We start from the raw sequence: 105514 nt of genomic DNA on the forward strand, positions 1-105514 counted from the left end.
CAGCGGAGTGGAGGCTCAATATGAACATAATTACATTTATGACAGAAAGTCGCCACATCTCATCAGTCAGCGGAGGAGAGGGAGGCTGGGTTGATCCGTTTTGTTTCCCGTCCAGAGAGTGGAGTGGGGATATCACTTCATCCACTTCTAGCATATTAGCCTACCACTAATTGAATTAATTGGAAAAGGCTTAAACCACACCACGGGTCTCTCCACATCACCCACTCACAGGCTCATCTGTAATCACATCCTTCACATATTTGAAGATTATCATTAAATGTTTTTGTCCTCATCATTTTTGTTTTACTTCAGCATTTTTTTGTATTTATCTTATTACATATGCGTTTGAGGAAATTAACCCAGATATTACTAATATTTATCCTACATATATACATATATGTATACATATATACATAGTGATGTAGCCTTTAATTATTCCCTTTGTGGAAAATAGAACACTTGCTTTGTGATCAGGATGATTAATAACAGCTGATTGATGCCCTGTTTGTGATTAATATCAATACTTTACTAAATCCCACACCCTTCTGGCTCAGTCTGTGACAACATCCGACGTCTTGATTCCTGATTCTCGTCCTAATCCATTATGTACGCTGTATGATGTGGGCGGTGTTATGCTGGTACCATTACACTCAATGTAAACAAGTAGAAATAGAACAGCGTGTGGGAAATGGCACTGAGCATATGTACCTTTTGAGAGACTGGAGGTTTGTTTACCAAGCTGTGCTTACCCTTAAGGTGAGTTTGAACTTAGGAACATTAAACTTGTTCACCAAGACAGTTTTATTAGATGCCAAATCAAGAAGAGGCTTTGGTGAGAGTGAGTTTCAGTGAAGCCTCGGAGTGAAAGCCGATACACTGTCACTACACGAGACACAACATCAAGTTACTGTAACTGTAATCAGTCATCAGACAGACTAGAAGTGTGTGTGTGTGTGTGTGTGTGTGTGTGTGTGAGAGAGAGAGAAATACAAAATCTTGACTATAAATAAAGAAAAATTTAATCATCACTGAAGGAAGCAAAATATGGTCATATTAAATTAGAAAGTCACCTTGGGAAGACATTGTGGAAAATATGTTGTCATTTAATTAGCTACTTAAAAGAAGCATGTTATTTTAAGCCTTTAGCTTAAACAAGAGTCTACAGCCATGCTAGCAGCTCTACTAGGCTGCGCTTTGAGCTACATGCTAACATACTCAGTGAAAATGCCGACATGCTGATGTTAAGCAATGTTTAGATCTTGAAGACCATTATTCTGTTTACTTTTTGTAATGTTCATTGGGATATCATAACTTTCACATAGTAAATGAATATTTCATTCATCAAAGTGTGTTATTAACCCTAACCCTAACCCTGAGTGTACTTCTGCAGAAACATTTTGTCGTTATTGAAGTAAACAGGAAGGAGCACAGCGTGGACAACAGAACGTCGCATCAGAAAATGTTCTGCCTACAAATTGTTCAATTTGTGATTTTTCCACTCAAAACATTACCCATGAGCCTCCAAAATCTTGTTGTGCTGTGCTCGCCAAGAAGCAACAACAAAAACAAACAACATATTTTATCTGTCTCCTTCCAGGTTATGTTTTTCAACAAGGGACAGAGTGATAAAAGCTTCAGCGCATAAACAAGCAATATTTGAATGCTGCATATTTAGTTCAAGCACAAAAGGACACAGTTTAACAGATGAATCATTTGCCTCTGTGCTGTTTGATTACATGCGGCTGGTTTAGCCAGGCTCCTCTAACCCACACGGTGTCATAGAAAATTGGGTCAATTTAGAAGTAATTGCCAAAATATGCTCGTGTGGGTTTTTGTATTGGAATGATCGAACAGGGTGGAATGTGTTCAGGTCAGTGTGGTGTGTAATGTGCCTCCCAAGGTACAGTGTGTCCTGTCCACCTAGCTGAGAGTTGCAAGTGGTGTGTGTGTGTGTGTGTGTGTGTGTGTTGATGATCTGAGAGCAGAGACCAGCTCGCTGTGCTGCAGCCTGTTGCTAGGTTTCCCTGCGCTCCACCTGGCAGAAGATAAACTGAGCAGATGCTTTTGTCTCAGGAAGCTGTCCAATTAGTCAGTGACTGTATCGGGTACACATATAAACATGACGAAACACGTTCTGTTTTTAAATAAAAGAATGGAACACTTTAACTTCTAACTTCTAATACATCTTTATGATTTACCTTCTCTATCTCTATCAATTAAGAGTGTGCGTTGGTTCTGTTTATGTTTAATAGCGTTGTGTTTGCGTGTTTTCAGATTTCATTGTATATATAAGTGTTTCCGTCTGTCTCATGCCTTTACTGTTTAATGTGGACTAATGTGGACTCGTGTGTCTCAGAGTATGTGGACAAATAACAGAAGTGTTGTAGAAAATTAAATCAATACATCACAACACCACCAGACCATCAGATCAACAGTTCTATCTCCATTACAAGCTCAAGAAAAGAGCTAGTGCGTCGACCTTGAGTTGGAATTATTCTGTCAAACTACTATTTTGAAGGTCAAGAATCAGCAGAAGTGATGTACAAAATCAAACAAAAACATAGACTGTGTACAAGAGCCAATAAAGGTGTAGAAGATGTGACGCAACAGTAATTTTAGTTGTTTTAATGCTTTCTTTCTTGTGAGTTGCAACGTCTTCTCTGGTTGGGTTTGGTTGTTGTGTGCCGAAGGAGAATGGAAACAGTGAATCATAGACATCAAACTTTATCAGCTGTAGAAGGAAATAGAGTCGCCGTAGAGCTTTGCCGACAATAAATTAAGTTTCATTTAGTTCCCATGATGGGGACAGGTGAATGGTTGATAGGGATTGTTGGATGCTAAATGCATCTGCAGAAAAACAAACAAGCTTCCGGCTTCACGCTGTGATCTGGATACGACCACTTAGTGAACCGCAGTCATAGTCAGAAAATCAGTTTGAAAATCTGTCATAGTCAGGGCTCAGTATGCAAACCTAACCTCTATTTCCATTTTGGAGATGACTCTGATATAATCACAGATATACAGTACAACAAGTGGAGCATATGCATCCTCCTACATACATCTGTTGTCACTTGCATAACATGATTTTTATGAAGTTACAGTTTTGTATGTAAGACTTTAATTGGAATCTTTCTGTATATTTTACATTTTGCACATTTGCATCTTTTATTAAGCCTTTTTTGTTGTTTTTTTCAATAATCAGAAGACCAAAAAACTTCAATTCAACAAAAAAACTTCTCAAACACTTGTCTTTGAGTCTGACTGAAAGTAAACACAGGAAGTAGTCGCTTCAAACTGTGTAGCATCGTGGATCCACGCCAGTTTGTTTACATTTAGCTTTTGTGAATGCTACAGAAACCCGGTCTTCTAGAAATCACATGTATATAGTTTTCAGTCCACGTTATTTGTATTTATTCTTATTCTTGTACCACACAGAAGTCAGTCTGTTACTGCTGAAGATCTGAGGACCTCCACTACCTTCCAACATGGCTGCCAGTGCATCACACCTCCTCAAAGAGCAACGAGTCAACGTCGAGCCAAGGTCATTACCACTTTGCAGCTCATTTGTGGTCCCATCTCTGTCAGCCTCTTCGTGTTGCCGTGGCTTCTGTCCACATCTGAGTGCAACATTTCAACCGGCTCTCTGCAGGCCAGCCGCAACTTTATTGTTAGCCTCCTGACAATAAGGGGATAATTATGGGATGTCAGGAGGTTCTCCCTGGCTGATGGACAAAGCTATTTGTAGTGTGTTCCTTTCATCCAATGTACAACTTGCACTTAAGAGGCAGAAGGAACGGCATCCATGTGACATGCCGGGCTAAATGACTCTTCAGCAGCCTAGGAATAGGAAGGCAGAGCTCAATGCCTGCAGTCAGTGGAGACGGTTGCTAGTGTCTTGTCACAGTATGTAAATCAGTTGTCAGATGAGATTAGTAATGTAAATCCCACTCGCTCTTTGTGTAACTCCATATAAACAACATGTAATGCACGCTGGGTGAATGCTTAATGTGCAAAGAGAGAAATCAGTCAGTTGTTGAATTTGGTGAGTTTGAAGAATGATAACGGTCGCTCAGGATGAGCTTCCTTGCAGTTGGGTGAGAAAAGTGAGCGGTGATGATGCTTTGAAGTGCCATGATGAATACCACTTGCATACATTAAGCCATGGATTTGAACCTGTCACTGAGGGGGGGACTCAGGACCCCCAGGGACCCTGCCACCTGAGCTCTCATCTCATTAACTATCACCCTGTCAGGTGCGTTACATAAGAAATAAAGCAATAACAAAGGAATGTGATCTCTCAGCCCTCATCAGCAGGCAGCTGGATGATGAAATAAAATCATCCCAACGTCTCTTCCCTCAACTCTCGGGCTAATGAAGGGATCGCTCATCCTTTCAGAATTGATCTCGGCAAACACTGCGGGCTCGACAAAGAGAGTTTGAATCTGTCACTTCAGCTGCTCTTTACCTTCTGCATGGTCACTTAACAATTCTGATTCTCTTCAGACTGAAAGAAGCTCTTTTGGCTGGAGACTCTGAGCCGTCAGCATTAGCTTAACTTAATAAAAAGACTAGAAACAGGGGCAAGCAGCTAGCTTGGCTCTGTGCAAAGGTAAGAATATCCACCTACCAGCATCTCTCAAGCTACACTAATTAACACATTATGTCCTGTTTGTTTAATTCGTACAAATTTGCGGTTTTACGGAGGCTTATTTGCTGGACTATTTCCTGGCCCGGCACAATGACCTCCTCAAGTCTTATCATCACCATAAACTTTCTGATCAACCAGTGGAGACTCCAGGAAGTCACTGCACCTTTACACAGAGCCACGCTAGCTGTTTCCCCCTGTTTCCAGTCTTTGTGCTAAGCTAAGCTAACTGGCTGCTGGTACTAGCTTCATATTTATCACACAGACATGTGAGTGGTATCGATTTTTTCATCTAACTCGGCGTGAAATCATATATTGTATTTTCGAAAACTGTTCTTTTAACATCGTCATTGTGAGCATGTGCACCATTGTGCCTACGTAGAGCCTCACAGCCACGTCCTTTAGTCATGTTTGTTCATTTCTGCTGCACCAGCATTAATACAAGTTTTTAAGCTGCTTGCAACAAGGTATGACATGGAAAATTGTTGTTTCTTTTCCATTTTCCTCCCGGGAGAAGGAACCGCTTCTGCAGTAGAAATAAGGCGAAGTTAGGCGTCACATAAAAGGAGAGAGAGAGAGAGAGCTGCAGCAGTAGCCGGCAACAAAGAGGAATAACAGGCAATTATCAAAAGGATAGAATTTGGATTTACAGTATGTGTCCTCGTGCGTCCTTTTCAGGCTCGAGCGTCCATTGAGCTTTTGTAGCTATTAGACTTTCTACTCCTGCTGACAATAACAGCACAGCGAAGGGTCACACACAGATTGGCCCCAGCTGTCCACCACAAACCTCAGCTTGGTGTGCTCTGGATATTGTGCATTTGCCTGTGGAGTTGACATTTATACAACAATATGTTGGGGCAAAACTTATGATTGTTTTCGGGACTTTGATTGCCTATTGATCGCTGTTTTTCCACAGCGCGTGCACTGAAAGTAGTGGCACATCTACAGCATAAAGAGCCCACTGTGAGATCTACATGGTGTGAAGGAGCTTTTAGGACTGGTACGTGATTCACATATGAATTATGCTTTCTATTTGTACTGGTGGATATTTCTGTAACCGGAGTGCTTCCACCTCCATTAATGTGCACTTGACCTCAGCCCGGAGCCTCACGCTCCTGCTTCAACCAGAACAACTTGACATCCATTCAGCCATGTTGGTTTTGAGCCGCTTCTGGCTCCCTCACCACACTAATAAATAAAACATTTATACAGGGTAGTATAGGTACTTCCAAACAACAAGAGTTGCCATGGCCACTAAAATCACCACGCTGATGATCACACCATGATAGGATGCTTTGGGACATTGTCTCCGGAGAATGTGCCAGATAGGCAAAACACTTCACAAAGAAAGAAGTCGTAAAGAAAAGTATTAATTGCTTTTGCTGCTATGATTGCTATATGATGAGGTCCACAGGGGCGCTTTCCCCTCAGACCGAGGCTCAGAGGAATAATCTTATGAGGATCATTTGTGAGACCAGTTAGCATATATGCCCCCAGACATACTGACACAGATGTCTTCACAGAGGCACCGAGGCTGCTGTTAGAGGAGAATACGCTGTGTGTCTGTGCGAACCTCCAAATGTGGTGATTTTGATTTTGAAGTGTTCCTTTTTGGGTTGAAACATTTCTCCTACTTTGTTTTATTAGCTCATGAAAAGCTGACGTTTTTGAATATCTGATTTTCACAAGGAATATCATATGTAATATTTTTGAATGTACTCAGGTCTCCCTTCGCCTGTAATAAGACTTAACTGATTCACTTCATTATTTAGTCTGACGTCGTGTTCATGTTGGTCTATTTCTGTTTTGGAAGATGTCTTATTTTGTTTTGTTTTGCTCTAATCGTTCATTAGCAAGTAGCTCATTTGTTTAGCTTGATATATATTTGTTCCGTTGTTGTACGTTTGTGTCTTCATCATCCTGTAAATGAAGCTGTGTTATTGAAGTATATTAAGAGCTACTGAGAACTGAGTCAAATTCCTATTCCTTCCTCAACATACTTCATTCTGATTTTAATGAAGTTTCCTTCCAGCTGGAGTCATTTTCTGTCAACACAGAAGACTATATAACATAACATATGTTTGCCGTTTTAGGAGTTATTCTTTCTGTAAGTTAATGTTTAACAACCTGTACAGCTGCATCAATCTCATTGTTTTCGTGGATTTGTTTTTTGTCGCCATTATTATCACTTTTGCGCAGGAAGGCGACGATCCCATTCCTGATCCCGCCTGCAAAGCTCTGATAGGCTCGGTTGTTTTTCCAACAACCAATGAGCACAACAACTGAAAAGAAATTGGAGATGCGGTCAGCCATTCAAGAATTCTAGTGGATCTTATTTGGACGACGTACAAAACTTCTGGAAACAACAAAAGATATCTCCTTAATATATTTCTTAGTGTGCTGAATCTCACATACAGCCACATGGGATATTTACTCCCTTTGAGGTCTACAAAATATGGAAAATATGGATACTTCATTTGTAGTGATGCACCGATGCGATAGAGGTACCGGGACTGAAACTGACCCTATAGAGTGGATTGAGTACCAGCCAGCTGCAAACATTAAATACTTCTTTTATGTCAATGTCACTATACAATTCCACTATAACTAAGTCACAGCAGACCGCCGACTCAATTTCTAGAGTCACATTACCTTACATAACAATGATGCCAATGAGCTCCACACAGTACAGATTTCTAATCTGGGAAGAAGATGCTGTGAATTCAGATGTATTTTTCAAGCCTCAAGGTGATCTGGAAACACATCATTTAAAATAAAAAAACCCCCACCTGACTAATCCTCCTACCTTACATCCACACACGGTGATGATTTTCATTATGAATATGATCTTCAGCTATAGAAGTGATACTTCTATAGCTGACAGTCCTTTTTGTTCAGCCTCTAACAGTGTGCACCATATTGATCTTCAAATGCAACCAAGGAACTAATATATGAAAGAGAATTACGTCTCAAAATGTGTGTGGGATGTCAGACATCATACTGAAGTCTACGCTTAAAAAGATGTCTCTGAATCTTACTGCACCGAAGGCTGATATACCATTATCTTTCTATTCCTCCGTGGGTCAGGTTAAGCTTACATTGTCATTAAATCAAACACCATCATGCACTGTGTCTGTGTTTGTCCTTCAGCTGTTCTGCTCCAGGGACAGCCTGTTACACTTGCTGTATTATGAGACAAAGTCAAGGCTTACTGTATTCCTGCTGTATTCAGAATGCCTCTGACTCCACCTGCTGGTTGAACTGTCCGTGTTATCACCACACATCAACCTCTTGAGTGTTGGAGAGCAGAGAAAATATTTATCAGGAGACTTACAGTGCATATCCTTTTCTCAATATAGCAGGTGATTATGCTGAAATGGACTGAAAATGACTGTGACCTTTCTTGCTGAGCACGGGGCTTTTAATTTGCAATCTGTGTAATGTGATTTGCTCCCACGCACAAAGCTCACCTAACTCTTGTGTGAACTTCCCTCATTTATTGCACCACTTAGGTTCTTTTCTTGCTCTAAATACTGCATTGATACTACAATAAATGTACTCATCATATGTAGTTTGCACAGTCTTATGCAGTCCAACATGTATATACTGTCCTGTATTCAGTGTATTTACTGTATGTTATATACTGTCCTGTTTGTCTATGTTGCATCGAGGGCGTAAGATTAAGCTTTACTGACCCCCAGGAGAGACATGAGGTGTTACAGCAGCACAAGAAACAGACTAGATGAAGATACAAACAGGACAAAACAAAGCAAGGAAAATCAAAAATGAGGAGATGTCACATTTCTTTGTTTATATGGATGAAGTGACAATGTATCTCAGTGTGAGTTTGAACTTTTGTCTGTCATGTGATGTCTAAAATATGTTAAATTGTCTAATTCTTAAAGTAAATTAGTTTTTTCCCCTCTTTGTTTTATTTACCAGTGGTGGAATAAGTATTCAGATCCTTTACTCAAGTGAAAGTAGCAACACAACGGCGTAAAAGTTGCTGATGCAGTGGCGTGTTTCGTGGGCAGCATTTTAATGTTGCAGCTGGGTGAGGTGGAGCTGAACTGTTTTATATACTGCTGGATAAATTACCAGTAATCTACAAAAATGCATTATTTATTATTATATAAAATAAACTGATATGTTTTGGATGAAGTAATCTGAAACTGCAAAGAAGCTAGTGACTGAAACAGTGAAATAAATGTAGTGAAGTAAAAAGTGCAATATTTTCTATTGAAAAGAAGTGTAGTGAAAGTATAAAATGGTGTAAAATAGAAATACTTATGTGTGGTACAGGTACTTCAAAGTACAGTACTTGAGTAAATGAACTTTACTTTCCACCAATGATTGATCTCATGTTATGAGGTAAGACAGTTCATATAGGTATTTAATTCCCCTCTTCAGCAGTAAATTAAAAAAGTGCTAACTGTCTCTAATTGTGATTGTAGGTTATTATAAGGTAAAAGCCATTCTCACCTATTCAACAATAGAACTTAAATCAAACCTTTAAATACAATTTAAGAGATGTGAAGAAAAGAAGCAGAGAAGCACCTGAATGGAAAATGAAAAGCTTTGAGACAAGTGAGATGTGGCTGCTGCTCACTTGACATGTCGTCCTCGAGTCCTTTGTTTCTGTGATTTCCACCTAATTTCTGTCAGCCACTTTAATCACAACACGTGCTCTGAAGTATTTTTACTACTGCCATCACATATTTATCAGACGGTGTCAGATTAACTTGAAAAACTGCAACAAAAAGGCTGTTTGTTGCTATAAAGCTGATGTCAGGCTTTACAGGTAAGATTGACGAACGTGGAGGTGTTGCCTTCAGGGTCTCCTCGTAATTTTCACATTTTCTGAATTAACGGCCATTCACATGTTATCTCTTTGAGTCTGACATAATATTGTTGTCATGTTTTTCAATACTTTTTGAAGAAGCAGAAGAAGGAAGAGGAGTTAAAGGGCACTCTGGTACATGAGACCTCGGTTTTACTTTTTTGGTCTCATGCTTTCTGACTATGACGTTAAAGACAATTTCTGTAAAGTTAAAACTCCCACTTTTCCAGTAATTTGGGATTTTTCCTTTCTTGGGGATGGTTAACGTTTTCTAAACAGTTCCAAATAAGTATAAATAAAGATAAATAAAACAATATTTACGCGTGTGTATCCTACATTTGACAATTAGCTTTTCAATAAACGATAAAGTTTTGTGTTTAACGCATGCGCAGTGTAAAGCCAGTGGAATAACAAATACAGTTTCTGGTATGGACTTTCAAAATAATAATCCCAAACTCTTAAACCACATTTCATTCAATAAACAAGATAGAAGAAAAGTAAAAGAAGTAAAAAGAAACCAAGCCAATGTTTTACAAGGATTCATTTGGATGTTTAAATGTCTTTTTACAATTTTTTAGCTTTTCCTTCCTCTTTCGCTTCACTTATAAAACAAAAATGTTTTTTAACCACACTGACTGTGTGGTTAAACAAGGTATTTTGGTTACCATTACACGTCTGTTTTAGAAGACGTTACAGAGCAACAGCAGTAAAACTGAAGTTAAGTCCACATAAACAAGATATATCAGAGGGTAAAGAGATAATGGAGAGTCCAGATCTGTCTTTATCCATGCCATGCACACAATGAGGCTACAAATTAAAAATATTCAGTATTTCTCGAGAAAAAAAGCAAAAACGTGAGGAAAATCAGGAAAAAACAGAAGTGGTCAGGATTATGTTTTCTTGTCTTCCTTAATTCTTCTTGTGACCCCTCAGATTTGTCTTGGGACCTGTTGGGCAGCGGTGGAAGAAGTATTCAGATCCTTTTCTCCAGTAAAAGTACCAATACCACACTGAAAATACCCCACAAGTAAAAATACTTAAAAAGACAAGTAAAATACCTGCATTCAAAACCTTACTTAAGAAAAAGTATTATCAGCAAAATGTACTTAAAGCATCAAAAGTAAAAATACTCAGAAAAAAAGATCCCTGTCAGTGTTTTACTATTATGTTGTTTTTGGATTAATATATAAGAAAAGTAACTAGTAACTAAAGCTGTCAGACAATTGTAGTGGAGTAAAAAAAAACGGTAATACTCAAGTATTATACATTTGGAACCACTACCAATACATGACAGATTTAACACTTTTATTTTGAAGGCGTCACTTCCGGAGCCTTCCTCGCCGTCCGTTGAGATTGACGCCGCTGAAGTGTCTCTTTAGCTGGGATGAAAACTTCAGTTCTCAGTGAAATTCAATGGGAAGTTGAACGCCAACCATGGAGCTCCAGTGAAAAGCGCCGAAAGTGTTTGGAGTAAAGTTACCGGAGACTGCAGGATCCCTTCTTCTACTTTTCTTGGTCGAAAACTGTAAGTTTACCGAAGTTTAAATGACTTTTCGAAACAGAGTTAGTTTTTAACGGTTTGTTTATGGAGGCTTCGTTGGACTGCTAGCTTAATTGTGTTAAAAGTCAGGCATTTCTTTCTGTTATAATCCTTTTAATTGGACGTAACGTAGCTAAATACAAAGTGTTTGTGTTAGCTAACGTACTAACAAGAGTTTAGCTACTTTTCCCTTGTTCGTAATATTATCTAATATTTACAACATTTGTGGTGATTTAAAAACGAGGTTAAAGTGTATTTATTGTGTTTCATGGTTTAATTTTATGAAGGTTATTATTTTCTTTTCTTTTGTTGGTATCAGAAGAAATTCCCATAGCTGTTATCTTTGGGACTTGCAGCGTTGTTATGATGTTTAATTATAATTGTATCGTTTAGTTTATGGCAGAATCACTATACTACTCAACTAAAGCCAACAGCTGCATCTCTAGTGCTTTCATATGAACAAAAAAAACCACATTTAAAACTTAAATTAATATCCTATATCATCCATAGAGAAGAACAAAGAAAACAATTGTCAGAGAAAGTAACATTTCCTCAGATTTGGTACTTTTCAGGGCATTGTAGTTGCTTTTAAGTTGAATCGTGCTAGCTTTGCATGTGAAAACGTTTCTTTAATTTAACCAGAGCTAATTTATGCATCACATGTCCATTAATGTACAAGCCAAATCATGAATCACTGCGGTGAACCTCCAGTCAGACTCAGTTTGGCCAGCAGTTTAAAGCTGCTTCTGGTCCAGTGTCAGCTTCTTTGACTATCAGTCTCAGACTTCTGCAGCCTTTGTTTGGGTAAACCTCTGTAGTATACAGAGGTTCAGGAAAAACCTCTCTTCAGAGGGGCTGCATGACCTGCTGGCAGCCCTCCACTCTGCATACATCTAATGATGACTTGGCCTCCAGGCAGAAGACTGAAAGCATAACAAAGGATTTTATTTCCTTCTCCGACGATAACCATATTTGTATCCCGCCACACTCTCATGGCTAACGGGTGGCTGCCCAGAAACCCCATGCTGGTGCACACTTGCTTGCACAGCCACATCTGATGTTGCAGAGGGAGAACTAGCATAATAAAACACATTTTCACATTGTTCAGGGATTGTTTAAGACACAAATAAATACATCTAATCTCCTGGCACTGGCAACAGGCACTTGTTTGTTGCTCAGTTAGGTAGAGAGGAGACAAAGTCCATTATTTGCACTAGTTTGTACTAGCTACTACTAGCAGTGAACTTGGCCTGCAGTAAGATCAACATGGCACAGACCCCAAAGTTTTCTAGTTTTTACATTTTTATTTTTCTTGAAGCCACGTGTCAAGAGGATCGACTGGGGGGGGGGGGGCATTTCCATGTCAGCCACCTTTTATTCTTGACATTTGCATTCCTTGCATTCTTGGTACAGCACTCTTGTGGTGGTGCATTTTGAAAGAAGGGAGGTGTCGCTTTTAAGTCACATGATATATTGGGATGTTTACATGCTTCTGAAATTAAATTAAAATCCTGACTTAATCTGAAACATTTGTCTCGCAGGAATATAATTAAATTTTATGGATGAGCTGTACAAGTGGCGTTTTAGGATTTCAGCTTTTAATTTTGTTAGCAGGAAACGGCAATTTCTGACGAAGAGGAAGACATTTCTCCAGAATGTGCCAGGAAATGCTTCCTGACAGGACTGAGTGAAGGTCTTCCTGAGGCTGGGGATGCCTCTGTTTTAAGCCTTTTTATGGTTTCATTTATTGTGGGCACTATTGCAGAACACTATTTGCAGTTTTTTACTTTTCTTCTGAGTCAAAGCTTACAGCAGCAACTGTGAACCTATGCCCTAAATAAGACTTCATACTTAGAGAGGGCTGCTGCTTCTGTGCTAAGACTTCGATAACAAAAGCAATGAAAGGCAGTTTTTCTTGGCTTGCCGTGAGGTCTTACTCAGTTCCTCCTGCCCCCTTTCCACAATCCTCTTTCTGACTGTGATGTAGTTGGGGCCACATGGAAAAAGTGCAATAACTTGGGATCAGTGTTCAGCGGTGCTATCATGTGAGTCTCTGAAAGACAAAGAGTTGTTTTGTGCAGTGCTTCAACGTTGCCACGGCTTCTGCAGTGAGAAATAAAGTTTAAAGTCTGTGCTGGCGTTTCTGTCAAACAGTCTGACCTCAACTAAAAGTCACCTGACCTCCTCTCAGTGGGGAAGTGTAAACGAAGGCAGGGTGTTTGACTGGTGGTTGAGATGAACGTTTTATATACAAAACAATTCAGCGAAAAAATGATTTCCTATCAACCCTAATTGAGATGCAGTACTGTCTGCAAATACTGTAATTAATGCTTTGCTACAGCTCATATTACTGGTACCACTACTACTATGCTGACTCCTACAACTACTTTTGCTAATACCACTGATAGTTAAGTTAATTAAGGTTTATTTATTTAGAAATTATTGTTGAAATCAAGATATCTCTTACAAGAAAGACCGTAGTGTATGAGGATATGAGGTACTTATGGTGCTATCCTCTGTCATTGTTATTGGCTGTAAATTCAACGAAGGACAGTCGATATCTTGACAACTTGGACAGCAAAGCTTTCTAAATTAAAGTGAAGTGGCTTCTGGATGCTGTCCTATATCTCTTGATAATAAGTTTGATAGTTGTCTTGAGTAAAGAATTTAAGCAAATGCCACTGGAGATCAGTGGTTTAAGAGTAGTGGCAGCAACACAAGCACACAGTATACATACACAGCCATTTTACTTTCCACCATAACCGAATTATGTATTTTGCATCGTATCTCCTGAACCAAACAGTGGAAAGCAAATTATTAAAACTTGTTTTGATTGATTTTGACTTTTATTTTTTTATCCAACAAGCAACAATATTGTCCACCATACAATGACCATGACTCTTGACTGCTGCTACTACTTGTGTTACACCTAATGCTGCTTCTATTACTACTCTGAACCAGTCCAATTCTGAAATGCACATCTGTACCACAGCTGGACGTAGGCTATTGGAACATGAGGGTTTGAGGCACCAGCAGAGGCGTGTGTTTGTGTATTTGTGTGTGTGTGTGTGTGTGTGTGTTAGAGCCTGACCACTCAGCATAGGGTCAAGTAATCCCAGCCTATTTTCTTTTCAGATGCATTATCCCTCCCCCTCCATATCTCTTTCTCCCCATCTGGTTGATGTTAAAGCCACTTTACTGCCTCAGGAACCAGATTTGTCTTTCTATAAAATAGACTTGGAAATATTACTTCTGTCGGATGCATTTAGGTACATGGCATTGATTTCTTTTTTTAACAAGTTTGTGTGAATGTTTGTGTTCTTAATGTGGTTTTATACTGTATGCAAGCCTCAAATAAAGTGCATTCAGAGCATGCAATGATTTTATCATTTTGGACAAAGAAGTTAATTTGAAGAAGCTGTCACAAGTCCTTTATTCATGTCTTTGTAATGTGAACATTTTCAACTTGGCACACAGTAAGCTAGGGTTGGCTAATGAGAAGTTATATTGTTCTGACAGAAATGAATGGGCAAGCCGTTTTCAGAATATAAAGTCTGTTCATCCATCATGTTTCCCAAAAGCATATTTCTGTTAGAGGTAAAAGAGTGAAATGTACAACCCCTGTATAGTATCAGTTGAAGGATAATTGCAGTGTTATTCTGTTTCACTTAGTTTCAACAAATCTCACCAAAAAAAACAAACAAAACATACAATATGTTAATCCATCTCTCTGCACTTTCTGGTTCTACCTTGTTGGTTGGCCCAAGCCCATTCATTCCTACTGAATATGTAAATCTTTTGAGATGGGTTACAAATATATGGTTTCATTTTTAAGAAAAGTAATTCTCTAAAACAGCTGACTACTGTATCTGTTAGCAAACGTAACTCACACAGGAGTAAATAGTGCATTTATTGGGGACTATCTGTGGTGGATTAATGCACATTTAGTGTGAGTAATAACATATGTTTTTAATAGTTTTTGGACAGCAATGGGGCACAGAGGAATAAGACATATCAGGGTTTGGATACACAGATAATACTTGTTAATCAGTTTTGGTCTTTTCAGGATTTGAATTGACAAACAGACTCATGTCTTAGTTTTTGACTGAATAAAGTCCTCAGGGTTTTATCTGAGGGGTGGAGGGGTTGAGGCCACAGAGGTCGGCGGGGATGTCAGTACCAGGCATTAGTGTTTGGTTGTGGGGAGAACTAACCTGCTCAGGAATGTGTGCAATGCTCACTCCTACACTGCGTGGCGTCATCAATCATCATTACAGGCACTTTTTCACGTAGCTGGAGAGGTGGACCCTCGTGGGCTTTCCTCTTGAGGTTTTGGTCGGAAACCTCTTCATGGATGACCTGCTCATCACTGATGCAAAAAGAGGTGGAAAATGTCTCAGTCTGGCACTTTAAAGGGGTGGTGGGGGGGGGTCTGGTTTTCTGAGACAGACTGGTATACATGGCTAGCTTCAATCCCATTTTCTGCCACATGACCAGCACAAGAGCATATGGAACTCCTGGTGTGATTCTGTCTCAGACATAAATGATGAGACCGATAACGTGTGTTGTTTTCCACTGAATGGGATTTCTCAGGAAACTCATAATAACAGATTTGATGTGGCCTTCATCACAAGACCGCAGGGAAAGGAGATCAGCCTCAATTATGGTGACACACTGCGATTTGTTGTATCCTAAAATGTTTTCATTCTGCTTTTTACCCCCGTGGTTGCATCATGACCAGATGACAGTACAACTAGAGCATAAGGCAACACACACCAGTGTTTCTCTCTTCATGCCATTTGTTGTTTTCTGCTTTCACATGGAGAGTGAAAATATTTGGATTCTCAACAAAAAAAACATCTCTTTTTGGAAAACGGAACAAGCTTTAAATTTATCCCACGTGGTGAAACAAGCAGCTGACCAAATACAGCGTCCACCCTGGTGAGAGTGAGTGATTATTTTCCATCAAACTGTGGAAATACCTGCGGAGGAAAAAGTATTTGTAGTAAAATGTGTATCTGTGGCACTCCTCCATCCTGAATATCCCGTGGGAAGTGTTAAATTTAATTGGAAAGCAGGTTGTTTTGTTTTGAAATCGGAGTTATTTTCTGGTATTTTTCTGACCAGAAGTCCTGTTTTGTTGTTGTTCATAGTCGAATAATATGGAGTGCTGCAAATACACAGCAGTGTAGTGTAGTTGATGTTTTGGAAGAAACTTGCTCCCCTTCCTGTGGAGGGTGTTGTTGAAATTAGGCATCGAAGCACTTAAGGCCCCTTGTGTAAGCAGCAGCCCCCAGCTCATATTGAGTCTATTGGTTTAATTAGGCTCTTATTGCCCATGTTTTACCCTGCTGGGTGTGACACTGTGACCCCAGAGAGGGAGGAAATGAAGTAAACCCTGCAGCCCCCCCCCCCCCCACAATGGGAACAAGTAGAGCCTCTGTTTTTATGTTGTTAGTTCTGCTCTCTCCACATACTGTATACTATCTCAACCCCTTTTAAATCAGATTTAGTTTGAAGTGATAAGTGGTCAATACAAGTAACGGAGAGACATGTGACAAGTGTTTGAATTCTAGCGGTCATGGGGATACTGTCCAACTTTGTTATGGAAGTTTGAGATGCCAAGCATGCCAGTGCTACGAGGCCTGAGACCCCTGGGAGAATAGTGCCATTATTCCAGATAGGAGCCTGCCCATGAGCACCCGTGACCGCCGGAAATAAGGCCTTCTGGGTAATAAGTCCTGGAGATCTTTGTTTTTTGTCTTTCAGGCAGCTAGTTTTTTTTTGTGGCACAGACTGCAGGGTTAATTTAATGCAGCAGTCATTTGAAAAGGATGAATGAGAGCTTGTGCCATAACAGGATTAGTGATAACACAGTTATCAAATGTAAAAACATGCAAGCAGGCTTTTTAGTTTGAAACTGATCTGAGCAATACACATAATAGGGATTAAGGCTACAACTAACGATTATGTTGATTATTGATTAATCTGCTGATTGTTTTCTTGAAGAATCCGTTAATTATCTAGTCTATAAAATGTCAGAAAATGTCTTGTTTTGTCCGACCAACAGAATCCAGAAAACCCAAGAATATTCAGTTTACTGTCACATAAGACAAGAAAAGAAGGGAATCTTCACAACTGAGAATCTGGAAGTGGGGATTAAATTGATTGATTGATAATCAAAATAGTTAAAAAATAAAATTCTGATTAATTTTCTGTGTACACAAAACATTCTCTAATAGGGATTCTGATCTGTTAGCTTTTCACTGCGGGCATATAAGTCTTGATGATAATTAGAGCTGAAATGATTAGTCAATAGACAGAGATTTAATCTGCAACAATTCTGATAATCGTTGTTTGTAAAATTGCTCAAACGTTTCTGTTTCCACCTTCTAATTTATTTAATATTTGCTTCCATAAACACACATTTAAGGTTTGTTTACGATTTGGGAAAAATACAGAAAAAAACCCTGCAGCTGCAGACACAGCTGCCTACATTTCTCATGTTGCTGGTTACTGTAAACTTTGGGGAACCCCCCGTCAGTAGGGTGGTTGAATTTAAAGCAGACTGTTATTCTTTAATGGCTTAGCTTTGGCAGAGTCCTTCATGGATCCTTCATCTCTTCTCTCTCTTGTTTCTTTGTCTTAACTCTTCTTTTCTCTTCCAGAGTCATTGAGTCGAAGATGATGTCTGACGCCAGCGAGATGTTGGCAGCAGCCTTGGAGCAAATGGATGGCATCATAGCAGGTAACCACATTGTACACTCGGACTTTAAGACCTGGCTATAGCTCTTTTTTTAAGTGGGCATGGCATACCATGGGGTCTAGCCACATCTGGAAACCATTGAATAGCGAGCTGGGAATACTACGTCCAGTGGACGGTAACACAATGTGCCCTTCTTCTTCCACTTCACCAGCAGTTTAATTTAATCCTCCTGAATATATATAAACATTTGGAATAATGCTGAAGTTGTGCTGCTGGATCACTGGCCCTTTCTCCTTCCACTGCATTCCTCCACCATGAGAAATGAAAGCAACTTTCCATTGTCCCCGCAGTGACGGAAACTAATGGTTATTCAAGCTCTGTGAGTTTGGAATACAAACTTCTGCTTGGGAACTTTTGGCCACATTCTGGGTACTTGTGCCGCTGCAGATGAGCACAGCAGTCCCTACTTTTCCGCTGATGTGTGTAATTATAGCGCTGACCTTTCCAATGGGAGCGAGGCGGCTGATCACATGACAACCCCACCAGTCCCCCCTGTTTCCGCAGAAACCACAGCCGTCATCAAGCCCCACTCCCTCGCTACTGTGGGGAAGCCATGATTGTTTGGATATTTATTCATTTAGCTCCCTCTTTGTTACCGTTGGACATCTTCATTATGGCTGACATTTAAGACAGATGACAGATGGTGTGGAGTCGGCTGGAACATCGAGGGAACGTCGTGCACTCGAGTTCAGTCAACACGCTGCTGCATTTGCTTCCAAGATAAATCAGAAAATCTGTTTTCCACAGATACAGGAGGAGATTTAATTTTGATTATTTGCTTATACTGTGTCACATGATGCTTCGATAGAAGCCCTATAAACATTTGCTCGCCCAGTATGTTTGCATGAGTGTGTGTTTGTGTTTATGCATGGGTGGAGAGAATAAGTACCTAAAATATAGTTATTATGCTGAAATGTTAGCTTGAGTAGGAGTGTTCAAAGTTGTCCTCAGTGCAAAACTCACTTAAAAAACTGAATGTTCTCAGAGGAAGTGATGTCTGATACAAAGGCATTTTCTAATTAAAATACTTTATTAAATGAAGTAAGTAAACAGCAGTAATTATCAAACTCTTTTCAGTTATTTATGCCTTTTTAATGAAGAGAACATCAGTAGGTGGAGAGAGGCGGGATAACATGTAAAAAGTTTCCCCTGCCAGACGTTGCTGTTATGTATTAGACCACTGGCCAACCATGATGCAAAGTAATGGACGGAGAAAACGTAATCACAAGTACACGAATTAATTACTGTAAGGAATGCAGTATGCTCTCAACTTAACTGTTTTCTGACACTATGAACAATCACCAATGAATTACACTGATTCAGGGCTTGTCTACATTCATCTTTGTCTAACTATGGGAGAGGAAATCAGGCACCCTCTTTCCCAGCGTTTGAGGTTTATAAAACAAAACCATGAGTACGCATGGCTTTGTAGATGCATATGAGAAGAATGCATATGAATTTCTTTGTACGAACAGTTGTAGTCATGTTTAATGTCATCGCACCAGATGAATACGTTTGGTAGCATGTGATGACAGACACAATTTTACAGCTTTGAGTAGTCATGCTGCTCCCACCACACCCACAGATCAGCACCAAATGTGGCTTTGGCTGTAAATCCTTCCTTTTTTTTGTCAAAGTCTGCCATTTTGAGAGTCTGTGAGAATCCAACAAATTAGATTTTTGTTTTGAACAGCCCGCCAGCCCAATGAGCTGATTTGTGAACGCTTCCTCTCTATCTCTCCAGGCTCCAAGGCCATGGACTACTCCAACGGGCTGTTTGACTGCCAGTCACCCACTTCACCTTTCTTGGGTGGCCTTCGGGTGCTGCACCTGCTGGAGGACCTGCGGGGAGCGCTGGAGCTCATGGACAACGAGGAGAGGGACAACCTGCGATGTCAGATCCCTGATTCCACTGCAGAGGGGCTGGCAGAGTGGCTGCAGGGACGACTGGTAAAAGTGCTATTTCCATTACACCTTCCATGTGTGGTCCTTGTTGTATGTCTTTGAAACAAAAGATATTTGTGTATATTTTTGAAAGTTTTATGTGTTTTCATCTGTAAGTGGAAGTGTAAAACGTGTCGGCCAGAAAATCAGACTCCTCTTCGACGTTAATTTTTACTTCTTGTTTCTTGAGGTGTTGTAACTTTTGATTGGAGTATTTCTCTCTGCGACCGTTTACACTCATTTCAAGTGTCTTGTGTCCGCAAGAAATCCAGATGATATTTAATACACGGTTACACTTGACTTTTAAAATAACTGGAGTCGCTTTAATGAGACAGAGTTATCGGATTTGAATCCATCTCGAATGCTTCTTGGATATATTTGCATTTCTTATTTTGATATTTTCTGGCGGCCTGATCCTCCCAAGACACATGAAGTCTAAATGAGGTCTCTGATTCTTCTCGTCACTGAGCAGAGAGAAAATGTCATCATGACTCTTGTGGACAAAGTTTATTTTTGTGCAGGCGTGTCATTTTTTTTGTTGTAGCTCATGTCTGTGTATGATGATACCAGTTTTAAGACTGGTATGAGTCACCCTCTGATCTGCTCTGCATCTCTTGATCGTGCTGCTTTGCCTATATCGTGACTCTGTTTATTGTAAAAGCGCTGTTATGACGTGCTTCATGAATGATGGAGTTTCTATAGGAGTCCTGCTGCAAATAGTTTCCATCTTCCAAACTCACGTTGACTCAGGCCCAGCCTCTTGTTTTTCTTCCCTCACTGGCTCGTCTCTCCATGTGTGATATTTGAGAGAAGAGTTTGCTTTTGATTCAATTTTCAAATCACTTGCATATGAGAACACTATTGACCCTCACGTGTTTCTCTGAAAACTCTGGCATATCTGCTCTTTTCTTCAAGGGAAAACCATGCGAGTTCATCGTCAGGGAGGTTATATGGTTATACACTTAAGTGGTATGCACACATTAGAAAATCTATGTGGCTCAAGGCTGGTGTGTATTTTTATTTGGACTCAGCCAGACCCGTATTTCAACATGACAGCTAAAGGCCTTCCCCCTTTTTTTTTTTTCATAAGCTCTCATCTCGAAAGAAATAAACTCTATTCAACACAAATCAACACGTATTGTTTCTCCTTGCAGACTAACGGCCACAGCTCAGAAGCAGTCTACCAAGAACGTCTGTCACGACTGGAGAGTGACAAAGAGTGTCTTATTCTTCAGGTTTGTGAGCAAAACTGTTCATTGTAGCCACAAAACAAAGGAACAATTGCTCTTGAATAGGCAATTACGAAGTATTGTTCGCGGCTGCTCTCAAGTAATTACCTCCTCAAAGAGGCCGCGTTCTCAGTCCCAGTTTGTTGGTTTGTATGTTTGTCAGCAGAATATCTATATCTATATATATCTATATCTATATATATATATCTTGGTATAGCTATAACCCTTTTCTACAAGTGGTTCTAAAATGTTTCTACAAATTACTTTTGAACACATTGTGCAAATGCAACCAAATTTAGATGATGTGTACATATCTATTCCAAGTGACTCTGCAAAATATGATGATATTTTCTACCTAGAGATGGTACTACTGCAATTTAATGAAATTAAAGGCTTGTATTTTTCTGTATGTCTATGTGATGTCAAGTCCTATGAAAAAAACCCGAAACCATCAATTTGGCGGTCAGCCTCCTCAGCAGCGTCCCTGCCCTGTCTGTGGCACTCAGCCCCACGGCCATTCGTCTCAAAACAGTTTCTATCATCAAAATACAATATTTTAGACGATAACATGGCCTTAAAGGGCTTGCAGTAGGTTCTCTCTGAGTGTGTTCTAGTTCATAAATTGTTATTTAATACTAATATCTCACCATTGTCCAGGTAAGTGTTCTGACTGACCAGGTGGAGGTGCAAGGTGAAAAGATACGGGACCTAGACAACTGCCTGGAGCATCATCGGGAGAAACTAAATGCTACTGAGGAGCTGCTGCAACAGGTAGCCAGCTCATTTCAAAAACTGTGATCCTCTCCCCTTAATATTTTAGTGCAGCTTTACCAAAGTGTGCGTCTTGCTGCGCAGGAGCTGTTGAACCGGACGGCATTGGAGACCCAGAAGCTGGAGCTGATGACCGAGGTGTCCAGTCTGAAGCTGAAGCTGACGGCTGTGGAGAGAGATCACAGGGACAATGAGGTACACCTCCGATTAGTTCTCAGTTGCACCTGCACTTTGTTTTATGTGAATCCTGGCAGCCACACTGTCATTGTTTTAAAGTCACAAAGGTCTGTCTCACTCGGCTGGAGGACTCGGAGGTTTGTCATGTGGTGCAGGGTGAACTTCTTTAGGGGTTACAAAAGAGGCTTAAACACCCCTTGTGCTCCTGCAGCTGTTTCCTGCCAGAACCCCCACCCACACACACCCACACCACTGTGAGAGTTATAGTTTCCATACACTCTGGCCATTAGCTGGGACTTATACTGGGAGAATATTATGTGGTGTTTCCAGACAGTAAAAGCCTGAAGGGTTGAATTGAATTGAATGAAATTGCATGTATTTAACCTTTTATCCATTTAGCCTCCATTAAGCTTTAATGCTGACGTACTCCGATTTGTTTAACCTTTAGCTTCTGATTGATGCATTTTGTTACACACACACCGCCAGAATCTGCAACTAACTCTTTCCAGTGAAAACAGTTGGTCTGTTTAGGATAAACATTCATAAATCTGTTAAGAAATCTTGCATAATGATCAAGTTCACACTTTGTTATTAAAAGTATTCCAGGTGTTATCTTAAAATCGATGGTTTCAGTGCAAACAGGAACTGCTGGTAGCTAATCCAGCATGACATGGTCAGATGTAGCCCACAATTTAGGTGTTCTTACTCAGCCCACACATACTAATTTGCTGCTAATTTTGATTGTATACTGTGTTACCACTAGAAAAGTAACAGAAGCCTGATTATTTGAGTGTGTTGTTGATGGACACTCTTCTCCCACAATGCAATGCACAAATTAAATTGAGGCTCTGCTCACAGCAGCAACACTTTTAAATAAATTGCAGGTGGAGGCGAGACAGCACCAGAGAGAATAAGTATTTCTTGCCTGTATTGTATCATTTCCTGTTGGTATGAAACACTAAACTATGTTGATTTCTTGTTGATAAAAAGTATACGTATAGTGCCACTCACATTTGTAAGTAACCCCATTAATCCTGAAAAATACAATGTATGACTACGCCTGTAAAAATTAAAACAACCTGGAGTTTAAAGTTTAAAATAAGTTGAGAGTGATGTGCAAGTGCTCCCAAATAACAACACACATCACATTTAAAAAGCACAGGGCTCCTAACACTGTTGCTGCTGATAGTTTCACAGTAATTAACCATGACGCTTCCCTTTTAGTCCAGGATTTGTCTCCATGTGTGGACTTCTCAAATTCTCTCCTGTGGGACATAAGTCTGAAACTAATGTTTGGTACTTTTGGCAGGAAATCTCCCCCCTTGTTAAAAGATACAGAACTTTCTCCCACACAGTCTCCACAAAGCTCACCAGTGCAGATTTCTCTCAGAGTTTAATGGGTGATGGGAGTTCTCTTCTCCTCCCCAGGGCTTGTACCAGGAAGTAACGGACCTGCGGTTCAGGGTGACTGACATAGAGAATGAAAGACTGCAGTGTGAGAAGAAACTCAAAGCTACCAAAGTGAGTGTGTCACTGCTGAAGGTCCAGTTATCAGACACTATGACGGGAGATCTGAATTAACTTTTATCCTTTTGAAATGCATCATTACATGTTTAAAACCTTGTGATTTCCCTCATTCTGCTCCTCCTCCTCCCCCCTTTTCTACTGTGATTTTTAACATCTTTTCCGCAACATGCTAACCTGTGAAGCGTCCAAAGTGGAGCTCTGAGCGGTTCACTGGAGATGAGGTGAACAAGGTTTAATCTCCAGCCTGTACTCTTCTCCTTTCTGGCCCTTAAGATCCTCTAAACCTGCTCCTCCTTCTCCACTGCTGCACACTGCTTTCCTGACTTTCACCACGCTCGCTGTAAGTGCTTCCACCTGTACCGGTTTCAGGATTTGTACCAGGTTCAAATCCTCTTTTAGCTTCTTCTTTTTTTTCTTCTATTAACACCTGTAGACTGAAACGTATTTACAGAATCATACTGTTTGCTCAGGTCACTCAAAGTCGCTTTTATATCTGGTAAGCATTTTCTAGTCACGGTATATTTCTCCAATTATAAAGCTACACATCTTGTTAATCGGTACGTCTTCATAATTTCATTAAGTAGTTCTATAAGCACCTTTCTGAGTTGTTTTGTGTCCAGTTTTTCAGTGTGTCCACAGTAGTGAATAGTGTGAGTTTGCACTGAATCATCTCACACAGTGTGTTAAATAGAGCACAGGAGGTTGAACTAACTAAATCACAAACTGACCTAGCGACTAATTCTTACTAGCATGCTAATATTTGCTAATTAGCACTAAACACAAAGTACAACTGATGCTGATGGGGATGTCATTAGTTTTGCAGGTGTTTAGTCATAAACCAAAGTATTGGAGCTACATGAACGATTATTAAGGACATGAATGTCTGTACAAAACTTTAAGGGATTTCATCCAGTAGCTGTTGAATTATTTCAGTCTGATCCAAAGTGGTGGACCGACGGACATCACTAGAGCCATCAGCTAGTGTGGCTGGACTCATACTAGAGGCTAAAAGTCAGGAAATCGCTGCTGCTTCGATTTTGAAGTCTCTTTGTAAATGATGGTTAGTGCTGGAATGATGCGACAGAAATGAATAAACAACAAAACTAATAATCGTTTAATGATTTAAGTAATTTATTTTGAAAAAACGGACAAGCCTTCTCTTGTTCTTCAGCTTCTGAAATGTTTCTCTGTTTTATGTGACGTAAATTTAATATTTATGTGTTTTGGACCGTTCGTCGAGCAAAACAAGGCATCTCAAGACCTCAATTACGTTGGACTTCTGGGGAATTTTTGACTATTTTCTGACATTTTATAGACTAAACAATTAATTTGATAATTAGAAAATAGTTGTTAGTCATTAGTTGGGTGCCTTGTTACATTAATTATGATGCACTTTGTTTGTATATGCCTTCTATGCTTAGCAATATGTGTTCAAATGCAAAAATGAAAACCTAGACTAAATTGATTCTATTCTTCTACTCTGATTCACAAATAAAGTGATGAGAATTACTGATCTTCTCTCCTTTTTATAGGAGGAGCTGCAGCTCCTGCAGAGGCAGCTGGAGGAGCGAGAGGTGGAGCTGAGGAGACTGAGGGTGGAGAGCCACAGCCGAGCTGATGGAGGAGAGGGAGGTGGGAGCTGCTTTAATAATCGTCTGGGAGTCCAACTCATATTTATTACAAAAAGGTTCATGAGGATTACACAAATAGACAGTTCACATTCCAACGACACCCGATCCCCCTGCAGCAACCTTCCTGAAGAAATAAAGGCTTCATCTGGATTTCCTCATTAATTATTTCTTCACTATGTTACATTTCACACAGTCTAAACTATAATGAGGTGATTTGAGGCCTTAACTCCTTATCTGTCTGTCTGTAGGCTCCATACCAAACATATCTGGCTGTTTTACTCCTTCCTCCCTCTGCTGGCCTTATCTTATCCCCTCTGATGGTAGACGAATGCCATTTACATAAAGGGGAGTCTCTTATACGTGTCTGCCTGTAAACACAAGCTGTTCAGTATAACCTGATGCAACACCAAGTCTGTAAAGCTGCTCCTCTGACCGAAGATTTTGACATGACTTCAAAAATATGCTGTTTGCTGGCTTTTGTTCACTAAGATCAAAAGTCACTGACAGAACAGGAGGTTTTGCTCAAGAGAACTTTATCAATACAGATGAGCATAAACCCAAGTTTGTCCAACCAATAGGCCGCCATGACTACTACATGATCTACTGTGGAGCACTGGGTTATAATTCTGCATTTGAGTTTTAGTTCTCAATGTTATCCATAACTTTTGTTACATAAAGTTGTAATTGATTGATTTTTTTTCTTTATAAAGTTGTTATGGCAAACAATTATACAATATTAACTCTCTTTTTAGCTCCCTGTTTGGTTTCCACCAACTCCTGAGGGAAATATGTCTCTTGAGCTGCAAAATGCTCCACTATGTTCACCAGCTAGTTTCCAACTTTGTCTGTCTGCTGTTTGGTGATGGACAGATAACATACAGTGGCTTCACCAGAGCTTCATTGCTGACAACAGCTGCAAATAATGGAAATGACGCTGATGATAAACGTGAGACTGAACCAAAACTGTAAAGTTGTGGGTCGTGAAACCAAAGCTGAAGGATGCTAAAATGCTCCGTTTGCTGCGTCACTACGAGTGACCCCTTTCATATATATGGAATCATTTGATCCATCATTAATGTATTGGATTCTAATTGATTAAATGGTTTCAAACTACAACCCTACACATCTACTTCAGTGTAATGATGATTTCTACTCTCGTAAACACACTTTAGACTTCGCATGAGGTTTGCCCTGTAGATAAACATGCTTTGGATTATTTACCAAGTGTTTGGCACCTATTTAATTATGTAGTGCTCCTAGTAAAACACACAGAATGTCATTATTCTCGTGGTATAATTTGTATAATTTGTGGTGATGATTGAATCAAGAGTTCAAGCTGAAACAACAGCCCGACTGACTGACACACTGAGCCCCAGCGGCTTCATTATTTCTGGTTTCTGCCGGCTAGTCTCAGAGCCAGGGGGAGTTGACGCTAAACTAAACTTTCCACAAGCATAAATCTCCTGTTTTGTTTTTTTCAGATACAGAAGTGTTAAAGATGAAGAGGGTGTTGGAGTCACTGGCGTCGTCCAACGATGAGAAGGTACAGTGTGATGTGATGTGATGTGGTCATTAGCTTTGATTTACTTAAAGACGGTCGTAACTGGAACATGATGCGTGTTTCATCCACAGGAGCGAAGGATAAAAGAGCTGGAGGAGTCGCTTATAAAGTGCAAGAAAGTGCAGGAGCTGGTCAAAGGTCAGACTGTGTTTAAATATCATACACATTAATGTTACTCATTATTTATTTACAGTTTGCATCGCCGTCACTACATCAATACTGAAGAGTTTCACTTATACTCCAAATTTTGGCCTCACAGTCTCACACAGCACCCAACATGAAAACATCTGTGTCAAATTAGATGATACACTAAAGTGTAATCATTGTTTCATTTAAATAAACAGTTTATTATCAATTTAATGCTGTCAAACAGTCACTAATTCTCATCAAAGTCTGCAGCTCAAGATTATACAAATAGCAGTTAGACAAAATGAGCTTTATTTTATTTATAATTAATATAAATAATGAGGTTGAGACTCAGTAAATCCTCCCTTCATGCAAGACAACATGATGCTAGTGAGCTTCTAACATTATATCACAGTCTACACTACTGAAACAGACACACCAGGGTAATGCTGTTAAGTAAAGAAAACAATGTTGATTCAGTGATCCATAAACATAACAAGCACATTGTTTGTAAGGACATATCTCGTGTTTAAAGGTTTGGCTCTTTCCACATTTAATGCTGTTGTGAAAACTGAGCCAAAGATATCATAAGATACTGTAGAACATGTTTTCTCTGCTGCAGCCTCACTTTTTTTAATAATGCTGATATATTTTACATGCAAATCTTTATTCTGACACAGATCTAAAGAATACAGGGTACATAGAAATATATCATAAACAATGAAATGTGCAATTATTTGGAAACCCTGAGACCAGAAAGACCTCTCCAAGGTAGATCTCAAAGGAAACAATTAAGGAAAATAATCATCTGATATCATGAATGTTTATTGCAGAGTAAAAAGGTGGATAAACTTTAAATTGAACAAGCTTGGTGGCTTCACGCTGCATCCCTGATGACTGTCCTAACCGTCCTCCCTCAGAGACGCTGAAGGAAGACGACTATGACGATATCCCGGATGATCCCTCGCTTCCTGTGTCCATGGAGGTGGATCAGGTCGCCCTGGCGTTGGTGGGGGAGGCAGGAAGGAGCTCTGGCGAGGTAAACACAACCTCTGTCAAAACAATTCTCACACAGGATGAACCCCAGACTGCAGACTTCCTTTTAGAAAAGCTCAGTTTCAGCCTCCCACTCTGAAATTGTTTCTCCCAGGAATCCAGAGCTTCTGTTCGGGTTATTATTCGTTGAGCTGTGTAAATCTTCTGCTGTTGAGAAAATATGTTCAATTAATCATGTATTATTTTCCTGTGCGTCTGTCTGTCTGTCTGTCTGTCTGTCCGTCTCAGTCTACTCCATGTATAGCAGTGCTCTCTGAAATGAATGACCTGGACAGAGAACGACAGTTAAAGGCAGCTGAAAGGTAAAAACATGTTATTAAATACACAGAAATCTGTTGTTCACAGACATTTCTAATAACGGTTTGTGACTGAAACATCAGATTATTGTTGTTTTAATGAACTAATAACAGTGACTCTTGTGCTGGAATTGTTTAGCATTAATCTAGCATTCAATAAATGTCACTCGTACCTGCATTATTCTGGCTGATTAGACCTCTGCTCAGGTTGAAGGTGGGCATAGTCATACTGGGAACGTGAGGTCACCTGACTCCATGTACCAATAAGTATAATCTTAGTATTTGCAACAAAACTATGCGGAGGGTCGGGAAGATGTTAATTAAACAGTCCTGACAATCAAGCATGTAAAAACACCTGTGTGGGAGCGGCTTGACCTTTTAAGCGGTGCATCTCAGATAGATTGTTAATCGTCATATTGTGAAGCAGTGAGCAGAAAAGAGGAATCTAATTTTGCTTTGTTTGTGTCAAATAAGGGACCCATTTGTTCTGTTTGCATGAGAGAGACTGTCGAATAGCATTTAAATGTTTTAGGGAAATCAGTACACTTTTACACGGACTTCATTTTTTATTTTAGTAAACTTTTACAGCAGTAATCTGACTTTTAATCACGTGGTATGTCAGCAAAGTAACAATACTTCTTCTGTACTTGATGTGGAGGATATGTCTGACAAATACTTGTTCTTGTTATTTCAGTTCCATAGACGTCCCACAGCCGAGCAGCACAGACCAGGTAAGACCAGACCACCTCTGATGTGGACATATGGTGTCTCTGGTGGACTACAGAGACCTGACTGAGTCTAACATAATCATGTTATTTCCAATAGCTTAAAGCCAAAGTGCTCATTCACTTTCATGTTGACCTTTGAATGTGAATCAATGTGAGTAGTTTCTCCTGGTTTTGAATGAAAGAGTGTATCAGTCTTCACGTAGTCACAGGAGCCGCTGTATGAGTCCTGTAGATAGTCCTGCTCTGACACCTAGTGGTTAAATGGTGCCACTACATTTTATTTACTTCTTTTACTGCTGGAGTTTAAAGGTGAAGTATCTTATCGTGACTTTTCTGCTGTCCTGTATTTTCTTTCTCAAAGGCCAAAAATAAAGCAGGTTCTTCACCTCCTACCAAAGCAAACACCACAAGCGATGAGAGTTTTGGTCCCAAGAAGGCTCGTTCTTCTTTCGGCCGTGGCTTCTTCAAGCTGCGCGGAGGCAAGCAGACAGCCAGCGCTCCGAACCTGGGTGATACTGAGCTCCTTATCCACTCGCCGTCCTGAAATTTATCACATGCTGTCTTGTGTTTTGTTACTGATCCTCGTCTTTCTTTCACGGCTCTGTAAATTGTGAAGATCGCTCCCGGAGTGCCAGTGCACCTGCGTTAGGTACAGTAGAGCGGAGTGGCCTCGTTGGCCTGCAGTATGGCCGCTCTGGATGATACAGCTGGATGTGAATACAGACTGTACTGACGCTGCAGTGTGACCGTTTAGCTCACTGTAGCTGTCATACTGTTCTCTGGAAGATAAACAACTTTTCCATAAATCAGTGGTTCCCAACCTTTCTGACTTGTGACCCTCGTCACAGTTTGCTTGTTTATTAATTGTGAGCAGCTTCTTTTGAATTGTTTTAAGGGTTAAAGCTATATCGCATTTCACAAGAAACGTCGGGAATCACTGCTCTAAATCATCGTTGAAAAGATGTTTTTCTGGAGATTCTTGTATCTTGCTCTGGTGTGAGGTGTTTCTGCCCAGTTGTCCCTGATCCATGACTTTAAAACCATCTGCAATGAAGCGATTTTCATGGTACTTGATACATGGTATTTTGCATGGTTAGAGTCAGTTGTAATGCTCATGTTAAATTGCTTATATTGTAGTTTAACATTGGGTCGTAGTGGTGCTTCTGTAGTCCTTTCGTTCTCTGATCTGATCTGTTCTCAAACGTGGTGGGTTGTCCAGCCTCGTTGAAAGTATGTTTTCTGTCATGTTTAACATGTTTTCTATTATTTTTACAGCTGAGACGGAACGTAAAGGCACAGAGCACCTGGACTTGGCTGGCGTTCCTCCGCGAAAATCCCATGATGGAGCACCTCTGCCGTCCTCACCTGAAACCAAGAAGAAGTCCAAAGGCTTCAGGAAATTCTTTGGCAGGTAACATTCAGTCTTTGTCAGCTGTATTTAAAGTCACGCAAGACGACGTATTTTTGATAATTTATAATGTAACACTCCTGCAGACTAAAGAGGAGTCACTCTACCTCCTTCAACCTTGATGATGCAGCAGAGATGGAGTTCAGGAGGGGCGGAGTCAGAGCCACAGCCGGCCCTCGACTTGGCTGGTCACGTGAATCCAAACACAAGTAGGTGTCACAGAGGTGTCACCTCTCACACAGTGTAAAAAAAACCCCATTTTTTTATTCACATCGTATCAGCAGCCGTTGTGTCTGTGTGTCTCCTGAAAGGTTGTACCAGCTGATTTACGATGATTCATATTCCCTCTCTGTCCCCGTCAGTGCTGTCGATGTTCCCTTCTCGCGGTGGAGTAAAGATGATGTTTATGAGTGGCTGCATGAGCAGGGCCTCGGGTTGTATGTTTCCCCGGGTCAGAGCTGGATCAAATCGGGACAAACACTACTGCAGGCATCGCAGCATGATCTGGAGAAGGTAGGGGATTGTTTACTTCATCCACACTCTCTGCAAGGCCTGTTCTGAAACTCAGCATGTAAATATTGTTATACTCCCAAAACTCACTGTTCACTTGCCGGTGATGGAAAGTAGTATTTCCATTTTCTGCTACTTTGTACTTCTACTACAATTCAGAGGCATATATTGTACGTTTTACTGCACTACATTTATTTGATAACTTTTGTTAGTTTGCAAATTCAAATGAATAATACAAAATATAATCAACAAATCGATTATGATGTATTATTATAGGTTAAGAACTTTATTCTTAACCTTTATTGATCCACGGGGGGGATTCACAGCACTATATAAAGTCATTAAAATGAGCTCCACCTTTACCAGCTGCAACATTAGTGACGCTTAAACGTTAATGCATCAGTAATGATGATCAAATAATATAATACTCATTATTCTGAAATGGGCCGTACGGCATAATGAGTCCTTTTACATTTGGAAGGTATATTTTGATGCTGAAGGGTTCCTGTGTCTGATGTGTTCCTGTTTACCTGACCAGGAGCTGTGCATGAAGCAACCTCTCCACAGGAAGAAGTTGCAGCTGGCTCTGCAGGCTCTGGGGTCTGAGGAGGACGATCTCAAGGGCAGACTGGACCACAACTGGGTGACCAGTGAGTGTGATGTCGTCTTACTTAAGAATCACGACTCTGCTTCCCCCCTCATGACTTCTAATGTAAACTAAATGCACTGATGTTTATTTCAGGGTGGCTGGACGACATCGGCCTCCCGCAGTACAAAAGTCACTTTGATGAGGCTCGTGTTGACGGACGCATGCTGCACTACATGACGGTGGTGAGCTTTAAAACCTCTTCACGTTGCACTGGAGTCCGTGTGGAAGCTTGTAAAACTCCTCTGTTATTAAAGTGACGAGAAACGTTTTTTTGGCCAAAGGTCTTCCTAATAACTCTTTAATACTCTGACTGAATAAATCATCCAACAGGGGACGTGACTTTGTAATCTCTTCTTTGTTTCCCAGGAGGACTTGCTGTCTCTGAAGGTGGGCAGTGTTCTCCATCATCTCAGTATCAAGAGGGCCATTCAGGTCCTCCGCCTCAACTCCTACGAAGCAAACTGTCTCAGGCGACGACCTTCTGATGAGGTATCACACAGGAAGCCACGACCCGTACTCTTCTCTTCCCTTTTGTCTTAAAGCTGCTTTGGATGTATCTGCCCCTGAAATCTGGATCTTTATTCCCTCTTCGTCGTCCAGAACAACATCACGCCAGCAGAGATCTCCCAGTGGACCAACCACAGAGTGATGGAGTGGCTCCGGTCTGTGGATTTGGCAGAATACGCTCCAAATCTGAGGGGCAGCGGCGTTCATGGAGGGCTGATGGTGAGACGGGTGGGGACGGGATCAGGATTAGAAGGTTTTAGGTGAACTAGATGAAATTGAGATCGTACGTGAAACATTTTAATAAATGTATAAAATTACAGCATATCAGTCCTGAACCTTATTGTCATTGTTGTTCCTGGTGTTTACACCGTCAGAAATATTAAACAACTAGAAAACTGAATCATATGAACAATTCCTAATCTTTTATTAGAAAGCAGACAAGGTAAAAAAAGTATTATGGTATTAGGTATATTAGGGTACATGTACAGGCACATTTTAACTTATATTATACCTTTTTATATATATATATATATATATATGTGTATATAAGCTTTTAACTGCTACCTCCCCTCACAGGCTTGTTAGCTTTTAATTTACATATATGTGGGTGTAAGCGTCGGGATATATGTGTGTCTTTGTGTACATGCATATTTTACAATTTTTTTTTAAATTTTTGATGTGTGAAGAAATGAGTAACAGTTTAGCCTTTAAAAGCTTCGACTGAAGGAGGTAGCTCATTGTAGTCCATGGCAACAGTATACAGAAAGGAATCTTTTCTTGTGTTATGACTAAACTTTAGCCTCTTTCTGAAGATGTTTTTTGAGAAATGATATTAATGAATAGATATACACATTGCAGTAATGTGTGACCTGCTATACAGTGTGTTTGCAAACAACAGATTGTCCAGGATAAGACAGAATTAAGTGAAAGTAAAAAGTGAACTTATTTCAGTGTGGTCCCCTTCGTACAGTGTCCTGCCTGACTTCATGATTTTAGAAAGACAACACAGTTTATTTTGTATAAAAAAAACAAAACATTCTCTGTTCTGACGTTTCCCTTTTTGACCTCTCACCATGATGTTTTCTCAAATGTCTGCACCCTCTGAAGGTGTTGGAACCTCGTTTCAACGTGGAAGCGCTCGCCCTTCTGCTCAACATTCCTCCAAACAAAACCCTGCTGAGACGCCACCTGGCAACACATTTCCACCTGCTCGTCGGCTCCGAGGCGCAGCGGCTCAAACAGGACTGTCTGGAAAACCCAGACTATAACGTCCTCACCGCCACCGCCAAGGTCAAGGTAAGTGTGGACGGTAGCGGACGGGCGCACTGCATCAAACACATCTCTCTGACATCAGCTTCACTTATTATGTCCTGCAGGACATTTTCCACACTGACGTCACAGTCGGTCACTCAACTGACACATTCATTACCGTGTGGTCCACATCAGGAGCTGCTTCATGTAAAAAAAACAAAACCTTACACTGTGTTAAATTAAGTTTTAGCTTCTTTTTACCATCTAAATGCTGTTTTTATATGGTTTTATCACACTAACAAATAACAAGCCTGGAAAATACGACTAATTTGTGGCCAAATTTAAAAACTAAATAACCATTATTTATTATGCCAATTATTTTCAGATAATATCAGAAAGTAGTGAAATTGTTATTCACAATTTCCTTCACGGAATAGTATTTGGAATAGTAATTAGTATTTGTGAAATACAGAGTCCAAATGTACCAGCCCCTCTAGAGATCACTGATTAACACCTTCTGTCTTGTTTGTTTAATCTATATTGTTTTTACATTAACTTACAAACAAGATATAAACATATATACTCTGGCCGAGCCAGGCTAGCTGTTTCCCCATGTTTCCAGTCTTTATGCTAAGCTAAGCTAATTGCCAGCTTCATATTGAACGGACAGATATGGGAGTGGTGTCAATCAAACTCTCAATGAGAAGAGAAATAACTGTATTTTCCAAAGAAATAGCTCCTCGATCAGCGCCACGTTGTCCAGCTGCTTATTGTCTCCTCTTCCCTCCTCCAGCCCAGACGCCTCTCATTCGGTGGTTTTGGCACTTTGAGGAAGAAACGTCAGGATGATGGCGAGGAGTACGTCTGCCCCATGAACGTAGAAATGCCCAAGAGCAGCAGCTTCCAGAGGGGCGTCCAGATCTATGAGGAAAACCTGGACCACCTGGAACAGGTACGGAGATACTTCTTCTTAACAAAATATCCAGAAGAGTTACTTCAGCTTTAAGCATTTGAATGAGTTTCTTTACTCTGTATCTGATGATGCGTCTGCTGTCTGACCCTCCGTTTGTGTATTTTCTGGCAGATGGAAGACTCTGAAGGGACCGTTAGACAGATAGGAGCCTTTTCAGAGGGAATCAACAATCTGACGGTGAGACACTGACCTGCTCCTGTTTGACCACACTGTACATGACTTTGTGAGTGCATCTCTGGAGTTTCCTTCACTCTCTCTCGTCCTCTCTGTGTTTCAGAGCATGCTGAAGGACGACGAGTTTTTCCAGGAGATCTCGGTCTGCCCTGCTGAGGTCAACGCGGCAGAAAACATAGATAACTCTGGCGTTTGAGTCCAAATCCCTCCACCTCCCACCAACCGTTGTAGTAGAACATGTGAGACCTTTTACAGCATTTTCATCATTCAGAAATACAGCCGTAGCTTTTTTGACCATATATATATTTATTGAAGCTGTCCAAAATATAGTGCATGAACTGAAAATGCAAGGTTTTATTGCATTAATGTACCTCTTTCTGCTTTTATTTTATTATTCAAGCTTTTGTTTTTGTTGTTTCTCCCTCTTATTTTGGAGGAGTCACGCTCAGCTGTGTTTCTCTTTAGAGTGGAAATGTTCACGTCCTCCGCTGCAGTCATTCATTTTTTTTTTCATTTGTCGTACGTAAAGTTGCTTTATGTTATCTTTAAGATCAGGTCATTTACATTACAGCAAACTTCTAGTGGTATCGAGCCACAAAGCTAAGCCAATATCTCAAAACCTGGACGAATAAAACCAAAACTATCTGCATGGCTGGACACCACTCGAGGAAGTGAGAAAATGTATTATAGTTTGACATTTTGAGAAATACACTTATTAGCTTTCTTTTTCTAGAATTAGGTGAGAAGGTCGATGCCGCGCTCGTGTCTGCTTTTTTTTTTTTTAAATATGAAGCTAAAGCCAGGCTGTGATTAGCTTAGCATAAAGACTGGAAGCAGGGGGAAACAGCTAGCCTGGCGCTCTCTGAAGCTCACTAATTAACGTGCATCTCTTCTGTTTAATCCCAAAGCCGTCCACAACTAAATAGTTAACTCGCTTTAAACCACAAATTGTTGTTAAATTTGTTTTTGTACGGATTAACCAAATGAGATGAGTTAATTAGTGAGCTTTAGGAGGTGCTGGTAGGTGGACTTTGAAGCTTTCCCCTCTGCTTCTAGTCTTTATGCTAAGCTAAAACTCCTCGCTCTATACTTGAGTGGTACTGATCTTCTTATTTAACTCTTGGCGTTAAAGCCAATTAGTGTTTTTCTCCAGATGCCAAACTATTATTTTAAGAAACAGCAAGACTGAAAGTAAACATGGAAACCAAAGTCATTGTTTTTAAGTTTGTTTGTTTTTTTGTAATAAAAAAGGAGAAACGCTTTTTGTTTTTGGTGTTCAGTTTCAGGAGCATCTCTCAGACTGCTCAACAGGCTACAACAGTTATGATCAAACACTTGATGATTTATAGGTCTGACAGTAGAGCCATCATAACACAAAATAATAATCAGAGCATCAAATATTCAATAGCTTTAGGATCTTTATGTTGCATATTCAAACACAAATAGCCACGGTTGCCAGACTTGCAGCAAAGACACTTCATCAGTAACCACATGACTGAACATGTTTTAGCAAAATATCGACATCTTTGACGTCACGATAGATAGCCGGCAGGTCGAACTATAAATGTAACACATTCTCAACAGCATTAATGTAATAATTAATACAATTCTGTATAAATGAAGTGGTCACAATAATTCTGTATATGTGCATTAAAAAAAAAAAAGCTTTGCAAGTGTTAAGGCACTCGGAAAACAGCCAGTAAACCTCTGATACTGAAACCAAAATGTGGCCGCAGCAGGACAGTACGGTTCGTTTGCGACAGATTTGGAATCACGTCCATATTTCCAAGCCAACAGTCATTTTCCATCAGAAAAACCCTCCTCTACTCACTCAAATATTCACCATTTCCTGCTCGTCCATGACACTTACTGATTACAAGAATTGGTCCGTGCTGTGATTCTGTTGCATGATGAGTATCATGGCATAAATATACTTAGTGCAATGCCCACCGCAACTGTACGAGTGCATTAATGCTTTAATTAACTGGACGCCCTTATATGTCCCAACCTCGACTCCTCGGTGCGGACGGACGTCTAGAAGTTGAACCTGCGGCTGCTGGAGTGGCCGACTTTGTCCAGGTTGGGGTTGCAGGCGAACTGGATCATAGGCGGAGGTCCACACATCAGGACGAGAGTGTCGTCACTGGGGGGCGGCAGGTGGTCCCTCACCATGTCTTCATTGATGAAGCCTTGGCTGTACTCCCAGTCTGAAACACAGAAAAAGCCCCAAAGTTTGTTCATTAGGATCTCTGTTAGCTTCTATTAGTGACGAGAAAATTAGACTTTCTATTAGCTTTCCATCCAGTATATTCGTTCATTGCTCGAGGCCTCGTGTAACATTTTATTTTATTGTGCATTTTTAATGAAGTTTCAACACAAAATTCTGCAACATTTATATTAACTAGGGTTTGTGTTAACATTTTCAAACATATCAAAACGCATTCTGGCTCCGCAGTCAGAAAAATAGTGACAGTCAGAGCAAGATATGGAAAGATTTGAGCCCTCGTCCTGTCTGACAGGACCGATGAGCCTCAGCCCTCAACCCTGTCTGACAGGACTGAATTTAATCTCTGTTAACAGCTCAACGGACGGGTTTCGTCTGCCAACATCATATTTATGATTTACATGAACAACAAGACCAGAAACCTGCGGTCAGTGGAGTCAGACCTGCAGCCTGTTCTCTCATCAGCAGCCTCACATGTATCTTTATCATTATTGTTTGTTTGTGCCTGAACACCTTCAATATAAGCTCATTTTAATATTGTAGAAAATTAAAGAAACGTATTAAACATATTAGTGTATGTAATCCTATTCATTGTTTATTTTAAGTTAAATATTTATCTGTAAATCTGCATGTTGGCTTTTATTGAGAACCTTGAGGTACTTGTACTTTGAGTATTTTCATTTTATACTAACTTAACTACCCTTCAGAGAGAAATGTTGAACTTTAATGACCTGTTCAGATTTAGATTTTTATGCAAAACATAAGATAAAATATGATGCAGTTCTTCACTGTTGAACCATCCTGTAGTGTATAAAGTACCTAATCATGAAAAGTACTGTTAGTGGCAGCCCTAGTTTAAGTACATGGGGAAATATGAGAACAATATCACAGGTATAAATGAGAAGAAGACGCTGCACGCTGATGGTGTGAACAAGAACTTCCAGTCGTTCAAAATTAATACCCGAGACGTCAGCGAGACAAAGCTCTATATTGTCGTCAACAGTGATATACAGTCTGTTATTATCTGGGAACTTGCCTTCAGGTGCTTTGTCCACGGTGAACCACAGCTTGAACCGGTCCGGGTTGTTGACTTGAATCTCTTCCAGCTCTGGTCTCAACAGGATGTCTTTCTCAGTCTGTGACAGGACAGGAAGAACCACGTTTCAGGACCCTTATGTTCCACCTCTGTTGGTATAATCCACTCCTTGCCAAGTACACAGGAAAACCTCTAATAGTGTTTATATTGCAAACATCAGCGCATCACGTGATCCTGGCTAATGAAACAGACCTGGTTGGCGAACAGCAGGTGACACACGGTCTGGTCCTGAGGATCCTTCATCACAGCTGTGATGAGCTGCAACATGGGAGTGATCCCTGGAAGAAGAACAGAAGGTGGTCATATTTTTGGCTTCAGACGTAGATTTACCTTCATTATACATAGAATATGTGGCCAAAAGTGTGTGGACACCTGTGTGTTCTTTAAATCTGGGCTGTTTTGGGCTAATCCAATAAAGGAAAATCTTAAAAGCCCCTGAAAACTTGGCTTCAAATCATGCGTATTTCTCCACAACAAGAAAATACCCAATAATGCAAGTTAAAAAATGTCTTACAACAAACACTTCATAAGGACTGTGTGCTTTGATCAGATATGACTGAAAGGGAGTTAACCACCCAACTGAGCCCCTCCCTCAATGAGAATAGCACAGATAATAAAAACTCTTCTAACTCCAGCAGAAACTAGTGTCTTCATGTAGAATATAACCTCTCAGAATTCAGAAATCTCTGACTGAGCCAGACCTTATTGCCCAACATCATGGAAAGACTTCCCAGGAGAGTGAAGGCTGTCAGAGCGCCTTATTAATACCCATGATTGTGAAATGAGACGTCCAACAACCACATAATGGTGTAACAGCCGGGCGTTAGTGTATTTCTAACCACACTGCATTTATGTATTAGTCTAAAAATGTAACATGTCTTGTTGCTTAACAGTTTCAGTCATTTTTAAGCAAAAATGCCAAATACTCACTAGTTTGAGCTTCTCAGTTGTGAACATTTGTTGCTTTTATTTCTCTTAAGTGGTAGTAAACTACAGCTGCAACGATTAGTCAATTGGCAGAAAGTTTATCTGCTATAACTGAATAATCATTTTAGTTTGTTTTGGGGTTTTTTTAAGTAAAAATACTAAATAATTGCTGGTTCCAGCTTCTCATGTCGAGTATTTGATTTGTATTTGATTATTTGACATTTGAAAATTACCAGCAAACGTTTTGATATTCGATTAATCGTTTAAATTAGCTGTTTTCAGCCTCTATAATATGAATATTTCCTGCTTTTCTCTGTTTAATATTTTGGTGTTTTTGACTGTTGCTCGGACAGAACGAGACATTTGAGGACACAACCTTGGACTCTGACATTTTAAAGACAATAATCAGCAGATTGATCGATAATGAAAATAACCGATAGTTGCAGCTCTACAGTAAACAGATTATAGCTTTAGGTTTAAGACTGTTGCTCAGGAAAAACAAGCAACTTGATGATGAGATTTTGATGGACGTTTTTCAGTATGTTTGACATTTGTAGACCAAACAAATCATCAGCGCTAAACAACTTCCTGGGTGAAACACACAAAACTTTCATAGATGAGACTAGAAGTTGGTCTTACCCGTCCCTCCAGCAATCATGCCTACATGTTTGGCCGTCTTGGTCTCTGCTGGGGACTTTTTATCTACTTGAATGGCAAAAACACCTGCAGAGGGAAAGTTGCAGCATCAGAACAGGCAGCTAAAGCTCAGTTTGTATCATAACTCATTACAAACATCAGGTTACGGTGCTCACCTTTGCCCTTGTAAATGAGAAGACCACTGGGTCCTCTGAAGTCGATGGTGTCATTGAGCCTGAGGCTCTCCAAGTACTGACTCATCTTCCCCCCCTGGGGGAATTTAGGATGAACATCTTTGAAGTAAATCTGTCAAACAGGGACAACAGGGGACACTGGTTTAGACAAAATAAAATGACACCTATACATATACAGAAACAGCTGGACTCCTTGTGGTTTTACCTTCACCACCAAGTCCACATAGCCTTTGTCATCATCACTGGACACCGGCGTATACGGACGGACGACCAGCGCCCCGTCTATTCTTGCAGACAGATAGATGTGCTGCCCTGGAGGGGAAAACACACCCTCAGTTTACTTTTGGTGTCGGCAGCTTCAATCAATCGTCAATTGCTAAACAGCTTCTCAGGCATGAGGACTCACTGGTTTTCTTTTGTCATGTATGATAGTAAGATACACTTTTTTTTTTTGACATTACAAATACTAAGCAATAAACCAAGAAAATAATCAATGATGATTAATAGACAAAAAAAATGTTAGTTGCAGCTTAATATTACCTTCTTAGTTCAACTGTTTACAACTTTCGACTCCAAATCTTTAGTTAAGTTGCAAAATAGGAATGCATGTACATAAATTATACATTTTTTCTTTTCCTCTCCTCTCCTAGATATGTATTATTTTCCACTTAACTTATATTTATTTGTATAATGCTATAATTTAATTATTTGGCACTATATTTTGTTTTTTCTTATACATGTTTACATGTTACTGTATTTTGAGCTTGATTATTTTCAATGAAGTTAAATTTAGAAAAAGAAAACTACAAACAGCAGTCAGTCTCATGAGGACTGTGATTAGTGCTACAGTAGTTTATATTATGTTAAATATTGATATTGATTGTGTGGGTGCACATACTAACCGACAGGGAGACCGAGGACGTGCTCAGGAGAAGGCAGAGCAAAGCGAAACTTCCTCGTGTCATGACTGATTATCTGAACGTGCAACAAACACACAAGAGTTTGTCAGAGAGAAGGCTGCATTGAAAAAGCATGCAAACACCCAACACAGAGCAACGGTGGTGCCTGAACGCATCTGCTGCGTTTGTCTCCAGGGGTACAGTGATATTCAGACTGGTTACCTGTTTGTCTAACAGCCGCAGTGCATACTTAATGCTGGGGTCCTCTAAGGTGATGGCCGCCCTCCTCTTGGAGAAGAAAAGTCTGAAGATGAGGTTGATGATGCCATCAAAGCCGCCTCGGATGAGCTGTGATAAAGGCCAAAAGCGAGACAGTGACTCAGACCACCAGCAGCTAGCATTAGCTACCAACTGTTTGAGACCTCTGCGGGGCGTTGTCTTACTTAAGTCAAGTCATTTCTGTTTAATCCATAACAGGAGAAATGAGTCATAGCAATTCCTGTGGGCAGGCCTGACAGCTTCCAACTCAACTTGGACGGGAAAACTAAATGTTAGCTAACGTTAGCCTTAGCTAACGCAAAGGAATTAGGTAAAATAAACTAAGTCTGGCCGCTTTTCATTAAGGTATACTTACGCCAATGATGTAGGACAGCATTTTCAGTTAGTTTCAGCAACTGCAAGGTCGTTTGTCAATGCAGAGAGCAGCGCCAGATGAGTTTACGCCAACTGAGACGGTAGTACGCGCTGTCAGGCAACTGAGGCTGTCAAGCTAGCTAGGGCACATGTAGTCATCCGGTTACCGTTTTTAAAAATAAAAGCATCGTTTTGGAAAATAGTGTAATTTCTTTTAAAATAACACCCGGAAAGTCGGTTATAACAATGAATATATTTGAGTAGAATTGAGATACTGGGTTTATTCACCCTGAAATAATACAGTCTTGATATTTTTTCAACTGACGAAACGTCTGTAGAAACATAACTTCCGGTATGATAACAGCTAATATTAGCTAACTTGACTAACCCGAAGCTCAAACGTCACTTCCATGTGTCATTCCTAGATTTTCAAAATAAAACTCTTCAATAATTAAAATACAATGAAGAAAAGAAAACGCCTGGACTTCCCAGAATAAAAGTCCATAATTAACAGTGCATGGAGAGTTTTATGAGGCCAAACATTAGGGACAGTATTATCCATGGGCACCAAATGAGCATGACACAATGTGACTTTGGTTATTCGTTAGCCGAAATGGAGCCTGATTTGATCATGCAAGTTTGATTATTTCAATGTAGACCACAGAAACTGCAGTAATGGATGCCAGCAAGCCATTAAAAATCAAACCAGTGGAGCACTCAGGCCAAAATGTAGTTTCTATTTATGTATGGTGTAAATAGTACCTAGTACCCTTTTTTTATGCTTCTCATTGTATCTAGTTTTAAAGGTCACTTCTCTCTTCTGTGCATCCCCCTGTTTACCTGCATGTGGTCAATAAAGTTTACTATATTTGAATCTTGACTCACATGAGGGGACTTTACTAACCGCTTATTCCAGCCATATTTTGCTGTGTATTCCTTTAGCCTCTTCACTCCCACTGTCCCACTGGCAGGACCGTCAGTACACATTTGTCAGGCTAAATTTTGGGGAAATTCTAGTTAATGGAAAACATGCAGTCTTGGGTTTGAATATATTTCACTCGGCGTACATTAAACATTACATAGCTTCAACGAAGATGATTTTTAAGGCACTTAAATGAAAGAAAACTGTATGTGAAGGGGTTTAAGCACCAGTATGTATAAATGTGCCACTGACAGAGAAACACCACTAAATATTCACAGGACGTTCTTTACTGATAAGACGTTTGGCCTTTAACACCCAAATTAGCTTAATTTCAGCAGCCTAAAATCTATAAATCTACTACCACAGAGTGCTCTCATCATCAGATTCACTCTCGACTGAGATTCACATCGATGTAACATCATGCATTTGGTGGGAGGACAAACTCTTGTCCCCGTTTTCTGGCTCTAGTAGACAACAGTGAATGTCCACTAATAGAAATTGATTTGTGCTCAGAGCAAAATGGAAAACATGATCTGTTTTTCTTTCATTTTTTTCTCATTGTAAAAAGCTCACACACTGTGGTGTTCTCCTCTCCGTCCTTTAGATGGCAGTAGTGACCTTGTTGACAGGCCGGTCTGGATGATTCACAGCCAACTCAAAGCAAACATCATCATTAAAAGTGGAATTTGTCACGCAAGCAAAGCATGCAGACACTTTTCTTTTTGACATGATGGGAGTTTCGTGCAGGAGGAGTGAGTCATACTTCACTACAACACAGTAGTGATAGTAATAAAGGTTGTTTTTGTTTATTAAAACTACTATTAGCGGCAGTGACAGCGTCTTTTGCTGCCTAAACGAACTCCAGGCGTCATAAATGAAAATATGACATGATAAGCTTCTGTATCAACAGGAAATAAAACATTTTTATTGATCATTTGTGTATATGAAGTTATATAACAACAGTCAGAAAACTCCACAGAGTGAATCACTACACAAAGTGAAACAAAACTGTAAAACACCTCGTCAAAAATGAAGGTATACACAGCAAATATAACTGTCAGCGGCTCGCCGTCACCGCGAGCGATATGGCAGGAAAAACACCCCAAACAGTTCTACGAGATTACAGAGAAAAGTTCCACACACAAAATACTCAAGCAGGCAGTTGATATACACAAAGGCAACTAGGATCTTTCTACAGCATCAGATTCTAATACTTTACACAGCTTTGTTTTTGAAAGGTCAGTGTGGCTTTTCGTCAGTGTCACTGGAGAGAATCTTGAGTTCCTTGTCACACAGAGAGCTTGATAAGGTTTTTTTTTTCTTTACAAGAGGAAGAATTTAGGGTTTGATTATGCATGCATACTTTGGTAGGAAATCGCAATAAGAGGAGCATTGCGGTGCGGAAATGGCTTTTGCTTTGTGGTTTTTCCACACACCTCGCAATCCAATGGGTTCTGCAGTGCCGCCCGTTACTGGATTCCCTGATACGTTTATACACGTTTGTGGTATTTTTCAGCTTTGATCGGATTATTCTGTTAGTACAACCTTTTTGCATTAATATTGTAATGCTCAGGCCACTTTTACAGAGCTTTTTCCTCGTACTTTAATCCATTTTATTCATTTAAATCTGAAGCTGTACTGGAATTCATGAATCTACATATGTAAACATGTCAAATTAAAAAGAATCCCTCAGGAGAGAGATCGGGAATGCAGCTGTATTTAAGTATATTCAATGGTCTTGGAATGCCATCAGACAGGGGATATTTTACCCCAAAAGGGTTATGAAATAAATTCATAATAGTTGAAAAAATATAAACAAAATTACTTTTTTGTTTTACAACAAAAAGTGCAAAGTACATCTAATTTCACGGTTAAAGTAATCTACACCAACACAGTCCATACTGTACATTCAGAGTTTTCATCTCAAATATAAAAGGGGATTTTTGAATCAACAGGGCAGTTAAATAAAAAAAAAATCCACAATGACAATGAAATAATGATGATGAGATATAGTATATGGATGATAGATAGATAAAATGATATTTGCGGCTGAATAATCATATTCATGTCACTTTATATTTATTCTAGATATACATTTTTGACACGATTATGTAAATATATACATGGCATTTTAAGGGGACATTTAAATGTAGACTCTCGTTTAGTATTTAGCTAATACTCCCTGAAACTTCTGATGCTGGAACTGTGTGCAAGAAGAGAAAACAAACCTGCAAAAAGAGGGGGAGGGAACCCTAAACAGAGGTCGACAGGTGTCAAGCTCCAACCTCCAAGCTGAATCTACGTGTGCTGTGTCCTAACCATTTCACTGGAAAGGAGAAACATCTCTCTGGACTGGAATCATCCTCTAGTTAGAATCTTTTTTCTTCGGGCAACGCCACCCACGTTAACACTATGGGATGAACATACAAGTATTGCACAGTGCTCAACAAAATGCTGTGTGAAGCGACCCCGCTCGCGCTCGGATTAAAACATCTACTTTCCGCCCTTTTTTTCTTTTTTTGCCGCGTGCAGTCGGGCGACGCCACGCACTCTCTCTTTCTCTGCGTGTAGAAGGGAAAAATGGCATTAAACGCTACGACATCACTACAGAACAAACTGGTTTCGCTACCTACTGATAAGTCTACATCTCTAAGCACACACGGCAGGTCACAGTGATACACAAAGCAGTCCTCAGAGACTCATGGAATGACAAGTAGCTTTTTCATAATAGTGCTATCAACTACACAATAACATTGAAAACATTTAGAAAGTCCTCCTGAAGCTAGCATCGAGTATATGCAAGAGGGTCCTCCAAGATAAGAGACTTCATGGTTTTCATGGATTAAAACTTATTCCTTTGCTAATTGGACCCGTAGTAAAGGACATGATGGTCTAATAGCCTACGCAGACCATTAACTTTACGGTTATTTCGCGTTCTCTTGGTGTAGTCCTGTGCCAACAAGAAAACAAAACTGATGTAACTGCAGTTGGCTGAAACGTGATTAGTCATCATTGCTTTCTTTCTCTCTGTTAATTGAGCTGATCGAGCAGGCGGATCTCTGGCTCCCTCTGCAGGTGTCCTGAAATAAAGCCGGCCAACAATTGTCCAAAATAAATGTCTTCCTAAAGAAGTCAACAAGCTAGTTCAGAGGCATCCAGTGCAAAACAGCAGCCACATAAAAGTTAAAATTGGCAGTAAAACATGGCTAGCTCTATTGTCACTGTGAGAAGGCAACGCAAAGCAAAGACTGCGATTCAGGGCACCATTGCAGCCAAAGACATTGTTCCCAATAAACCAAAGCTACAACCACTAGCAAGTGGGAGTGTGCATGAAGAGAGTGTCTCTACATAAGTCACCTCTTTGGAAATGGCAGTGTTTAGAAACTTGCTTCGCCTCTGTCAACGTACTTATATACATTGACCCAAAAATTTATCATTACTATTGATTTTTCTTTCCTCTCCTCTGATTGAAGGCAAGGGGATCGTATCAGAAGAGACAGCCCCCGGTGTCAGTAGATCTCCCCCCCCGTCCCAGCCTTTAGTAAAGATTGTAAAAAAAATCATGCAGTTTACTAAAAATAGTCAAGACGTTGAATTGCTCTAAAAAATAGTCCTCTTAAAACCAGAGTCACGACTCTTTATTTTTCACTCCCTCACAAAGATCGGACCCCGGCCTAAATGCGATATACTTCCAACAACGACAAGGCTGTTCAAAGTAAGCGGTTAACAAAATATTGTTAAACGAGCTTAAGGACACAATGGCTACAGCTTGGTGCTTTTTTTTCCACATGGGGTCTGTTTCAGAAGGGGTGGGGAGTGTTTTTTTTTGGAGGCAATATTTTCCATTTTTGGAAAAGAAAACGAGGACCTATTTCACTTAGAAGAAACTGCCAAATATGGATAAATGAAATGCTAACTGGTTTGCATCAACTATTGTTTCTGGTAACAGTGTGCATCAAGCTAAACATATAGGTCCTCTGATTGAGAAATAAGTACAAAAAGTCGTAAGAAATCATGTGCTTGTATAATTTCCAGCAGCATAATTTTCCCCTCAGAACCATAGTAGTTAATGGCCTTGTATTTTGGAGTTTTGTGTGTATATATTCATGTGTTTGTCTTTTCAGTGAACTTAAAGCCAGACATCGTCCTTTACAATATTTGAATATATTTCCACTAGTGTCTTGCAGGTTGGATTTCTTTTTTTTTCTGGAATGCAATAAGGTAATAAGGTAGAATTTTTAAATCCTGGGATATATAATATTGGCTTTCCTCTATATCTGCATTTACATAATTTAAAATAGAACATCTTATTAAAAACATCAAGATATACACAGATTAGGAAACGGGTAACAACATACAAACACATAAACTAGAAATCATTTTTGTCTGCATACTTATATATACAACTGTGGTACAATAAATTCTTTCAGTCATGCGCTATCTATACAGATCATATTGCTTAAAAGAAGGGGGCATTTGGTTGGGGCGGTTAAGGGCATGGAGATGGAAAATAAAAACTGCTGAATCTGAGAGGAACAAAATCAAGTAGAACCTGATAGAAAAAAAGCAGAAGGTGGTATGTCGCTGAAAGTTTGAACAATTAGGATTGTTTGTGATATTAGGAGCGGTAAAGCTGGGAGAGGCTGAGAGACAGGATAAAGGGGGGGTGGGGGTTACATGGATGGACCCATATATCACTGAGGTATTTACACATACTGGCTAAAGAGTACTACAAGGCAGGCGCTGAAAGGGCCCTGCCTATTTCTTGGTGGAGAGCTGAGCGTCCACCTCCTCCTCAGGCTTCAGCACGTGCCACTGGGCGATGGGTCTCCTGGGGTTGGCCAGCATGTCGGACCAGTGGCGCAACTCCGTCCCCGAGCTGTTGAGGCCCACAAAAACCTTGCCGATGGCATCGTTCTTGCCGATCTTGTCATAGTCCAGAACAGTTATAACAACTTGCACTTTCTGTAGAGACGGAAGAGAAAAAAAATGTAAACATAAATCGAGGTGTCGTCAGCATATAAACGGTTAATGCTCATGTTTGCTTTAGTCATACGTAAAGTTCCACTTTGTTAAGTCAGTGTCCTTAAATCACTTCTCAAATCATCCTATGACAACTGGGCAACTCCATCTGCTAAGGTAGGCCATGTGATATGATCAAAAGCTCCAGATGTGTGCTTTCAATCTCAACAATCTGAAGCCAAAATGGACAAAAGGTCCTTAAAGTGCTCAGGAAAAAGGAAATTTGAACATTTACAATTCCATGACAGCTGGGCAACTTCATCTGCCGAGGAAGATTGTGTGATAAGAAGACTAAGAAGAGATGAAGAAGTGAGAAGAAGGCTACTAAATGGACCATCTGGTGAAATAGGTCATAACGTCATTATATATTTTCGTTGTTTTTTTTGAAAGCCTGTCTTGTTTTCATTCTGTATTATATCTTGTTAATGTGGCTGTCTCTAATTTCTCTTTTTATGATGTAAAGCACTAAACTTTTGTTTAGAGATGTGCTCCTTAAATTAAGTTTATTGTTTTTATGAGATTTGTACAAGCAGACATGAGCTGTACTGCATCAGATATTATCTTCAGAGAGCAGCATTTTTCAACACCACAGTTTTATGGTCCCCTACACAACTATTAGGATCTGATCTAAACTGTAGCAAAAAAGATATCACTGTCAAACAAGCACACACTCTTAAACACAATTTAAATGTGAAATAAAGGCTTGTACGGCTGAGAAAGAAGCACAATATGCACTGAAACAGCAGTTATTGTAGAGCAGAAAAAATGTGCATTTGTGCTTTAAACTATATGAAAAAGTCCCTGGTTATTACTTGAAGTAGTACAGTAAATGCTCCTTCAGACATTAATGTTGATTAACAGTAACTGACATCCAGACCAGGCCTCAGTTAGTTCTAGAGCCAAACACGGCAGAATGTTTGATTACTCAGAGGTCTACGACTCAGCCTCAGCATGTGTTTATTCAAAGGGACACTGCAAAGAGGAGTGACCTGGGCATCAATCTCTGGCAGGGAATATGAATTAGTGCACAAAGAGCCCTGATTAAGTTTCGATCCACTGGCACACTGAGACGGGGCTACGGCCACCTGCATGAGCACAGAGCCGCTGTTATAAAAGAGCATGCCTAATACGCCATGTAATGAAATGCTGAATAAGGTTCCCAGATGGCTGGTGAGGGTTAGTTGGTTTTTAAAGGGACGGTTCACCTTCAAATTGCTAATTGAATCACGGCTTTCTTTGATTGGAAATTAGCAGGCTCTTCTGTTAATCATCACTGACCAGTCGGTTTTGTTTTGCTGCCTCTGATGCTGTGATTGATTGACAGCTCATGTCAGGAATAACGGTTTATCCATCCGCAGTAGGCTGTAGTATACAGCAGGTCCCTCTACAAGCTTGATAATACAAAACCTGGCAACCTAACTGTGATGACAAGACTCTGTGAAGCTGAATGGAGTCAATGCACCCAGTTGTTGTTCACCAAGAAACACATCCTGAATGTGTCTTCCACTAAAGCCTTATGAGTGTATGAATTAAACAAACAAGATACAACATGTTAAATTGTGACCTTAAAGATGCTGGTAGGTATTTCTTTCCACTTTCCACAGAGCCAGGCTGGCTGTTTCCCCCTGCTTCTAGTCTTTATGCTAAGCTAGGCTAACCCAGTCCTGATTATAGCTCTGCATTTAACGCACAGACATGAGATTGATATCTATGTTCTCATCTCACTCTTATAAAAGAAAGAAAATTACCACATTTCTCAATATGTTGAACTATTCCTTCAAAATATATCTTTTTATACTGAAACCAAAACAAAATTGGTTGGATTTTTGTCAAGATATCAGACTGGCTATGGGTCAGGGTTAGGATTATGTTATTTTATGTTAATCTGAATCTTAAACATGAATGTGCTTAAATCCTGAACTTCATTGAATTTTGAATATCTTTTAAAATTTGTTTTCAGTCTTTTAGTTTGTGTCTTTGTTTAATGTCTTATGTGCTGTCTCACGTACTGTGTGTTTTATTTTATGTATTTTATGAATTATTTACGCACTGTGAACTGACTTGTGTGTAAAACTTGTTATATCTTGTCCAGATGTACTGTATATGTATACATGTCAAGTTTCATCGTTGAGAGTTATCTATGAACAACTCACAGTCTATATTTTCCATTATGGGGAAAAGGTGAGTATGTAAGAGCCTATAGATTAAAACAAATTAATGTAAATGGTGTCACTGAGTGCTGAAAAGCTAATTATTTGTGCACTAAGGAGGATGTGGAACTAACCAAGTCAATAACAAAGCTTTTGTTAGTGTTAAGAAATAGACCAATTAAAAGCACTGTTTGTAATTCCCACACAATCTCTGAGACAATTAAAATCTTCAGATTAATTACACAAATAGTCCGAAGGTCAAGTTTAACTCAAATTCAGCACTCTGCCTCTGCGGATAAAAGCAGCTAATTTGCAGCTTTTTATAAGCGGTCTGTATAAGTTGTTGTAAATGTTAACGAGATGGGGAAAAAAGATCTGCCAGAGAAATCGATTAACAAATTAAACTGTATTTGCTTTTATATTGTGGGAGAAAGTCTGTAATTAGAATGGCCACAGCTCTAAGCGTCTCTATTTAAAACCAGAGAGTTGATGATGACGAAGTGTTTAAACCATTAATCTAACATTTACTTCAACCTCCTTAAGGAGCCTAGTCTTGACTGATTGGTCACAGTCAAATTAAGCAGTTTAAGTATGTTTTTTAACTCGCATAATGTTCTCATGGCTTTCAGGAGAGCACTCAATACACCTAATCAATGACACGTTTATGATTCAATCAGTGGCACTAATAATTATTTAATGATCAACCTGCCTTGGTGATGAGATAAGAAATGTAAACTTGGCCAACTTACTGGTATCAGTAGCACTAAATGAAGGCTTGATCTGGACGGGGTTGATTGGGATCAACACAGTTTAAATTGAATCAGAGGCTCGTGGACCCAAACCCGTGATTTGTGAGCTGTGACAGGCTTAATCAATTTGACTCAATTACTGTCTTGCCTGAAGAGATAATGCTGTTCATTGCAATCCCTTTCTGGCAGTTTGTGCATTATTTATCCTTTCCTTCAAAACATTCTGGAGAAAGATTCATGCTTTATATTACTTTGTCTTGGATGTACTGTAGTTGTTTCTGGAAATCATGACGTGCATGGTGATCTTGCAACAAATAGCACTGAGATACATGCTACAGGCAATAACAAGTGCAGAGAATAACATCAATCGAGCAACTGGCTTGTCAAATTGAAAAACTAAGGCTGATTTAAACTGAAGTGCCTTTGATTATACTGTTATAATGAAAAACCTCTAAACTGAAGATTTGGTAAATGAGCTTCCACTTATCAGTTGTTTATATGCAACAAATGCTTGCTGGTTCTTATAATACAACGTGTCCCTACAGCAGCACATTATCCTCTATGAATGGATATTATATTCAGTAAATGGATGATAACGTACCTGGATTTGTTCAAATGGGACTTCAAAGCTAAAGGACTCGTTGTAGTAAGGGTTGAGGGTGTTCTTCTTGATTGTCGTCTTCTTCTTCTTCAGCCTCTTGCCGTTTTGCATCAGGTGGATCTTCACATATGGATCTGCAGAGAAAAAGTAATTTGATTTTACACATTTTTACTTCTTTGATAAAAAATATTAAGACGCTCCTTTTTTTTTTTAAATCTTCCTCTACTTGTCTATAATTTAACAGATTATACGAATTAATCCTGCATTAACATATTTTTTTGGCCACTTGGGGGCAGTGTGACATACTATCACTTTGAGGTTGATACGGCAAACAGTTGCCTATTTATACATTAAGAAGACACACAGCAAAATTAGCATTCATTTGAAGTGGGTGATTCTGGCCAACGGATGCATCAAAGTCACATTTTCACTCTCCGTTCAGCTCTGTTTTTGGTCTCCACCACTTCCTGAGGTAAATATCTGACTCTTTTGCCACTAAATGCTCCACCTAACTAACTTTGTCTGTCTGCCATTTGGTGCTGGGCAGGTGGCGTACAGTGTTGATGAGAGCCTGAGCCGAAACAGTAAAGTTGCAGGCTGTTAAACCAAAAAAATGAGGTGAAATACGCTAAAAACCTCTGTAGAACTGAGGAGAGTCAGGTGATAATCACTACAAGCATAATTTTATCCACTGTTAATATGAAAAACATTGATTATAGCAGCTTTAAACAAACCTACAGAACCAACATCTTTCATTGATTAATACCTCAAAAAAGGGTTTGAGCGATGAGCAGTGGTTATAAAGCATGGCCATGAGAGTCTTATGTGTTTACATCACTCAGTTAACCTTCCCCATTCAAGAGCCTCATTTTCATCTGTCCGAATGCCATCTCAAGTGGCACCCAAGTGGTCTGCTTCGTCCGTCCTCATCCACACTCTGGCAATCAGGTAGAGTGTGCAACAGCAAACCTCCCATCGCTTTCGTTTATGACGAGACGCCACTCCTCCTGATTTGTTTACAGTCTCCAAATTGTCATCAAAACTAAATTGGAGACGAGGGGAGTTAGCGTCTTGGTTTGGGAGCAATCGCCTTTTCAAATTGTGAAATAAATACCATGTTTCTTGTCTTTGAGACTAGGTGAGGCTGTTAAATTTGCACATTCAAAGAGTCCAAAATATGGGCAGCTATAATATAATAAGTTCATAGGTTCACTGTCATTTTCAGTGGCATACAAAAATGATCCAAAAGATGAATGAGGATCCAATAATTACAATGATTCAAAGAATATTTTTCCTATTCATTAACATTTTTCCTCACTAAACACCATCTATTGCTGCAGTTGGTTGGTCCTTATTAATTATGAAAATGGGAAACGTAGGGTGTTACAGTCATTTACACGTTGCAGAAGAGGAAAGGATATAATGAGCGGTTCACCTTTACGTTGTCAAGTGCTGATGGCAACGAGTCAGCCTTACCTGTTGATTAGGGCCAAAAAAACTCACTTCAAACGTCTTATTCTTCTCGTTAGCCATCATTCATGGACCTGGTTTACAGTTTTTCGATTCAACTTTATGCATTAATCTGATTTCTTCATATATACGAGGAACCAGGTTTCTGTAACCAAGACATTTCGATTTCTTGGCCAGCTATACGGGTTTCTAATAGTGTTTTTACACATGCACATATGCACGACAAACTTCCAATTTCTCTGAGTGACCTGGTTTCTTGGGTGCATGTAAACATACTGAAGGTGGAAGTGTCTTAAGATGCAGTTCCCCTAATGGCCACTAGATGCTGCCGAAAAGGAAAACTGTTGACTGTATTGAAGTAGACAGAAAAAACTTTCACCTTATACAATCTTTATTTCCCAGAAGAAATGACGGTCTGAGTGGCTATTTTCACTTCTTTTGTATGTGTGCAAGTATCATTCAGAATCATTGTTCCATTATCGATGTATGTATACTCAAAGAGACAAATGTTTCGGGCCGTGTTTGTTTGATAGACAGGAGTGTCAGCCTCTTAAAGTCAACCAAGGTGGCTGCCATTTGCTCCTCAGGATGGTTTTCTACACTCGTCACATCTCTGAACTTCACCTTCCTGTCAACATGTAAAAGACAGACAGATATCTTTTTGGAGAAAACTTATTATAACATAAAAGGGAGGGATGGAGCAGCAAAAACAGACATCTCTCATTAAAAATACATTAAGGCAAATGAAATAAATGAACACGTAAAACAGGCCATGGTTTGCAGTGTGAAAAATTGTCGACCAGATTGTTGAAGATTTTGGTTCCACATGCGAAGGCCGCATAATGACGCTTAATGATTTCTGATCTCAGCCCACAATCACGACGACTACACGAGCTATAGCGGAAACATTAATGAAACCCACTTTGTGTCGTTTATCATTTAAGACAACACGCTGCTTGAGAAAGACAAAAACAAATAACCGTAATAATCTCAGAGATGCTAATGAGGTAGTCCCTCGCCTGAGGCCAATAATATCCCCCCTGACTACTGAACTTCAGAGCTGTGCATCGGAATGAATAAGGAGTAAGACTGCTTGAAACACTGCTTGCTCTGATAATCTGGATTCATCTCTGGATCCCATATACAAAAAGTCTTTATGCCATTTTATGTTTTTTGATGCGTGGGCTGCACTGGAAAATATCTGTTTTTAGTTGGAACATTGTGGGATTTCTAGCAACAGCAAACACTGAACAAGCTTAGCCCCCTTAATCTTTTATCCAATTTAGGGGGATAAGGACACGATTGCAGACTGGCGGGCTCGTCTAGGACAGCTGACATGAATATAGAGAGAAAACCACACAAACAGAGTAAGAGGGGGGAGAAAGCAGGGAGAATAAATACATGACAGAGACGTGAGTGAAAAGGCAACAGGCTCCTAATGGAGTGGTTGTCCATTATTACTCTCCTGCTGAGAAGAGCTGGAGTGCTGGGATCAGAAAAACACTGACTGAGGGTTGTGTGTGTGTGTGTGTGTGTGTGTGTCACTTTGTGTAGAGATTGAATACATCAGTATCTATATGAGGAACCTCTATAGCTTCATCTCAAACAGCAGTGTGAGTACTTTATACGCTGCTTTTATCTGTCAAATCAGTGTCTCAGATTCAAAATTTACACCACAAAGCTTTCAGTTTGGGAAATTTGTCGACTAAACTTAAAGTGTTATTCTGTCGGATTCTGTGTTTGTGCACTGAACTCCCACAAATCAGTTACTGTCACATTTACCCCCCTTGGATTATCTGTATGAGTGAAGTTTCTGCAGGTTTTCTTTGTCTGATCAGCCACAGGTGGCTGTCAATGCTCACAGAAACTCCTCAGTTCTTTTCCTGCCTATTTCAAACTACTCTCGTGTAGGCAGACGTCTGTGTCATCAAGTTCACAGAGGTCTGAAGAGAGTCAAACACAAAAGATGAGAAATGGCACAGAGGGAAGGGGTCTATGACATTTCTGCTTGTTGCATTAGGTAAAAAAAAAAAAAAAAAAATTTAAAGAACCATTTCAAAATTCGAATAGTAGTCACATTTTATGTTTGAAAACGCAATCAAAGAACAACTGTCTATCTTGTCTATGTCGGCTAGGGCTGCTGGAGTGCAAATTTCCTCAAATCCAGAAAATATCAAAACAGAGCAGCTAACATTAGCCTAAACTCTGCTAGCATCCCGACCACGGCCTCCACAGTGAGGGAATACGACACGGGATGTGCTAGTTTTGAACAAGGCTTTTTTAACATAATAATGTAGTTAGTTAATAATATGCTAACTCAAGGCCTTAGCGGTAACGCTAGGTTGCTACTGTAGTTCGTAAGCTTGTTAGCTGGGCATGCTAACGACTGCAAGCTACGCTAGAATAGATAAACACAGATTAATTACTTTTGCTTCTGAAAAAAGACACCACTCTTCAAACTTGAGCGTGCCAAACAATCACTTTTCTGGGGAGGGGTTTAGCAAACTGTCAATTGTAATGATATCTATCACTGCCTGCAGCCGTATATGCTGAAATACCGCTACAACAGTGACTGCTACAACATGTTCGGTGCATGTCATGCATCCTCTTATGTTGGTAACTGTGCCTGAATTAACACAATACAACAGCTGAATGGGATTATGCAAGATAACCCTTTCTCAGGGTGAAAAAAAAGAAAACACACCTGTGGCGCCACATCACTGCTATCCAGACGCCCCTTATCTTTCTGGCCAGCAGATGAGAGTTTGGCATTATTGAGTCTTGGGAGGCTCGTCGTACCTCATATCCGGCCCATTTTAGTGTCTTATCCCAGACGGGTGTAATCTCTCCCATTTCATGGATGAATGCCAGCGCTCCTGATGCAAGAGCGCTATCCTCACATATGTGTACAGCAGAGGCTTGCCTTCGCTATCCTGAGGGTTACTCATCTGAGTCCTGGATCTTGGCCATAGTTTTATGAGGCGATGCACTATCAGCGGCCCATACATTTCCCCCAGGAGGCTAGAAGCAGGTTTGTGGATAAGTGATGAGCTCTGGGCCAAATCAGCTGCAGACTTTAGTAGAGCTACTAAAGCTGTCTAATTTTAAAGTGGTTACTTACAGTTTGAATTTCAAGTTGTGAATAATTGCCAGCTGTGACTCATTTGGATTATTTTGGTGGGGGTAGTGCCTCTCACAGTTGAAGCTTCAATACTATATTTTGTGCACAGAAATGCAACACCAAACAAAGAATTTGTCTCTCCCTCAAAATATTTCCGTGTTCATCGAGTGTGGCCACTGCGGGCGCTGGCAAAGTTGTGCCAAATGAACACCAATGTAAGCAGGGTTAAATATAGCCTGGCTGTCATCTTAGCTTTCCTCCCATCATTTTGGATTTGCCATGGTGGGTGCACCCAGGGGTGACTGTCGGTTTAGTTTTACACACTCAACTCAGCGGTGAATGACACACATACCACACGAACACAAGCATTTACAGTGAAACTCTTCTGAGGCGCAGACCCACATAAACCACCTCCACAAAATCTGAGATATTTATGATATTGTGTTCTTTGTACAATCTGCTTGTTATTATTTACATCTTTTTTGGGGGGTTTTAGATATTAAAGCACAATTGTGAAAGAAATAGGAACTGACAAAATACATTTTGCATTCCTAATCACTTGCATATTGCTTTCTTCTTCTTTCTTCCGGGCCTGTTCATCATCTTAATAGTCCCTCTGGCCTGTTGCTTCACTGCCTGGGAGAAAACCTCTCAGTCCGACCAGCCAAGGGAACAAATAAACCCTCCAGCCAAGAGACTTGATGGTGAGCTGGAGCACCAGGTCGGGGCAGTGCGGCTTCATTACCGCTGACATGGCGCCTGTGTGCTTTGATAACCTCCCTCACTGCGGGCCATTACCTGGTTATGTGCCGCCTCACAGCCCTCTGGGAAGTCTTCAGAGGTACAAAGGGGATGGGACAAAACACTTTTTCTGCCACTACCTCTATAAACCCACATCTCCTCATTCTGAGTCGCTTCTAAACACTTAGCCTTTGTGTCCGACACACTTTTGAGACTGACTCACCTTTGATGGTGCCAGAATTGCACTATAGTAGCTTGAAATACTGTAAAATGCACCGTTATAAACAGACAATAAGTGCCATTTTGCTGCCCCTTTGCACAAAATTACACCATAAATCTGTGGGAGGCTGAAAGAGTTGATGATGACTTTGCCTGCTGCTGCAATTACAAGCTTTTATAACTCACTTTCTAGTCTTTAAACTCTAAAATGCACCGCCCCCTGGAGTTTAAAGATTCTTTCAAGATTTAATCTGATTGCCTACAACTCAACATAATGGACATGTATTGTAACTATACATTGCTGTGAAGCAGAGAGAGGAGTAACTTGTCTGCAGTGAGACTGGGATTATTTTGAGACGACAGCTAAAGAGCATGCTGCTCGGTGCATCACCGCACTTGAGTAGCAACAATTTTGAGGAACACCAAAAAGTCAACTGTATTTTTTAAAGTAATAAGTGTTTTTTTTTTTTTTTTAAGAGAAACAGCATGGGGGTAGATTTGGAGGGATGTTTCATGAGGAGCCAATCAAAAGAATTATTTCTGATTATACATTGGTTAATGATAATACCCACATCTTCCTCTGTGAGCCATAATTAGGCATGGTAAACAGGATGACAATAGAGGAGAAGGCTGATCCCAGGCCATCAATTACTTGTCCTCCTCCTTAAGCTCTGGCTGAGCCGCCCTGTGGATGGAGGCTAATTATTGTTATTACAGACCTGCCCATTATTTCATCCATCTGCTACACGTTTAAGTCCATTCTCAGAGCAGAAAAGCAGTCGCAACTAACCAAAATCAAAACTCAAACTGCAATTTAGAGTATATTCTGGTTGTGTGTAATTAGAAACATGCACTGTGCTATTACTGTATGCTAATAATTCACCCTGAAACCCACAGACCAGTGCGCACAGATAAAACATGCTCCAATTAAATGTGACATACAGTATGTGGTGTCAAACTGTCTGGCTTCTCTACTATTTCCCTTCTCTGCGAGAGAGAAACCTGGCCTTCAAAGTGAACACATTCACACCCTTTTCATACTGGCTGGTCGATGTGGCTGACAACTCAAAATGTTGACAATCCCACGATGCAAATGGACACAGGTGAGAGCTAATGCCGGTACCATAAAATGGCAGCGGGGAAGGTTTTTTTTTTTCCTGCCAAATGGCTGCTTGCGCTCGGTCTGATAGATGAAAGGGAACTCTGAGCTTTTAATGTGTGCCGTGTTTGCCATGTTTAGGCTTATGTGGAGAGACTGGGCTGTCAGGCAGAAAGCAAGTGGACCCAGGTGTATGGTAATTGCAGCAGAAAGAGTGAAGGCGGGAGGGGAAGTGCACACCAGGGAATTTAAAATGAAACCACTGAAGAAAGTCAAAGGAGAAGCAGGAGGACAGCTTACTGTGTGATTTGTGTTTCTGAGTATGTGAGTGTGTCTTGATATGATTAAAAGTTTGATATTGGCTGTGGCAATATTATGTGCAGGATTTCAGTTGATGTGTCTAATGGATGTGTCGTATGGTGTAAAAATCAGTCTCTGCATGTAGGGACGTCATCTATCTGCATCACAATCATTGTCTCTGGCGCTATTTTTCTGCACAGAGGGCCACATGAAATGCAGGTTTTGCAAAGTGAGTTTGAGGTCAAGTGAATTTTTCATCATTTTCAGTCACATTGTGGGATTTTGCTCCAAAATTTCCGACTCCCTCAGAAGTTTGACACACCCCGTCTTTGGTCGCTGAAGCTCTAAATCAGCCATTAATGGACTTTTTCGTCTCACAGTCTGATGTAAGACCATAAGTTTTGATTGAAGACCAATGATTTCATCACATTTCTCATACCAACATTACAGCCTTTAAGGCTGGAAGATCATACTTCACTATCATTTAGTCCATAAAATTACAAAAAATCCAACTCAAAACCCTAAAGATATTCAATTTAATGTGATATGATTTAAAGAGAAAGACAAAACAAAAAGCTGTGGAGGATTTTACACCCAGACAGGAACAAAATTCTGGGGACGAACCGTTGTATGTATGCCTTTATGTGCTAGTAATACAATTGTAGAGGATTTAAAGCTGTAATATGCAAACAGCTGGCTTTGCTATGCTCTTTTGCCCACATTACTGACTTGCCCCCACAGGGAATACAAATAAGATTTGTTCATTTGCACTTCACAGTATTTTTATGAGGGAAGCTAAGACTCCAGTGGATTCAGGGTCGTCCTGCTCCTGTGATTTAGATTTATTAAGCTTGTTTTTTGTCCCTTAATGAAACATCGGCCCCTCTTTGATGGATGGAAACAGATCTACTGACCCCGTGTTGTTTGTGTATGCTCCAGTCATGAACCTGTGGGTGTCGCATGCACAAGGATTTCCACCCCTCTTCTGCCCTAACAAGTGGCACATTCTGTTACCATGACATCAGACCCGCTATTCAGGCTTGACTGTATTGTGATAAATGTCATCTATTGATCTTAATGCTGCACGGGTTTATTGTTGGAGCTACACCACAGCAGGAATAGGTTTCCTTCTTTCTGCTTTGGTTATTCTTTTCTCATCATATTGTTCATTCATTAGTGCATACTGCAATCATTAGTGGTTGCATGGGTTTGAATAGTGCAGTTTCTTCAGGATCTGAACATCTGTACACAACTTTTAAAGATTTCTTGGGGGGGGGGGGGGGGCAGGCAAATCATCTTTTTTTTTCCTTGACAAATGTAATCGTGACCAGTGATGTGTTTGGGTAGTTGTTAAAAAGAAGCATTTGTAGGAGAGGCAAAGTGTGTGCTGCAGTGCATGTATAATTACAGACAAAGGGCCTGTCAGAGGGAAAGTCAGTGGGCATACATACACACACCATTGCAATTCTCCTCACCTGACAAGCCTCCCACATCCATTTTCTTCAGGTTTTTGGCTTCGAGGACGACCACGGTCAGCTTGCCGGCAGTGGGAACGTATCGCAGAGAGAAGCAGATATCACCCAGCTTCTCTTGCTGTTGGACAGGCAGAGACATTGCAGAGGTGAGGACAGTTTTAACAGCAACTACTAAATCCAAATTTACTGCATCACATGCTCACAGCAGATGCCCACTGAGAGGCTAGATGAGCGGGGGGAAAAGAATAGCTCGTAAAATTCCCCTCCAAAGCACATTAGAAATTGTTCAGTCAACCGAATGTGAATCTCTGGTTTGCCTTTTTAACATGTTAAATGTGTTGATGTTTATTTGGTTCTGCTCTGCACAAATAGAAAGGATAGCTTTTAATGACGAAAGCCGCAAGTAAGTTTGTTTGGACGGAAACATTTCCATTATTGATTTGAAATGAAAGAAAGGAACACTGAACACCGGAAAAGCGTCCTCGCGTCGATGTGATTTGATTGTCTGATCATTCAGACAGAATATAAGACACAATATATTACGATGACTAACACTGATCTTTGTTCTTGTTCATCAGGAACATCATAAATACTGATCCTGTACTCAAACAAATCCTGAACAGTGTGTGTCTAATATGAGCAGTGTTGATTTACATTATGGCGAATGCAGATCCCGATAAAAATAAAAAAGATGAATGGAGACAATTATTTTGGAGACACAAATGTTTCCTAATATACTGTATATTCAAAACGGTCTGATGATCTGTTTGCAGGACAAGCTGTTAACAAGGTTAGTCATCATGTGAGCCAGCTGCCTGCTGTCTAAGAAAAATACTTCAGTGCAGAAAAGAAACACAACAAACACTCTGCTCTATTATTTCCAATTAAAGTAGCTAGAAATATTACAAATATGTAGTAGCTTGTGCTACTGCAGCTGCTGCTACAACTAATAACAGGAACAATAGAAGATTTACACAAGTTCCAAAAACATACATTGCACACTACTTTCCAAATGTACTCTGTAGTTATACTTTAATTTATAGCACTAGCTCTTTTAATTTATTAAATGGTATCTTATATATCCTTGTATTTCATATAACTCTACTCTGCAAGTGGTATATAAATGGAAAATTATTAAAGTACTTGAATTGAAAAGCATTAACAATCAATATTAAAATATAGAAAAAGGGATAGAACATACATTTAAGTTACAAAATACGTAAATCAATATTATATCTACTATGTCAAATTCACTGCTTCATATGATGCTGCATCTCTGACTCACAGCTTCAGAGTCATATCCAATCATTGTAGAACAACTCCGTGCATGTTTTCAATCTTCCATTATAGATTTGGTCTCTTGTTTTGGTTTGAATCGGCTCCCACTTTTGTTTGTCACTCATCAACTTCGCTGGAAAAGTACTGACTGCAATCACTTCACTGGTTCACACGAATCACAACACAGCCTCATTATCATACACTGAACACGGAGCGATTCATATTCTTGCCATATCCCTTATCAACACGAGGAGCAGACACAGTCAATAACTGTCTCCCAGGTCACACCTGCCATTTTCAAAGGAGATTATAAATCGAGGGAAAACCGGACCTGAACATCGACCTTTGTTTTATTTCAGGAGTCTTTCATCAAGTTCCAATCAAGACCTGTTTCCTCATGCAGAATCAGTGTGCTGGAAACGGTTGCAGTGTGTTTTGTACTTCCCCCACCCGTTTCATTTATCACCCACTGTCCTGACTGGCAGTTTCACAACAAAACAAATGACTTAATAGTCATACACTGATGACGACGGCCGGCTTTTAATCAACACAAATACACACTCCCCTGGAGTCCGGCAAGAGACGGAGCGACGGTTAATTACGCCTGTCAAGCGCAGTGACCAGGCTCTTTAATATTTTCTATGAACTGTAAAAGGCCAACAGCTGCCTTTTCAACTTAAAGGGCATTTTCAGAACTTGCTACTTCATATTCGACCTTCAAAGTAAAGAGGATTGCGTTACCTGTGTGTAGGTGGAGCATTCAATCTCTAATTTTATTCACTCTGCTGCCTTTTCCACTGAACGCACTGGACTCGTACCTGAAAGAGCAGCTCTCAGCGTTTGGACTGATATGATGAGGCCTTACAGAGCTTCCTTTGTTTTATACTGTATATTTAAAACCTGTGGCCTACTTGTGACCCCCAACAAACCTTTCTTTTAATCTCAAGATTTACTGTCAATAGGAACAGTTGCTGAGCTGCCTCCTTTTCACTTTGCCAGGTGTAATGAGGCAGACTCTTGCAAACCTCCTGGCGCCGCACATAAAAAAAGTGTACCATTCAGTGCCACATGTTAATCAGAGAATTCGCTATAAAACATTTCAATACTTTTCATCAGTTGGAAGGTGGAAAGTGGCAGTTTCCATGGTCCTGCCTGTGCAACTGCTCTCCACTGAGCTTCAACACTGACAAGCATCCCTCCAGTGTCTCAAGCCTTGCGTAAAATTGTCAGGTGCAGCTGTGCGACCAAACGCTAAGGAAGTATGCCCTTCAACTCAAACAACAGCACCAGCCATTCGACGCTGTTATAATTAACCTTTAAATCAAACCACCGTAATGCTAAAAATGAGGTTCCCCTGGCAACATGTGCTATATGCCATGACATTTACCATGAAAATTGAATCTCCTGAACTGCTGCCTGGAAAGTCACACTTCTATTAATTGAAGGGGAAGTGTGGACATCTGATTAAGTGACATTTCCAGGGGAGATGGATTACTTCAGCCACGGCATCACATTTATAGTTGGAGCACAAATGGCTTGCTGAACACAGCAAAATAATCAAATAATGGCGATATCACTTATGCAAGCACCAATGAAAAGTTATTATTGAAACAGCAGCGACCAGATGTACAAGTCTGAGGCTTGACACAAAATGATGTCAAACCTACTCACTTCCCATTTTCTAGGGAGTGATTGAACTTTTGGCGTGTGTGTCTGCCCACACAGGTTTCATAAGTCTTACCTCCTCCTTCTCAGCGCTCTGCAGATCCCGCCACTCCTCCGTTACGTGGCTGAAGTCCACCTTGTTCATGGGCACCTTGATGTCGCCGATGGCATCGTGTTTGGAGAAGCGGTCAAAATCGTACACCGTCATTACCAGTGTCTTTCCACCGAGCTCTACGTAGGGGACCTGAGGATGATGACAACAGATGTACTGTGTTATTAAAGGGGCATTAGCATAGACAGCGTTTCCTACTGTACTTGGCTGGCTCACCCGGTATGATCCATTTTAACAATGGCAGAAGTTTAGAAAGACACACTGACATCCAGATTGTTCATCATCTGCTCTTTTTTATTCAATGAGAACGTCAGTGTCAGTTTTCTTGGCAGGACTCAAATAAAAACAACTGTACTGACTGACAACAGCTGACAGGAGCAGTATTAAAGAGGTTGCTGCGTTACTGAAAGGAAAACATTATAAACTGGAGCTTGTCCAAAGGTAGACATGTTGTGCATCATATAAATTAATGAGCTACTTTAGCCACTTTCAGCTAACTTTGGACTTTTATGGGCTTTCAACCACTGAGTGAGGGAAAAAAACCCTCTTTTTCTTTTATTCATCTATCCACTGAGTCTATGAGCTTTCAGTTAGCATGCTTGGTTAATATTTCTAGTTGTAGGTCTCTATAAGGGTCTGTGCTGTTACTGTGTTGCATGGAGGACTAATCTCCCTTGTTTATTATTATTATATTATTATTATTATTCCACAAAAAACAACACCACTGAAACAGAGTTACCAGTTTATTAGGTACACCTGTGGACTGTAATGCTCCTCCTATCTTGGTCCAGTTTATTTTGACTTTGTATGATTTGATTCAACTCGGTGGTGATTGTTGAAGCCATGGTCTGTGGTATTGTTGTATAGAACTGTATTATATTATAAGGTGTTTCAAAAGGTTTCTAAATAAAGTTTCAGTTTCATACATTTTAACTTAATATTGTCAGTCCTGGACTTCCATACAAAGGCTTGTGATGTTTCTAAAGTTAATTACATGCCAAGCAGAGTCAGATGTGTGTGTATTTTTGGAGTGGGTGGATGGTGACGTTGTGGGTGCTTCTGTTTCCAAATCAATCACTACTCTTCCAGCCCCCGCTCTGACAGATGGTGTTATCAGGCCTTCAACCTGGGATGGGTAAAAGATAGGTGGTGGTGGTGGGGGGGGGTCTCCAGAAGTACTTGTAATCCTTGATTGCCTTCAATTTTGGGACAAAACTTATTAAGAAAGCGAGGGAAAGATAAGACTCCCTGATTTGTCCTTGACATCTTTTTCTTGACAGTGCTTACAATCACCTGTCTGTTTTTTTCCCACAGATTTGGAATTAAGTATTGCAAAACACACATACACACACACACACACACACATACACACACACACACACACACACACACAAGAATGAATCCTGTATTGAGATGGATATCACATCACATTATGCTTAACTTACACCAAACACCTGCGCTCTTTACTCTCGGAATAACAAAACTTTCCCCACTGCTGGGGCCATGCATCCATTATGGCCGAGGCAAGGCCAGGGTGTAGCGGTGCATCTGCCTGTGTTAATCCCAATCACATTGAGCCTCAGCGTGTGTATGTGAGTGTATCTGTGTGTGTCAGAGATATTCTGTCAGGAGCTTGTTAATGTGCCAGCTGGTTGCTGTCTCCACACCTTCCCAGCATTCACGGCTGCATGCAAATCAGATTGTCGGTGGAACCAAGATCTCCGGTGACAAAAAAAGCAAATGTGCAAATGTTTTTTAACATTTTGGTGGAAGCAACTGAAATTAAACTCCTGCGAGGTGTACCTTGAAGGTGAACTGCTCATTGAAGACAGGATTGAGGGTCTTCCTGTGGACCTTGGTCTCAAACTTCTTCTTCTTGTCAGGCAGCAGGTAGACCTTTACATATGGGTCAGATGTGCCACCCATGTCCATGGCAGGCAGCTCTGCCGCCTGGATGATCCCCACCATGAGCTAAAAGAGGAAGACGAAGGGTAAAAAAGTGAGAGAGGGCACGTCAGACTGTCCACTAACCCAAATTATCATAACTTGCACTTTCATCCCACCAACATCCTTACAGAGAAACCATATATTGGTTAAAGAAATGTCTAGGAATATTTCTTAATCATTGCTCTAAGACCTTGAGGACCATCGGATTTTCACGTCTTGTCTTTTTATATCACTAGCAATCACCCTTTCATAATGGTGGCTTAAAGATGATTCAGTGTCATTTTTCTGGGATATGGCGGCAAAATTAGAAGGTTATGTCTGCAGAGCCTGGCAGCGGCTGAAGATTTCGTAAAGGTCAGGATGTGTCATAGTAGGAATGAGAGGACTGTTTCTCTTCACATAAGGCCGATAATTGATAACCACAATGGGGGGCCTGGGAGGCTGATTGACCTGCCAGTCAGAGCCTCTACTCAAAGGCCTCTCAGGAGGCCCAGCTAGTCAGTCAATCAACTTCCTATCAGGCAGCCATCAAGCAGCAATCTGGAGGCTGACCAGGGCACTCAGCCATGGAGCTCTACAGCTGTCAGGAGCTGCATCAGTTTACTGAATGCTGCTACCAGAGACACGGTGGTAAATAAAAAAGTAGGAAACAATGAGGCAAATAACCACCAACATGAAGGCAAATCAATTTTACAGACAGAAAGCCATAGATTTATATATTCCCTTTCTTCTTACAGATTTTCCAACTGAGAAATTCTCAGAATTACAAGTTGGTCGAGCCGAAGCATCACGTTTTTTTGGCCAAGTGGCATTCAGATGAAAAGAGTAAGGTAAATGAACCAAAAATACATATACTTGAATTAGATGTAGGTCAAAGTTCACTCTTGACCGTGGAAACAGTAGTTTGACAAAATAATCCTGACTCAAGGTCCACTGACGGAGCTTCCAACTGCATCACATGTTCTTAATTAGCGGTTGGAGTTGAGTTGTCACGGAGACGGACTTCATCCATAGCACTGTTAAGACATCTCATCCGTGTTGGCTTAAAAGTTCGTTTTTGAGCTCAGAAATAGTAGTTTGACAAAACAATCCCAGCTCAAACTCACAAATCCCAATGCAAAGTCCCTCTGCAGATGAAGATCATGTGGTACGTCTGAAAGCTCTGAAACTGGACCTTGAATTGTTTCATCAAAACTAGATCTAGGCAGTCTAGTCAAACTAGGTTAGACAGTTAGCCTAGCAGACCTTCCAGCATAAAAATCATATCAATAATCATGCCCTGGTCTCAACGAACGGACAAAAGACTTAATGTTTATTTTAATCACAATTCCACCTTTACGTCTTTCTTGGCTTCTTCATCTGATGCAGCTTTAAAAACTTCACAGATTAATGTTTAATTTGATTTATAATGAGATTATTTCTGCCTTCAGAGCAGCTCTTTCCCTGACAAATGTTTACAATACTAAAACTTTATTGTACCTATCGTGAGTTTGTTAGCATTTACTATGCTTCACGCATGTCGTGATGATCTATCTGTATTTCTGTGTGTGATTATCAACTACCCAGTTTCAGTGCTGCCATTAAAAACATGGACATGGCAGGCGCAGGTTAATGTTGTCATTTCCCATATTGTACAGTATCTCAGTACTACTATACTATACGTACAGATCTGCATTGGATGGTGGTGAGATTCCAGTATGGAAAGGTCTTCATGAAATGATGGAGAATTTATTACACAGCGTCCACATTCTGTACATGTACCACAGATACACACATGTATACTGTACGCACACACAAACAAACATCACACATGACAATAGTGACAAGACAAGAACATGAAAAGTATGGAGTATCCTTTTAGTTAGCTGCTCCCCAGGTTATGCACAACATTTTCTTGCCATTACCTTGAAAACACACGGCAAGCACTGAAAGAGTCTCATGATTTCAATGACCACTTTGACTTAAATATAACTTCTGTAATTGCACATCTACATCTAGATCACTCACTGTGAAATAGTTACATACCTCAGAAGGTAAATACAAGATGTACAATTATTCCAGCTGTCATTTACCTGAACCTAAATGTAACCATGTTTTGCACTGTGGTGCTGTGAAGTGACACTTGGACTTTGAGTGTAGTAATTCATCCTTGCATGCTGTCCTTCTGATTTCCACCCATCCATCAGCGTAGACACAGCATGTCACACCATCTTTACTGGAGGAGGCGCTGACGCTTCAGTGGTCGGAAATGTTGATATGTAGTTTGCTGCTTCGGCTCGTTGTATCTTTCCTCATAATGTGTGACACATCGGCTGACGCTCACAACACGAAGTCAAGAGGGGGTTTCCCAAAACTCATTAGGAACACCTTTCCTCAAAATCAAACCAAGCAGAGAAAGTAAAATCATAAACAATATCTTTTTACTCAAATTTCACTTAGTCTGCTGAGCTTTTCCTCAATTCACTTTTTTTCTTTTTTCTTCATTTTCTCAAAATTGGTTTAAGTGAAAGTGACTTTTGGGGTAATTTGATGTTAAATGGTAATTTTCCCGCTGCTACCAGTTCATTTAAACTGTTTTATTTCTTGTGGGTAATTTACATATTATAGCCGGAGCTACAAGTAACGATTATTTGCATCTATTCAATTACCAATTATTTTTCCAATTAATCATTTATACTATGAAATGTCACAAAAATAGTGTAAAATACCCACCCTACATCCTGTGGGCCCAAGGTGATATCTTCAAACTACTTCTTTGGTCTGCCTAACAGGTATGCAGTTTACAATGAATTAAAATAGATATTTTTAATATGTAAAATACTGGAAAAAAACTGACTATGTGCCTATAAGATGCAACTCATTGAATATGTCATTGAAGGACCATTTTTGAGTACAAGTATAATAAGTGACAAATTCACACTTGGAAGCTCATGCTATCCTCTGCCGACTCCTCCACACTAAAGGACATATAAGACATATCGCTATAAAATAAAGTGTATGAAGAGCAAATGTAATATTTTCATGGGGGACTGTCTAGGTGCTGGGTTAGAGTGCCTAAAGACGAACAACTGTGTTAGAAAACATCTGGTTCTTTCATAAAAAGTCACAGGTACATGCCTGTGTATATAAAAAATACTACTACGACAACTCCCAAGGTGCATTTAGACAAGAAACATCCAATCACCAAGCTTAAAATTCTGTTACAACCTATAGGATCATTACATTAGAGGGAGAGAGTAACGTGTCCCTATGTCGATCAACACTGACGATATTGTTGAAAGAATAAAACCAAACTGGGAATGCAGAATGTGGAAAAACCTTTGGCAGTTAAAAAGAAACAACTGTGGCTGTTTGCACATCTGTGTGGGTGTTTCTGTTTAACTAAGGACTCTAAGGACTCTGGTCTGCTGGTATTAACCCCTCTCTGTTTGTGTCACTCTTCAGTCCAGTGAGCAGCACGCTGACCAGAATGGATGCAGGATGGTGATTCAGCCCTTGGCAGTTTATCTTGGAGGCCCTTATCCCAATGCATCATGGCTCTGCTGTGACACACACACACACACACACACACATTTCCAAAGACCAAAAGTCCTCTTCCAGACTAATATTTACTGAAGTGGCTTTGGGTGTTATTTCAGAAATGAACTGTCTGTGGGGAAATTCTGAAATGAATAATAAAAATGAAATAATATGAGTGTTTTGAAATTCATCCTTTCAATAATGTGTTTAAAATTCACATTTTGTGACTGGACACAATGCAATAGGCCAGCTCTTGACCTGCCAAAAAAAAAACAGCAATGAAAATGGTAATGATGTTGAAAGTAGGAATGACATTATAATTCTCTTCCTGCTGTGCCGAGAGGGCTCTTTGTGGTTCATTTGCTGTGTATTTGCCTGATGTAGCCGCGGCGTTGCTCTCTGGAGTGATTTGGATCTTTTACAAAACCTTTCGTCTCATTAGTCTATAAACCCAGAATCATCAACACCAGGGGCAGCAGCCATTTGTGGTGGTTAACAGACAGAAACAAAGCTGAGACTCTTTGCCACGAGGTCCTGACATTAATCTGTCTTTTTCCCACTCAGCCTGGTCTTCTCTCCTCAGTCTCTGTACACACACAAACTAGTGTTTCCCCCTTTTTCTTGGCAGATCTTTTAGGGGAAGTCACTTTTGCAATCCATGCAGCATATTAAGTGATGCTTACGGCAATCTTAAATGAGGTGTATTTTCTCATTTATGAAACAAATGTGCATGAGAAATATATGCGTAGACGTTTTGTTTCGTTTCATCAAAACTCACTCTCCTTCAAGTGTATCCCTTTGGAGAACTTATAAATACTTTTGCCTTTAGACAAGGTCGTACAACTCATTATTAGTATTTAGTATTTCATAGGAATCGTGTGCTGTTGAATCAATATGAACGGGCTGCTTCTTCCAGACACTGAGGGGCATCTCATCAAAAAGTAAGGGAAACACTGGAACACCATCTTCATGCTTCTACGGTGATCAAATATGTCTAACTGCAAATTACCAAGACTAGACAATCATTGTTCTCCACATTATCTTCTCTTTAAGACCTGCCACCTGTTCAGTTATAATGGAAATTTCTCACACGGCCTTCTATTTTATAAAGGAACCTACAGCCAAAGCATCAAACCAATCACCTGTGCCAGTTCTCCTCGAGCAGTTCCATGGTGCTCACATTGATTGCATGGGCCTCAAAGCCTGAGGATTAAAAAAACATTTCCTGAAGGCCACTGTGCCTCTGGACTGTGTCCGTCACTGAGCTGAAAGTGGGTCAGATGAACGGCTGAGTTTTTAGGTCCGTCTATTGTGAGCTTCTTTAACTACAGAGGCAGCAGGAGTGGCAATGAGGCGAGCCCGGCTTCTCTGGGGTCACTGTCACAAATTGTGAAAACTGTCATCCATTCATTACACTTCACAGCTCCACTGTGAAGCTTATTACCATTGTAATCAAGAAGCTCATAGGGAGACCTGTCACTGCCTCCCACTACATGACAGATCAACTCTGTGTAATGTAATATTGTCCACATAATACCCCTTCTTATGAAATGACTCATTTTCTCTCTGAAAGAAACAATGGGTCCGGTCGACTGAACTAATGGTTGAATTTGATCATTATTACTGACTCTATAATCTGTGTATTGATAAATATTACACAGGTTAAATGCTAAGAAATGTTGATTACTGACCAGTGAAGGGGACACAAACTGCATGAGAACATTTTTGTACAGATGTATTTGAGTAGATGGGGAGATGTACCTATGCCAGTGTGTATAGGAGCAGTGCATGTTACTGTCTAATATCAGGCTGTCAGTTCTGTTTATAATGGGGAGTTAGCTAGCCCAGTGAGGGACAGCGCTGTGTTCACGCACCGCATCTATTATCTGTCACACAACATCTGGTGCCAGGAAGCTGATGTGCTTCCTCATTCTGCGTTTTAAAACTCAGTCGCTGGAAAAAAATAAAGCAGATGGATATCTGCAGGGGCTGTTTTCAATCAAGTAGAAAGACAGAAACAAACTCAGAGGCGAACTAAATCCCAATAGTGTACAGCATCTTTTACAAGGCTCAGTGGCAAATGCACAAACTCGACCACCATGATTTCCCTGTGAGATTGTTCTCAAGCTTCAGTGACCAAACTGTGTTTACAGCGCTGGTAATGCAACAAAAACAGGAGAATGTTGTGCAAAACCTGGGTGGGTCCTGTTTAATCTCTGGAGAGATGAAAAGTTGGACCACCTCAGAGGTTGGGTGTGACCATACTTACGAAGGAGGACCTTTCGCAACAACGACACACACAGAGAGATTCGGAGAACAGATCCTTACCGTATTCTCTGTGAAATTGTAATCCAGGGAGTATTGTAATTTGCCCAGTTTCTGGTCCTCCTTGGGCTCGGCCTCTTTCTCCGTTTCAGTCAGCCCTGTCTCCGCATCCTCCTCATCATCCTTCAAGGCCTGAAGGAGACACCCACCAAGAGTCAGTGTCGCCTGTTTGTCGCTGGCGCTAGCACCCAGCCAGCCGTTCCCCCGCCCAGGTCCTGCCAGCGGACCTACTCCTGTAAAAGCTGCCACTTGTTTTATGGTGTATAAAGGGGGGAAACAGGGGAAGCAAGCACTAAAACACCATAGCAGTTAACACCAGGACATGCTCTGTGATGCACTAAAGCCCCGGGCCTGGTCCCCTGATGATGCTTTTCTATCAATCTCTGGGTGTTTCTGTCTAAAGGAAGGAAAGATCAAATGATGGCGCCAGAGATGAGAGCAATGGGCAGGCATTAGAGGAAGAAGAGGAGAGGGGAGGGTAGAGCGACATAGAGAGAGGACAGAAAGAAGGAGAGAGAGAGATGCTTCCGGAAAAGATCACAGTAAGACAATTCCCTTGATGTTATTTCAGGCAGATCGAGTCTCTGGCAAAAACATATATCAACTGGGAAGAGTCTGAAGTGGCAGAGGAGTGAGAAGTGAAGTTGCCCTTTCGCTAGCCTGGCACTGAGGTAAGGGTAGCAGGTGGTGGCATTGGAGGGTGGGAAGGAGGGAGGGGGGTGGAGGAGTTTGTTATAAGACCAACATGCGATTGAAGAGGCAAAGACTAGATCTCAAGGTCATTCATTCAGCTTCAAACGTTGCCTTCCAAGATGTCTCTTTCGTTAGGCATGCAGAGCATTCTCTGTTGAACAAACCGGTGCTCTCGTGTGATTCCCCCATTCTCAAGTCTGGTTACGCCCTCAGACATACAGTCACATTGCCATCATAACCCCTAAAGCTTTTATGTTATCCCCTACGCCGATGGTTGCTAGAAGCATCATGCCAGCGGTGGGTGGGTAGGTGTTGGTAAAAGGGGTTGTAATGTACATTGGGGCCTGCTCCTATTAGACTGTCAAGTTGCTCATGTGAAAGCAAAAGGCTGAACAACACTGATTGGTTTTAAAGAATTTTCCACTGAGCCACTTGGTCTCTGCCTTTTGGGAGCAAATCCAAATTGAGTGGTCTTTAGGTTTTTCTTTGACACATAAAAGAGGGAAAAGTGGAGCAGTTAAAATGACTGAGGAAATAACATCCCCTAATTTATCAATTTATCGAATTTTATATGATTTTTAAAAGGGTAATCCAGCTTTTATGCATCCGTGCTCCAGGAACGGTGTGATCTATTTCACCTAGGTTGACAGCTGTGAATGTGTGCGTCAAAAGCTTCCTTTTCATCATCAGTTTCAAAAGAACATTGACTTGTAGAGCCTCTCAGTCATTCTACATTTGCTCACCGCCACTCGTTTGAAATGTAAATTAAAGATTCAAAAGGCAGGAGACTTTAGCTTGGCACAAAAATCAGCATGGTTCAACCTTGTCAATGCGCACCCAGTGTTTTTTTCATACATATATATGTGCATATGCAGGTTGTACACACATATATACAGTAGATATACATGTACTGTGTGCATAGTTACATATATTTGGTTCTACGGGAGTAAGTTGTTGTCAAGAGGCTACAAGAAAACATCAGAGCAGCAGGCTTAAGAAGATCCAACAGCAATTAGGAACCTACCGCCAGTGACCATCCCGAACAGTCATCAGACACAACACAGATAAGGAGGACATAGAAGGAAGAAACACAAATTAAAACAACCACACACAGGAGTTAACACACCAGAGTCTGGGCACACCAGGAGAAATGACCGCTTGCCTCGGAAGTGGCAGATTAATGGTTGTTTGGAAATAAAAAATTGTATGGTTCAAAGGCAGTCAGGATATTGGAAATTAATGGAAAGTCTACAAAGCTAAGTGATGTACTGTACTGCAGCTATTTGATTGCCCTTGCTGTTTGTTAAAGCTCCCCACTGTTGTCTGTTACATAAGAAAATCTTTAACATTTAATTTCTTCTACAATAAGTCAAATGAAGTGGTTTGTGTCAAAGATTCGGATCCACCTCTGATCTGAGCAGAGATGTTGCAGCAAATTAAACACACTTTGTACATGTTTCCACCGAGGACGGCAGCATAATGACGCTCCGCTGGTGCAATTAGTGTGCTAACTCCATTTGAAGTGTCAGCGTTTCATCGCTTCCCGTTCTGTACCGTTGAAAGGTAGGGTTTTAATTAAATTCCCTCCCATTTGTTTATCATTTGGTGATGTCATTTCTCTGGGTGGATACCACTTCATTACACGGCAAACGTTACTCACACTCTTCAACAAGTGAGCAGGTCCTCATATGACAAAAAGAAACACTCACAGGAACAAAAAGTAGGAGAAAAAAAGAGACTGAAATACTCTCTCTTCAATCTGAAGCCATTTAAATGACTTACATTAACTCTCCTGTAATTAGACTGAACTCCTTTTTAATTAAGTGGTGAAATATCATAGTAGGTAATACTGTATGTATCTCTTTGGCAACAATAAATACATAATACATAGAAAATACATACAGCACAGTAGCAGCCATTGCATTAAAAAAATAGGGACAGGTTTGACAGCCATATTTGCAGTAGAATTATTTTAATACTGTTGGTGAAAACACAACTTAATGTGTTGATGGAATTACTGCAAATGTGATCAATCAAATCTGTCATCATACAACATTAAGAGCACTAAAATTATAAAAAGAAAATGTATTTTGAGCACAGTAAGAAACAAAAAAAAAACCCACTAAACATTATGGGATATATTTAAGACACATTTCTGGACAAATAATTTTCAGCTTCTAGCGTAACGTCTTGCACAGACGATCCAGCTAAAACGAAATGTTTTGGCAGTAAGCGCGTTATTAAATTAGCGTGTAAGGAGGGATATGTTTCTGAAGTTAAAGCAAGAATAGTTCAAAGTCTTTACCTCGGTTTTGGCTCCATCCTTGACGTCCATCATGTTGATGGCATTTTTGCCCTTGTCTTTGCCCTTCTTTTTGTTTTTCTTCTTGAATATCCATTTTTTGCAGATGCAGAAGCAGCATGCTAACACCAGGATGATAGCCACAAAGGCAATAGAGACAATGGCCCATGATGGCACTGGGGAAAGAGCAAACAGCAAAGAGTTTGGATTAAACTTCTGGGAGAAATAAAACGTTGCTGCATGCTGCAGAGAAGAAAACAACATTTCAGTGAACTGGGCCAAAGCAGCATTTGAATCAAAGTTCCCCAAAAGTGATTACACCAACTGACAGGTGAGATAAAAGTAGGAAAATGTGTGTGCCCGCAGAGTTGGCACACCGGATCAGCACCTCAGCCAGCGCCTGGGTCTATCAAGAGGTGGCAGACTCCTAACGATCGGTCCTGACTAGCAGGACAAGAAGCGACTGCACAGCTTCAGCCAATTTAGTGGAAGTAACAGATGTTGGCATTTTCCACTTGCCATTTAAACAAAAAAATCTCAGAAAGCTGACACTTTCACGGCAATCACCTGCAACACAGAACTCGCTGGGACTGAGAACGGAGGTAATTTTACAGGGTGTGCTTGAGAGGCATTAACAATGGTACGACCACGACAAGCCAATGATGCAGTTAAACCAAACGGGTTCAAGGGGGTTTAACACACATTGTTCAAACACTCTCAGCCCCTATTTTACCTTAAAATTATAGAAAATTTAAAAAATGAAATTAGTTGAGGCTTCAAATTGTGTACAGATAGACTGTAGTTTTAAACAAAACCTTTCTCAGAGGCAGAACTTCCAGAGGAAGTTAGAGAACAATAGGCATCTTTAATTTAAAATTTTATATCCCCTGTCAGTGAGCACATTTCTTTTATATCCCCCAGCTGAGCCATATTGTTTTTGGGTGAAGAGAGCTGAGCTGCCCAACCAAACACTGCTCACACAGGTTGTCATGTGTTATAACCTTTAGGCTGATTTTTAGGAGACTACAATGCCTGGTGGTTTGGATGTACTTCGAGCATCTTAAAGGCAAGCTATGCTCCCAATTTTCCAAAGTAATCCGTGGGTTTTAAGATTTCTGTACGTTTTCTTTAAACTTCAAGACAGTATATGAATCAACTAAGAGTCTTGAAACTAAACGAAGACAACTGTATCATTTGGGAAAAGGATGCAGTCCTTTTTTTCCCCATTTTCTTACTGTGGAAATCAGAAAAAATAGTATGACACTGCTTACTTTTCCAGGATTTTAATGCAAGGAAATTTCAATGTGAATTGACATATAGAACTATACATTTCGAACAAGCCTAAAAAATGATTTTTGCACATTTTACTGTAGTAAACTCATCTGGGCTGTTAACCAAAAAGAAGCAAATTAATTCTACTTTTATGAACAGATTATATGATTTACTTCTACTTTAAGACTAGACAAAAAAAGATAACAAAATGTGATGGATTATCTATCTTAAACAAGTTTCAAGTTTAATGAATAAAGCAATGGCTACCTAGAACAAAAACGCTGGAAGACTTTTCCTGACCTGTAGATATCCTGCTCAGTTACGTTTTCACGATTAAAACTGCTCATAAGATGATTGAATTTGGTGTGAGTGGTATATAACGAGTTGTCGTTTCCTCCACCATATGTTGTTGCTCTGCTACATGGACCTGCCTGGAGAAATTGAACAACTGGCAGTCAACTCTGTCACCTACAGACTGTCACACACTCAGCTCAACAACATAGTGACGGCTCAAACAGCCAGCAGCAAACTCAGTAGCACCTATCCAACTATAGTCAGCAGTCAGCCAGGGATCCCTGGTGCATGCACACTGGTATATACTACACACACACACACAGTGATGGAAGGAGAAGTGGGTTGTTTTAAGTACCGGAGAGACAACATCAAGTCCAGATGGGCTGAAAATAATGAGACCTCGCAACAGACTTCTCCCTTCAGCAGTCATAATCGTTGCTCCTTCGTTCTCCTCAGCAGACACCAAACACCTGGCAGCCCACCCCTCATTTTAATAGAGAGGAATAACAGACAAATGAGCCAATTTTAGGAGCATGTCTTCGGTTTTGTCAGTGCTTACTACTCTGAAAGGCAAAGGGAATACTTCTGACTGAGGTGATTTGGACTGCCATATTGGAAAAATATGAAATACTGAAAAATACTGAAAATACAACATATCCATCCTCTTCTTGAGAAAGACACAATTTCACAAATAGTGGCCGTCATGGCTCATCTTAGGAATTAGCCGAATAGTGGTCATAAATCCAACAAACCAACAGATAGCATAACTGGGTCAAGCTCTAGCCCTTTGAGGACTTTATCTGAAAAACTGCAAAAAGACCCTTCAAAACAGAAAAATACATTATAGTCTATCACTCTGAGGTTTCGCTCACCATCATTCAGCTGTGGTTTCTCGGCCGAGGTCCGAAGGGAGAGAGAGAGGGGAGAAAAATCGATGCTCTGTTGACAAAATCAATAAGCGCTCTCCTCAAGGAAAAACAGTGAGTGATGCTCTAAAATAACTTTAGGATCTGCAGCTTTGGCCTTGCCTTGAGGCGGTGTGGTAATGGAGGTGACACCGGATGGAACTTATTTACAATGAGCCACCCAAAACCAGCAGCATTTCATTTAAAAACCTGAAACTACACAGAGGATAAACTGTGGGTCAGGATACCCACAAAAAGAGATTTTTTTCACAACCTAGCTACTCAAACGTTGTTCTTTTTAACTGCTTATAACTGATCTATAAAGCAAAGCAAGTAAAATATTTATTAACAGCTAATAAAACCATTGTTACAACTTGTAAACCCTTGATGGGTTTATTAAAAAGTCGTACCAGATGTTTTTATGCTCGGAGCCTGCATGACTGAAACTGAACTGTGAAGACCTTGGACCTTGGACACAACAGGAGCATTTGTCAGAGGCTTAAACCTCCGAGGATACTGTGGCACATTTCAGCACTGGAACAGCTAGTTTTACCTCGAACATATGAATGCAAACACAAGCTGAGGTAAGAAGACAGTCTTTTAATGGAAGTATTGGAGACGTGACAGGTTTGTATTTCAAGCTGGCAAACCACAGTCATAAGAAATCACCCCTCTAAAGAAACTGTGGAATGGTGATCCGCCCAAAATGGAAGCTCTGATTAACAAAAATCATAACAAATACACTGTAAAATCTCACTTTCACAACCCCCGTCACTCTACAGTCACTCGCCTGGTGGAATGCCGTTTAGCCAGTTAAATCAATCCATGAGCCCAGTCCTTATCTTATTCATCAAGCATGCGTCTTCCAGTGAAAGGCACTTCTGTGTTCCTTAATTAAAGAAACCTGAGTCCCAGAAAGCAATAAAAGCATCCCCTAATTAACTACATTGTGTGAGTGCCGTTTGAGAGAGAGAGAGAGCGAGAAAGTGAAAGAGAGAGTGACAGGGAGTACTGCACTTCAACTCCCAGCACTTATCTCTTGTTCCACCGAGCGACATGGCATGGAAAATGGAGTTTCTCTAATCGGTGGGTTGCCCATGATGAAGTTCATGCTTGGTATGTCATGGTGGAAAACCAGAGCACTAAACAATGAGAAACCTTCAAAGTACTTTAGACACAGTGAGTGACACATACTGTACTGTGTGTAGACCTTCATTCTACTGTCTGGGTCTAAGGATAGAGGGCATTGTATGCTGTACAGATTGTAAAGCCCTTTGTGGCAAATTTGTGTGGAATAAAGCACAGAAAATAATCCTACAAAGTTAAATTTGTTGGTTTCTTAATTCCTGGAGTAATGAAACTGTACTTTGTACTGGGACCCAGATAAAAAATCTCAAGCATGACAGAAAATATCAGAAAATGGCTTTGCAGGATTATATGAACATGCTAGAATCCCTCACTTCGGCCACAAGACCTGGTGGGAAGTCTGTGCACCGCTATGGTTTACATAGCGCAGTAATGTCGAACTTGGTGTGAAAGTTTTGTGTTGAGGAAATTTTGTCTGATTCAGTCAGAGACACTCAAGGAACTGAACAGCTGTTTTGCTTTGTGAGGGCGCTTTCAATGAATCTGAGAAGAACCAAGGATTCTGCTGGGAGGACTAATCCCCCTTTAACAAACAAACACACACAGACGGACATTAAATCTTAATAAAGTCAACAACGCCAAAAGCTTTGCACATAAGGAGGAGGCTGAAGTAGCGGAGGGGACTGCAGCACCAAACGGCTTGACATGAGGGTATTAGCAGTGTATTCAGTGAGTATTGTCATTATAAAGGCCAGTGAACCTTTATTGTCTTAACATGTCTTACTTGCACACTATATTTCTATCTTCTATCTAGCTTATTAGCTTATTTGATTCAATGTTTATCCATACTCACAGGCAGGTGCAATTTAGATTTAGAATTTGGGTTCCAAATGTTTGAAATCTTGGTTTAAACCAAAGCCCTTGAAGAAAGCCAACACAAGTGGAAGGAGACGGCTATCAGAGAAAGACCTGTGAATTGAAACCTTCTGTTCCTTCTTACTGTGAGGTGACAATGGTTACCACTGAGCCATCGCGTCCACTAATGTAACAATACATTCCTTTTCATATTAAAACTCATGTACCAGTAGAAATAATACATCCACTGAATAATGGCATCATAGGGGTTTGAATGACAGATCTATATTTAGCCAGTAGAATAGGAAATATAATTTCAGCTCAACTGATTCTGGCTCTGCTGCACCACAGAGCCGGGTTTGGGCTCCCTGAGAAGCTTATCAGATGTCATTTTTGAGCTGTGAAAGGACGTCAAAGAGCAGCAACCTCAGCATAAAGCAAAAAGCCAAGTTTCTCTAGCTGACATTTTGTGTCCTTTAAACATACTTTAGGTTTTCTAAAAGTCACTGCATAGATATACAGTAAGAGAAAGAAGTCATTCCTACTGTATGTGGTACTGTCCAAAATCATGTTTTAGTACTTAAAGGATAATAATTCCTGTTTATTACAACTAGGATCTTATTTTCAGAGTTTCTGCCATCATTTCTATCAGTAATACTTTGTCCTACAGTACTTACCTTAGTTGTAAGGTGGTAAACAAGTCTTATTGCTCATGTTTGTGCCAGACTTCCTCGTAGCGATGACTTTGGTGACTACAACGTTATCACAACTATTTGAAAAGATGGCCAAAACTATGCAGACAAGACCCAAGTTGTAATAAAAAAAAGTTATTTTTATTGCAATCCAGTCTTATAAACCAGAATTATTCTTCAACAGAGCTTTAAAGTATGCCAAACTAACAATTTCAGGGTATTACAGTCACACTTATGATGTCTGAGTGTTTTGTTTCCATCCAACATGGACAAGAAGTCATTAAGGTGCTTCAGAGGAATAGGTACCTCCATCTGCCGAGGAAGATCTTGTGATACAGTCAAAATCCAGTGAATGGACCTTCTGGTGAGATTGTTTTGCCAACTACCTTTAATCTAGATTTCAACTAGATTTGATTAAAAGAAAGAAAAGCCTTACTTTATATTTACTCCCATCTTTGTATGTGATTAGCATTCATTTTTGCCACTTACACTGACGAATACTTCAAATGTATGTCATAAAGATTAATGCCAGCCCTGTGAGCTGTCTCTGTTTTGACTCAATTCTGTGTTTAAAAAGGAGTTCTGTTGCATTCGTCCTCCTCTACATCTCTGGTAATAGATGGCACTTTACATCTGAGAGAAAGGTTTTATGAACTGGATGGGGTTTGGTGGATGCATTTAAAAGGGTGGTGTGTGTATGTGTGTGTGTTTAATATTGCATCTGGGTTATATCCACTTCCAGCATCCCACACTAATCCAATGTGACAGGACCCTGTTGGTCAATTAACCTTGACATTATATCTTGTTATGCTTACGAGAGCAACACTCTGTCCACGCCCTTTCCCTGCTGTGGCTTGTTTAAGCAAACAATACGACTGCAGCAGGGAGCATCTCCTAACTATCTCCAACAACAGTAACGGAGAGATGACGACAATGAAAACTGTATTCAGAGTTCCTCCTTTTATACCAGAAGATTTAATTCAAAATGGGCTGGTCTATTTCTTTGTGATTTGGTTAAATTAAGTATTTCTATTCTGTCTGGTCCATTATTCTGGCTATTATCTGAAAATGTGCACCCATCAACACAACGCATTTGCAGGAAATCCTATGAGTTGAAGTGATTACTTTAACAGTGCATGAGGTGGATTTATAACAATAGACGTGATAAGGAAAATGAGATAGACGAGCAGTGATTGTCATTTAGAGGCACAAAAAAAAAGTACAGCTGTTAAATGTGGTGCACAAAGAAGAGAGAAGCTCTGTTAGCTCTGTATTTTCTCCTTCAGAGTAAAGGCATATTCACACTGAACATATAGGTTGTCAGTGTTACACATGGGTCAATTTAAATGTGTCCAATAGTTTGGTTTTTGACAGAATACCAGCAAAACGAACAGCTTTCCTTTCAGCATCAGCTGCACTTTGTGTTTAGCACTTAATAACAAATCTTAGCATGCTGACACTCTGACCTAAGATGGTGAACATGGTAAATATCATATTAATAGTCAGCATGTAGCATTGTCATTGAGCATGCTAGCATGATGACGGTTGCATTTACGGTTGTCTTTCTGAAAAGCTAAAACATGTTCAAGGTTAAAACGACAAGGTGCTCACATTTGTACTGCCCAGTACAATAGAAACTGTCCATTTAAGAAAGACCAATGACAGAAAAACTTTTGGTGAATGGAACAGAGGCTTGCTCGAAAATGGGACAGACTTCGGCTCTCTGTAAGGATGGATTTTCATACCTAATCGCCACCCGTTATCTAAGCATAAAAAGCAAATTCAAGGACAAACTTGGACTGCTGCTCATACTGCTGCTATTTCTGAGTGTTCACAAGTGGAAAATGATTGCAAGCAGCACAAACATGTCATCATGTTTACAAAAGCTCCAGCACAGAGACTCATAACATATATTTGACTCTCAAATGCTGACAAAATCTCTGATCTCTCAAGATAATGATATGTTTTTCAGACACCTACCTACCTAAGACAGAAGAGGGAAGCTGGTGCTGGTTGAGTCTGATATGGCTTTGGTTGGACCAGCCCCTAATGGTGTCTCATGGCAAGCAAACTTTTGTGAAGTGAGGGCAGAGGGTAGACAACAAGGCTTGTTGCCAGAGCAGGAGGCAGGCAGAGACGAATAGCTGTGCTGATCCTCCACCGTAATCCCCTTTAATAAACTCTGCTGTCTGTTGACTGTGAGCAGCCACAAAGTCAAACAAGTTGGGACACATTAAAACTCTGAGGTTTCTTTTTGCAGTTTTCCTTTAGCTGTCTCTCGAGTTACATCACAGAGACTTTTAATCTTGTAGTCAGTCAGCACCGAAAGTGAAAGACACTGTTGGCCAGTCCCAAAAGAGATTTAGTCCCAAAACAGTCCCAAAGGTCGATCCCAGAGTGCACAAGAAAAAGCTTTCTTGAGTATGTGCTGTTGTGGGACACAGCAAATAAAGATGCCATGCGTCACTTTGAGTTTAGCTCAGGTGGGAAGACAGAAGTCAATTCAAGGCTGTCGTCTGGATTTTGTCAAATTAAAGAAAAATAAAATCAAATGGATTAAGAGGATTGCTCCGCTAGAGAGAAAGAAAACACACAAGGTGATTTTAATTTGAAGCAAAACTTTCACCATAAAGGCAGATTTTTTAGTTTAAAGAAAGATTTTAAGATTTAGTTGATGTAAAGACTCTTTTTGCAGATTTTTAAAATGTTTGAGAGTGCCGTTGGCTGCCTAAAAGCACACAGCCCCTGATAATAAAAAAAAAGAAACATCATTATTTATTTTCCTGAAATGTCAATCGCTTGTGTGTGTTATTTGGAGTAATGGCTGGTGGAGCCAGCAGTCATGGATCAAACAGCTTCTGTGCTAAGAGGTTAATTGTTATCGGGGAGTAAAGCCTTGGGTGTTTAAAAAAACTTACTAAGAAATTCAATACACTGGTTTCCTTGGAGGCAACCTCTCTGCTCAATGAGAAGTCACAATATGGTTTACTGCGATTACATAGTCGGACCTCAGCGTGTGTGTCCGAGTGTGTGTTCATGTTTCTGTGGAAGTGGAAGGCTTGATCATTCACAAATTGATTAGAAGGCTGACTTTTTGTTGCAGAGGGAATCATTGTACACACGTTTTGTGCAACACAATCTCGTTGAACTATTTTAATGTTGTTCATGTGTTATTTTATTTAGTGTGTTTATCTAGCAAAAAGCAGCTTTTCCAATGTGAGCATCTGCTGCTTTTCTTGGTTTTTGAACATCCAATTTCAATTTGAAGACGTCACCTCGAGCTCCGGGAACAGAATATTTAATAATTAGTTACAACCCCTACAGCGCAAATAGGAACAGAAGACCATAACAAAACCATCACCTTTATGAATAAACCTCACCGAACTAGAGGTCAGATTACTGGGTAAAATATGCATGTAAACATATTTTTGCACTATTTTTCCTTGAAAACTAGCTAAAATAATGAAACAAGCACAGCAAATTCAGAGAGACTGGAATGAAGTCTGGCTGTTTTTTGCATGCTTGAGCCATCAGCCAACAGACGGGGCCGAGGCAATATCCCCTGCTCAAAGATATGTCCTGCAGATCCTGATGGACAGAAATTCAGCAACAAGTTAGGCCAGTGTGACAGCCCCAGTGCCACCAGCCTCAAAGCCTGCAGGGCTTAAACTGCGCTATAAGACCAAAAGAAAACCTTCTGCAGCAGCATTAGAGAGGCTGTGCTGAGCATTCAGCTTCTCCTCTCGCATATTCCTTGTTAAATCTGCTACCTGACTTTCTCCAGACAGTATCGATATTCCAAAGTAAACAAGTCTCAGGGCATTCATCATCAGCTTGGCAGCACCGGGGAGCAAACTCACTGCTTTTGATTGAGGGGATGGGGTGAGAAAACAGTAATTTAAAACCCTGAATAACTGACAGGCCTTTTTGGAAAGCCCTCAGATAACTCTTCTGCTTACGGTATACAAAGGACACCCTAATTTAGCTCTTCTCCAGACTACAATGCCAAAAGTTAGAAACAATAATTAATCGTCTACTTTATTTGTAAAGGTGATGTGGAAAAAGTTGTCAGGCTTGGGCTAGATGTGGGAGGAATAGCAATACATTTAAGTGGCACTCAAGGCGGAGCCAAAGGGAGACATCCACATTGGAATCACAATACTGAACATTGTTGATCATGTTAATTCAGCAAGCTTTTAAGTTGGAAGGTTTGATAATAGTGTTGTGTTTTGCTGAAATGAAGAGACAGAAAAACTGAACATCTAACAGCAAATAATAAAGCCAGTTACGCATAATTTAGCAATTTATCATATCAAACACTTGGATAATTGTTGTCAGATGTTTATTCTCCACTTCAAATGTAATTACTTCTGTCATGAGATAATTTAGTAAGACAATTTCATCTGAGCCATTCGGAGCATGAAACACTTGAATTTGTTGTCGACTCGAGCAACAAAACGCAAGATGCAGTAAATGATGTATTCACCTGATTCACTGGATGGATGTCTTTGTCATGGGTAACACTCACGTTTTCTTGTGCGTCATCAACTAAAGTTCACTCCCAACCACTGTTGAATCATTTTTGAGTCACGGTTACACTAGAGTCACACTGAATGTATTGAGTGGTTTCATCTCTGACGGATTCATTTCATATCAAAGGGAGTGTAATCACAGACGCATCACATGTACTGAAAAACAGCATTGATTAAAGGGGTATTTTTTTAATATTCAATGTATTAATGTCTTTATACTCCTACTGTTTGAGATAAATACACGTCTGATTGAATTTTTCATTGTATGCTGCTCAAATTGTTAGCTGTTTATCTCCCTTGGCTTGTTGGATGGTTAACCACACCTGTAAACATGGAGCCTATCTGCCTATTGGTTTATACATGGCTGTCATGTATCTGACAAACATCATGCATTAACAAACGCACAGAGGTGAAATGAAGGTGTTGTATGCACTGTATCAGAGGTGTTTTCCCCATCTATTTATTATCTATTCTTAATGAGTCCCACATTTAGTCATGTGGTCGTTAAACTGTTTGCAGGGGAACAAACACATCATGGATTAAAATCGGCAAATAATGATCATTTTTTGATTAATTGATTTGTTTGGTTTACAAAATGACAGAAAATAATGAAAAATGTCCATCACAATTTGCTAGAATCCAAGGTTAAATTGTTGTTTTGTCCAACCAACAGTCCAAAACCCAAAGATATTCATTTTTGAAGACTGGAACCAGTGAAATTTTGGCATTTTGCTTTAAAAAATGACTAAAATGATTAGTCGATGACCAAAATAGTTGCTGCTTAACTTCTGTTGGTCAACTAATTAATTAATTGACTGAATGTTTCAGCTCTGAAACTGTCCCACTCTTTCACCATAGTAGAAAGAACACACACTTACATGGGATTTTGTTCAGCTCATTCATGAACTTGTCCTTCAGCTTGGAAAAGGCCTCGTCCTTCTCTCCGGCACCCGGGCCGGCCATGTTGGTGGTGTTGGAGCCCGCTGTGGCGGAGGAGGCGGTGGTGGGCTCGGGCGCCGCCGCCGCCAGTGCTTCCCTCCGACTCTCGTTCATCGTGGCGATGCTGGGACGCCAGGCAGATGCTGGACAAGTGGAGAAAGAGAAAGACAAAAAAAACGGAGTGGGTTAGATTTCTTTTCTTTTAATTTCCTTGCCGCTGTGACAGATGCATGTCAGAGGCAGCGCGCTCGCCTTGTCAGATGACTGAGTCGACGCAGACCGTGAGAGCAGCTGCTGGCTCAGCCTGGGTAAACATCAGCTGGGGTCCAGAATGAATTGGCCAGCACACTGAATTCAGAACAAAGCTACTCACTCATTGCTTAAACTCCAGATTAGCATCACAGAGCAGAGATAAAATGATTAGTTATTACTCTCACACAGCACAGGCAGTAAATCTCAGCACTGCTACTGGCTTAATTGAAATGATGTGCTTTTATAATTCAACTGAAAGTACAGCACATAATGTTGCAGAGAAGATTACTCATCCACTATCTTATCACACCATGCTCTCTGTACACAACAGGTGTATTTACTTTACATTCTGGTCTTTTGTGAGGGTGAACAAGGAAACAATGTATTGCTCATGTTAACCTGAGCTTGTGTGTGGATACACTTGTGTGTCCATGCTGTGTAATGTACTGTATATGGCAGCAGCCTCATCCAGGAACATGTTAGTCATCACCTCACTCTCACTGGGGGAGGATGGAACTATGAACTTACTATGAAATACAAAATAATCTATGGCTTTATGGTGTTATAAGTACCATACATTGTGTTGCTTGTTATTGTTATGTCTATGAAACATCTTCAAGTTTCTTGTTTTGCTGACCGGCAGTCCAAAACCCAAAGAGATGTCAGTTACTGTCATATATATTCACATCTGAGAGGCTGGAACCAGTAAATGTTTTGCATTTCTGCTTGAAAAGTGACTAAAACACTAAAACACGACAAAATTGTTGCAGATGAACTGTCTGAACTGGTTGGAAGGCACAGTAAGTCTCCTGCAGACAGGAACCATTTATTGTCTATTCATTTTGTGCAGGTTGTAATTTGGCTCTGTCACCATAGCAATGGAAGAGGATAATGGCGCTAAAGTTTCCAACAGTACACAGCAAAGGTTGGTGGCCTAATTCTCCTCCTTTGCCACAGTACAGTGCTCATTAAATTTAATATTTTCCCATTTACATTAGTGTTTCATAAAGGGCATAGCACTGGTGCATAAAAAAAATATTATGTTTCTATGTAATTGAAAAATCTAAATGTAACCCTCAAAATGGCCTCCAATGATATCCGTTTCTGAACCTCAAAGAGCTGAGAACAAAATGCAGAGGCAATTCATCCAGATATAATCTTTAAAAACATGAAGAAATCTTCAGAGAGCTGCAGTCCAATTCATGTTTCTTTGAATCTATAAAATTAGGTTTGCAAAGGCAGAGAGGCAATTTAGACTGAATTACAGCAGAGGCAGGAAGTGTCTCTTCAATATCCGTGCTTCTCAGATAGTTTAGTTTCGTATCTGGACAAACTTTCTGTGGGTATTTCACTCTCCTGGATGTATCTAGAGAAAGGTGACGTAGCGTGGATTATTATCTACACAATAATCTATAGGATTAAAACAACTTTGATCTACTGTTTGCCACTGTGCAGCTTCACTAGTTGTGTCGTAGCATATTCCCTTGTTTACTCAGCTCTGACTGCAGTTGGTGGAGGAGGGAAGATCGTTTCTCATTCTCTGTACTCTGAGATTTCCCAGCTGATCTGGGAATTCAGTCTGGCAACTTTCCAGCCACAACTCTGTTTCTATAAAATCTAGGTTATCTACTTACTCCTACTGTTGATACTGATGCCAGCAACGACTGCAGACAGTGGGTTTTTATAAACAAAGTACATTCATCTGTGCAAAATCTATTGATCATTGCATACATCAAGCATTGTTCTTGGAAAACTTGGAGGAAATGATTTGCGTTTACATTCCAAGCTGTTTCCTGGTAGTTGGATCCAAGAGGCGATGGAGAAGAGGCCTACTATAAAAGGACATATTCCCAGTTATTGCTACAAATGTGGGTACATATTTTACCTCATAGCTGGCAGACAACACAGCTCTCAAAACCAATTGGGCAAAGAACAACTCAAAAGATCAAAGCCAAAAAGCAGTGAAAATGTCTTTAAAAGAACTTTACCAGTGCAGTTAGACCTGATTTAATCTGATATTTGGTTTAACTAAAGTTACAAGAGACACATAAACTCTGTTTAAGCACTTTGATGCTACATTGACAGTAAATATGGACAGTGGACTGGGAAAGTATTATTAACAGAGGTTTTTATTTTTGGGATGTGCGTCAGCAACATGACATTAATGGACCCCAGTGGTATTGTTTGGCCCTTCCCCGAGTACACCGCCATTTTCTCTATCAATAGGTCCTGTATATCTATGAAAGAGCAGAAAGGCAGTAAATATCCCTACAACCAGCGGATGTTTGATCTGTAACATCAAACAAACATACTGCTTTGAAAGTGAATAATGACAAACAAAAATTTCAATTATCAAGGACATCAGACATGTAGTTATAGTGCTCCACCACAGGGGTATGTATGGAGGATAAGATACCGTATGTGAAATTGTCAGCCCAAGGTAACATAATACAAAAAAGGCCCTTGTTTCCACACCTAAATCGATACTTATGTCCTTTTGTGAACAGATCTGAATACCAACACTGACATTACATTACATGTCAGGACACGATGTACAACAGGAATCGCTCGGGCCAAGAATACAGAACATCAAAGGACCAGAGGCAATACGATTATTCAAATTCAAATACAAACACCGGTTGGAGAGGAAGCAGGAGGAGACTAATAGAGGCGTAATCCCTAAACACATTTACCAAAGCCTCAGTCCCAACCAGCCGCACCACAAGATGTCTCTGCTGTTGGCTTCAACATCAAGGGACCAAACATTTTCACACCTTTGAAGTATATAGTCTGTCCTCTCAGAGAAATGTACACTTACAGCTAAACTGACTGCTCTAACTGACTGGATACCCAATCCCAATTTCTCGAATTGTTGAGCCCATTTTTAAAGTCCACCACTGAGGAAATGAAGCAAAGAGAGGCAGAAGCTCAGGCTGCTGCTGACGTTCTGCCACCAGGATAGCACCAAGCATGGCCCCGTAGTAGCCAATTAAGCTGGCCAGCGATAGCACAACCGCTAGCTGGGACAAATAACATCATAGCCACCAGAAACCAGCAGGTCGAGCTGACTGGTAGTAAGAAACCAAGTCACCTCTGGTCCAGTGTGTTTGAAACCTTCTTGAGAAATAAACCAGAGGAAAAACATTTGTAGTACATATGGCTTAGCTACTGTAGGCACTCCAGTGAGCACAAGTGGTGGTGTTTGTCAAGAAAGCCTATGAAGGATTACAGCCTGGCGTTACTCAAGGCACACACATGGGTTGCATGTACAGAGTAGGGTAAGATCTGATGGGGATAGCAAAGGATTTAGGCCCTTGAGGCGAAGTTCCTCAACAAACAGAGAGATAAAAGCGGCTAAAGAAGTGTGTAGGAGGAGACATATTGCAAAGACAATTAGCAATGAGAAGTTGCCAACAGAAAGAAAAGAGCTTAACATAAGGTATCTGTGGTTGTATGACGGGTGACGCAGCAATAATGTAAATCACTGAATCCGTTCATAACTTGGCGAGCACTGCTGCTACAGTAACAGTAGCTAGGTAGCAAAGATTGAAGGTTTATGATGATGATTGCTTGTGTGCACCTTCGCAACCACAGTTAATTAATAATTGCTCCGTCGTTATGTGTTGTAAGGGTTCATGTGATGTCAACTGTATGTGCACAATTGTCAGCCAAACAAAGAGACATGATAAGGAGCTTTTAGGTAACAACCTTAGCCATAGCTTTAATCCCTTACAAAGACCACGAGACCAGACATCACCTTCATGTAATTAGCACTGAAATGTTCCTTTAACCTTAAGATAATGACTTCTCACATATTTGATCTTCTCTGATGTTCATTCCAAACCATACAGACACATATTATAAAAAAACTAAAAAAACAGTGGAAATTGAATGCGTCATTCTTGACAGTGATATATGGTCTTGTTTAATTATCCTACATGTAAGTGATGGCTGATAACGGTTGACACTCATCTGCTTACACAGATCTCTTGTAATTGTCTCTTGTAACAACTTGAACATACATTTGGTGCCATAGTCCTACTTTTATATAAACTATCACCATGGTGATACTTCACAAACGTATTACTTTGATCATTTTGCTGAACTAACCATAACCTTACTGAACATTCAGGTCTGTGAAATGTCACATCATCACAACAGCTGCACTAAACTGAACGAGTAATGGGCTTTTAGAAAAATCCGCTTGATTTAACCAAGTTTAAATCCCTTGTGTTCACACTGAACTCAGCAAATAAAAGCTATTCTGAGTTGCATGAGGTGGATTTCACAATCACTTCATGTTTGCCAGCTGCTGCTACCCAACATACTGTGAAAGCATGATATTGCTGCACTCTCCAGTTGTGATTGTAACACTTAGCTAACACTTCTTTAACAACATCTTTGTCTGTCACCAACAGATATGTTCAAGTCATGTGGTTAGCTGCTGCAGAAAATACTTCCAATATATACTACCTAGTACACAAAAACTACACCTATAATCAAAGCAAGAAAAACTTTAAATTCATTAAAGACGATTTAACTTCAGGTAAAGAGTGGCAATGAACCTTCTCTCACTGTGAACAAAGAAGCCATTGGTTACCTCAGGCCTCTCAACCTCCCCCTTTGTTGCATGGACGCCTACGCATGTCCATGTTCGCTCAGCCTCCCTTTGGGCTCCCTTTGAAATGCTGCAAGGTTAGTGTGGGGGCTGAGCTTTTGAGAGGCACGCTTGGCAGTGACAGAGATACTTCAACACAGGCGAGGACTTTTAGGGAGCACAATGATGCTCTGCAGAGTGCATGTGGGAGGCTTCTTCTATAGAAAGAGAATTGATTATGCCCTGAGGGGGGGCACATTGGCTTTCACTCAATATCTCCAAGTGTCTGATGTGAGGGACAGAAATGCAAACAGGTTTTTTTTTTAAAACATGTTTTACCATGCTTTTACAAGGATGTGTATTATGTAGGGAGGTACGTTTTGAAAAGACAATAATTACCCTAAAGAATTCAGCAGACAGCGGGCGCAAATATTTTTATGTAAATGACACCATTCTGGTGAATTAGAGACCTTTCAAAAATGCAGAATGAGACATGCATCTGGATGAAACGACGTTCCACGCTTTCATATCCCATAATTTTCCTTAGGATTGTGTAAGGCTGATGCTTCTCAATCTACGAACAAAATGTCAAATGGAAGACGATCAAATGTGAGCAGTGTGTGTGTGTGTGTGTGTGTGTGTGTGTGTAGGACCACCCGTGGAGTCTGTTATGCCTCTCGCATCACTGGCAAAAATGAAACATTAATTCAGCTCATATTTGCACCTTAATGACTACTTGCCCATTCAAGCATAAGATGACAACTTCCGCATTATCTTCACTGTATGCAGTAACTCACAGCAGGCAGTCCACTTGAAGAGCCAGTCTCATTTAGAGTGGATCAGCGGTGTTGACCTTTTTCCCTTTCCAAGGGGCTGTCATCGCTATGTAATCATACTGTATATCCACTGCGACGCAAAGTTAATATCTGCTTTGTTACTGTTCCGACCCACTTGAAAGACAGATTTAAATAATGTTGCACAAAATGGCTGCGCTGTCCTCTTACGGTCACACGGCGGCACGTCCTCTCCACTCCAGGCGCCACATTAGATCTTCCCATCTTGTAACCTATGGGCGATTCAAGCTAAAAGAGCTGAATGCAAAGTTGAGAAAGATTAACATAAATTAAGAAGACACCGGGGTATCAAATGATCTAACACATTCCCACCTATGCTGCAGCATTGCAAGACACTGCTCTGCCTCCTATTTCTTTTTTTGCTCCAACCATCTCTTCGGAGGTGTGCCGCTCAGGTGTAAAACCCCAACCCAATTACAGGGCAGCCAGATGGCCCAGCAGGTCCCCAACCACAGTGGCGATGCTGACACACCTCCCTCCTATCACCTCTCTCTCTCTTTCCATCTTTCTCTCCCTCGCTAACTGGGTCAGCTCCCTTGCTCTCTACCCCCCTTCTATCCTTCCTGTTATCTCCTCCATCATCCTTTCAAGTTTTTCTCCTCCTCCAACAATGGATTCTATACCACTGACATGACCATTTCTGCAGAGTAAAAAGGAAAAACAGACAATAAATAGATTAACAGCTAACCTGTAAACTAAAAAATGTTTGTTACCCCTATTCTTGAGTTCAGATTTGGACAGCATGTTGGTGTCATGTGGACTGCTCTGCTCCCCACTGGTTCCAGTCTTGGCCAGCCTTCTCAGTGTGCTGGGGGTTACATCTCATGCTGTTTGAGGAAGTGATAAAGCTGCCAAATTCAGCCCAACCCAGGACTAATGCTGTCCATTTTGCCATCAAATTCAATATATTTCAAAGATAACAGCCGACTGTATGGTACAGTGAGGAGAGCAAGACACACAGGCGGCCTTTTGCCAATACCACTTCCCTCTTGTCATTTTATTTGGGTTTAGTGAGTTAATCACCCAGTAAATCACTAATTAAACCCATTTTTATCAAGAATTATCTGCTAATTTTCACTAAATGATTTGGCAGTTGTTATATGTCAGCCTAATTTAAACCAATTGAACACATGTATGCACAGACCTCCACTGTAAAAAGGGATAGAGTCAATATGAGAGAAATCAAATGCAAGTAGAAAATGGTTATCTTGGTAAAGATAGCATGTGCAGTTTGCATAATTATGATTAGTAAGTCATCATTTGTTAGCCTGAAGCTTATTAGAATTAAGATCAAATAGAGGAATGTGCTTAAAACCATTTTCTGCAATTGCTATTCTTTAACACTTCCATATGAATACAAATATGTAAAAAAAAAAAAAAAAAGGACTATATGTGTATATATATATATATATATATATATATATACATATATATGTACACCAACAACATCAACCTGGTAAAATGAAGTCCAAGTGAAGTAAATGTCGCTGTTGTTCAGTGAAATTTATGTCACATTTAATAATCTAAAATTGCAATGGCGAAGTCACCACTCGAATGTCAAATCTCTGTCATTTGGAGATGGTGAGTAATTCAAAGGCACTATTGTTGTTTTGACTTTCCAGAAAGAAAACTGAAACAGACTAATAGTGGCGTAAATGTTTCGTCAAAGACAAATTAAAAAGCGGCGAGAGACACACAAATGTTGCCGTAGTGCGGAGATCAATAGTCTGGATCAATAGGGAAGTACTTTGACTCAACAAGCAGACGCAAACGAAGACACTGCTCTTGAGTCTTGGACAAATACAGGAGCCAGAACAAGTGCTCACAATGGAATCCAGAATCAGGGGTTCATGTTCTCTTTATAACAATAAAATGCTAATGAAGTCATATTATGCGCTTTCCGACACTTAACTGTGACGGTCTTGATCATTTACCGGTGAACAGTTGCTCAGAGGTTTTAAGCCATTCGCAGGTTTGATTACAGTTCAAAGCACTGGGACTCCTGCTGTTTTAAAGTAATCCTCAGGAAGACACTTCACAGATCTGGATGAACTAATAATCATAGCAAGGACACGTTTTTAAATCCAAGCTAATAGTGTAATAACAATAAATGACACAGAAAAAAAACTAAGAAAATTAAAGCTTGAGTTTGCATGCGTAATAGAGTGCTGCATCAAACAATTAACACCACTATATTGAACTGGGAAGATATTCAGCAGATAAATTGGAATTTTCAAAGTAATTAAATGCTTTATAGACCATTTCATTATCCAACAGTTGTGACTCATGTGATCCTTGTTGAATGAGTGGTGTTCTTTCTTGTTGCATCAATGTTACATGAAGAAAAAGCGCCATTCAGGTCTTAGTCTTAGTCATCAATACCATCTAGCTAATGGCAGTGATGTTTTACAATATATTGCTTTATGGATCTAAACTCCGTTATTCAAGTGAACTTGTTCTGGGAGACATACTTGAATTACAAAGTAGTATTCTGCATGAAAAAATATTTTCACTGCTGTATGTTACAACCTGCAGAAATGTATACTTCCACAGGATTATGGGTACATTTTAATAATAATATAGGGTTGAATCTGTTTATACGTATTTGCTGATGGAGTGGTCGGTATTTATTAGGTGGTTTCTTAATGGAAACCAGGCAATTCAACCCGCAGTTGAAAAAAAAGACCTTACCCAAAATACAAGCCAAGAGCTGGCTTACTTTGTGCATATAAACATAACTAATGAGTCTGCTGGGTCACTCTAGTAGAAAAAGCAAGTCATGCATAAAGCCTCAACCTGCACCTCGGATGAGCTCCAGATCCTACTGTGCCCCCCCGTCTTTGTTCACTCTCAAAGAAAGTCACAAAAATCACAGACGGTCAACTAGTGTCAAACCAATTGCTGTGTCATTGCTGCTTCAAAAGAACAAGAAAAACTCAATTTTAAGAAGTAAACTGGCAGCAACACACATCAAATATCAAACCCATAAACTGACAAGAAGAAGAAGAAGAAAAACACTGTTGATACGTGCAGGTAGACAAGCCTAACAGGGCACCTAAACGTTGGTAAAGTGGATGAGGAGGACATGAGTTAGTGAACTGACACATTAATTACTGGCTGTCAGTCAAGTATCCACCACCATCTGACAGGCACTCATTTGTGGAAGGATAGTATTTCCAGACATTGTGGTCACATACACACAAGCGGGTGGGAGGGGAGTCTTTAATGTATATAATACGTCACATAAATAATTGTCAGGTGAGATGCCTGCAGTGAGCAGGGATAAGAGGAGGCTGAGAAAGCCCTGTGGCCACTTCCCCTTGTCCAGTGCAGCCTCTTTACTCACCTGAAGCCAATCTCAGGGGGTAATGGAACTGGAAAAAGTTATTAACCCCGCTTTGCAGCAAGGGCAGGACAGCTCTATTAAGCCAGTGCACAAAGATTCCTCCATTTTCAATTACTGCTTCCAAAGCGCTGAGGAAAGTTAGAAAAAGCAGCCTTGTTGTCTGCCAGAGAGAAGGACTCAGGGGCCCCCAGATCCCAGCAGCTCTTATCATCTACTCTTGTTCCTCGTACAGCGTAGGTCTGACACACTCCCTGAGTTGTTGGTGGATACATTCAGTCTATTTATATGAAAAACATCGCAAGGTGGCACACCCCCTGGAAAATGGGTCTGTCAGCCCGGGGGTAAATGAGAGGCTGGGGACTAGAGAGCGGGGTGAAGTGTAGAGAAACCCTGGTGGGGTCTCACATTTAGATGCTGAATCTGGCATTAAATGATGTTGCAATGATTTGAATCAAAACTGAGACACTGAATAAATCTAAAAGAGCTCTCTGAGGGCAGCCCAGGTACAAATAGACCTTTTATTATTCAGTTATAACACTAATATAAGACGGTCACTGGTGTGGCCTTCATTAGAGAACTCTCTGATCTGATTTGAGATTCAAAGATTTCTGCTGATGATACCTGCATAATGAGGGATGAAAGTGAAGCTGCATAGTCCTCGAAACATTTTTCAAAGTGTCCGATCATATGTAATAAAATAATATTAGGGATAGGCTGTTACAAAGTGTAATTGACTTGCACGTCCCCTGCAAATTACTAGTACTGTTGAATGCAACACTGGTGACTTCTATTCATAGCAAACTAATTTATTTAATATTTCATTCTAAGATTTTCTTATTACAACTAAAGCACGTTGGTGTTAACAGATGGAGGCTGTGAATTCATTGTATAAACAGCTAATGTACTCATTCAAACATCTTCTTGTGAAAACCTTGCGGCCCAATAACTTTTCAGTGTTTTAATTATCTTTTTGGCACATCAACCTTTTACAAAAACTACTTGATTAACTCAAACTGCTTAGTTCCTAAGAGCCTGAAGGTTTGGAGAAACAATGTTTTCAGGGATTGCATGCATGGCCATAGCCTTTAGTTATTTACATATATATATATATATATATATATATATATTCCTTTATATGTTGATGTATTATTGTCCGTCGGTGCACCTCCAGTCCAAACATGTCTTTGAGTAACTGTCAGACTTGAGTAGTTCATAGAGTACACAGTACACGCACCTTGATTTCCATTTAAAAAAAGCCAAGGTTTGGCCATCATAGGCCCATTACTCACAAATGACTCACACATGAACTGCTGGGGATCTGTAATGGTCAACCGTTCCTCGGCCCCCGCGTTCATTCGACAAACAACAGAAATCAAAACGCAATAGCTGGCTGACTTTCTCTGTTTTCTATCAAGATGGAGAATACAGTTTGCAGGAGCTTAAAAATCCACCTCCCGCATTTAGCGACCCTTAGCCCTGGTTGCGTGCTTAGTTGGCTGCGAGGCTGGAGGGGGCAGCGGGGAGGTGGTCGAGGGCCATGGCTAACATGGCAGTGCCTGGGGAGTCATGTCTGTTGGAATCAGTCTGATGTGGTAGGCGAGGCCAGGGGCCGTGGTGCGACTACTGGTAGGTGAGTCATACAGATAAAAGGGGGCTATTTGCTCAACCACTGCCTGCCTCCAGGGTCACCCTTCAGGGAAATCTGCCTGGCAACCATTAACTGTGAGACAGGGTGTCAGGTTTTAATGGTGACAGGTTTTAATGGTCAAAGGAGCGAGGCTGACCCTTAGAGCAGGGCAATAGATGTTTTCCAAGGGGTTACAGATCATTTTGTCCAGTAGAACAAGGTGTGTGCTGGTCATCCTGTCTACAAAACTGCGATGTGTCTGCTTTTAAAAGAGCCACTATGGACAGAAGGACCATGTTAGGAGTTAATTTGGTTCATGTGGTCTTTGTGAGCAGTTGTCCTAAGTTGTCCTAATTTCAGCAAAGATTTAACGCATTTTAGCTTTTAGTTTGTGAATTCAAAAACACATTTCAAATTCTCATGAATCTAAATGTCAAGAGGTAGAGGCAGTTACATTTGGTGAAAGCTAATCACATTTATGTTTCTGGTAGACAGCAGTTTATTTGTGTCTAAACTAAAAAGTCAACTTACAAGCTTTCTGAGCTTTCAACCGTACTTTAAGTAAACGAAAGAACATAGGACAGGTAGCAGATGGACATTTGAGCTTAGATTATTTTGTTATAAGTATTAATTTCTATGCTCATGTCTCTTACTATCCATTAAAACAAATGTGTTGAAACTTGAAGCTAGTTTTCACTTGATTTCACTTTTTTTTGGCGGCACATTTTCTAAATTTTAAATCTTTAGATCTATTTGTGATAAGAAAGATATAAACGCTTTGTTGCCTTGGAGAGCTGCAGCTCAGTGGAGGAACAACATGAAACAAATGCCCTGAAGCTTTGATTTTATTTAGCTTCCGCCCTCCAGCTTCACTTCGTCTTCTTCGTCTTCTTTTTCTTCTTCTTCTTCTTCTTCTTCCCGCCCACTCCTTCACGCCTCCCTCTGCAACACCCTGCCTCCCGCAGGGCTCAGCCACAGATATCACAACTGACACGGTTTATCAAGGCAAATAATCAGGAGGGGAATATTGCGTGAAGTTGGGACTTCACAAAAAGGCAGCAACTAATTTCAGAATACCAAGGCTCATTATCACCTCTCCACAATTCGTTGCTTTTGTGTGTAAATACAAATAAAGAGATGGTTACAGTAAATGTTTGGAGATGTAGGAGAACAGTTGGATTAATCGAGGATGTGGTCTTTTCTTTCCTGATTGCTCCCTGTTTGTTGTTTGTTTGGTAACAGATGACATAGCAGATGGAGCCGCTGCACTTTCTTATTTGCTGTTGTTGTCATTTTCTGTGGTGCCCATGTCCCCAGAGCTGCTAATGTTCTCAAACAGACAGCCCTTCTTCAAGTGCTCTTTCCAGACACTTGGCAGCTGACCTTTTAATTCCGTTTAGAGTGCGGGGTGCGTGCAGTTTACTGATGATGTTGCCTTGGATTGGCTCAAACAAGACATGGTTAAGCACCCGCTGACTAAGAGAAGAACACGCGCTGTCTCATCTGATTTGCCACTTGAAAAAGTGATCCAAAATGCAAAGAGGAGGTATTTCGGCTAAGTATTGCGTTTAAGAAGAGGCACAACACTCGCCCATGGCCTGACTCAAACTTTTTGCTCAGCAGTAGCACATGTCCAAAACAAATTTTAATTTGCACTGACATTTTCAGAAAAAGAAAAAACTGAATATGCACTGCCTTATCTGATTTGCTACTTGACAAAGATAGATGGACTGTGTGGGTTTCAACTTCAGACAGAGTTTATGCCAAGAGGCTAAATTATACAGAATCAAAACCCATTAAGGTGGGGTGAATCTTGGGTCACCAAACGTCAGCATTCGGCTCGTGCAGGAATTCTTCACCACAAAACACCCACATCTTGAATCTAATTCGCACCTGCACAGACTGGAGGTCTGATTTCACGTTTGAGTCACAGCATCTCTGAAACCCCTTCTCTTTAATACAAACACATAAAGCTGGTGTGTTTCTAATCCGATGAAGGTGTCACAGAGTGATGCGAGAGTGTGATTAGAAGGTGACAAATAATTCAACTTCAGAAATGACAGTCCAAGTGTCACCGAACTGCCATTTCAAGCAGATGTGAATAGATCATGGCAGCACAATGGAGGGGAATGAGATGATGACGATATGCCAGCTTTCACATTAGTGTCTTGACTTGTCCCTTAATTCATGTATCTCCTCATGGTGTCCGTTTCCTCGCACGCTTTGATGTTTTCCCTTTCTCCTTGTCCGTCCATTAGAAAGCTTTTCTCCCACTGGGCATCCTTTCATACGCCTACAGCCTCTCACAACATTTCCACCCACGCACTTTGTTCGAAAAACAGCACGTCTGCCAATGTCCAACTAGCTCAATAATTGTCACAAAATCATAATTTAGCTGTGCTCATTTTTTATGTTTTCAGCAGCAAAAAAGTGAATAATGACATCAAAAGTAACTGATGAATATCCAGTGAATGGAAATTTGACCTTTTTAAGAGGTAGTGAAGAGGCAGCAAAATAAAAAAAGATGCTATCATTTTCCATCATTTTTTTTCATTGAACTAGAGTGAGCTGTCAGATCGGATCTCACTGGCACTATCATTTAACACAACAGCCTCCCTAAATCATACTCCACCGTGCCAGGGTGGCTTGAAGAGTGAGACTGAACTCATTGACAGTGGTGGCAGCTTGATAGATAACATTGTGAGGGTGACATTGAAATAAACAGGCATTGTGACCAAACCATCTTTCAGCTTATCGTTTGCCATCAGGCGCCTCTTGACACCGCATTAGCATGAGTTTTGATTTTCTCATTTGGGAGACGCTCTCTCATTTGCAAGCTGCGCTGTTATCGCCGTGACCTCAGGTTGTGAGAAGCACCAGCGGTACAGAGAGACAGGAGAGACAGATGTGTACATATATTTCTTTCCAGTGCTTAGATATATCTCATCTTCATAGCTCAGATGTGGGCTATAGCGCAGGTGTTATTGGGTTTTAGCAACAGAAACTCACACACACTTGACATGCGAACTGGATAGCATCAAAGAGATTTCTGTTCCTGTGAGCATCAAGTCTGTAGATTCGGATCAGATGCAGCCATATCAAGACAGCCCATGAAATTGGGTGGGAATTGCTCTTGAATAATACAGTCTGTAGCCATGATAGTGCGATGCAGAGATGGAGCACTAAGATGGATGTTTGGCGGTATACAGCCAGTGACAATATGCTCACTGCCTCCATGCTTACAGAGGTGTCCCCTGCAGTTGACCCTGTCCTCTTTGCTTCCTCCATAACCAAATAGCCAAAGATTATTTTCAGATTACATTCATTATTAAGCGACTATTAAAATTGCCTGTGATTCTACATGCAAAAGCCTTTTCTATGAGCTTAACTAGCTAGCCACTGCATCTTCATCTCCCTAGATAAGATAAATTAGAAAGTTAAAAGGTTAATCACCCGCCCCCCGCCCCCAAACACTGTAGTGCTTCAAACAACAACAACCATCCACTGACCTCTAAGTCCTTCAGCTCCCCTACAACCAACTTACTGGTCTTGACACTTGGAGACAGAATCATAATCATAATGATCCCAGTATTGGCAGACAAGGCCCCGAACCAAAACATCTGTTGTAATGGTACCTCCAGGCAACAACAGAGAACCCTCTCCACCTCCCACAGCCCGCATGATAATTATCACTGCTGGCTGTGGCCAAGCCAGCAGTGTGCTATCCATGCTGCCATGTCCAAGTAATGCTTCAGTGACTTTTGGGTACGACATCGTCCTGTGATTAAAATAAATGAGGTCTATGGGGGTGTATAAGATATGCCTCTTATCAATTTGGTAAACATTTTCATTGAGTAAAACTCTTATTCTTGCCGTACTGGGAGCTGTCCGTGGTGCTGAAGAGGGATGTTGTACTTCACACAAATAGGTGTTTTGGTTACAGAAATAATCTTTGGCTGAATTAAGCCAGACTGGATGGAAATAACCAAACCATTTTATTTACTGCTGGTTAATGCTAAGTTAAAGGCACTGAGAAAGAGGCTTTTCCCAATCAGTTTCTTTATTTGAGTGATGAGGTCCTTTGACACAAAAGACATAAACATTAACAAACAAACAAAGCAAACTAATTAGAAACGGGGGGATAAAATACTGTAAATATCTTAGATCATCGTCTGGTCTTTCTGATCTATAAAAACTGAAAAATAACCTAAACATTCAGGTTTCAGCTGCAATCTTGCACAAAGTTGTGATCTTGTTTTGTCTCTGCCAGCTCAGTTACACAACACTTGAGATTACTTCTGCCTCCAGAGAAGCTCGGCCACAGAATGTATCTCAGTGAACTCCAATCTGCGTACTTTGCAGAGAACTGCATCTGACACACCACCCTGTCAGAGTGGATCAGGCCCAGGATCCAAAACCCCATACACATCCAATTTCTCTGCACGTCTTAATTCCAAGTGGGCTGTTGAAATCTCCCCCACTATAAACCTCTCTGTCATGGCTTCTCATGAGTCACTGATGCTTTCTGACTTCACTGATCCACCATTTATAGCCGCACCATCAACACTTTTTTTTACAAAGAACAAGCGTGAAAATTCCACATGGATTCAAATGAGATGTTTGCTCATTCAGATGCAGCGCAAAAGCTTTCACAGATGAGTATGACTAAAGCTATGAAATGACTAACAGATGCTGCACACGCTTTAGTCTTTTGTCAACATTTTCAAATACAAAACATAACTATCAATCACACTGTAAAAGTCAATGGGCTGCTGATTTAAGGGACAGTAAGTATAAGTCTCTAACTGCCCCTGGCACAATCAACAATGTGTGGCGCTTTACGGGGATTTTGGTGAATATCAATGCAACTTAAGTGTTGCATCTCCAGGTGGTGAAGTCTCTAGCTTTTCAAACTTACTTTATGTGTGACAGTTGTGTTTGTCTGTGTTTCTCTTGGCCAAAAGAGATTTTAATCTCAATTAGACTCTTAGCTGGTTAAATAAAGAATATATACATATTATGTTCTGGAGAAAAACTTAATTCGTTCCCATTTGAAAACTTAATCTTCCTTACCACTTATTACCCAATCAATCACAAGACATTTAGGCCAAAAATCTCAAACTTTTAAGCTTGAAGAGAGATGTCGCCATTACTGTGCTCTGCTTAATGACTGGCTGATACAGTATTACATTTTCTTGTAGTGTTTCTGTTGGATTTCAGCTCTAATTAGCAGGGAGGACGAAAAAGATAAGTCCCATTAAAGGTTCTGTCAGAGATTATTTAATGTTCTCTTAAGTTTAAAGGGACAAAACATGGGGGAAAACGGCAGAAGAGAAGATCATGAAGGTGTGTCTCCAGTGACGATGCTTAAAACGGCAGTAGAAATGTAATTCCTATTGATCCGAGTGTGATTTAACAGCTCACTGACTGGGGTGTTTGGCTGGAGAAGAGAGTGCCCCCTGAGGGAGATAAACAGAGCTGCAGACACAGAGTGACAGGGCTGGTGGGTTATAATGGAATACCAAGGAAGGAGGAAGCCAGAGGATGAAGAAGGAGCTTTTTCTCTGGTCTGTCTCATGTTCAGGTCGGATCACACAGGCCTGACACTGGACTTGTAACCGAGAACTGGCCCGGTTGGTGAAACATGCCTCTGAGAGCAATTAGGAGGCCAATTACTTTCTTCTTATGGAGGATGGCATAGTTTGCCAGCTCCAGTGTGCAATCCTTCCTGACATCCATCCCCAGCAACAACCCATCCTGATGCTTTTCATTTCTACTACTCTGATTAGAAAGCGCTGCAGCTGGCCAGCTGGAAAAACTCAACATCACAAAGAGGAAGTCTGGAGGGGTTGCAAATCCACAAGTATCAGTGATTGTTTAGCAGTTCCCAGCACTATGATGTGCTGAATAGATCTATTATGAGCAAATGAAGCTTAAGCAGAAGCAGTCAAATGTCGTTCCCTGTTTACCACCCCGTCAGTTTTAGCCTGATTTTTCTAAATGTCTTATTAAAATGGAGATACTTGGAAATTTAAATTAGCCTTTTAATTAACTGAGCATGACTGCCATTTGGTAATTTAAATTTTAAGAGGTGACAATGTGAGGCAGGATGTGCTGCTGTGATAATTCTTATTTTTGGTAAACAGCAGGAGATTTGGGAGGTGGAGCTGGATTGGAGGGATATTTTCCCAGTGAGATGTCTCAGCAGAGAGCCAGCTTGGCACGAGCAGAATGCCAGTCGGCCTCCGCTGGGCACCGGCAAACAGTTGTGTCATTCAATTGTGGCCCAATCCGATCAGACGGAGAAGAGGCCGGCGGACCGACGCCACACAGAGCCAAACTCCAGAGCCCAGCGGAGGTCAAAGCACACAGACGCACGCCATCCAAATCCTCACTGCTGTGCCCCATCTGACAGGACGCTTGTGGCCACAGCGAGGGGCTGCAAAGAGCCAGCTTTTCAAAAACCACAACAACACAATAACACTTAATTTAATACTTCTACCAGTCTCTTAATATTCAAACAAGTCATTTAATGAAGACAGTGGGGCGTTCTTAATAATCACATCGTCTCATAAGTCCCCAGAGTGTACTCTTAACTTAACAAAACTGACTTTTAATATTAAACACCTTCAGCTTGGAATATTATACTTTAAATAAGGGCGGACATCATTTCTTTCTTGTTATTCAGGTCGCATTTTGTTGTGCTTCATGTCCTTGCTGTAAACTCACTGTGTGTGTGTGTGTGTGTTGTCTTGTTAGCCGTTTTGCGCTGCCATTTTGGCCAGGTCTCTCTGGAGATAATTTGTCTCGAGAGAGTTCCTGGTTATATAAAGATTAAATAAATAAACAAATTCTCACTCATAATACTGCAGCCGCTGGTTATGCTCTGCTTCTACCTGCTCCATGCTGCTGTGTCAATTGATTTCCACCACAGCAGCTCATCCTGCTCTAGTTTCCTTGTTATCATACATGCCAATGGCATCTGTTGCCTTGTACATTTTGTATATCTCATATTTCACACATTAGATATGCTTGAGTTTTGCTATCTATAGCCCTTTGGGGATTATTGTGCTCTTTACCAAAACTCCTACAGTGGCCTGGACTCACTGGGGAGCACCAGCATGAGCAGAACCTCTTCTGCAAAATACAAATGTATAACAAATTATTAGCTACAGGACAATTTAACACTGACAGTGTTTGACCGCTTGCTGTAAAACGGGAGAGCCATAAACATTACTTCTATGTCTTTCATGCTTATTTGCAGTAACGAGCTTAATAGCAGTAAGCAATGAGAGACTGAGCTTTACAGGGCTTTTATAACAAGCACAGTAAAACCCAGCAGCTGCACTAAAACCACGCTGAAGCATTACGGAATCAGTGAATGATCACAACAATTATATAAATAAAAAGTGCCATTTTTCTGCTGAGAAATACAGTTATTGAAAGGTAGCAGTAGCAGTAGGTAACAGTAGAATTGATTGCTAAATGACACATCAGTGGTTGTATGAATAGTAACCTTTGCTTACACACATATATAGTATACAGTACATATATAGCTTACAGCAGACTGCATATCTTTTATGTTTCCCTCCAGGTTTCTCTGCTTCATTACAGTAGTTTTAGAGGTATTCCTCTAACATTTTTATCAACAATACAGCCTCTATCTCCCACGCTCTGAATCCCAGGGTACAGGTCTCTTTTGTCCTCCTCCTCTCCACTCTCCCTGTGTGCAGCTGGATGGAGCAGTGCTTATTACCTCAGATCTCACTGTGATTGGACCTGCCCTGCTCCACCAGGGGGACCCAAATACTGTAGGCGTGGGCCCGGCCTCTCTAACTAAGCCCCTGTGACCTTGGAGTGAGGTGCAGCGCCCTGGGAGCCCGCAGAATGAACAATATGAGGCAGGGAGAGAGCCGGGCATACAAACAGTCCATTACCATCCCTAATGTGGGCTCTCTCTGCTGTGCCTATCCAGAAACCTTACGGCTCTACCATCTTCTTTCATTTTATCCTGCCAGGGAGGGGGAATCTCTCTCCCTGTGCCTCTGCTATCTGGCCAAAGAGGAAGAGACTAGAGTACACGAATAAAGGGACTGGTTTGCTCCAGGCGGAGCTGAAATTGGTCTATTACGGGGCTCCATTTGAGATCAGTGTGTGGGAGGGAGTGGTAAGGCCAATCACTGAGGGTTTTCCCTTTTTGCCTTCTTCTGTCTCTGCTCTTTGTAGTTTGGGTACTATATGTTAGAGAAAATATGGTGACCTCCAGACATAAAGAGCATTTTTAGCTATTTAACACGGAGAAATTTGAACTCCTGTATGATCTAGTATCGTATTTTTCTAACAATGGCCTCCTTTAGGACTCATAAAGATTTTCACATTCTGCCATGTAGGACAATATCACTTTAATCAGTTTTACCTCTATTCAGTTCAATGACTTAAGTGGAAAATAGGAATGGAGCAGATATGATTAGCTCAAATTGAATATATGAAATGGCTGCTGATAGTATATTCAGCTCTGACTAGCCATGATTATAGAGATGGATCACCTCCTACGTCGAGCAAAAACGCACATTTATTATTACACTCTAAGCATTGCAGCTGCAGTATAAAAGCACAGTTCATCCAGCTTTTTCTTTACTTTTTTTACACTCACTGAACCACAACAGAGAAACTGTCATAATGCCTAATCAGAGATGTTGAACGGCCTTCATCTCATTGCGAAAAATGGTACATAAGTGGACTGATTTGTTACCCCCATTTTCCATCTGCGATGTGCGAGTGGATAAGGTGAATGAGGGGGCTTATGAACGATTATATAAGAATAAATGCTCTCTTTGAGGTATTATCTACGAACAAAAGAGATTCACCTGATGTGAAGTAAGCCCGGGCCGGCACATGCCAACCCTGGTAATGCTGAGGACCATACAATCAGGCGGCATTGTAGTTGGAGTGGGACCCTCTCCTGTGTGATCATTAGGCAAATGGAGATGCAGCATCGGAGAGCTCGCAGTTATTTGCTGTGATTTTTCTTCGTTCCACAGATTTAGAAAAAGTGACATGCTATATCATCTTTGCTCTCCCTTGAATAACAACGACACAATGCTATTCATTGTAATCTACCTGAATAAACATCGGCTTGTGCTGCAGTATGAGAGAAAGCGAACTGAACAAACCACAGAAAATGTGTGAAAGCGTACTGTTATTTCTCTGCTATAACTCACTGAAAGCCGGTAACCTTGAGAAGAAAGAGCAGAGCAAGATCGAGGTCAACTTCTCAACTCTATGACGTTGTCTGCTGAAATTATAGGGGCCATTCTCTATAATGACTGCACCGAGGTAAACAGAATTAATCAAGATTACTGGACAGGATAGCTTGAAGGTGGCTCACTGTAGGGAGAGAGAAAGGCTGATACTCAGCATTAGTCGAGAGCTCAGATAAATAGGTGATTTATAGGAGCCATTAATAATGAGGGGCAACCCACACATCTCATTACACAAGTTAGATTGTTTATAGTTGGCAAAGAAGCTGTGCCTCAGCTGTTATGAATGAGGATATTCACATAAAGTCCTACTTTATACGAAAGGTCAAACCGATGCAAACAATGAAAACCCAAACAGATCATTTGGAGAGAGAAAATATATAAATATTGCAAAAAAGGGCGGCATTGCATCACTCTATGACTTGGCTTAAGACATACTGCCTCAAAATACCCACCCCCATGTTTGATCATGTTTATTGTCTTCAGCCATCTGCAGCTGATAACCCCTGACTGAACAAGCTGTTAGTTATCCCATGAGGGAGTGCGGAGAAATATCTGCACTTGTTCGGAAATGACTTTCCTGTAAGAAGGCACTACTGCAGGCGATCCTCGAAACTGTTCTGACGGAGGCAAGAGGGCGAGAAAGAGTCAAGAATGTACTCAGACGTCAGAAATGATATCTTGATTTCTTTAAATTAGAAGTAGAAGCAGCTTGTGAGGCGACATTTCCTCCCGAGGCACCGTTGCTCTGTGACTCTCTGTTGTAGTGCATCAGATTTTGCCACCAGAAAAACAGCAAACACAGTGACAAAGTACAACAGTAAACGTATGACTTTGTGCAACTGAATCTAACCCTTCTGATTTTAAAATATACAGAAGCCAAGCCGTTCGACACCAGCCGAATGTGTTCCTGTGACATTTAAGAGAATTACGTGGTGTTAAGAAAAATGACAACCGCTTTGTCTCTGTTAAAGAGCTTAGCCAAGACACGGGGAACAATTTTGTGTAGCTCTCACAGGAGCTTTGAAAACACAAAGGAAAATCTTTGCTTGTCTGGTGACACTTGAGCGCACCACTTGCTGGGGTGAAAATTTGTGAAAGCGTTGCCATGACTTGGGGCTCGTCATTTCCTTCTTGCTTCATTGATGTCAGGTTTATATAAACAGGCTGCAGTGGCTTTGAGTTCTGGGAAATGACGTTGGAATAAAAACAAAATGCTAAAAAGAACAGACAGCATGGCTTTATTTGTTGTTAATGACACTGATGTCAAACTATCACTAGACTGCTGGAGAGACTGAGATTTCAGGAGGCAACAATGAAAAATGGGGATTCAATTGTTAGGAATGCCTCCTGAAACTGAATCTGGCCTTTGTGTTTTATACTAAATAATTACTATACTAAATGATATACTGTTATTTAATAAAAATGCAAACGATCATCTGAATATAAGCAGGGATTTCTCCAGCGAAAGCTTTCATCTTCAGATATTATGGTCAGCCGCTAAGTTTTATTCAAATTTCCTCTCAGCATCCTCCCGCTCCCTCCAGATGTCTGCTGGTTCCTCCATAAATTTCTTCCTAAATTGGCCTGATTTTTCATGTGAATGAGGGTGTGTGTGTGTGTGTGTGTGTGTGTGAGGCTGCCCTGTTCTGACCTTCAGCTGTGGGCCAACAGTCCACACTGATCAGACGAGGGGAAGCCAACTGTCAGCCCGACTTCGTCCGCTGTCAGGTGTTGACAACCTGCATAAACATCGAGTGAGAAGCGTGGCTCACCTGAGGGGCAGAAGCCAGACTGGATGATCTGAAGAGTCACTCAGATGAGAGCATGTTCGACTGGGTTAAATCTGTGACATGAAAGTGAAGGCAGAAACACTCCGTTGAGGACATTTTCATTCAGGAGGTTTGCTCGCTTTCTTTCAAGCGGCGTCGTAAAGCTAGACGGAGCTACGGCCCCACCAAGGAGAAATTACCAGATGTGTTTTTACTCGACTGCTGTTTCTCAGATTCTCCAGTTGATCAGGTTCAATAGCGCCCCCCAGTTTCCCCAGCAATAGTCTAAGCACTTGAATCACATGGACGAGTCGACATTGCTAATATAAGAAATATATTGAGGTATTGTTTGCATTGTTTCCTCATGAGTCGACCTCCAGAGACATGCTACAGTGGGTCTTCAGGACTTCCAGTTTACAGAATTTGTGTAGCAGAAATAGGTTTCTTCTTCTTACCTACAGTATCTTGTTTATCATCTTGTGACTCCTCACATTTATCTTGCGTCCCTTCAGGGTGTCTCAATTACTGGGTGTGTTTTTTTCCCTATTGCAAATCCATTCAGTCTGATAAAATACGTGTATTTTCTTACCTCTACCTAGTGAA

The 105514-nt window shown here is 40.5% G+C and overlaps 3 protein-coding genes across 3 annotated transcripts; 1 reads left to right on the forward strand and 2 right to left on the reverse strand.

The window, feature by feature from the left end:
• The first annotated feature begins 10989 nt into the window (after positions 1-10989).
• On the forward strand, positions 10990-36996 carry LOC139304778 (liprin-beta-1-like). The gene is made up of 27 exons (XM_070928649.1): positions 10990-11010; positions 17694-17773; positions 19536-19741; positions 20890-20970; positions 21622-21735; positions 21820-21930; positions 23341-23433; positions 23622-23660; positions 24972-25071; positions 26552-26613; positions 26703-26769; positions 27678-27796; positions 28042-28115; positions 28804-28840; positions 29199-29346; positions 30113-30248; positions 30332-30454; positions 30608-30758; positions 31294-31405; positions 31498-31586; positions 31771-31893; positions 32005-32130; positions 33019-33207; positions 33956-34114; positions 34247-34312; positions 34413-34548; positions 36890-36996. The coding sequence occupies exons 2-26, from the start codon at positions 17710-17712 to the stop codon at positions 34503-34505; spliced, it is 2682 nt and encodes an 893-aa protein (XP_070784750.1). The 5' UTR covers positions 10990-11010; positions 17694-17709; the 3' UTR covers positions 34506-34548; positions 36890-36996.
• Positions 35710-41039, reverse strand: LOC139304779 (NADH-cytochrome b5 reductase 3-like). The gene is made up of 9 exons (XM_070928650.1): positions 40920-41039; positions 40508-40633; positions 40289-40361; positions 39592-39698; positions 39369-39498; positions 39196-39279; positions 37822-37907; positions 37570-37669; positions 35710-36516 (listed from the first exon to the last, which is right to left on the reverse strand). Exons 1-9 carry the CDS (start codon positions 40938-40940, stop codon positions 36344-36346), a joined length of 900 nt encoding a protein of 299 aa, XP_070784751.1. The 5' UTR covers positions 40941-41039; the 3' UTR covers positions 35710-36343.
• Positions 41040-46598: 5559 nt separating this feature from the next.
• Positions 46599-83317, reverse strand: syt1a (synaptotagmin Ia). The gene is made up of 8 exons (XM_070928731.1): positions 83143-83317; positions 72632-72804; positions 69637-69765; positions 63646-63813; positions 61807-61974; positions 58788-58905; positions 50363-50496; positions 46599-46805 (listed from the first exon to the last, which is right to left on the reverse strand). The coding sequence occupies exons 1-8, from the start codon at positions 83315-83317 to the stop codon at positions 46599-46601; spliced, it is 1272 nt and encodes a 423-aa protein (XP_070784832.1).
• Between the last annotated feature and the right edge of the window lie 22197 nt (positions 83318-105514).

Source organism: Enoplosus armatus, chromosome 22, assembly GCF_043641665.1.
Source record: "Enoplosus armatus isolate fEnoArm2 chromosome 22, fEnoArm2.hap1, whole genome shotgun sequence".
Taxonomy (NCBI): domain Eukaryota; kingdom Metazoa; phylum Chordata; class Actinopteri; order Centrarchiformes; family Enoplosidae; genus Enoplosus; species Enoplosus armatus.

Coding starts and splice junctions, on each gene's coding strand:
- syt1a (XM_070928731.1), bottom strand. CDS start 83,317: ATGAACGAGAGTCGGAGGGAAGCACTGGCGGCGGCGGCGCCCGAGCCC. Junction 69,766..72,631: donor AGGATGGAGCCAAAACCGAG/GTAAAGACTTTG, acceptor TGTCTCCTTCAG/GCCTTGAAGGATGATGAGGA. Junction 58,906..61,806: donor AGAGCGCTGAGAAGGAGGAG/GTAAGACTTATG, acceptor CCTGTCCAACAG/CAAGAGAAGCTGGGTGATAT.
- LOC139304779 (XM_070928650.1), bottom strand. CDS start 40,940: ATGCTGTCCTACATCATTGGC. Junction 39,499..39,591: donor ATGTGGACTTGGTGGTGAAG/GTAAAACCACAA, acceptor CCTGTTTGACAG/ATTTACTTCAAAGATGTTCA. Junction 36,517..37,569: donor CGTGGACAAAGCACCTGAAG/GCAAGTTCCCAG, acceptor TCTGTGTTTCAG/ACTGGGAGTACAGCCAAGGC.
- LOC139304778 (XM_070928649.1), top strand. CDS start 17,710: ATGATGTCTGACGCCAGCGAGATGTTGGCAGCAGCCTTGGAGCAAATG. Junction 31,894..32,004: donor GGCGACGACCTTCTGATGAG/GTATCACACAGG, acceptor TTCGTCGTCCAG/AACAACATCACGCCAGCAGA. Junction 33,208..33,955: donor CCGCCACCGCCAAGGTCAAG/GTAAGTGTGGAC, acceptor TCCCTCCTCCAG/CCCAGACGCCTCTCATTCGG.